The following is a 144,179-nucleotide window of genomic DNA, read 5'->3' on the forward strand; positions in this document are numbered from 1 at the left end:
TTTGATACAATTACAAAGGAACATTTTCATATTTAACAACTTGTATAAAGTCTTAGAAATAAAAGGTTGATTTTTTTTTTTTTTTAGTTTTATCTAAGAAAGCCATAAGCACAAAAATACCCCCTTTGGGGCTTGCTCATTAACAATCAGCCTAATTGATTTCTGAGAGATTTATATCCGACTAACCTGAATAGAAATCGAAACACAAGCATATAATCAGTGGGGATAATGTCTGGGATGGCAATTCTGGGGTACATTTTAACTGAAGCCTTTGTTTCCCACTAAAACTCACATAAAATTCTTAGGATGTTATTAACAGCTTCTGGTTGGCCACATGTAAATAAGAAGATGAGGGAGTAAAGAAAGAAGATCTGGTCTACCAGAAGGCCAGACACCTTAGCTGACCTGCTAACTAGTGTGATCAATGAAGGATGAGTATACTGAGCCTTCTGTCCTGGCCTCTCAGTGCACAGAGACCCTGCACACTAGAATATGCAACACAGGCAACCTTGGCACATTTGTGTCAAAGGCTAGAATTCCTTTTGAGTGAAAGGACAGAAGGAACAACAAAGTAGGTGGCACTAGTGACGGGCAGAGATCTATCACCCTATAGACAAATCGCATACTACAAAATTGTCCAGGAAAACAATTATCACCATCCCACTCTGTCTCACTTCTTCCCTTCCATTAACCCTTAGGCTCGGTCTGTTATCAGTGTAAAGCTTCCTCAGGTTTCACTCGTATTCAAGGCTTTATCAATGCTATTAATATTGCGGCCTTTTTTCCTATTTTCCCCCCAGTGTAAATACCTATAGTTAAAAAGTTCCGGACTTGTGTTCAGAGATTCCTTTCATCCCTTGCCTCTTCCTCTCACTAAAGGTCAGTAATATTTTTTTTTTCTCCTCCATTAACCAGCTAATGGTGAGTTGAATCTCAGATTCAAGAGACAGTAATGAGCAGGGAAGGGAAGTGTGGCCAAGGTGGTCTCTGATGTAGGGATATGTGGGGAATAACTCAATGAATACCAGTTCAGTAAGTTTTGTTTCCAATTTTGTTTCCTTGAAAAGTGGAGAGGAGGCAGAAACAGAAGGAAAATAAGGACAGATTTCTTCCAAAGGTTGTTTTTTCTCTGATTATTTTCAAATGTTTATGAATGCAGAAGACTGGAGTAATTGGTTTATCACCCCTGAATTTTCCTTCAACAAAACTTCATAAAAAGAGAGTGAAGATGGATGTCCCAAGCAGCCATTTTGTAGTGTGCTGAAATTATATGGAGATGAAGTGAAATATAACCCAAATAAGAAGCCTATTTCAGAAAGCAAAAGAGCTACAAAGAAACCAACACGGTATTCAGAAAAACAGACCCTTGAGCAAAAGCTTTAGGCAAACCATTAGCAAAAGGAAATCAGAGCTCTGACATCAAGTTCTGAGAAAAAAGATGTCAGCCTCAAAGAGCTGTCCTCAAAGGTAGGCTTTTCCATACGAAATTGAAAGAAAAAATGACATTTCAACTGCATTCTCCTATTATAAATGACACCTTCAGAGATTTACAAATCAAATACAATAAAAGATACATAAGGTAACATATATTACATTTAAAGTAGCACTTCAAAAATTTTGACAAATGAAACAAAAAATTTAGAATCATAAAGTTCACTGAGTAAACAATATCTTTAAAAAGTAAGTTTAAAGTCTAGACCTGGTTTTAAATCCAACCTAACAGAAGCATTAAGTCATATTTGGAACTTCTTTAAATCATAGACTATCAAACATAGGCCATATTTAGTTCTGTTATCCCACAGTAAACCTTGGACAATAAAGAATATCTTAACCAGTTTAATGTCACATCCACTTGAGAGAATCTTATTAGAAAACCTATTACTTTTATATTCCTAACTACCTAAGATAATTAGAATTGTGCAGTTTTAAGTGTATAGATTTAAGAACTAATTTTCAGCAGGTGTGTTAGACTTATATTAATTTTTCTATGTCACAGAATAATAAAATCATATAAAATGTCTATGAAATCTACCCTTTCTAATTTTAAATCACCTCCTTTACACCCAAAATAAACAGATATTTAACTATCTTTTTAAATTTTGGGTTTAATATTTGTCTGATCTGGTATTAATCTTAAAGAAGAAAGCAATGTATTACCCTCACAGAGTGATTACTATGTTCTAGGCTTTGTTGTCTTAAATTTAATCCAAACAGCTACCCCACAAAGTGTGTATTACTGTCAACCCCCTTTCACGGAAAAAGCTAGGGTCCTGAGTAGTTAAGGGATTTAACTAAAAGGGACACATTTGAGATTTAAATGCAGGCCAATGTGCTACAGAGACAGCCCTCTTAATCATCTCATTATCTGAAGGGCCTTGCCAATGATGCTGAATTAAAAATAAAGATTAGGTGAATTGCAGCGGCCCATCCTTTCTAGAGACACATTTTTTTCTCTTGTTACCTAGTTTGGTATGGATATAAAATGTTTAATAGTCATCATTATTTTGTGCATTCTTTGTACTCAGATGATTGACTTCTAAATTGTCTAACGATCCAGAGCCTGCAGCCTCTACACAAATGCGTCTCTCTCACTTTCCTCTCTCTATCTCTCCCTCTATTTCCTTATCCTCCCCTCTCTCCCTCCCTCCCACTTTGTTTTTTTAAACACTGCAGATGGGCTCAAGTGTATCTAAGGAAGAATGTCTGAGGGCCTGTACAGCATACGCATGGATAACGGTTATAAAATAGTTATGTACAAAGGACCCCAAATAGAACAGCCAGGGGAAGACATTTAACAAAAATACATGGAGAGTCCTAGATTATTGTTTCTGCCCATTGGGAAGCTGTTTTTAACTGCAACTCCAATAAGGAAGCCACCCTTCCATCAAAACCAGTCAAAAATGACTCCTATATTATATCTCAGAGAACACACTCCTTTGAAAAAGAACACTGTCCTTAGAAAAAGAACATTGGTTCAAGACTCAGCAGAGAGAGAGAGGGAAATCAAGTGAGCTCTAAAGTTAAATAAGAAAAACATGAACAAAACCAGACAAGCAAACCCTTTTCCTACAAGGTAATTAAATATGCACAGTGCAGCCAAAACATTGCCAAGCAATATATGCAAGGGAGGCACGGAACAGAACATGCAAATGGCCTCTAAGAATATAAAAAGTTGCTTAATTTCAGTGGTAATCACAGCAAAGACTGATTAAAACATGGCTCACAGTCAGATCAAGATCACCAATTAAAATGCTTAGCCTCCTCTTGCCCAATTAGCTCTTTCCTCGAGGAGTAATTATTCTGTTTGTTCATCTTGGTCTTTCTTTTTGTGCTGTTTCTCTCCTTCAAAAGTCTGGTAGTTTCTGAATATCAATCACGTTTATGAATGAAGTCCTTGGTGGCTGCCAAAGGGTGGTTAAATGCATTTTGTTCTGTTTCTGTTATGTAAGCCAGCTTCCTGTTTCCCCAGGAGTCCTGAGTTGGAAGGCTGATGGTGACCTCTGTGTGTATGGAAAGGGGCAGCTTAATTTGAAAGGCCATGGGCAGGCCCTGAATTGGGTTCTTTGGAAAAAGACTGAGATAGAAAGTCACCTGCAGATGACTTAATGGGAAATGCTCTCGGGAGATACAGCTGGAAGGAAGTGAGCCTGGCCACAGTGAGTGGAGGCAGGAGCTGATTCACGGTGCTGCGGCAAACGGGACCTTGGCTGAATCTACAGGAAGCTACAGAGCTGGGATGGCTTTTCAGCATCGTCCCAAACTGAGGCAAAGAGACAGGACTTTATATATCTGAAATAATCAGTCTTCAGCCACTGACTTCCCCTGGAAGGGGGTGTTACCTTGGGCAAGGTAGTTCTTTTGGGAAATGTGAAAAGTCAGCAGTAAGCCATCGGCCCCATATGTTTTCAGCACTGGGGGATGGATGTGTCAGTACTGACGAGATGATCTGGTTATAACATCACAGTATCCACTAGGTCAACCATTTGTGTCGCTCAACTGTACATGCTCTTTATAGTAAGTTCCTTACATTGGAGAATAGGTTCTTTAGGATACTGATGGGTCTTGTATCCTGGGAAACTTAGAAGAGAAATGTTAGTGGAAAAGGGTAGCTTTTACTGTTGAAGTTAATCTTAAAGTCCCAAGTGGTAATAACCCTCTCCTTTCACTACCCATTTTGTATTTCCCTTACGCTTTGCTGGCATCACTGTTGCTACGTGAGGTCTGAGCCCCTGTTCACTGACTGCTCTTGTCTCAGGCTGTGGCTGCTCTACTTGTCTGTTCACTATTAAAGTGGAGCATGAGCGGGCGAAGAGACAGCCCAGAGCATCGCCTGAGCGTTTAATCTATTCTTGCCCGCTCTCTTTGTGAAATAAAAGGTGTACCTTCTCCCGAGAGTACATGCTAATTACCTCTGCGAGTATAGTGACTCTTTTCCCTGTTTGATGATCTTTAAGCGTGAGAAGGTTGAAATCACCAGGCAATAGTCATAGCTTACAGATTGGTGGGGCTCTTCACAGATACGGAGAACAAACAGGTGGCTGCCAGAGGGGAGTGGGATGGGGGAATGAGAAAAACACGTGAAAGATTAAGAACTACAAACTTCCAGTTACAAAATAAATGACTCACCGTGATGAAATGTACAGTCTTGGGAAAACAGTCAACTCTAATGTAATATCTTTGTATGGTAACAGACAGTAACCAGACTCCTCGTGTGATCGCTTTGAAATGTATAGACGTATGGAATCACTATGTCGTGCATCAGGAACTAACATAGTGTTGTAGGTCAACTATACTTCAAAAACAAACAAACTTAAAAAAAAAAAAGAGAGAGAGAGAGATTAGATTTATGTTACCAAAGGTGGGGTTGGGAGAGAGGGAATTGGATAAAATTGCTTAAAAGATACAAACTTCTAGTTATAAAGCAAATAACTAGTAGTAGGGTTGTAATGTACAACGTGGTTAATACAATTAACATTGCCCTATGTGATATGTAAATCAAGGGAAACATGTTTTTTCTTTTTTTTTAATCTATAGAAGATAATGAATTATTGTGGTCATTTCATGATGTATGCAAGTCAAATCATCAAGCTGTGCATGATACATTTATACAGTGCTGTATGTCAGTTATATCTCAATAAAACTGAGAGAGAAAAAAATCTACTGATGGGACACTTATTGCATATCTTTGTAGAAGCATCTGAGATGGTCCACCCACGAGGCAGGCTTGTCCCTTTCGCTCCTCTTTCAGAGATCGTCCACGTGGCCTTACGTGTAAACTGAGGGAGAGGCTATTGCAGTTACAGGGGGATCTGGGCCCCCTCTTTATACAATTTAATCCAGTGCTGCTTGTGCCCAGTCTCAGATGTACCATGTCTGTCTTGAATGGATTGCTGCTGGTTGTGCCATAGCCTATGACCCAGAGGGCTGGACGTGATGTGCACCTCTGACTTCATGGGTATTTGACAGCCTGTGGTCAGAAGTTCAAGCTCTACCAGAGCCCAGTATCACACAGGAGCTTTTTAAATAATGCATGTTTCTCTTCTGCTTATAATGAGATGTTTTTCTTCAGAAACAAAGGGATCTGTAATGCTTCCCTGTGATTCTTCTATTGGCATTTGTCATAAACTCCAAATGGCATCTTTTCCCATCACATTAGATTAGGTATGCCCTATACCATAACGTTGATTCCATTGAATGGACCAGTCAGAAAGACATCTGGCCCAACAGCCTGGATTTACTGTGGAATGTGCTGTGCCTCAAGGGGCCCCCCTCATCCTGTATCTCTCAATAGTGGGAGGAGTAAGGTTCAGTCATTATTCCATGACTTTGAACTTACTGATGTGGTGAACCCCGAATATGTGTAGGTCACACATGTTGTACTGATTCATTTGCCACTTCTTCCTCATCTATTATGATAAGCTGATGAGTTTTATGATTCAGATCCATTTACACCGTATTATGATAGCAGAAAACCTGAGGCAAAGGGAAAGCCGTGAATACGCACCATTGTTTCTCCCTCATGAATGGACTGTTCTCATCCTCCTTATCAGTAGGGATGGCATCCTTTCCCCTTGACTCAGTGCCCACCAGACCAATAGCTGACTGTGGGGGTCTGGTTTACCTGCTGCAGTGAACCCCAATTGGGGGTCATTCTGGTTAAGTTTTCAGTGGTCCACTTCCATACATCGTGATCCATCCACCTTATATAAAGTCTGTCCTCTTCATTCTTTAGGTCTTGAGGATGGTACTGATACCTGACACCCTTTGGGAAGCAGTATTGTTTTGATTTACTGTCTTAACTGAGGGCCAGGTGCCTTTATTATACAGAGTAGGGGACAAATGTGGAGGTTCTGCCAATTTCCAAAATCCGTTCCAATTCTTCCTTCAAAGACTTGCAAGGAATTGACTGCTTAGATCTGTGGACCTAGTGGACCCATTGTGAACTGGACCCACACCAATAATCCATTATTGTCTCACCTTCTCATTCCTCCACTCTAATAGGGGGATTACAGTGATATGATAAATCCCCAGATACCACTCTGAATTCAGAACTTGTGGTTAAGGGTCCCCCAGATGTGCTGGTGTTCCAGTTCCCAACACATAGCTGCCTGAGTAAATAGCCATCGGAAAAGTCAGGGAAAGACTGGGAGAATTACTAGCAACTACCGTATGGAATTGCATGTTCTTTTCGAAAGAGACTCAAAATCCCTTGCAGCTAGTAGGTTCTGGTCTAAGAACTAGACACATCTAAAACCAGACTCTCAAAAACTCACACATGGAATGATCTCGGGGCCATGCCATGGAACACGGTCAGCGGGTAGGTTTTCTGGCCTTTAGAGGAATAGCCACTCTAGTCTGTCCAACGCCAGCTCATTGAACCTTTTGATCCCTACATCGTCACCTCCACCACATTTCTTGCCTTCTTACTTCATTTAGTACGCACCATTACTGTTTCCAAGATTCGCTTCAAGGGCCTCCAGAAGCATATCAGTACTATCTTCCAGATTCCTTTCCAGGGTGTTAAATCCTTCACCACAGAAGAGTGCCACCACATTGAAAAAGAAAAAGAAGTTGGTCCCGTAACATCACCTAATTTGTCAACTACTCCATTGGACGTATTTCAGTCAGAAATTAAAACCTGATTAAAAAGGAGTGGTGGAGTCAAAATCAAAGAGTGAGGTAAATAATCATACCCAAACACACCACAAAAAAAGACCACTTTGTAAAACCATGAAACACTGAAATATTCATTTCCTAGGTAACTTCTTTTTTTGTTTTTATTGTTAAGTCAATTTAAGATTCTAATAGAATACCTCTTGATTGATAATGAAGTGTAATACTCAAACTTAATACTTAAATCCCAAGTGAAACGATGACTAAAAGTAACAGTAGCTACAAAAATCAGAGTCAGTTAATGTCTACAAAGAAGACAATCAGAAGTTTGGTGGAGTTGTATTTTAGTGAAGCGACTGTTTAAAATGTCCTGGGACAGGATTTATAATATTGAACGGATCCTCTGAAGAAAAATGATTCTTTAGATTAAATACAAAGGATTCTTCAACAGAAGAGGCAGTGGAGGATAGTAGTTAAAAGCACAGATTTTAAAAGACACTTCTTAGATTTGGACCTGGGCTCTTGCAATTTCTAACTATGTGTTCTAGAAATTATAGAATGAGATACATATATTACTTTAAAATAAATTGCTTATTCCTCCTTTTGCCATTTTCCTTTCCTAATGTTTATTGCTTCATGAGACACATGTCTTCAAATAGCATCTGAATGTATTTCCACCAATCTATTTACAAGATCTAGACGAGAGATAAATATCTGACTGTATATTTCCAAATTTCCAGGAATACCCATCTCGCTAACTTGATCCTTAAACAGCAAGATACAGAAGCAACTGTTTGGCATTTAATGTTACTATAACATAGCTCTGGCAACAGCAAGCAGTTATTTTTCCAGGAATTAATGGAGAACTAAATTTATAGCATGCTGGCTTTTGTGAGATAACACAGCTCCTCAGAGCTGTAATAGTTTGTTATTCAAGAAGCTAAAAATGATGCTATTATAATCCATTAGAAACTCACGGTGTGCAATTTAATCATCTGCACATATTTTTTGTTGTTGAGTTTTATTGTTAGCCAGCCATCTTTGTGTTTGAGATAATCTTTTAAAACAATATTTAAGTAGAGGAAAGAGGACTGGACTCTGAGTCAGGAAATGTGAATGTGTCCTTAGCCAACTGTCATTGTGAAAATGAAAAAGGAAATTGGATTAAGACACCTCTCATCTCCACCCATAAAAATTATAAGCTACATGATATAATTTATATAATATAATATAGTACCTAATATGTTGGCTAACTGTGGAAAATAAGGAAGAAAAAGTGGATGTAGAAGAAAGATAACTGATTAGGAGTCCTTAATCCAACTCATCCTGTGCTCATGTTACCTCTGAATGTCACATAGGATGTCTGGACTTCAGTTTTGTCATCAGCAAGATGGTCGGGTAGTTTCATCCAGATTGTCTCTGACATCCCTTCCAGCTCTCAAAACCACAATCATACGACTCATTCATTCTCTGAGTTTCTTGTCTCAGATTGAATCTCCTTGTTAATTTGGTCAAGGTGAAATCTTCGAGTACTTTTGAAATCAGGAATGAGTTAGGAGGCAGAATTGTCAGTACAATTATGCAACTCTTGAAGCTGCTTGCCAATCACATCTTGAGCCAGAACTGGCATCCAGCAGACAGCGCTATGCCATCAGCCTGGGACCGGCCAGCCCTTAAGAGCAGGCACTCATCCCTCAAACAGCAATCTTAACAATTTGCAATAATTAACACGGTTGTACTTTTTTTCCTTTATGATTGTAAGATGAGCTTGATACATTCTCATTTGAATAATTATGCTCCATTTAATTCTTCTCTCTACATCAGGTGGATAAAAGTTGACAAGGGAGTTTGCTAATTCTAAAATCTGAGTAAATAGCAGGGGTAGAGGTAATGAAGTCATCTATTCTTTGATGGAAAGAAGATAGAATCCCACCTTCTCAGAAGAATGCTGGACCCAACACTGAGACTGTGAACTGTATGAAGACAGGAACCCTGCCTGTTTGCATTTGTACCCTCATGCCCTCACTTATTAAGAGGTACTCAAGAAATCTGCAGAATGGATTAAAAAATGATCACTGAACATGGGTGCAGAAGGATGATAACCTGTAGAAATTCTCTGATTGCTTCAATTTTCTAAGTAAAGTAGGAGGCAAAGTGACCATCTGAGAAGGAAGATGAGGGAGGGGGTGTTAGATGTTCAAAGGGCAGAGAGGTTGTGAAATGTTTTCTAGGACAGTGGGAGAATGAATGAACTAGACTACAGTAGTATGATATGATTACTGACTAATTTTGGGAATAAGCTGAAGTTTTTGGTTCTGATTTATAATGAAAGCAGTAAAATTATTCACTTACCTCTAGCTATATTCATAGGTCCAGGCATGGTGTAGGCAGAAAGTTTGACAAGTTGTGGTTGAGATTTATCAGACAAGAGCAGGATGGACACAGGGAAATAAGTGTACATGCAAGGGAATCATTGCAATGAATGAGCCGTGGAATCTACGGCGAGCAAAGAGGAGAGAGAGAAGTTCAAGGGAGAATCAGTGCATTGAAAGCCCCAGCCAAGTTGAAGGATTGTTGGAGTCCCAGGTGAGATCAGACAAAATGATACTGTCCAGGCTGTGGTGAGCCATGTGTACAATTATGGAAGGAGTGGCAGCTATTGGCAATGACAAGTTCAAGGGTGTGACCACTAGAGTTAGAGTAGGATGAAAGGCAAGATTATTGAAGGAGAAAAGTCTTAGAAAGTAAGAGGCAGCACTTGAGAGGGCTGCAGGGAAAGCAGGATAATCAGAGGCGATCTAGATTTCGGTTGCAGCAAGAATTTGAAAGCATCGTATAGGGAGAACATGTAGCATACAGTGTTCGAGGAAGAACGTATATGAGATTCTGCCAGTGATGGACCATGATAGCCAGAGGGCAGAGTGGGAAAGGTGTCAGAATTGGTGAACAGATGGAGGACTGGAGCAGAACAGGGGACAGCATACTTCGTTCTAATTAGTGTAAGCGATGAGGGATGACTTACAGGTGATGAACATTAAAAAAAAAAAAAAAGAATGTAAATGGGTTCAAGGTAGATGATGGTGGGTAGACCTGAATTGTAGGGGGAAGAGAAAGGTAAGTTCTGGGGTTCTTGACTCCTGTTGATGGAGGCAATGAGATCTATGGTCCCACTGCTTGAAACCCTGTTGAGCCATGCTGATGGGTTTAGAAACCCCCTCCCTCATTGCTGGGGTTCACGCCTCGCATCTGTTAGGGGAAGAGTGAACCACAACGCTGGTGCTGCCTTGAAGCCTGATGGTGGAGCTGAAGCTTTCCAGGAAGGCACACGTCTCCCTCTGCATGGTCAGAACCCGCTCAGCGGTGATGATGGTGCAGCAAGCCTGGATGAGACATGGGTCCTCTTCAGAAAAAAGTTCTGTTTTCTCCTTCTGGAATTCCTATTATTTGGGTGTTGGGTCCTCCTGGAATGATCTTCTAATTTTCTTGTCTTTTTTTCTACATTTTTTTGGCCTGTTCTACCTGCTTTTTCTGAAAGATTTCCTCATGTTTGTATATTCTACATTTGTGTGGATAATGACAGGTGATATTTAAGAACTCTTTTTCTCTTAAAAAAAAAAAAAAAGAGCACCTAGTGATTGTTTTATGGATGCAAGATTTTCTTTTTTTTTTCCTCTCCCAGAGTATATTATCACTTCTTTGATGCTTTCCTTTCCATGCATTATCTCTGTTTCCTTTGAGTTTGTTTTTTTTTTTTTCTTTAGGCACAAAAATGCCAGTTACATCTCTGCAAACTGGGAAAGGAGCTTGTCAACTGATGGGCTTAAACAAAGGAGACTGAGCGAGAACCTGGATGTTTCACTGGACTTCTGCCCCGAAGCAATCTCTGTAGATTTTTTTTTGGGCCATTTAATTTTTCCAGAGAAAAAGATTTCAGTATCCTTAGGAAGTTGAACAGTGAAAGGGACCCAAAGTGCATTCACTTCAATGGAACTTATTTTCCTGATAAGACATGTCAGTCTCATTCTCTGCTGTGTCCTTATTCTCTCTAGTTCTAATTATGCAGAGAATAAATGTCCTGCCATTATGAAAAAGGGGGTAGTTGTCTATAAGAAAAGGTGAAAAAAAAAAAAAAAACTTCTAAGAAGTCTCTGGGCTTCCGAGGAAACGTACGACAAAAGCACTAGTTTCTGTCCCACCCCTTGCCACCTCCTGAGGTTCATAGAACTTCTAATTCCTTAGCCTCTAAGGGCTCTACCCTGTAAATTGTCTGGTTTCTAAATCGCATTGCCTTCTGCTGGCCCTGGATTTCAGCTTTCTCAGCTCTGAGAAGCCTCTTACTGCTAATACGTCTGCTTCTCAACTTCTCAAAAGGTATCAATGCTCCTCACGTGCTGTGGTCTCCTCTCCTGTGCTCGTTGGTGTGTGGTGCATTTTTTGTTTTATTCCTTTGCCATTATTTCAGTGGGTATTTGAATAAGGCAAAGATCTGCACATGCGTTTAAATTGCCCTATTCCTCCTGTCTCCTTTCCCCAGTAATAACTAGGATCTGGACTGAAATGTGAAGACTCTTGCTAGGGCTCCTGCGGGATCCAGGGAGGCCTGGAGTCAATACTCCTATGGTCATGTCACCAGCCATGATTTAGTTGTCACTGGTCTGGAGACCACAGACAGAAGCAGGGAGACGATTCTGTGGATTGTGCCACTCTCTCAAGGAAAGGTGATTTATAGACCCATCCTGTTTAATCCTATGAGATAAATGCCATTACCATTATCAATGTTTCACAGAGTTGCCAGCTGCATTTTGCACAGGATTATCTGACAAGGTTGCTAAGTAGAGAAACGCACATTTGTCCCAGGTCCCTTTGAATCCAGAAACCTTCTTCTTGACACAATCCCATACATCTTCCTTGACAACCTCAAAGTACCCTTAATTATTTTAGCTGGGAGAAGTTGTCTGGAATACATTATAATTGAGTGAATTTGCATGGAATTATAATGACAATAGTTTCATGTCACAAGTTTGCTGCATTATGTTTAGCATAAAATAATCTTATAAAATATTATGGAATTGTGCAACATAAATGTTAAATATTGTAAAACAGTAAAGTATTGTGTGAAATCACACTACTGATTCCAAAGCCTTCCAGATACCTCTCCCAGAACAACCCCTAGATTAGTCATTTGTGAACCGTTTTCTGAGATGTCCTTTGGGCTTGTGATGGTGGCAGTGAGGAATGAAGGGCTGAGGGAGGGAAGAAAGTGGAGCAGGAAGCATGGAACATGGACCACACGCTTAATTTATGCCTGGGCATCGTATCCAAGGACAACATCCTCAGCTCACTTCAGGGTGAGAGACTAAAAATAAATACAATAAAGTAGAAGACATTCCTTAGCCTAGAAAAGAAGTGGACCACCTTAAAACTGACATAAGTATTTGAAATATTTGCAAGTGAATTTCATGACAGAGGCAAGACAAAGGCGGTGCCATAATTCAGCAGACGAGAGTGAGGGATCCTCGGGGAAATGGTCACGACTCCTTCTACAAATGGGATTTGCATGCTTGTTTATTCCATCAGTGCTTCTCCGTCAAATCTATCACATCCTAAATGGCAATACAAAAACAAGTGCTCTTTCTCTAATGAGTTTTTCATGTTTTTCTCCTCTGTTTCCCTGCTAACATGCTTTCCTCATCAGCGAGGGCAACATATTTGCTCCTTAAAAGAAATTTGAATTGAAACTCCAGAAGAAATGCCGAGGGGTGGTGGGGGGACTCAAATGCCTGGCAAGGTAAATACTTGGATGAGACAGAAAAATAATGAAATTTCAGCCACCCCCACTGGAGCTGGAAGGTTTAATTCTACCAAGAAGTATTGGAGAAAGAAAACTAGGCAACATAAGTTAAAATTGCAAGATTAATCCTTATGAAAGCCAAAAGTAGGACAATTTACGGATGGAAGCCTTCATGTGTGAGCCAGTGACATCAATATTCTTTCTCGTATAATAACTCAGTCTGGATTGTGAGCTGTTTTTACCATTGTTCAGCTTTTGTTTTCAACGTTTAAAGAACGTGCAGAGGGAACTCACTTCAAAATGATCAGGTTCATGATAGAACTTTCTCTCTCCACCTCCCCTGCCTCTTATCCCTTAACCTCAGTGCTAAGAAAGACCACGGAGCTGCTTGAAGAGAAGCAGCCCACTGCTTCTACAATGTTCTTTTGTTACTTTGCTTCTCTTTCTTATCTTCACAACACTGTAAGATTTATCTCAGAAAATGACGTAAAAAATGTTTTAAATGCAGTGAGGTAAAGATGCTTTTTCACCATCATCAAATAATATGCCGAGGACATGCTTTGGCATTGCATGGTGTACTTTACATCATTTGACTCGGTTTAATACTCAAAATTACCATTTCAGGCATGCTAATGTTTTTACCAATTTGCTTTTGAGAAATACGAGTTTTTAGAGGTTAAACAAAATGCTGAAGGTCACACAAGTGAGAAGGGATCACAAAAAAAGACTGAGATTAAATCAGCAACAATATACTTTTTAGTAGACTCTGTTCACTTAAAATCAAGTGATGGTGAACATAAAAAAATTTCCAGCTCAAGTATCTGTTAAACTCTGTTTAAAATGTTTAGAGATGAATTAGTCACATTTGGAATACATTATTCCTTTTGGAAATGGCCAACATAATGGCCTGAAGAAAGTTATGGATTCTTCAAACTTGGGCCACAGTTGAGCCAACACATTTGTTCAATAGAAAATATGCCTTGTCCAGTTCATATTAGAAGAGTGTAAAGTACTCTGGAAAAAAGATCAAAATGTGTCTTCTGACCCAAATTTATATTTCCCTTTGCTTAACATTTACCTCAGCAGCTAAGTTGGCATTAAATATATTGCCAAAGGTACAGATAAACATACTCTAGGCACTCAAAAACAGTAGATTTACTCACAAATCTTACTACATAGACAAATGGATTTTAAGTTTAATGAGGAAATGATGCATCTGTTCATAAGCCTTTTCTCTGTGAATGGATCTCACCTTATGGAGGATTAGACTTCACGGAGGCAGAGGCTCACCCAAAACAGAGTCCCTTAATATGATGTAAAGCTAATGAAACACAGAAGAGAAGCAAGACTAACAAAGAAGTTTATGTTTTTAATCAAACAGACCTAAAGAGAAGGCAATTTAATTCCCTGTAATTTTCCCCTTTCTACATCTTTGAAATTGATTATATCTGGATTCTTTGCAAGTTACAGTGAAATGTTAGATTGCTTGTTCTGTACTTATAGCAAATATGTTGTGTTGTTTGCCATTTGAATATTCAAAACATCTCAGAATAATAGTGGCTGTCAGTTTGAGGACATCTGCTCTATGTAATCTACTAGAAGAGTTTTACTTATATGATTTCACTTTCTTTTTACCCTCTTGAAAACCACTACAAATATTTATCTTTAAGATTGGTACAGTATTCAGGGATGTAGTTGGCACTCCCACCTGTACTAGGGAAAGCGTTAGAATACAAACAGGATAAATATCAAATTTTAAAGGAAGCGTGCTATGTCCCTCTATAATAAAATATGCCAATTTAACTGAAAACCTGGCATAAAGATGCTAAGTCTGGCAGCAGAGGGTGGTTCCTAAAATCTGAACCGTGAAGTTCAGTGCGTCAACATCCTGCATGGTGCTCATTGCCATCTGCATTTCCATGCAGGCCCAGACAGCTCCTTCTCATCTATAAGGATAATAAAATATATCAAATTGATCCTATTCAGGGTTAGAAACTGTTGCATTAACAAAGTACTATGGTCTTATTCTTGCCAGACTTGTTCTACTAAAATCAAATCAGAGAAAAATGTGTCTAGGCAAAACCTCAAATGTATTTTGCCCTCAATTTTCTTAGTTTTGAATGAAAAATGTGGCATTTCCAATAAGTAACTTCCAGGCTCATGCAGTGCAGAGATAAATTTATGCACCTTGTGATTAACTAACTAAGCACAATTAACTTAATTAGGAATATTATTTTGCCTGTCTCTATTACTCCTTTTCTAGAACAGGAACAAAAATAAATGCCTCAAAGACTGAGTCTTGATTAGAGTCATGCCTTGGCTCCAGCAAGATGCTTTACATAAGAAAAACAATCAAGAAATACTGAACATCATTAGCACTAATGAACATTTCTTATCGTCTTTATAATGTGATTTGGAAGTGAGGGAATTCTCAACACTTGCAAGCAAGAGAAAACATATGAAACATAAGATTACTTGTTTTGTGAGGATACTGTGTATGTTGCATTCTTTGTCACTTAAATATTAAAAATGTCTAAAAAGAATAGAGGCTATCCATTTGCAGCAACGTGGATGGAACTGGAGATCATCACTCTAAGTGATCATCATTCTTTTTCTCTGGAAGAGAGAGAAAAATATCGTATGATATCATTCACATATGGAATCTAAAGAAATGGAAAGAAAGAAAAAAGAGGACACTGATGAACTCATCTACAAAACGGAAACAGACTCAGACATTGTAAATAATCTTATGGTTACTGGGGGAAAGGGGGTATAAAGGGATAAATTTAGGAGTCTGAGATTTGCAAATGATAACCACGATATATAAAAATAGATAAAAAATGAATTTCTTCTGTATAGCACAAGGAACTATATTCAATATCTTGTAATAACCTTTAATGAAAAAGAAAAGGAAAATGAATATTATACACACACACACACACAGTACAGCACTGGGACATTGTGCTGTACACCAGAAATTGACACATTGTAACTGACTATACTTCAATTAAAAAGAAAAAGAATAGAGGCTATCAATTGGAGGCACTGGTTCTGTGCCACTCACTATGAGATCTTTATATTATTTCACTTTCCTTTTACTATCACCTAGTAGGTTAGTAGTTAATGGCCAATGAATAGGTAAAGAAAAAAAGAGTTTTAATATGCTTTATAACAACAAGGAAGTAATCATAAATCAAATAAATTATCATGTTGCATTTCTTAGTTTAATTCTCAGTCCTTGGATTCTGCTTGTTTTTGCATCAGATATCCAGGCAATGGTCCACTGGGATAACTCCCAATAATGCAGTGTTGCTTGATCAAGAAATATTTCTCCCCTGATATAAGTGCTAAAAAATTCGGAACAGGATGTGTTGTTATGACTTTGTTTATTGTCCTCATTAAATATAATTTCAATGAACAATATTTGTCAGTGATGTTCCTGTGACTCCACATCAAGTAATGAAAGGGTTTGAATTCAACTTGTCTTTAGTAATTGCTGCATTTTTTCTTAGTCAGCATTTAGTATGTAGCTCCTATAGCATCATTTAAAATTATCAACAGTTTGTCAAGCATATTGAGAAAAGGGAATATGAAAAACACACTGGAAACAAATATTAAGGGCTTCTTTCTGCTCAGATTTATAGACTATGACAAATGATTCAAAATGGGATGGATTAGAAAACGGGAGAACTTTTTAAAAGTAGAACAGAGAAATGGTGATATTTTCCAAGTTATAACATCATGGATTAAGGGGAAGAAAAGGAGTAAGCAGTTGTAAAAGTCAATATATTACAATATATTAGAAATAAACATTGATAAATAGCCATGACAACAGAAACAACAAACCCATGTCCATTAGATAGTCATTTACTATTCATTTTCTATTATGTATTGTGATATGATTATTATGAATATTTTAAAGAAGAAATTTAGCCTCAGAACTTGATTTCTCTTAAAACATATAGCTGATATTCCTGGAGTAATCAATTTAAGTTCAGGACTGTCTACCTCCAGGATCCAGGCTTTTAACCATTAAGCAGATATCAAAACGAAGTCTTCAGTATCACAGGCTATGGTAAGTAGCATTGGGGGTGTGCTCACCCCTAAAGACACCCATTTCAATAGAATCACACTGCATTTACCTCCCAAAGCAGCCAAGAATAGATCCTCAGAACTTTCTGCAGGTGAACTGTCAATTCAAATAACATAGAATGCTCATAGGGTATTGGAAATCATATAAAATTCTGGGGGAAGGAGAATGTAAATTCCTATTGAAACAACCTTAATTCATTTTGGTACTTGGATTAGATTTTTAAGAAGTGTATTTCTTAAAATATAAATTCATCTGGATATTCTCTTCAACAAAAAGTAAATATTGTAATTATTTTCTATTCATGGGAAATCTCTAACAATAACAACAAATAGAAGGATCCAAGTCATTAAAATGCCCAATAAAAATTCAGTGATTGGAAAGAGGTTACTATAGATATCGAGAAATTTGTTTTAATGAATATGTTCATTAATTCACACAAGCTAAACCTGCAGAACCAATTCATTGATCAATTTTTTTAACTCTATTAATGTGAAATAATTCAATCACTGTACTGGGGCCTAAATTCAATTATTTCACAGCTGCATATGTCCATGCTCAATATAGAGCAATTAAAGAAGTGTTTCCGCCATTAGCATTGTGACATTATTAGAAAGCAACCCATACAAGCTACAATTTCCATTGCATGATATATACAAAGTGTAGCTTGTTTTGTGCTGTTTGTATTTATCTAATCTCTTGTGTCAATGCCACCTTCTTTTAATCAAATTTGTATTATGAGTTGAAACTAAATGGTAAAGCTAGAAACCAAATACTCATTGATACCTCTTGCAGAAAATCAATAATACACTTAAGGTTTTAAAAAATTCAGATAAATATTGTAAAAGACAAAATGGAGAAATTAATTCCAAAAGGAAAAGAGCAGACTTATTATTAATCACGAAAATTCAACTTGCAGGTAATTACTATTCCTAGAGAAGGAAATTGAATAAAATCAGTGACCATGAAATTGAGTGATCAAAGTGTTTCTTCTTGTAAATAAAGGTAGCATGCATAGTATGTCCTACTGAACTTTTTGAATTCTGGAAAGTAAATTAGGAAAAGTAGCTTCACAGGTATAAAAAAAAACCCAAAGTTTTTAAACATTAACTTTCATAAAATGAAAAGGGAATATTGCAAAATGTGGAGATAGACATATAACTGTCTAAGAATTTAGACACATTCAAGTTATAATTCTTATGCAAAGATGACAGAAAGGCCTTCTCTGATGTATACAGTCCTAGATATGGTATCACTCTTGAGTCTTATAAGGGAAAAATGAAAAGGCACCCTCCAGTCATGGCAAAAAATAAAATTATTAGTCAAAGATAGAATGCTGTGTTTAAAAGGTGACTGGCAGAAATATTTATATCAGAAAAAATATAGGACGGCATCTGAGTAATAAATGTAAGTTGGTTGAAAAATAATTTGTACTCATCTGTTAATAGGCCAAGAGACAAGACATCTATAATGGTTTATGATTTTTATACTTAATTGGAATTGTGTATTTTGTCAAGGGAAAATAAATGAACTCCTTCGTCTAATTCATTTTAACTGTGTATGGATTGAATTGTCATCATCCATGCTTTTTTGTTATATAGTGTGTTCTACTAAAATATGTGTTTCTAGATCATAAACTAGCTCAGTCTTAATTAGCAAACTGAGGCAACCAAGTGATAGCAGCTAAAGGCAAAGTGTGCCAATGCAGCCGTAGGCAGCAAGTATTCTCCACAATGTCTGTCTACCCCACCTCCTTGTCCTGGCTCAGTTTGGACATTTGCTCCGTTTTGGAAGCAAAGGATATTTGGTTCTACTTTCTCCATACTTGGTGAAGTTCCCCTTGTCTCCAAAATTCAATAGCCTGAATATTCATTCATATCACTTCCTAAATTCTTCCTTCTCTTGATTTTGTCTTTATTTTCTTTTACATACTTTGTAATTGAAATTTTTAAACACATACAAAAGTGTGTAGTATAGTTTAATGAAACCCGGTAGATCCATCACCTAGTGTCAATACTTACCGAAGTCTGACCAATTTCACTTTATCTATATCCTCATCAGTTTTCCTCTACTCCAAGTCATCTTGAAGCCAATCCCAAATATCATGTAATTACATCCATAAATATTTCAAATTGAATTTCTAAAAATAAAAAGCCATATTTTAAACATAAATTTAATATCATTATTAAACAGAAAAATGATGTTAATTCCTTAATATCATAAAATATCCAATAAGTGATCAAATTTCTCCAATCATTTCATAATTATTTTAATAACTGGCATAATTAAATCAAGATCTGCACAAGGCCCATGCAATGAATTTGTCTGATACTCCTTGATATTATCCCATAAATTTTATCCTACAGTTTCCCTTTCCCTTTTCTTTTATCTTTGTGAATTTTTTTTGCTAAAGATATCCAATTCCTGTTCCATACTTGTTCCCAATTTCTAAACTACGTTGATTGTATCATCAAGAAGTAAGCATAGATTTGGTCTCCTGTATTTCCTATAAACTACTAAATAGATCTAGAACCTTGAATAGACTTAGTATAACTTCACCAGAAAACACACAATGTCTGGTTGTTTTTCTTTCTTTTTTATTGTACACTTCTAAATTTACTATAGAAAATTCTTTAAAAAAAGGTCACTATATATGTTTGTGTGTGTCTGTGTGTCTGTCCGTCTGTGTGATCTTAAGATGTAATGTTATCTGTTCTAGATACTGTTCAGGACTGTTATTATCTTTGATAGAATTTACAAAGTTGCATAAGTTTTCAGATGTCTAATCCCAACCCTATTATCCCTATGAACCCTACTATTTTTAGTGTTTTGGGAAATAGACCTAACATATTTGAGAAGAATAGTATTTAATATTAGTCAAGCTCTGAGCACGGCACTAAAAATTGGGGAATTTGAAGCATGTTTATTTTAACTCACATTTTTTATCTTGTTTAATGCAATTTGTTTTAAAGCCTTTGTTTTGTAACAATTGACATATGTGTTTGCTATATAAATATTTTAAAATTTGTTTTATATGCATTTTGCTTACAAGACAGTCGTCTAGTACTTCTATTTATATTTGTTTTTACAAATCATTTATACTTTTTTTAGCAATCAATGTTAAAAATAAAATTATATTTGTAAATTGTTCGTATGATTAAAAAAAGGAATTTAGGATGCATTTACTTTATTTCTCTCACTTCAATTTTTTTGATAATACAATTTGGGATTTTAAAAACAAGAGTATTGGAGTAAGTTTATTTTTAAATTATTAATTTTTGCTAAAATCTGATTTGTATTTCCAACCCATCTTATAAGAATACTGATAGTATATATCAAAAATATATCCATAAGAATTATCTAAATATTTATATATAATACAATTTATATTCTACATATATTTGGTTCAATAACAAACACTGTTTTATTCCAAATCTTTTGTCATTATTTTTCAATTTATTTCATTTGTTATTCAAATTTAAGTAATTCTTCAAAATAAACTCTTTTAAACTCAAATGTACTCTCTTCCCCATAGCTCACTTCTCAGTATAGTTCAAAAACGTTGTGCAACTGATGGATGCAAAATGATGTGCAAATGTTTCTGGTGCTCACATGAGAAAAAAAAAATTTTAGAAGTTGCTCAATTTGGACAAAATGCACAAAATCAATATAAATAATAAATAAGCATGCTACGAAATGGCTAGCATTACCAGCAAACAAGTCAACAAAATATCCACTTTTGCCATTAAATTTGGTGAATATTTTTTAAACGTTAACATCGTGCGTTGACATGTGCATAAGGAAACGGGCTGTTAAGTTTTTGGAGGGCTTTCCAGCATCATATTTCCAAAGATTTATATATATTTAATTCCTTGATTCAGTAATTCCACTTCAAGAAGATTCCCCTAAAAAAACGGTCTTAAATTGTTGTATTTGCACGCTCATCAGGTGTTTTGAACAATACCAAAAAATAGAACGCGGCACAAAGGCCCGACTGGGAAAAGGTTAAATAAATCATAATCCACATAAGAAATCAAATCGTATGCATTATTAAAATGGGATTTTAAAGAATATTTTATGACATGGGTGAGAATAAACAAATGAATATTGAGCAAAAATACCGAACAGAAGTTCAATATGTAATTTGATCCTATGATGGAAAAAATATGATTAAGGATCGACAATTTGCTCAGATCTAAAGCACAGGTTCAGAGTGGGCACACTTTCTTCAGGATATGGTTAAATTCACCTTCATATTTTCCTTTTAGATAAAAGTGAAAGAGAGGCATCAATCACATCTTTCACACATTCTTTTTTACATTTCTTTTCAGATCCATCCCCATCTACTGAGATGCACCCCCATTTATACATATTACAGAAAAATCTGTCTGTGCTTCTTCCCCTAGTTCCTTCAGAAGCAATGATTATCCCTTAATACTTAAGACTTGTTTTCTAGTTCCAAAATTTCTCCGGTGGCTTGATTCCTTTCTTTTTCTTTCTTTCTTTTCAGAGTCACGATCCTAAGTCTTGTAATTCTGTTAACCTTTTGCGATTTTGCTTTAATTGAATTCTGGTTCTGTGTCTTCCACTTACAGCTCTGTACCTGCCATTCTTTAATCTCTACTTTTCCTATAACTTCAGAAGCCATAATATTCTCATTTTCTTTCATTCTTTTTTATTATTAATCTCCAAATGCCTATTCCCTATTAGTTCCTCACAATTTTTTTATTCTTCTAGAAGCTTTAGATAGAGCTGTATCTTCTGCTTTTTTCCCCTCTTCCAATGTTAGTTTGTTCTCTGCTTCGTTGCTAGAGTTTCCTAAAATGTTATAAACTTTGACCATTTGACTACTTTGGATATATTTATTGATTCCCCTCCATCCAACACTCTCAGTTTAGTCTACAGAAGTCCTTTTCAGGATAGCCCTAAGAAACCATTATGAAATCCACGCTCTCATTTTCTCTCCCCTCCTCACCTCCATCAGACCATTTCCCAGACCATCATCATTTATTGCACACACAAAAAAAAATGCTTCTAAAGTTTACTCTCTTTCCAACACATTTTTGAAACTTCTATGACCCCCATAATGTTGAACTTACTGACCTTAAAAGCTAGAATATCATCATCTACTCCTTAAGCAGCAGCAAGGAAAGGCCAACAAACTCTCCAAGCCCCAATGCATGCTATCCCTTTAACAGACTCTTCACAAACTACCATAAACAAAAGGGTTAAGTTTTCTTTGTTCTCATGTATTTGACACATCTTACAGTACTGTATTGAAGATGATCTTTATCTATTCCTAAGCAACATGAACTCAGGTGACTTTTTCCAATGTTTTGTTTTCTGCTGGTATTTTCCAATTCCAGTTCCAAACAACTTTGACCACTTTGTATGGATTATTTGTACCACAAAAATGTCTTGCTAACTAAGTCACTCTGCCTCCTCTTTTCACTGCTGTCTTCCTGTTGAGTATAAATTGAATCTTAAACCTCAGCCCTCTGGGTGGAATTACCAAAATAAATTCTCCCAGCAGTCCGTTTCTTTGTTTTTTAATCCTTTCTCCATAATAAATGCATGTTCCTGCTGATTAAACTGCATTGAATTTCTCTACACAAGACTTTTTTCAAATTAAGCTCAGCAAGAAAAAATTAAATAAATATCAGTGCAAAATAAAATGAATCTACTCATCTGTGGTTACTCATTTCCTTTTAAATAAATATTTATATAATTTCACTCCTGCATTAGAATTGGAAAGTATTTGAGCACTTTTCTTTCTGCCAAATGGAAAAGATGCTGACGGTCGTATGTGAGCCAGTGTCAATACCTACGGTCAGAACTGCAAACAAATGGTTAATTTATTCAGAACTCTATGGATTACTTATACTGTTGATATCAAAAGTTGTTCCGAGGAACAGAAGCTTACAGATTGGGATGCGTTATTAGTTCTCTAATCTGATTATGTTTAAAAGCAATAATAATCCTTTTGTCATTGATAAACCAGACACTGACCATCTACAACATCCAGTGGCAAAAAAAGAAAAATACTTTTATTACCACCTATAATCAAATTCTAATAGAAAGTCAGACCACATGTGACCAAGTATTTGCTACCATAAAATACTTGAGTGGAAATTAATGAGAATAGTGGAGTTGATTGCTTCTAATGTACAGAGAAAGAAAATCATAATCTTAGGCCTTTAAAAATCTAAGCTCAAGTTCCAAGTAGGGGACCAGAAAACTTATATGACTACACTAAAATAAATTCTTGTTTTCACTAGCTTCAGGATCAAAATTTCTGACAAGTATGGCCTAATTCTAATTGACACGTGCCTGAATTACTATACAAAGTAAATTCTCAGTTTCACAGGGATTTTGTATTAAAGTTATGTTAGAAGTTGGAAACATGTAGACCTGAAAATTGGGATGGAAATTTATCGGCAGATTTTGATAGAGTTGAAGAACTCAAGCCTCTAAATTCTACTGAGGCTCATTTGCCTGGAGAAGCAACATTTAGTCCTCTTTCTGAGGGGGTTAGTCTCCTCTTGCCTAAAATCCTGAATTTGTCCCCAATGAAGTAGGTGATTTGCAGGGATTTCTGACCCTCTTCAGACCCCACCCCCACCTCCTGTCATTGTTTCTAGACTTATAACCAGCATCAGGTCCCAGCAGGCTTCAGGAAAGCTGGCAAAGTATGACCCATCAGGAGTCAGTCACCCCACACACCTAAAGAACTGTATGATTTTGCCAGGTTTTAACACAAACCTAGAGAATATGTCTGGGAACATAACCTAAGGTGTCAGATCAGGGTGCAAGGAATACAAAATTCCTTCAGGTTGAATATACAGTTGACTCTTGAACAACACAAGTTTTAACTATCTGGGTCCACTTGGACTTGGATTTTTTTCAATAAACACTGCAGAACTACACAATTCACGGCTGATTTTAATCTGCAGATGCATTGCTGCAGAGACGGAGGTCTACTTGACTACAGGATTTGGGTATCCTCCCACTTTGGTATCCATGGAGGGTCCTGGAACTTATGCCCTGCAGTCACCAAAAGATGATTGTATTAAAAATTAAATGGGTGCCCTGCGTGGAAATTCTCTATTCAGTGGCTGGAAATGGCTCTAACAATTTGCTTAATCAATATATTCGAACTCAGACTCTAAGATGGTCCACACTAAATGAACTTGAGTTTTCAGAACTTCTTTAGTATTTGCTAGGGGAAGATAATCAAAGCCTGGAGAGACTGAAATGCTGGCTGAATTTTTTATGTAAGATCTGCTCACTCACATCCTAATTCTGAGAGTCTTAAAGATATTTCCTTTATCAAGCCTTTGAAAAATACACTAGGGAAGTGTGTCTTCCCAGCATCTGTGAAAAGCTCCATGTTGGTTCTTCTCTGCAGGTCAGAGACAACCATGGGAACTTTTACTGTCAAAGTGGGCTCTCTGAACCCAAGGAGGATGATGAGATCCAGAAGTGACAGAGACCAGGTGGAAGCACTTAACAGCCAGAGACCAGCAATCACAATGGATGGCAGATCCAAAGCAGGTATCAGAAAGTATCAAAACAGTTTGACCCATGAGAATCTTCAATGTGATCTAACTGAGCATTGTCCCAGGACTGAAACTGATGGCAGCTCACGGAAGTCTTACTTGACTTGTATAACAGGAGAAAGCTGCAGAAATTGTGAACATAAGCTTAACTTTAATCAGTACTCTAGAGGTTGCGGCACATCCAACATTTTCCAGAACTGGGTTGGTTTATAGAAATAGAACCCTTAGAATAAAAAAGTGAGCTCATTCTATTTCAAATGAAGAGCAGACTTGGGGTCATGGCTTAAGGAATTAGTTGTTCTCATTATGTTCTCCATCTCTATGAAGTAATTGGCCTTTTAGAATAAAATGGCATTTGGGAGGTGGGGGTAATTAGGTATATGTATTTATTTTTAATGGAGGTACTGGGGATTGAACCCAGGACCTTGTGCACGCTAAGCATACGCTCTACCATTGAACTATACTCTCCCCACTAAAATGGCATTTTTGAAGAGCCAATTATGGCACAAACTGCATAACGGCCCCTGTGTGTCTATGCTCACAAGATCCATACAGGACATGCTCCTATGAGGTAGTCACTATATAGTGGTGTTTCTTCCATAGCAAGGTTACTAGAAGTTCTAATCAGACTAATATGAAAAAGAAAAGACCTGCAGAGAAGGAAAGAAGAAATAAACTCATTGCTATTTGTAGATGACATAATAATCTACATGGAAAATACCAAGAATCCCCCAAAATTCCAATTTACTGCTCAACCTCCAAAATTTTATGTGATTTCCACTGAAACCAGTTAGAAGGTTGATCCCTCCAACCTTCAACCACTACAAAGATTTCTGCAGAGCTGAAGTTCTCTGCACTGAGCTGTACCTGAGAACTTCATCCTGTCGCAGAAGGAACTACTGTTTCCTGGATGATGATTTGTAAACCTAAGTTAGATGGACCAGTCCCATTCAGGCAACATGAACCTGCTTAGTACCCAAATAATCCTTGACCCTCAGCGTATAATAAAGAGAAAGCTGATAAAATTTAATTAAATACAAGGCAGATGCCTGGAGTTAATAGGGTTAGTTTAGCTTAAGATAACCCAGTTCGAATTTCTAGGCTCTAGACTTATTATCTCTAATTTAGACAAGGCTTTTGACAAGCTCTCAGTTTTATTATACAGAAAATGAGCATAATTTCAGGTTTGAGGTAAGAATTAAATGCCTATGTAAAGAGCTTAATGTCTAACACAGAGTAGGCAAAAATACCTTAGTGTCTTCTTTCATTAATAACAATATCATTGTTGTATTTTTATAATAAACTAGAAACATAGTAGCAAGATAGAAACAAAAGAATTTCTGGCTGGTTAGTTCATACCCTTGAATTTTTTTCTGTCATCTTGCATTTCTTATACCTTTCTGATGCCTGTTTCTTGCTCTATTGTGTCCAGTATTATAAAATACTTCCAATTGTTTTGTAATAATGTGGACTTTATGCAAAAACATAGATGAATGAATAGGTAGATAAACATACAATCTTGGGCTATAAAGGAATAAAATGTCACAGAATCTTAACAATTGGGGGTTTACATAATAAAAAGGATGAATTGGAAGTTATCTCAAGGAATCGCATGAATCAACTAGAATTTAAAACGTATTTAAAACCTCTCTCCTTATCAAATCTAAATATGAAAATTACTAAAAATCAGACAGGTTAAAACATTAAAAGTAAATATTTTGAAAGAATGATTAGAGCAGTTATTTTGTGAATGTATTCATTTCCAGCCACAATGAGGAACATAGGTCCCCAAATTTGCATATTTCTCATTAGCTGTTTACTCAGCCTACTCTCATTGTACACCCTGATTCAAAAAGAAAGTTAATTCTATGCTGTTTTTTTTAATTTTTCTAGTATAATTCACCTTATAAAATTTAAATGTTGCTAGAAATAAACTAAATAAGGCAGGATCCAGAGAGAACTCATGCCATCACCCGTGAACATGTCATATTTTTGACTGAATCATTCAGTCTAATTATAATCAAGAAAAATACCTAGGGAATAACACCAGCATTTACTGTGAGTATTAGAAATATCCAACTGCATTGGAAAAACATTCTCCTTCAAAACTGAAAACTTACGATAATTTTCAAATACAGTAGAAAATAATTTTTATTGAAAATGTTACAATAACAATGTAGCATTTACTATTTGGCTCTATACTATACCTCTGGGTGGTAATTTATGAATGCAGGCATTTAGATAAACACTGTCATATGGTAATAAACAAAATCAAAAATGGGAGGTGCAGCATAAAGAGTTAATAAATAATATTCAATGTCGTGTTGCCCATAATTCAAGTTGTTTATTAATTTCAGAAATTTCTGTTAAAACATCATCATGCAGAATTGAAGTTTTCTTATATTGTGTGTGACATTAATATGACATTCTGGGTTTTTAAAAGCAAATTGTAACACTGAATAGCTAATTATTTAATGTGACATCTAGATCTATCAATAATCACTACTGATATGACTTGGATTTTTGAATAAACATGACTTTGGACATTTTAAATGCTTATTTTGAAAATGTATGCATACTTAAGTTATTTCCATTAAACATGTCTATTTTAACATGTTTTGCAATTGTGTTGGAGATGTCTGAGGCTAGCTAAGACGTAAAAGCACATTTCTCATCTTCAAATATGCTTCTTTTTTTAATAAAAAATCTCTGGAGACTGCAGTGCTATGCAGACTGGACCGTTAAGAACGAGGCTTACTCTCTCTAAGATGTAAGAATGTATTAAAATTGACCTTAAAATTCTCACATCTAAAGTACATGTTTTGTTCTGTATGTATATTACTTATTGCTGGTATTTTCAGTAGAGATTTGAGTTATTAGATTTGCCAACTAATATTCAACTTTTGAAGGGAACACTTTTATTCTAAAAGCAGAAAAGCAGACAAGTGATAAACAAAAAAGAGACCATTTACAAGCAGATTTTATTGCTATTTTTTGCACAGTCTTAAAATACAATTGCTTTGGTGTTTTCTTTTAAGGGGTTACATCGTGGAATGCTTACCAGGAAACTATATCTCACACACGTTTTCTGAATTGATGAGATTCACTTTCTTAATGTTACTTCTAATGAATCAATTCACAGTCACATTTTTACGAAAAGCAAACCATATATATTTAGTAAATAACATGCATAGATAATTAAACTAAATGTTGTAAACAGCACGCACTTTGATTTAAACTGTTAGATTGCTCACATCCACATGCATTACTAACTGGGAGTTTAGGCAGGGGTAGACAAAGCAGTCATCTGTTTACATGGATGGCCTTACGTGCTAAGGCAGATACATGTTTCCCATGAACACTTGGAATTTAAAAACCCCACCTTGAAAGAGTTACTTATTCAGGTCTCGAAAGAACTTTCACTGGTTAAGAATTTTGTGTAAAAAATATAAATACAAATAAACGGAGGTTGTATCATTCAACTTCCATTGATCCACTCACTAATTCATTTTTAAGCAGTATGTTCCAAGCATAATTCACATGCTTTTTGTACTTTGGATATTCCAGGCCAAGAACCCACCATCAAGTAGCCTCAGGAGTCAGGGGAGTGTTCTAGTGACAAAACAAACACACAGGTAATTTCAGATTGTACTAATGTAAAGTATTAGGTCCCAGAAAGTAATCCGACAAAGGGAGCTTTGCCTTCGTTGACCAGGATAGGCCTTGTCTTGTTTTTAGGAGTTTGTGGCTGTGAAAAGATGAGGAAGAATCATTATTTTTCCTCCATCTTTTTTCCCCCCTTTTTAAACAAACAAACAAATAAATAAGTGACCTTGGTTGTAAAGGATCCAAATAGAAACACAGAGACTTCCGTAGGAGTCTGGGCAAGATAAGATGTGTGAGTCAGGAAGGGTGGTGGCAGTGGAAATTGCGAGAAGTAAGTGCAATTCAGGATACATTTCAGAGACAGAACCGACAGGTTTGATGTTGCATTTATTTCTAAAATAAGAAAATAGAAAGAGGAAAGAATGACTCTTAAGTCTTGGCTTTATCAACCTGGGGATAAAGTAAGGTAAGAGCTTGATTGCTTTTAATTTAGATTTTTTTGTAGGTTTGTGCATCAGTGTCAGGGATGGAGACATACATTTCGGTCATGGTAGTTTTAAGATGACTCTTAGATACCTGGGGACATTCATGAGGCCATTTGATGTATGTTTGAGAGATCATGGGAGAAATACATTTTTGAGGCATCAGCATTAGGTGGTGTTTAAACTATATGAGCAAAACGAATTGTCCAGGGGGAGAGAATGCAGATAGAGAAGAGAAACAGTCCCAGGACAAAGCCCTGGGGTTTTCAAAAACATTGGTGTCTCGCAGATGAGAGGGAACAACTCAAGGACACCGAGAAGGAGCCAAGGAGAGGATGATGGCATCACAGACGCTAAGAGAGGAAAGCGTTTTACTAAGGACTAAGCAGTTCATAGTGCTGAATGCTGTTGAGAGGTCAACTGAAGAGACGTTAGTCACCTTTGGATTTGACAATGTGGATGTCACTGGCGACATATTCCTAAGCAGTATCAATGGATCAAAAGCTAGAATCTGATCTGTGAAGAAGGGTCAATGGAATTTTCCAGTTCGACTTGGCAGATAGAACACCCACGTTTACCTTCATTTCCTCCCAAAACGACACTAAAATGACAGCAAAAGGATTTTAAAAACAAAACATCAGTATATTACACTCTTTGACTGAAGTAAAAGCTTTGATCTGGCTTTAGTGGTAGATGGGTGATGTGTGTTTTACCTGATAAGGTAAAAGAGCTAAAACATCCTAACTATGAGGTAGTCTACAGTTATTGTCTTAGTACTAAAAATCAAGACATATTAATATAGACATGCCATTTAGAATTATGCAATTCACAGTGATCACAAAAACAGTTCAAGTAATACTTGTGTATTATATATACAGTGTGCTAAACAATATTCCAATCATCTTATCCTCACAATAACCCTCTTGCTATGTAATATTATTATACCTATTATGGAGAAGAGACAACTAAAATACAGAAAGCTAAGGGACCTGACCAAGGTCACATGGCCCGCCAGGAGCAGAACTCTGAAGCAAACCCCGCAGACTGACTTCCGTTCCTGCTCTGGAGGGGTTAAAGTGCTGTCTCCGGAAAGTCAGAATCTGGGGTGACTTAGTCTCTTTTTTCTCACCCCAGTGTCTGCTCCTTAAAAAATAGGCATGTATTACTTGACAAAGTTTCAAATTGAATTGTTTTAAAAGAAAGAGCATACATTCAAGTTTAAGCTTGATTTTCTCTGGGTGAAGGAATTTTTGATAGTTTTTCATTTGTTCCTTTTCTTTGTCTATATTCTGAATTTCTTAATATTGATCCTATTGGTTGTGCAATTAAAAGAATGTTGTTTTATAAACAATTTTTTAAAAGCATGAATAGGACTTGAAAAGGTCTAGACATGTCTTTCTAGAAACATTGCTCTAAAAGGGAGAACAGAAATGAGGTGTTGGAGATGTGAGACCAAGATGTGAAGTTCCAGAGCACGTTGGCTGGTGATGGCAATGATTCAGAGAGAGGGATAAAGAGATGCGGGAGGGAGAGGACATAATTGCTGGATCAAGTTTTTGAAAAGATGAGAGGGAATAGGATATAAAAAATAGGCCTTCCTGGGAGCAAGGACATTTCATCAAATCCATTTCTACAGGAGTAAAGGCAGAAAGTGTAAATTCAGGTAAGGAATTTCAATTCCGATCCTCTATATTTTCCAAATGACATTTTTTAAAAATATATTTACTAATTTTTTTGTGGGGGAGGTAATTAAGTATGTTTATTTATTTATTTACTTTAATGGAGGTACTAGGGATTGAACCCAGGACCTTGTGCATGCTAAGCAGGCACTCTACCACTGAGCCATACCGTCACCCCCAAATGACATTTGAGGCCAGTTCATCACTTCAAGGGCAGTGGGGAAATGAGGGAGTTTGGAGATTCTGAGGAAAAATGCAAAAATATGAAATGCTCTGCCATTGACTCATTCGTAAAACAGGCTTCTTGGCCATGTGATTTGCCTGTTTGAGATTTGTGGCCAATAATGTAAAGTGAGAATAGACACAGTGACTGTAATGAAAGTAAGCAGGAGCCTGATCACGTAGCAGGTCATCACATAAGGTTGCATAGCGTTTCATTATTACACACACTCCTAGCAAGCAATCTCAGATTAGAGGTCAGACCCTCTAACACTGGCTTTGGCCCCTCTCAGAGAGCCCGACACTTGACTCCTTCTGAGTCATCGTCTAGACGCCCGCTGATCTCCCTACATTATACAGGTCTCTAATACAGCATTCTCTATCCACTTTCCACAATACACAGACAAACAAAGCAGACCAAATACTTCCTCCATTTAATATCCTCATATCTTTTCTGGGGATGAAGGAGTAATTGGAAGGGGTTAAGCCAGGCTATTAGATGGGAGTGGTCTTCTGTTCTCATTTTTCAGTTGCTTTTGCCAAGTTGACTGTCTGGCACAGGTATCTACCTTCGTTTTAGTTCCTGGAAGAAAAATCCCATAAAACTATCCATTAAAATAAGATTTCCAGAATTCCTTGTCTCTGCTGCTTGCTCTGTGGCGTTACTGACTCAGCATCTGCTTTCCTGAATCTATTCAGTTGTTCCATAAGTTAGTGTTTAATCTTCATGATCTTAGGTGTACATTGGACTCCCCTCTCCTAATCACTTGCATGGATGCTGAGACAATCAACATAATGACATTGTACGTAATTTTCAATAAAATGGCAGAAATACAGTCGGATTGAGTGACCTGGCCAAGTTAATGTGGTTAAAAACCAGCAAAATAAAATTTAGGTCTAGTTCAATTTACCTTCTTGGTAACTATGATTCCCAGATTTCATAATGTGTCATAATCACCCGGAGTGTTTATTAAAACATATTTCTGGGTTCCAGTTCCAGGGATGCTGATTAAATAGGTCTGGGATGATGACTAAAAGTCTGGACTTCTAACAAGTTCCCAGGAGACGTTGATGTTGCTAGTCCTATTCTATAGAATAAAAGAAAACTTTTTGAAGTTTTGCCCTCCCAAATTTCACTTTCTGGCATCAAATCCAAGAATCTTACTAACTCATATTCATACACACACACACACACACACACACACACATACATACATCCCAGTATGTAGATGATCTCTTCAGATGTGCATGTCCTGATCTTGGACTCAACAGGTGCTATTTTTGCAGTTTAGACAGAATTCTGGTAATCTCTCCCTGCAATATTGTCTTTAAACTTCTAGAAGTTACCCTTGGAAGGGTCCTCTGTTAATACTTCTACATAAACATCTATACGATTTGCAGAATTTCAGTTAATGAATAGTTCCTCTATAAGAGATGGACTTGTAACATATCCAGGTTCTAGGAGTACAACATCCTTGGCTCTCGCCTCTCCTCTCCTGTGTACAGTCATTGCAATGTAAGTTCAATTTTATCCAATTGGCTTCATCAAGGCATTGATATTTTAAAGCCAATCACTTATTTCAAGTGAGTTCAGACTCACATATATATGAAAACTCAAATTCTTTTCACAGGTTACAAGAGACGTGCAATTAAGTTGATCCCAAGAGAAGCTTATAGCTACCCAATAAAAATATATAGCCAAAATTAAATGGTGCTATGCCATTTTATATAAGAGACTTGAGTGACCCTGGAGTTTGGTGTTTGCAGGGGCTCCTAGAATCAATCCCCTGTGGACACTGAGAAACGACTGTATCCAATACCCCAGCTGAATCTTGTATGCATGTTTTAAATGTGAAAAATGATTCTTTAAATGTAAAATGTCATTTTGAATTTAGTTATTTACATCTTAAAGCCTAGATACTGACAAGGTTTTAGATACCAGTATAATGAATCCTCAGGGCTATACCTGTTTTTTTCTTCCCTTTGCCAAAAAAAAAAAAAAAAAAAGGAAAAAAAGGATACAGTGGGAAGATACCTTTAGATAAATGAAACAGCCTCCAAGTTAAACTGACTTTGCCAAAGAGGTATTTGAATGCGAGTTATGACAATCCAAAAAGAGATCTCACTTTAAAAACAGTAGATTTGAAAGTATAGTTTGACATGGAACATTGCGTACAAAAAAGAATCTAAAAAGCATTAGAAGAACCTAAGATAGTAAGTATTTTTCATTAAATTGTCAAGAAAGATTTCTAAACAATAAAACAAAGGCATACCACAAAAATGTCAGACTTGACATATCAACTCAGATATGCATTTTGTGATAAGAGACATGAAGATTAAATGGCACAAAAAAGACATTATTATGCCATTGGCGATATTTCATCTGGTTTGATAATGTGTAAATTTATAAAATGAGAACTCAATTAAAAATAATATTTTCAAGAAAATCTCTACATCTGTGCATATTGTTCTAGATCTCAATTTTGAATGTATGTCTCAAAACCTGTGATAAGAATCTTTATGTACATTTGAAAAATAACAAGGCAAAAAAAAATCCAAAAAATGAAAGTTAGCAGATCATTTGTATGGTATCTATTCATGGGAAAACAGTGAGGTTTCCCATCTAAATATTAAGATGTAAAACCTTGCTTCTTGGTTTTTTGTTGTTGTTGTTTTTGGCCATTTAAGGCTATCAGCTTTAAGTGGGTTCAGCCAGTTTGCAATATGTCCATCTCTGACTTTCTGTGTGTCTTCCTGAATACTTCATGCCTTTTAAAATTCCCTTCTTACTTTATTTAAAGTTATCAATAGTGACTTGCTCATTCACAATTTGTATTCAATAATTATTGTCTTCCTCTTCACCCTCTTCCCAGTCTCTTAAAAACACCCTATTTACTTTCACCAGTAATTCTATGATGGAGTAAAAAAATATACAACCAATTCTTCCCTAGAAGTGCCCCAGCACACAGCCCCACTGAGCATGGACCATCTCCAGAGTTTGACTCCATTTACTTAACAATCACCTTTAAGTGAAAAGCTTCAAGAAATTTTTGAAAAAGTGATTTGTTTTGTTTGGCCTTGTTTTAATTACCCAAAGTTCATGATGTTGTCATGATAATGTGCCTAAGTAACGTTGATGTAAAGATTCCTTAACTTCAGAAGAGCTCAAGAGTTCCCAAATCAGTTTTAAATACTATAATGGCATAAAGGAGGTAATGCATCCACATTTGGAAAATATGAAAACAACTGAATGAAAGTGACATGCACAAGGATGGTGAGAAGGTTGCAAGTAAAGCCCACCTCGTTCACAATTTTCTATGAGGATATTATTTCAAAACAGTTCAAAGCTAATAGGATTATATGTAGCATACTTTGACCTCAACCTGCAAAACCAAGTTCCAAAAGAACCATATTTTTGCCAGTTTGGTGGAAAAAAATAATACCATTTGTCTTTTATTTCTAATTCCAATCATATACCCACTTTTTCCCCATCAAGAGAAAGTCTTTATCCCTTTGCTATGATTAGTTCAAGAACTCCAGCTCTACTTAGTCATTGCAAGAATTCAGTCTTAATTATGAAGAGATAGCCAGAATGTCTTACTTGTCTGTTCCAGACTTCCCTTCCTCCTGCTGACAGTGCTGCTCCCAGCACCCAGCAGTGTCCCTTCAGAACACCGGGGCTACAGACTGCAGGGAAAAAGCCTGTTGCTACCAGGTATCTCCAACATTCTTGATGGCTTGATTTTGCCCACTGTGGTTTCAGGCAGGTAGTGTAGGGGGTGAAGGGAACCTGTCTTTAAGAAGCAGCTCACCCTCTTCCATCTGGCCAACTTCAAATAACTTCTTAACTACAGCCAATGTCAATGAAGGTTAAAAAAAATCAGAAGTTTTGCTTGCTTCTAGTCCTGCTTCCACACAGCCAGGGGCAGCTCACTGCCACCTCTGAAACGCCTTTTTAGAATGATCTTTCAGTAGCTGGGCAAGAAAGAGTAGGTTGTCCCTTTTTGTTTTTGTTTTTGTTTTTTTCCAGTTTGTAAACCTTCCTCTATGCCCCTGTATTAGCCACATCCCAAGATTACTAGCAGAAGGCCATTCCTTTCATTCTTATTGCAGAAAAGACTTTGTAACAACTAATATTCAATACTGACATGCTAATTATCCATTATATAACAGCAACACATCACTGAGCCAAATTGTAAACACTGAGAAAATATTCCAGACTGAAAAAAATGAGAAGGCCTATTCTTATGTCTACTTGATGACACACTGAAAAAATTAGGATAAGTAAGCATGTTTTTATATGTAACTATATCTGCTGAAGGTTGAAAATGTTGAACTCATTGGTTTGACTTTTTTTTTTTACTTTTTTTTAATTGAAGTATAGTCAGTTTACAATGTTGTGTCAATTTCTGGTGTACAGCACAATGCTTCAGTCATACATGAATATACATATATTGGTTTTCATATTCTTTTTCACCATAAGCTACTAAAAGATAGTGCATATATTTCCCTGTGCTATACAGCATAAACTTGTTTATCTATTTTATGTATACCAGTTAGTATCTGCAAATCTCGAACTCCCTCTTAAAGCATTATAGAATGGAAGTGTCTGGGTCAGAAGGCAAGAGGCCTGGCTTCTGCCCCTGCTTTCTACTGGTTATCTGTGTCATCTTAACCAAGTCATGAAGTTTCCTCAATTTCATCTCTAAAATTCGAGCATCAAAATGTATAAATCCTAAAATCTTCCAACTACAGAGTTTCCATAAAAGAAAACAAGAACTTTGCAAATATTCAGATCACAAAATCTTTTGTCTATCATTCTTCAAAAAAAATATTTGGACTCATATTAGCATTTTATTTCCATAAATATTCACTGGACATCTGCTTTTAAGGTATTGTCAAGTCTAAGTTTTGTTGTAAATGTAGAATAAAAATATCTCCAAATTTTGGTGCAGCAATGGAAATTAAAAAGCTTTTATGCTAATATGTCAAATTTATGATATGGAACATAAGGCCACAGGTAAACCATGCGACAAAAACCTGCCATTTTGACTTTTACTCTAGTGGCCCTTTTAGTAATAGGCATCATTGAACCAAACCTCCTATATCCCTTTCCTCTCTAACTCTGTAATCTAGGAGGGGTTGGAGCAAGTTGGTGTGACATGCAGTTAGTATGACAGGTACAAACATTTCTGTAGTAAAAACGCATCAAGCTAGATTCCCCCTGCACTAATTCATGGCAACACTTATGCAAAGCACTATTTTAGTGACTACAAGAATACAAAAGTAAGTCAATTCTGGTTATTCACCACCAAGAGCTCAATATAATAACACAAGAAGACATGACGATGAGTAACTATAACTAACCTCATGTGATTGTTACACTTACAGGAATAGAAAACAAGTTCAGACAAGGAACGGAGACGGTTCCCTGGTTTCCTGGTGTGAAGCTAGTTGGCTTCAGTTTGAAAAAGACATGAGGGTAAAGAAGCATTTTATGTTTCTTTAACGTAAAATTAATATCAGAGACTTAAGAAAGAGAAGATGGAAAAGGAGGAGACAGTGGTGTTTGCGTTGTTCAGGAGACACATTTGAATTGCATAAAGGGCATCCAATATGCAATATTTGGGCAAATCAGCTCCAAGGATAAATGTACCATGGATTCTAGAGACAAGAGTTGGGATGAGGAAAGCCAGTGCGCTGAGACCAAATGTGTGCAGAGGCAATGGTGCTGGCAAGGAGGACCTTACAAGAAAAGGGTAATTGCAACGAGAACATCCAACAATATTCATTCAGAAAAATAACTTAGAGAACATACAGAACACTTTACGAAGAACTCGCAACTCTTTTCAGTTTGTACAGTTTCTGCGTTTTACAGATGAGAATAGGATCAGAGAGGCTAAATGAGTTTGTCCAAGATCACACAGTTTGTGAGTGTTGATACCAGGATTAAAGTTAAGATTAATCTGACTCCAGAGTCAGTACTCTTTCCACTTTACTACTCTCTCTCTGAGCATATTTCTAAATAAAAATATTGAGTAAATGGCAAATGCAGTAAACACACAAGGAAGGTAATAGATAAGAAGCAGGCACCCATACCAAAAACAAAAAAACAAAAAAACAAACCCTTACAATTATGATTGGCTAGTGGAATAAACAAAGCTAGAAAAGAAGAAATAATCAAACACGTAATATCTAAAAATCTGAGCTGGGAAAAGACAACTTCACAGATCAAAAAGGAGCTGTGATTTCTAGGCAAAGTTGTGATGAAATCCAACTATAGTCAATCAAATTGTGGAACTTGTTCATATTGAAAAGACTGGAAACAATACCATGACTTTCAATAAAAAAAAAATACAAGGTTCTTATAAAGAAATAAAAACATGAACACTCAGTCATATTTCCTTGGCGACGCTGAATGACAAAATGTGATGAAAATCTTAACTCTTTGAGGAAAAGTGCTGTGAACCAAGTCTTCTATGTCTAGTACACATGAAACATTTAGAATTATGTGTCATACTAATGCTGAATAAATGATAATTATTATAACTCCCAATTCACAGGTAAAAACCACTGAACACAGAGAGATGGAAAAACCTGCTCAATCCACTCATCTAATAAATAATGGAACCAAAGTTTGAATATAAACATCCAGACTTCAGAGCTTATCCACCACACAACAGGACTACCTCCCAGAGAACAGACAGACACTCTCAGACATGCAGGAAAACCACAATCATGCTGTTAGTCTACCTTTCCAGCAGACTGAAAGGAAAATAAAGGACTCAGTAAGATGAATTAGTCAAAACCAAGTATGGTACACATGTAAATCAGTTAATTAGATGAGGTGAGTTTAAACAGCTGTTATAAAATGAAATGCAAGTGATGCCAGAAAACAGATGTGTGGCGTGAGAAGGGCCGCGTCCCAGGCTTTGGTTGAGCCCCTGGGATGTGCCCCTCCAAGTGTGGGTCCTTGGCTTTGAGACAGGAGGAAAGGGGACAGAGCACAGCCACTCAACATCCTAGTTGGCCTTGAGGATTAAGAGGCTTGACTTCTAGTAGACCTTGAGCTTCATTATATGCTCATTGTAACAGCGTGATCAAATAACACGCCTGCAAGCACCATGACAGTCCCAAGGCTAACCACAAAAAGGCCAAAGAATGGGTGGTGGCCTGATTCCTGGTAAACTCAGCCCCTTCCCCAGGGCAGTTGGAATGGTCACACCTGTAGGCCTGCAAAGCTACTGAGCCCATAAAAACTGGCAACATTATTACGCCTAGTGGCCTTTTTTCACTCTCTCCCCTTTGGAGGTGGCCCACATTCTGTCTGTGGAGTGTGCACCTACTTTTGCTTTAACTTGAGCACCCAATTCCCACACCTCTTTCCTTGCCTTTCTCTTGCCCTACACTCTATGCAGTGTGTATCTCTTTAAATACTCAACTGTGGCTCACTCTTGAATTCTTTCCTGAACAAAGCCAAGGACCCACACTTGGCGGGGTACGTGGGCTCAACTGAAGCCTGGGGCACGGCTCTCCTCACGCCTCACATCCATTTTCCTGCATCATCTCTGCACAGGAAAGAATTCAAGAGCGAGCTACAGTTGAGCAAAAGTAGATTTGTTCAGAGAGATACATTGAAAGGCAAGAGAAAGGCCACAAGGTGTGGGGGTTGGGTGCTCAGATTAAAAGTAGGTACACACTCTATACACAGAGTGCGGGCCCTCTCTAAATGGAGAAAGACAGAGAGAGGTGTCGGTGAGGCACCCTGTTGCCAGTTTTTATGGGCTCAGTGGCTTCATATGCTAATAAGTGTAAGGACCAGTCTAACTAGCCTGGGGTAGGGGCTGGGATTCCCCGGAAGTTGGCCATTTCCCACTCTCTGACCTTTTGTGGCCAGCCTTGGGACTGCCATGGCGCCTGTGGGCATGTTATTTACCACGTTAATATATTACAATGAGCATATAATGAAGCTCAAGTTCTACTAGAAGTTAAATCTCCCATCATCTTGAGCCTCAAGGCGTCCTGGGGGTTGAATCTTCCACCATTTTGATGTTAGTTGCTGTAGAGTTCCTGGAATGGCTGTGCCCTGCCCCCTCCCTGTCTCAGCAAGACTGGAACAGTTTTCTCTTTGACTTCTTGAATTACATAGAAGAGACAGAGGATAGTTTAAATCATAAGACAGTAACATCATTTTTTGAATATTTCAGGTTGTTAACAGGACAATCAGACCCAGCCAACCCTGTTTATACATACCAAAGAAACGTAAATTATATGAAGTTTCTTTCTTTCCTTAGATGAGGCCCTTCCCTTATCTTCTGTAATCTCCTAATTGGTTTTTTTTTTTTTTCCAGTCACCATAACAGCCTCTTCCTATAATAAAAGATTTATTGATAAGGGAGTTTGTTTATTCTGGAATTCCTCCTCTCCTTCCATTCTTTTCACTGATATTTAGCATTAGATGTAAATGTGACCTTTTTTTCAAAAAAGGGGTCTTTGCAGATATAATTAAGTTAAAGATCCTGAGATGAGATCATTCTGACTTGTGAGTCATAAGTTTAATCACAAGTGTTCTTTATGGAAGTCACAGACAGAAGAGGGAAGAACCAGAGGCTTCACGTGGGGACAGAGACAGCCGTGTGCAGCCACAGACAAGGAAAACCAGGGATCACCAGATGCTGGCAGCGTAACAGGGAAGAACAAATCTGACTCCGTATTGGATCTGTTCCTTTTACTTTAAACTTTGTGTTCTATTGTTTTTGCTACAAGTTAATCACTAAAGGGATGTTGCCTCTAGCTTAAAGTGTACATAATGGCCCATCTCCTGGGACCCTGCCTGCCTGTGCCTGAGTGTAAATTAAAATACCTTTGTTGAAGTTCATAGGAAACATCCTGACCAGGCCGACCTGTGAACGGCTGCAGGAGAGGAGAAATTAACACATCCCCTCCAGGGTCTGGCCAGAACCAGGAAATATTTGCAACAACTTACTGCCTTTTTTACTTTACCTCCTCACCTCCCTTTCTTTGTTCTATAAAATGAATTAGCATCCAAATCTGGTCAAGATTGTTCTCTGGGACACTAGTCCACTGTCTTCTTGGTCTGCTGGCTTCCAAATAATGTCACTATTCCCTGCCCCAAACAACAGTTTCTCCGGAGGGGATGTGTTAAATAAGACCATATTCTATGCTAATACATTTTATAAAATTATATTTTTACTATAAATTAAGAAGAGTTTATTTTTCAATAATGCTAGAAATTGATTGTTTATCTCTCTTTAACAATTTTTGAAATAAAATTTAATTTGCAGAACTAATTCTTGGCCAGAGGTACTTGATGACATGACTATGTGAATAAAACATTTTATTGATTGAACATAAAGTATCACGAATGGTCATTTATATGGCTAAGTAGACCAAAGCTTTTGTAACTTTCATAATAGCATAAGGAAGATGGCTTAATGTCTACTATTATTAATCAAGAAATAATGGTTTTCTCTTACAAATATCATAGTTCGACTTGAATGAATAACACTACGTGAACAGAAAGGTAATGCTAATTGTTATATCCTAAGTGATATCATATATTTTATTATTCCTAAAACAATTGATTAAAAACACATTGTAATGTGGGACATTTTGAAATTTCTGGAATTTTTAAAAGTTATTTTCCAAGCAAAGTTTAATTCTTAATAAATTCTATTGGTTTGAGGTAAATCCAGGTACATCAAATTTATAATGGTATTAAATTATAACATATTACTTTAAAATAATTTAAAATGAATTGTAAAATTAACATGACTTTTATAAACATAATTAAGGAAAAAAGAAAGTTAGTTTACCTATAGTTTAAAAAACTGTTAGCATTTTGCCACATTTCTTTTATTCCTCCCACCCCTGTGCCCATTTCAATTAAATTTTTCAGTTTATTTTAGGATTGCATAGTAGTCTTATTTTGGTACAACGGTTTATGTAATGAATCTGAAAATCTTTTTTTGATATTTTTAAAAACATTTTCTATTCTTTTAAGATTCTTAATCAAAACTTGTTTTCCAAAGGATTTGGTAACCAACAAGTTTTCTCAAAGCCTTTTGAAACCAAGCTTGATAAAGGTAAACTCTTTATTTTTAAAGATAATTCTTCAATGCTTGTGAGACAGGACAGGGACAGGGCACAGCCATTCAAGAAATGCTACAGCAATTAGCATCAAAATGGTGAAAGATTCAGCCCCCAGGAGGCCTTGAGGTTCAAGATGGTGGGAGATTTGACTTCTAGCAGATCTTGAGCTTCATTATATGCTTATTGTAATGTATTAACATGGTGAATAACACGCCCACAGGCGCCATGGCAGCCCCAGGGCTGGCCGCAAAACGTCAGAGTGGGAAATGGCCAACTTCCTGGGGATCCCAGCCCCTTCCCCAGGCTCGTTAGTCTGGTCCTTCCACTTATTAGCATATGAAGCCACTGAGCCCATAAAAACTGGCAACATGGTGCCTCGGTGCCTCCTGGCCGCTGCCTCCGCCCCCCCACCCCCTCAATTTGGAGATGGCCCGCACTCTGTGTATGGAGTGTGTACCTACTCTTAATCTGAGCACCCAACCCCCACACCTCGTGGCCTTTCTCTTGCCTTTCAATGTATCTCTGAACAAATCTACCTTCACTCAACTGGGGCTCGCTCTTGGATTCTTTCCTGCGCGAAGCCAAGGACACTTGGTGGAGCGTGTCCCAGGGGCTCAGCCAAAGCCTAGGACATGGCTCTCCTCACGCCCCACATCCGTTTTTCCTGCATCATTGCCACAGGTACTGCTACTGCTAACAGCACACTGTCTTGTGTCATCCGTCTGTTGCTTCAAGTGTCTCACTTCCCTTGCAGGATGACACGCTTCATAAGCACAAGAACATGGAGTCTAATATTTTTTTATCTTCCATTAACATTGCTGAGCTCAAAAAACAAATATTTTCCCCACTTAAAAAAGGAGAAAACTAGGAGCTAACATTGTAACACTGGTTCTGAAATATCAGGAAGAGGTAAGCATGTCTCCTGATTCACAGTTGTTAATTCCAAGAAGACTCAGAACAGAGTTGTGTACCGGAGAGTGACATGCATCCCCATGACAGCAGGACAGCGGGGACCAAAGACAACATGCTCCAAAAGTCTAAACCCGCATCAGTCTTCTTAGCAGATTCACTGAGATGCTCACAACCTGCTGAGCTTCATCCTTCTCATAGATCAAAATAATGCAAGGATCTAACAAAATACTATGAGCAAGGAAACAAGTAAAGGCTGGTGTCTGTGCAGCGTGGAAAACCATTATGTTACCAAACTTTAAGTAAATTGTGCCAAACACATTGTAACAAATCAGCAGAGGTGATCTTACAAGCAGGTGTGTAAGACATGATTGACTGTACTTAAGCAACAAGATTACTAGAATAATGAATGAGTGGAAGTCTCTGAAGGATTCTATTGCCCAGTGTTGTTTCTCAGTATGTTTTCATTTAAAAAATAAACCATGAGGCTATTACAAGACACTCCTTGGCTAAATTTGTCTATCAGAAAGGTAAGTAAAGAGAGGAGGAATAAACCTAGGTTGCTGAGAACTGTTTCAAAGGAACTACAGATCAGAACTGCTGCTCCAGGCGGTACAGGCAGCAGATCAATAGCAAAACGGTTTTTGAAAGAGGCAGCAGGGAAGAGGAAAATCTATTTCAGCTCCTTTTGTACAATCTAGCTTTACAAACAAGATGCCAAAAAGAAGAAGGAATTCAATACATCCCTTCACCTAATTTTTTTTTCTTTTTTGAAGAAATGCTCACTAATCCCACAAGATGTTTTATGTCACAAAATGACACAGTAGGAAAAGCAGCTTCACAGACCATCTGGCTTATTTCCCAAAGAAACTGCAGAAGTAAGAAGAAAGCTTTCCTCCCCCCAACACTTCCCCAGTTCCACAGTACATATCCGAACAGTCCCGCAGGGAAAGAGTGTCTGTAAAAATGCTAGGCATGAAGAGATGCATCAAGTATGATGAGCTCTGTATTGTATTTGGAAGAGCAACAGTGTGATAAAATTTATAAAACTAATGATCTAATTTGTAGGAATATTTTATAAACCAAAGTAAGAATATTAAATAACTATCATGACTTATTACAAACATGTTTAGGGGGAGGAGGGGCAAGGAGAGAAGGACGGACTTTCAGGCTCTATTTAATGAAGCATAGTAACATAGCCGTCAATGAGAAAAGACAATAGCAGGACCTTATCTAAGTGTGCATGGTTAGTGAGTATTAAAAACAAAAGAAAAAGTTTGAAAAGAGTGGATATCCAGACACTTGTTTACAACGTGTTAAATTGTAAAGACCCATTGATTCTTACAGCGTCAAAGGAGTATATTTCCCTAGGGTGCTGACTCAGATGGCCCCATGCAGGGCCAAAATTCCAGTGTGTCCTCAACCCGCCACCACTGGCAAAAACCTGCTGATGACCATTTTTCAGGACTTAGAGTTTTATCTGGTATATGATGCTAGACTGAAATGTCTCAAGTGTTTTCTAAATAAGACACTTAAAAGACTAAATCATGATTAGTTGCTACTTTGATTTGGTTTCTTTAGCCTAAACATATGCTAATAACCTGAGAGAAGCCCTTTTGTTAAAACACCTTTAATAACATGGTCATCATTCATTTTCAAGGTCTCTGCTGTTCTGACCTATATCAGGAAACAAAAGTTGGATTTCTAATTTCATACTAAATAACCACCCTAATAGATCATTTCCCACTATATCATGTTACCTATTTTTGTCTTTCTTTAGAAATGTCTCTGTGATAATCATATTTTTCATTAACCTACAGAAGGCAAGTTTCACTTAATTATTATAAAAGGGTAAATTCTAAAATGATTTTAATTAAAATTCTGATATAATATTGAAAAGCTGTTGGTTTAGTATTCAATATTTTTTCTTCAGCTAAAAAAAAAGCATTACTGAATAGAATAAATTTCACACTTGTGACACTTGTAATTTATTCTTTCTTCTTAAAAGCACTCCTCCTTCTATTTTCATATCTACTCAACAATTTCTGTTTGCCAGAAATTCTCTAATAATTCATCACTTTGCTTGTGACTCAAACAAAACACAACTGCAAAAAAAATTACTTCTCTTCTCATTCATTTTACCTATCTCTTATCAAGTGCAGCACTTCTCAATTTGAAATAAAATCAGATTTACATAAAAGTTGCAAAAATTGTATAAAGATTTTCATTATATGCTGCAACTTAATTCTTCAAATGTCAACATTTACCACATCTTATCATTCATTCCCCTGATAAATAGGTTGATTAACAGATTAAATGGATAGAAATGTTGATCTACTCTTTCCTGCAATTTTTGTAAGCTGCAAATGTGATGTGCTTTTATCTTTAAGTATTTCAGTATATATTTGCTTAAAAAAGGATATTTATATGCCAAATATACTTATTAAAATCAGAAAAATAACATTGATACAATGCAATTATCTAATCTATAAATCATATTCAAATTTTGCTAAATGTTCTACTGATATTCTCTTTATTACACATAGTTAGAATGTCTCTGTAGTCATCTCTAAACAGAACAATTCTCAGTCTTCTTTGTCTTTACCATCCTAAACTTTTTTTAGTACATGTCAGTTATTTTTCAGAACATTCCTTACTTGCGATTTTTCTGATGTCTACTCATAACTAAATTTATATATGAATTTTTAAAGGAATCCCACAGACGTGAAGTTTCATCCTGAGTGCAATGCATCAGGAGGAATATCATGTCAATTTGTCCCATTACTGGTGAAGTTAACTTTGCCCACTTGGTTAAGGCGATATTCTCTCGATTTCTCCATTGTAATTGGCACCATGTGTAATTAATGTTCCTTTTTATATTTTCTCTTTCTGTATTAGTTTGTTAGGGACGCCGTGACAAAGGACTGCAGACTAGGTAGCTTAAACAAGAGACGTTTATTGTTTTGTGGTTCTGGAGGTTAGAACTTCACCATCAAGGTATCAACAGGGCAGGTTCCTTCCGAGGGCTGCAAGGGAAGGACCCATTCCAGGCCTCCCTCCTTGGCTTGTAGAAGTCCACTGTGTCCCTGTGTCTTATCACATTGTCTTTCTCCTGTGCATGTCTCTCTCTTTTCACATGACGCTCTCCCTTTACATAACGTGACTAGTCACTGAATTAGAGTCCACCCGACTGACTTAATCTTAACTAAATACTACTGCAATGGCCTTGTTTCTAAATAAGGCAATGGTCTGAGATTCTAGGGGTTAGGACTGCAACATATGGGTTTTGGGAGAACACAATTCAACCAACAGCACTGTCTCAGTGTTGAAATCAGTCATTTCTCCAAGGAGTTCTGACTTCTTTTGTTGGAAATTGGTATGTAGAAATCAGTGTCTAGGGGCTGGACGGGCTCTCTAAAGCCGGGATGTTATAAGTACCAGGCCCTCTCAATGGACACAGCTGAGAAATCTGTCTATACACCAACACAGCTACTTCTACTTCCATATCTACATCTGGATCTCGATATATGTGTCTGTGCACAGATCCATATACCAAATTCACACTGAGACTTACATTTCTAATCCAACACCACAGGATTTATTCTAACCTTTCCTCTTCCTTATTTTAACCTTCTCTCCAACAGTTAAAAGCCTAGGTCTCATTTTCCATAGATTATGTATTTATTCTTTCAAGCCAAGAATATAAATATAGCAGTTTGGGAATGACTGTTATACCAATGTGAAAAGCAAGCATTCTGAGTTCTTGGTTCAGCATGCGAGGAGCCTGGAAGCTGCCATTCCATCTTAAGACAAGTAAAAAGCTGAACAAACTGAAGAACCAACAACCATTCTAAACCCATCAGAGAAGTGAGGTCAGAGAGTAACCTGTTACCTGAACATTGAACAGAGATAGTTGAATACGGAGATTCACAACTTACTAGAGCAAAACCCCCAAACAGAACCCTCTGAGAGAGCTAGAGCAAAGCGTCTCTGCAGGAGCCAGTGCAGGGCAGGAAAACCTGAGCTGTAATCCACTAATTGCTGGAGGCTCAGAGTCGGCAAGCCTGAGAGTTAAAAACTCCAGGGAGGCCTAGACACGGAGTGGGTGGGATCCACACTTTTGTGAGTCTTACCTCCGGGAGCTCAACCAGGTTCTCAGTGAATATTGGAGAAAATTCCCCTCATGCTTCTGGCAGGGAAAGAGCAAAAGGAAACGTTTTGAGCTCTAGAGTATTCTGTTCTTTTTAACAAGTCCTGTGCTCAGGGGAAAATAGTTTACCAGAGGCTAAGTTATTGAGTTTTACCAGCATTGAACTTGTTACGGAAATGACAGGCCAGCAAGAAACAAGCACCACTCAGAGGGCTGGAGTACTCAGATTTATTACGCCGGCGGGCTCAGAGGGGCTTCTGCTCTGAAGCTCTGAGCACCTCCAAGACGTGTGCATGGGGTTTTATAGGGTTAATTATAAATATTGGGCTATTAGCCAATAAGGCTCGAACAACAAAAAGCAAGGAATCAGTACACTGGAGCTTATTAGGAACAGATCACGTTACTGACATTTGTTGAGCTTGGATTTACGAGTTAGCTTGTTAGCCCAGTAAACCGACACTAAACTTCAGATTTACGAGTTAGCCCAGCAGAACTTAGATTAGTAAACTGACACTTGTTACACTTAGATTTTTGAGTTATCTTGTTAGCCCAGCCCGGCTTTTCCTTCTCAAAGTGACCTGGAGAAAGGGAAATGCCCAACTTCAGTGCGCTCTGGCCATTCTGTTCCACCTAAGTGGGGAAAGGACTTGTGAAGTTTCATAGTTCAGAGGCACGGGCTCAATAAAAGACCGAGACCTAACCATGAGACCATACAATGCGTCCCTTTCCCCAGCAGCTTACCACCACATGACTAAAGGCCTGTTTACTGAAATTTGACTATCAGGAAAAATTACAAGGCATATTAAAAGGAGAAAACACAGTTTGAAAAGACAGAGCAAGTACTCGAACCAGACTCTGGTATTGCAGGGATGTTGGAACTTTCAGACCATCGATTAACTTTTTTAAAGCTATGATGTATATGCTAAGGGCTCTAGCGGAGGAAGTAGCCAGCATGCAAGGTCAGATGGGCAATGTAAGCAGACAGAAGGAAATCCTAAATCCTAAGAATCAAAGAGAAATGCTAGAGATCAAAAACACTGTAACAGAAATGGAGAATGCCTTTGATGGGCTCATTTGTAGACTGGACATGGCTGAGGACAGAATCCCTGAGTTTGAGTATGTGTTTTCCAAACTGAAAAAGTGGAGAAGAAAGACTGAAAAAAAAAAAATCCTGCAATATCCAAAAACTACGGAACAACTACGAAAAGTGTAATGCATGTATAGTGTGAGTACCAGACAGAGAAGTAGTGAGAAAGGAAGAGAAGAAATATTTGAAGCAATAATGACTCAGAATATCTCCAAATTAATGTCAGACACCAAACCACAGATCAGGAAATCCACAGAATACCAAGTAAGAACTAAAAAGCTACACCTAGACATGTCACTTTTTAAATACAGAAAATTAAAGGTGAAAAAAATTTGACAAAAAACAAACAGAGGGGAGAAAAATAGAGTCTGTAAGATGAATGATGCAATGGATATTTAAAGCATTGGAAGGTGTTGCCTTCATTTTTTAAATTGACTGTCATTGCTAAGGCAGAGAAAGGCTACAAAGCCAGCCTGCTAACAGGGACCAGTAAATGGAGAACGCAGTAGACATCAAATGAATCCATCGCCCTGATGTACTATAAGTAAACACATGGTTTGCTAGGCATGCGGCTTATAGGCAGGGTTTCTGGGGATTGCCAGCATGAGCTCAAATCTCTACTTTTTTTTACTTACTATTGATCTAGGTCAACTTCTTCAAATTAATTCCAGCTTCCTCACTATGAAAAGCACAAAATACTAGCAATACCATAAAGTTATTGTGAGAAGTTAGTCGGGGAAAGTTTATAACATAGTTAGCACTTTATCTGGCACTTGGTAAGTCTTCAATAAATGGTAGTCATTACTCTGCTCTTATTACAGTGTCCAACATGGTTCTTGGATGTGAACACTCGATGTGAGAAATCCTAGTCTTTGGAGTTCTTTTGTCTGCACAAAGTTATGAATGTCAGTGTGGGGCACCAGACCTTAATTTATTACATACAGGGTGGAGGGGTATCGAGTCCAGGATATAGTTATTTACTGGGAAAACAACCTGGGATGTGCAGGAAGGGAATTACACTGCCTACATCAGTACTGAGTAGTTTCCGACCATGGGATCTTGTATTCTCCTTGCTTCTGCGAAACTTTTATAATATATACATTTTTTTTATTTTGCGAAAGGAACTGTTCAACATACTATGGCATAAATGTGCTAATATCATTGAAAGATAATTTTTAAACTACAGATGGTAAAGGATCCAGTATGAAATTTGTAGGATAACAACGCATTTTTGTGAGCAAAGAAATGGCAAGCTGTTATTCCTGTGAAACTTGCCTGTTCTTAACTGTTATCAGTTTCAGAAGAAACTACCATAGGAAAATCTGCTTATTTCAGGCACTGTTTTTCAAAAGGGTGATCCTTCTATCAATTAGCAGTCATATTCTTTCTCAAAAATTTCTATAATGTTCCAGACATTCTAGAATCTGTCCAAATAATGTAAATACACAATTAGTCTATGAGCCCGAAGAAGAAATAAGTAAGGTTGTACTTTTTTCTGACATAGAACAATTCTCACCAAAAGGCTTCCTTCTGCAACGCAGTATTATCTCTTTATGTAAAACCATAGGCTTTGCATTTTTTGTTGCTTTATTTGTGTTCTATAGGATATGAAAATAAACATCCATTTAGTCAGTCGGTTAATTCATATTTTGTGACTCTCCACTATGACCATCAGTTACTTACCAGGACAATAAAACAAGTGGACAAAATTTCTGCATTTATTTGGTTTGTATTCAGTAGGAAGAAACAAAGGTTTAAAATATTCATATAAGAAACTGACATCAAAGATGTGAAGTGGGCTGTGGAATACACCAGTCCAAAGCTTCAAAGGGAGGGTCAGGATGGGGATGTAAACTTGAGAAACAACTGCACAAACATTTAAAAGTTTTAAGACTTTTAAAGTATCTAAAACCATGAGACTGGATGAGATCACCTGGGAAAGCCATGTCATTAGAAAAGATTTGAGGACCAAAACTGAGCCCAAGGGCATTCTAACATGTCCAGGCTGGGAGATGATGAGGGGAGTCTAAGAGAAGAAATCAGGGAGATCAGAAGGGAGAAAGGCAGGTGTGGTGTCCTGAAGACAGAGAAAAAAGTTCCCAAGAAAGTAGCAGTGATCAAACGTGCCAAAGCAATGAAATGGACCAAGAATTAGCCATTGCATTTAGCAGTATAAAGGTTATTGTTGACCTTGGCAAGAGCAATTTCAGTGAAGTCACGTAGAGAGAGAAGAAGAAGAAGGAAAAAATTAGATATAGGAAGTATAGAAAATTCACTTACAGAGTCTTGCTGTAAAGAGAGCAAAGAAATTGAACATTAGCAAGAGAGGGATATGAGGTAGAATAAGGGGACTGTTCATTTTTGTTTCTTTGTTTTTAAAGTGGAAGAAATCACACGTGTTCATGTGCCAATGGTGATGATTGAGTTAAGGGAGAAAAACCCTGTGATACAAGACGAGAGAGAGAGGGAAACTTTCAGATGGCGTTTCATACACCAGAAGGGATGGGATAGGTGCACAGGCAGAGTGTTTGGCTTTAGTTGGGAACAATCAGGTTCATCCAGAACAAAGGAAAGGAAGACAATGCATCAGCCCAGATGGGTAGCTGGGCGTTGTGGGTTGAACGTTCTGCCCCTGAAAGATATTTAGAAATCTTATACCTCCAGAATTTACAGATGTGACCTCATTTGGAAATAGGGTCTTGGCAGACATAATCAAGTTAAAATGAGCTCATACTGGATTAGACTGGACCCTATTCCAGTATCCAGTGTCCTTATAAGAAGAGAGAACTTGAAAGACAGAGATACAGACTCCCAGGGAGACTGTGACAACAGATACAGAGATTGGAATGATATGTCTGCAAACTAGGAATGACGAGGATGCCAACAATGCCAGAAGTTGGGAAGAAGCAAGGATCCCCACCCTGGGCCTTCAGAGATGGCATGGCCCTACCAACACCCTGATTTCGGACTTCCATCCTCCAGAACAGCGAGAGAATAAACTTCTGTTTTAAGTCACTAAGTTAGTGGTACTTTTTATGACAGCCCTAAGAGACTAAAACAGTGATATGTGCGGTGGTAGATTGTCATGGTGGCTCTCCTCTGCTTCCTCTGCACGTCACAAGTCACGGAAAACTATTTTTATATGCACTTATCAAGGTTTCTGACATATTTGTATTTAAAAAGTTTCTCAGTCATGTCAAAGTTATCTGGCTCATTAATAAGGAAAGCAATGGGAAAGACAAAAAGATCTAGATTAAAAGAACATTTCAGGAACATATCAAACAGGAAAGAAGTGCCTGAATGAGAAACTAACTTCCACGTAAAACTGGCTACACTTCTACAGAGAAATGAAACTATAACACCTTTTAGAAGTTTTTCTCTATCAAGTTATCAAAGTGTAAGATGTATACATTTCTGTCCTTTAGTCTCTAACCCTAGTGGTGGCAAATCAACATCTCTATCCATTGCATGTTATTATTCAAATATTCTGTGCAATAAGTTTCACTTCTTAAGAGCCTCTGAGAAGGGATAATTTATGAGCAGGAAAGTTAACTTTTATTCAAACCAGCTAATTTTAAAATGCTCTAAAATATCAAGGTTTCAAGCAATCAGCCTTTGGCTTTTTTGAATTTGGATAATTTGGAATAATTTTTCTTAATTGTGATGAAACCAAGGTTTGTACCCAGACTGTATGCCATCGGAGTAGACATTATTAATCATTTAAAACACTGACGTGTATAAATTATGAAGAAAAACATTTAACAGATTATAAATTAGTTAATTTTCATAGGATAATGAACTATAACATCCCAATTAAAGAAAACAGAATTATAGTCTAAAAACTAATTAGTTTGCTATCTCTAGAAAAGTTATCTTTTGATTCTAATATCAGATTTCCACATTTACTGAGAAGTTTAATACATTGGCTTTCTTGAATTAACACATTGCCACAAGTCTTAAATTTGCATAAATTGTCATTTTCTTTTCCTCTTCCTAACCAGCTTATGATACAGATTTAATGTGAAAACTTTCTCAGAAGGGGTCACACAGTGACTACTTTCTAAAATAGACCAGCTAATATACTGGCCACTGATTCCACTGTCTTTTTATGTTATAATGTTTTAACATGTTCTGTCTCTAGTGCTTCTAATTAACCCCTCAAATTCCCCTTAGTGAGAATGATTCTCAAACGTAATTATTTAAATAAGCCAATGATTATATTATTTTAGGAATATATGTTTAAAATAGAGTTGATTTATTTAACACACTAATAATTCACACACATAATAACATCCACATAATAAGCAGTTTAGATCTAGAGATAAAATGACCACATGTATGATCTAAAATTAAATGTCCATTGGTGCTCAACTGCATTCAGCTGGGACTATTTCTTTACTCTTTCTAAGTAATCTATTGGAATATCCATTATATTGAGTTGAGAAAAACAGTACTTTAAAAACAACTAGGTCAATAAAGCAATGTCACAATTTTTTGAACTCTGTATTTTATTAATATCTTGGTTCTTTTTTTAATTCATAGTGAAATAAATGAATAATTTGGTAATTTTATTATTTTAAATTCACTTTTTCTGCCAACTCTGCAAAAGTGTGTGTGTGTGTGTGTGTGTGTGGTGTGTGTGTGTGTGGTGTGTGTATGTGTGTGTTTTAAATGAACTTCACTGATTTTTAATGCCTGGAACAAACTTTACATTCTGTGTTTTGGCTGTCTGTCTGCTGATTTAAAGCATGGGCGATCCATTTTAAGTGGGCCAGTGTATCCATTTGGCAATAAAATTATATTAATCTTCAGTGTGCTTATTGACCTTACAACTTATTATTAGTCCGTTTATATGATTTATATGCATATTAATCAATCATGTAAAATGTTTACTTATTCACTAGAATAAGCATTAAGCACTCCATCATTTAGACAGTGATGGAAAACAATTCATTGTAATACAATTTCAACTATAAAGCAATGCTCAAGGTCTTCATACCTCCCTCAACCCCTTATTGATTCTTACGAGGATAGTTATTTGCTACTATACCTACCTAGACGGCAAAAACAAAAATATTCTGCTGGCTAACATTTTTTTTCATCTTGAGTTAAAAAGAATTAAAGAATGCCACTCATACACATTCAACAAAATATATGTATAAGGGTATTACACATCTACACAGATCAATTAATAAAAGTTAATTAACATTTAAATAAATAGATATATTTCTTTGAATAATAAATTTTGAATACTCAGCCTTTTTGTTCTAGCCTGACTCACTCAACCAGTAGTTTTATTAGAAAAAATTCCTGCATGGACTATCCCTAGATCCAGAACATTTTAGGCTGCACAGAACTCCATAATCCCCTTCAAACAATAGCCAGGAAAGATTGTTACAACATCGTAGATGTGAAAATCAGAATTGAAAAAGAAGAAAAGAGAAGAAAGACAGCTAATATTTCTGGGCCTCCTATTACATATAATTGAAATTATGATGTTAGATGAGGATTACCACCACGATACATTTTGAAAATTTCTTGGCTAATATTAAGAAATATCTTTTTTCTTTCAATATGCTTTCCAGCCACCTTTAGCCTAGATTAAGTATCAAATGCTGCTTTTATAATAATTTAGAGGTGTTGCCAGGATGGCAGAGTAGGAAGACACTGAGCTCATCTCTTCCCATGGGGACACCAAAATTACAACTACATACAGAGCAACTTCCGTGAGAACAACCTGAAGATTAGTAGGAAAAAAATGTCCACAACTAAAGATACGAAGAAGAAACCACAAAGGGATGGGTAGGAGGTTTAAGATGCTGAATAGTCAAGATCCACACACCAGGTAAGCGAACCACAAACAAGAGGATAATCACAAGTGCAGAGGTCTCCCCCAAAGCAAGGGGTCCAAGCTCCACACTGGGCTCCCCAGCCCAGGGTCCCTGCACTGGGAAGATAAGCCCCCAGAATGTTTGACTTCAAAGGCCAGCAGGCTTGCGTATGGGAGAGCTGGAAGGCTGTAGAAAACAAAACCTCTGCTCTGAAGGGGCATTCACAAAATCTCACACATCAGTACAGAGGCAGTAATGTGAAAGGACCCTGGGTCAGATCCACTTGCTGATCTTGGAGAACCTCCCAGAGAGGCAGGAGGTCACTGGGACTCCTCCTGGGGACACAGACACAGGCAGCACCCATCCATGGGAGCTCATTCTACCCCAAGAACACTGGTGCTGACAAGCACCATTTGGAGCCCTCCCTCTAGCTATTAACACATGGGACTTACGCACCCACCAGCCAGTCTACACCAATTCTGAGATCCCCAGGCTGAGCACCCAGCTGTGCGGGAACCTGGCCCTGCCCACTGGAAGGATGGCACCAGTCCCAGGATTCTCCAGGCCATTCAGCCAGCTGTCCAGGGACCCAGGCCTGCCCACCAGTGGGATGGCTCCAGCCTCAGGACCCATCGAGCCCTGCAGCCAGGTGCACCAGGACCCAGCCCTCCCCACCAGCAGCTGTCAGACTCTGCATAGGCAGAGCCTGGCAACCAACTGGCCAAGGGGCCAGGCCTGCCTACTAGGACTCCCACAGCAGTCAGCCCCCCAACAACAGAAGGGACCCTGTAGCCCACATAGAGGGCACTGTATATAGTTCTGGTGATCAGAGCTGGGTGTGCTGCTGGGCCTCATAAGATGCTTCTTACGTAAGGCCACTTCTCCAAGATCAGGAAACCTACATGACCTACCCAATACCTAATACCTAGAAAAAACAAAAAAATCGGCAAAATGAGGCAACAGAGAAATATGCACAAAATGAAGGAACAAGATAAAAGGCCAGAAAAAGAACTAAGAGAAGTAGAAGTAACCTATCTTCCCAAAAAAGAGTTCAAGGAATTGATCATAAAGATGCTCAGTGAGCTTGGGAGAAGAATGGATGAATGCAGTGAGGAGTTTAACAGAGAGGTAGAAAGTATAAAGAAGAATGAAACAGAGCTGAAGAATATAATCACTGAAATAAAAAATATATTAGTAGAATCAAGAGTAGGTTAAATAATACAGAGGAACAGATTAGTGAATTGCAAGACAGAGCAGTGAAAATCATCCAAGCTGAACCAAATAAATAAATAAATAAACAAGAATTTTAGGACATAAGAGACCTCTGGGACAACATCAAACTAACATTCACATTATGGGGTCTCAGAAGGCCAAGAGACAGAAAGGGGCAGAGAAGTAATTTGGAGAAACAATTGCTGAAATAATAGCAACCAACAAAAAAGAAAAAAGAACCCATAAGTGTATCATCATATAAAATAGTTTAAAAGTAAACAAAATAAAATGATGAAACAAAATATGATATTTTTGAGATTTCAGAATCAAGGAAAAAAACATCAAAAAATGTCATTATATAAGTGATAAATATATTAGAAATACTGCAACAACATGGATGAATCTTGAACACATAATGCTGACTGAAATAAGTCAGAAAAGATAGATATTGTATGATCTCACTCTTCTGTGGAATCTAAAAAGGAAAAACAAAACAAACAAAAAAACCGAATTCACAGATACAGATCACAGCTTAGTGGTTGCCTGAGTTGGGGTCAGGAAAGGTAGACAAAACTGATGAATAGGATGAAAAGGAAAAAAATTCAGTTATAAAATAAGTAAGTCATGAGGACATAATACCCAGCATGGTGACTACAGTTAATACTATTTGCATATTTTTATTGAAACATAGTTGATGTGCAACATCGGTTTCAGGCATACAACACAGAGGTTCAACATTTATATACACTACAAAACAATCTCCAGGAAAAGTCTAGTAACCATTCGTCACCAGAATTTATAAAATATGTGACCCTAAAGAACTAAAAATTAGAACAGAAAGTACATTTCAAACAATAAATATGAATTTATTTTAAATAAAAAAGAACTGAACCTGAAGATTAAGAGAGGCTTCGAGTCAGAAAATAATGACACAGAGGGTTGATATCCAGATGTCTTCTGGTTGGTATTAAATTTAAAGGAAAAGGAAATAATTCTTCAAGAATCTTAGGAGAGGGAGGAAGATTTCTCACCTGGGAGAGAAAATCAGACAGATCTATGCTTTCTTCTTCACAGCAGCATCCAGAATCAAGAGAAAATGAAACTGTAGCCACTGAATGTTGACATAAAAAAGTTTGACTCAAGATCATATAACTAGTCATTTAATAAAAAGCTGGCAGGCAAACATTCTCTAATATGAAAGATCTTGGGAAATACAGCCAGCACAATTCAGATCTTAATAAATCTGTATTGGAATTGAGGGAACACAAAACAAAACAAAACAAAAAGAAAGAAGAAACCACTCTAAAAAGGCCAGTGGGAAACACTGCAGTTTTATTTTTCAAAGACTATACCTAAAAAACTGTGTCAGATATGAATTAACAAGCTAAGATAAAACATGAAAATGTAAAATTAAGTAATCATAGTTTGAAGATGAAAGAAAGAATAAAAATGGAATAAATTGAAAGTGCTTTAATTTCTTCACCTTCCTTTTTAGGGAACCAATAGGCAGCATTAAATTTGGGGAACCAAGAAACAGAGAATTCCTTTACCAGTTAGCACCGTGAACAGGATCATGTGAAGGAACGAGCCTGAGAAGGAAAAACCAACTAATCTGAAATGAGTGAGAGACAGGGAAAGAAACTAAGGGAAAGATGTAGTTCAGTAAAGTTTCCATTTTCCTAGCCTGGGGGTCGCAGAGCCCAGCTACAGTAGCTAAATCAGTGAAAGCAGTGAGATGTATTCCCTAATGACGGAAAAGCCACCACTAGAAGAACCAAGGCAAATTACAAGCCTTTCAAATGACCACAGGGGAGACGTTCATGCAACTACAATAACACATATTAAACAATTAAGGGCAAGTTTCGGAAGCGTACACAGAGGTTTTTAAAAGGAATCAAGAAGCTCTTACCAGTGGTTTTCTTTGGGGAGGATATTGGGAGGAGTGAATGGGAGAGGGAAGTAGAAAGTCACAGCTTTCGCTTTGCATCTTCCTGTGTTCCTCACCTTTTCTAACTGCCTGTGTTTATCTGCATTAACAAGCCCTATTATATAAAACTAATTTTGGTTAGAATGTATGGTGATTTGCGAATCTCACTAACATTTATAGGTTTATTACATATACATGTTTGTTTCTGCACAATCATTAATTATAATGTTTATGGTCTACAATGAATTTATTGATTCTCCCCATATACACATGTAATTTAGCTTATGCTCACAAAGGCAGAGAGGGAGAGAGAGATCAAACATTACAAGTATTTTACTATACTATTTTGTTTTCAATTTTTCTTTATTTTTTTTCAAATTACTTTTCTCCCTAATAGAAATGAAAGGGAGCATAGTCAACAAAGAGAAAACATTAGAATCTTACTGTTCACTAAATATGCTGGGAAGATTTCCCTCATAAAGTGGGATTTAAAAAAACTGAAGCCAGAAAATGGAGTGCAGTCAGGAGGCAGAAAATGAAGGCAGTTTGGAGCTAGAAGAATAAAATTCAAGAAATTGTTAGTGACAACAACAGAAGTAATTCCCACGTTAAATAAGAAACATGATGAGATGTTTAGAAGGAAAATTTTGTGAATAATTAGGGAGGTTTGAGATTCAATCATGTATGTGACTTGAGAATATTTCCTCTATAGAGCAGACATCCAATCAAAATAAAAAATGCTTGGTCAGAATTTTTAACTGTTAATCAAATATAGATGCAGTGATTAACTGTTTATTAAAGGACCTAAATAGCATTAGGTATTTAAGAGAGAGCCAAGACATATCAGATGTGGTTCTACACTTAGTAATCTACAATCTGTCAAGAAAAATAATATTGAAGAACTTGTTGTCATAAAGAGTGATATATACCCAAAACTTCATGAATAAGAAAAGTAATTAAATTCTTAAATCAATACATAATTAGATGAGGGATTTGTGAACTCACCTTAGAAACAGTAGATATCTCCAAGGACTGCAAAACTTGACTATTACTTAATTGAACATATTATCCAAAGTAAGATATCTAACCAGACAATGATATAAAAAGGAATATTACCAAAGCTAAAAACTAATAGTACTATCCTAATTGTCCAGGAAAGAAAGAGTTTTGGCCCCAGAACAAAAGCAGCATGGCCCGCTTGGCAACTCATAGTTGTAGAAATAGATGCATCAGACTTTCCTAGCCTGATACTACACAATATTAAAATTGGATAAATCCACTTAACTCTTTTGGATCTCACATTTATCAAGCTTCTTTCTAATTGTAAGTTGGCTTCTCCCATATCTTTTCAGGGAAAGAATACATTGGTCAGAAAACATAATTTTACAATCCTCTTGGCTTTTCTAATTCTTATTATAAAATAATAACGTAAGTATTATGGTTCATGTACCAGCCTTTGAAATCTTACTTACTTTGAAGTCATTCTTGAAAGATGGGTCCATTCTTGGTGTAAAAAATATGTATGTCAGACTTTAAGGAGAGGAAGCTGAACAGTGTTGAATTCATTGACAGGAAGATGCCACCCAGTAGGAAAGTCTCTGAGCATCTAACCCATCATCCCAGAAGACCACACTCTGATATCCTGTATTGTGTGCCCATCTCTGGAACCTCGATATAGTTAAACTCAAGAAACACAGCAGTATGTTATAACTTATAGTAGAGGCCAAGTTACATAGTTCAAACTAGAAAGTTTATAGCAATTGGGGAAAAAGGAAAATTGTAAATGGAGAAATCCAGAAAAATTTAGTAAGGCTGATGGAACTGAAACCTAAACTTGAAGGAGTAATATTTGACCATATAGGGAAAAAAAAATTGAGGGAAGTTATTCCAGGCAAAGAAGTAGTCAAGGAACAAAAGTCTGAAGGTCAAAGACATATAAGCTCATGATGTCTAAAGTCTGGCAGGTCATTTTCCTATGATGAAAACTGAAATTAGAGGTAATTTTTTAAATAACATTTTTTATTGATTTATAATCATTTTACAATGTGTCAAGTTCCAGTGTTCAGCACAATTTTTCAGTCATACATGGACATATACACATTCATTGTCACATTTTTTTCTCTGTGAGCTACCATAAGATTTTGTGTATATTTCCCTGTGCTATACAGTATTAAAGGTAATTTTAACTTTTAAAGACTTCTAAAACAGCAACATTATAGTCACAAAAATTGGTCGGTTCAGTTGATTTTTACTAAGAATCTAAGTTATATATGTACATTTTATAAGACTATGCTGAATTATTATTATTCATTTGTCATTATCACATCTCACTTTGTAAAAATATCAAAGCACATTTACAACATTAATAATGGTAACCCAGAAACAAAAAAGAGTTGGTTTAATGTAGCAATATTCTTATTCTGAGGACAAGAAATTGTTCAAGATTTAGCAGAATGTAGTGTAGTATTATACTAAAATTCTGGGAAAGGTCTTAAAAGGCTTAGGATAAAATGATGAGTATAAGACTCCCACAGTCCACAAAGAAGTGCTAGCCCATCTGTGCTGGACTTGCAAGTGGTGTGGTTAAAAATAGGTTATGCAGCCTTCAAGCCACCCTGAGGAAAATCAAAATGTTGAGGCTAAGAAGCCAACAGGAAGAATTTCTCTGGAGAGAATTCTCAGTTGTGTGTGAGCCTCCCTCTTACCCATCTCAAACCTGGTGACAGGGCTTTCCAGGAGAAACTTAGGAAGGCTAAATTGAGTCCCTAAAATTTAGGGGACACAGCAGGTTAGTATCTAGTTTGTTGCTGAAAATGATTCCAAAGTCAATCCTTCAGTGAGAGAGACTCCGTATGACGGGGCAGCGGCTAAACTATCTCCACTCTTCCCACCCTTCCTGGGACTCCAATTGCATGTATGTTGTACCATTTGATATTGTCTCACAGGTTACTGAAGTTCTGTTCATTTTTTTTTTTCTCTTGTTTTAGTTTGGATAGTCCTATTTTTATGTATTCAAGTCCAATGACCTTTTACTTTGCAAAGTCTGTTATCTGTTATGGATCCCATCCAGTACATTTTAAAAAATAAATTTTCATCTCTGTAAAATTCTAGTTGGTGTATTTTATTATGGCTCTATTTCTCACCTCATATGTTCAAGTTTTCCTTCAAATCTGTGAGCACATTTATAATACATTTTTTAGATCTTTTTAGAATTTTAGGGCAGCAGAAAATACTCTATGACCCTATAAAGGTGTATACATGTCATACATTTGTCCAAACCCAATAAGAACACCAAGAGTGAAAACCCCAGTGTAAACTGTGGACTTTGTGACTGTGATATGCCAATGAAGTTTTATCCGTTGTTACAAATGTACCACTCTTGTGGGGGATGTTGATAACAGGGGAGGCTATGCATGTGTGGGGACAGAGGAAATATGGGAAATCTCTGTATCTGCCTCTCAGTTTTGCTGTGAACTTAAAACAGCTCTAAACATTGTCTTTTGAAAAAAAAAAAAACTTTTAATTGCATCCTTAAGAAACCAATAAACAAACACACACACAAAAAGGTCCTGTGTTCATTATTTTTGTCACTTCTGGGTTATCAGCATTTGACTCCATTAATCACTCCCTCCATCCAACATTCGTCACCTGGCCTCCAGGATGTTACATTTGTTTTGCTTCACCCTAGCTACACGCACTCCGTTAGAGAGTTCACACAGCAGCACAGCTTTAAAAATAATATGTCAGTGACTCCCAAAGAGTACTCCCAGCTCAGGCAGCTCTCTTGGAATCCAGCCTGACGTGTACCCTGCCTATGCTACCTCTCCTCTTGGCTGTCAAACAGACATCTTAAACTTAACTTGTGCAAAACTGACTGCGCCATCTTTTCCCCAAAACTATTTCGCCTGCAGTTCCCACCATCTGTCTTTACAGCCTGGGATACTCTTCACAGATATCCACACAGTTAACCACTTCACCTACTTCAGATCTTTGTACAAATGTCACTATCTCCTTGAGGTTGACTCTAATGATCAACCTAATATAAAATTTTCACCCCAAATCTCCACTATCAACCCCTCACATTGCTCTGTTTTTCCCAGAGCATTTACTGTGTTCTAATACTTTATCTGTAGCAGTTTCCTTATCTGTTATGTTTATTGTTCATAGCCTCACACTCCCAGATAGAATATCAGCCTAATGAGGTTAAGAATTTTTGCCTGTTTTTTAGCTGACGTATTTTGAATCTGGCACAGAGTTGATATTCAATGCATATTATTTGTATGAATGACATATAGCAATTTTTGTTAGTGTAAATCAGCTATTTGGCAATTATGCAGGCATAGCATTGAGACTTCAGTTCTATAGTTCACATAAACTGTGATTTCAATCTGTTATTATATTTTCTGAACATTTCTTGTAATTATATAAGTTCCTCAAGAGTAAAAATCATGTTTTGGAATTTTAGTCCCTCTACTATCATTAATGCATTGCTTTATACATAGTAAGAAGTATGTGCTAAAGGAAAATAATATTTTTAGCTTTTATTTTATTCTGGAGACCTGGTTTCTAATACTTGCCATTTTATCAATGCAACTAATGAGTTTCAAAAAAAAAAAAAAAAAAACTCAGTTCACTCCAAATCATCTTAATTCTGTCTATACGAGAACCTTCTGTTGCTTGCTCTATTTATTCTCATTTTTCTCCTTTTTCTAATTCCTATTCTTCTCCCGCCATCATAGGCAACTGTTTTAGTATGTTTTATTTATGTAAATCTACTGATGCATCTCCTAAAGCATGCGATGTGATTTTGGACACATTTATTATCTTACATAAATTGTACTGTACCCACACATCTCATTCTCTTATTTTTCTTCTTTTTTTTTACTCCATATTTTAAAAATCTATCTATATTGCCATGTGCACAGCTAGTTTACAAAACAATCGATTGTATTTGTCCCTTGACATGTTATTCTTCAGCAAAAGAAGGGAGATAATAATAACTATTCTGCTCATCTCTCCACATGATTATGAAGTTCCAATATGAAAATACATGTGAAAACACCTGGAAAACATTAAAAACTTCTCTGCAAATGTTAAGTAGTAATATTGTGCAGGCCACTGTAATAGTAGAGATCACACAGAAGTTTAAAAGATATGGTGCAGAGGATGGTAAGAGTGGGCTCACTGAGTTCAGGAAGGGTCTTGAGCTTTGCGGGTCTGGGAAGCCACAGAGAGCTGGCCATGTGTTGGAGATGGACACGACTGGTCCATAAGCCAGAATGCAAATGCATTTAGTTCAGTTGGCTTTCTGATAACCAGAATATTCATGTTTATCATCAACTTGCAGTAGCAGTTAAATTTATAATCAGAATTTTACTTTTAAATGTAATTCAGAATGAAGAGACTTAGGTGGTCAGCTGGAGTAGGTGGTAGAAGGGCCAAGGGCAGGAAGGGCTTATTTCACCCAAGATGAAATAACATGTCTATGATTATTTTTATAATCTCTTGTCCAACTGATTAGGCTTCTTTCTGTCTTGGATGTTACTAATATATGCTGATAAATTATTTTTCTTAATTTTTTTTAAATATATGTCCTAAAGAACAATTATTCCTTAACAACACATTTTGTTTACATTATTTTTTTATTTAATAGTGCTAGATATATTTCATACATAGAGTATGCCAAGTGTATGTGCATGATTTTGTGATTATAATTCATAAAACATAATTGTGTAGTCTCGTGGACACACACAGATTAAGAAGTAGACATTGCTCATGCCCTACAGACCTCTGCCTCCCTCTCTCCTGCATCCTCCTCCCTGTCTCCCAGGAGGTCAGGAAATCACCATCTTGACATCTGTGATGATTATGGGATGATTTTTTTTTAGTTTTACAAACCCGCGCTTACTACTATCCGATACATTTTAGTGTTAAAATTCCTTATGGATAGAATCATATTGTTTACAGTCTTTGCTAACAAGCTTCTTTCTCTAGCTGTGAGACTTGTGAAATTTTCAGTGGCAATACATGTAGCTATAATTCACTTATTTTCATTGATCTATCGCATTTATATGTATGAATAGACCATAACTTAGTGTACCTTCTATTACTGAGGGAAATTCTGTTGTTTCCAGCTGTTTTTTCTGTTATGGAAAGTACTGCTGTGTGCATTATTTATGGGTCTCCTAGTACTAACGTGGAAGAGCTTCTGGCTTTATCCCTAGGCCTCGAATTCTAGGTCACAGTGTATGTACATCACGGGCTTTATTAGGTACGGCTAGGCAATTTCCCAGAGTTTGTCCCAATTTACATTCCCACCAGCAGTGTGAGAATCCCCTTGGCTACACAGCCTCACTCACTGTGCACATTATTTATTCATGCAATCCACGCAATCAGACAACTGCTCTGTCTCATATAATCATATTTTCAATTCTGACTTTCTCAGATTGCAGTGCATCTACTGATCCTTCGTTCTGAATTGAAAGGTACTCTGTCTCCCAAAGTCGCTCTGTCAGAGGGCAATTCTCACCTGTTATTTGCTGAATAATAGGTGTTAGTGTATCTAGCGAGGGAGCCGGTTACAGCAGGGTTTCTTGTCCTCATCGCTGTGACATTTCAGACTGGATAATTCTTTTTTGGGGAGGTGATGTCCTGTGCACTTTGGGATTTTTAGCAGCATCCCAACCTCGAGTCACTAGATGACGGTAGAGCATCCTTTCTTCAGTTGTGGATATCAAAAATTTCCCAAAGTATTTCCAAATGCCCCTCTTGGGGGCAAAATAGCTCTCAGTTAGGAGTCCAAATGTTATAGTATCGCCCTGTATTCTGACTGGAGAGTTGAGGCCAACATAGTTGCAGCAAAGTCAGTGATTTAAGAGATGTCACAGCTTCTAAGCACACAGGAGCAAACCTTTTCCTGGATGCAAATGAGGTTTTGAAAGTGCTGTACACTTTGAAAAATGTGTTGAAGACAAATAAAAAGAGAGGTAATGTCAGGAAGGATTAGTTCATATCATTATTTTTATTGGTTTGGTTACTTTGATGAAGTGCAAAAATATTTTACCTGTAAGCAATTTCTGTCAGGGAAAGGCAACAGCCTGTTAAAGACGGCAGACCCCAAACTCCCCCTAACAGAAAAGAAAACGTGTCCCGGAGACAGACCTGCATTTCTGGGAACACAGAGTAGACGTACTTCCTTCTATTCCTCCTACTAAGTCCAACTAAGAACCCTGGGCTTTACATTTAAAACAAGAAGACTCTGACAGGCGGAGAGAAGACAGGCCAGAGATACCAAGGCCCAGTAAGTGGCCCTGTTGTGAGTCTGTGGGTTTTCTTTTATTAGCCTTTTCTATCTCAGAGTTGGAGTTGGAGGAGCCAACAACTTGGAAAGGCTGAGATACAAAGAAAAAACATACACCCCCACGCACAAATGCCTACTTTCTCTAGACGAGAGATCAAGAAAGAGGCAGCCTACAAAGACAGGAAACTTGTAGGCAGTAACCACACTACTTCAGCCAGGCAACCCAGAAAAGTCCGTGCTTTTCCACACTCATAGCAAAGACCGAGTAAGAAGCCTAAATTTCCATCTTTATGAAGCCATAAAGAAGAGCCTTTAAAATTCCCCTGCCACAGTGGTTTCAGAGGAGGCCAGGCAGGGAGCCAGGTCCATCTACCCTCCTGGGGGGTTATGAGACTCTCCCCACAGGGTCAGTGCAGAACACATGGCAAGCCTGGACTCCCACCTCCATCTGGAGTGATGAGGCTCCTGTCTGCTGGGGTGCTGTAAGAGAAGGGCTGGAGAGTCAGAACTATAACCACTGCCAGCGGTAACTAGGCTACCTGACCACAGTCAGTGCAGAGGACGTGGGGAGTGGGAACGCCCGCTCCATCCAGCAGGGACAGGGACTAGCACACCCCACCTGTGTGTCAGCAGGTGGAGTACTTGTCTCCTGCTAGAGCAGTGCCAGAAAAAGACAGTTAAAACAGGATGATTAAATAAGATCCACAGTCTTATAACATAGTACAAAAAATGTCCAGGTTTCAGATAAAAATTTCCATCAAAGCAAGAATCAGGAAGGTCTCAGACTGAATAAAAAAAAAAGACAACCAACAGAAGCGAACACTGAGATGGGAGAGATGTTAGAATTGCCTTACAAGAATTTTAAAGCCACCATGATAAAAAAAAAAAAAAAGTGTCAATAATTCAATTACAAAAACTCTTGAAACAAATGTAAAGAATGTCTCAGCATAGAAATAGAACTGTAAGAAATGTGAAAATAAAATCACATGGAGACCTGACTTGAAAATGCCCCAAACAGACAAAAATCATTTAAGTCACATACACAAAACTAAATCTAGTTTATTTCATGAACATAAGCAAAACTTAACAGGTTATTTTCTTGTCAATACCTCTGATAATCATAAAAGAAACTTAAATCATCTTCCTAAAAACGGTGTGAGATAACCACATTTAACCAATCCCTTGCTGTCTGAAAACCCCCTCATAATAACCGATCACTGTCAAGGCCAAACAGCTTCTTCATTTTCACTTTATAAGCCATTCTGCAACATCACGCCTCTGAGCTTCACATCAGTTTGGGGTTTGAAAGCTCCCAGTCTGTGAACTGTTCTTCCATGCACAATAACCTCTTACTAAGTACTATTTTACTGATCTGGTTTCAGTTGTTACTGTTTCTGGATTTTTTTTTTTTTGACAAGAATTATATGGAAATTTTAAAACCTAAAAATACAATAACCAAAATTAAAAGTTCACTGAATGAACTCAACTCAGAATGTAGGTGACAGGAAGGAGTCAGTCAACTGGGTGACAAAGAACAGGAATTATACAACCTGAAAATGCGGGGAAATAGACTCAAAAAAATGAACAGAGCCTCAGGGATAGATGGAACTGTAACAGAAGATCTAACATTTATGTCACTGGATTTCTAGAAGAAGAGAAAGAAGCTATGTCTGGAAAAGTACTCCAATTATGACTGAACCTTCCCAAATTTAGCAAGAGACAAAAACCTACAGAGTCCAGAAGCTGATCAAACAGGATAAACCCAAAGACAACCATGCCATGTCACACTGTAATCAAAAACAAAAAAATCTTGAAAGCAGACAGAGAAAAATTTCTCTTTACCTTTAGGAGGGAAAGAACTAAGTTGACAGTGGTTTCACATCAAAAACCATGGAAAATAAAATAAAGTGACAAATATTTTTCAGGTAATGAAAGCAAAGATTTTAGCAACCCCAAATCCTATATCCAGTGGAAAATGTCCTTGGGAATGAGAGGGAAATTAAGAAATTCTCAAATAAAGAAAATGATGAGAATTCATCACCAGCTAATTTAAACTACAAGAGTGGTTAAAGAAAGCTATCCAAACAAAAAGGAACTTGGGGATAGCAGGAAGGAAGAAGAGGGAATGCAAAAAAGTGAGTGAATAAAATAGACTTTTGTTCTTCTCTTGAGTTTTCTAAATTATGTTTGCTGTGGAAGCAAAAATTATAACGCTATGTGAGAAACTTTAAATGTTTGTAGAAAAATATTTAAAACAACTATATTATAATGGGGGAATGATAAAGTGACATAAGGGAAAGCGAGTTTACTATTCATGACTTGAACTAGTAAAATGACCACACCTATACACTGTGACAAGATATGTAGCTACAGATATAACTTAGAAGAGCAGCTTAAAAAGCTAGACAACGAGATACTAAAGATATCTAAAACACTATAGATAAACCAAAGTGGAAATCTCAAAAAAGTTCATATAACCCACAGGAAGTCAAGAAAAAAGCAGAGAAATGAAAAACAGAGACTAGAAAACAAAAAATAAAATAGCAGAATAAAGTCCTAACATATTGATGCTTATATTAAAAAGAAATGACAAGGGGGTGGGAAGGAATAAATTTGGGAGTTTGAGATTTATAAATGTTAGCCACTATATATAAAAATAGATTTTAGGGGGAGGGTATAGCTCAAGTGGTAGAGTGTCATGCTTAGCATGCACAGGGTCTTGGGTTCAATCCCCAGTACATCCTCTAAAAGTAAGTAAATAAATAAACCTGATTATCCTGCCCCCCCAAAAAAAAACCCTAAAAAAAGTAGATTTTAAAAATTTCTTCTGTATAGCACAGGGAACTATGTTCAATATCTTGTAATAAGCTCTAATGAAAAAAGTATGAAAACAAATATATGTGTATACATGCATGACTGGGACATTGTGCTGTACACCAGAAAATGACACATTATAATTGACTGTACTTGAATCTTTAAAAAATGGTCTAAGCACACCAATTACAAGACACAGATTTGGTGAATGAATTGAAAAAAAAAATGACCAAACTATATGCTGTTGTAGATTGAAAAAAAAATGCACAACTTAAAAGTTGAGAATTGCGTTTTATTTGGTGGACTTTCTGAAGACTCAAGCCCAGGATGCAGCGTCTAAGGTAACTCTAGGGAATGTCCCTAAGGGGTAAGGGAGGAGCCAGGATATACTGGGGTTTTTGCAACAAAAACCAGGTAGTCAGAACATCAAAAGATTACTGTTAATTGAAGAAAACCAGGCATTCCAAGTTAATGAATTTAGCACTTTTCTATGTGTGGGAAGATGCAGGAGTCTCGGCTCATTGAAATCATTCTTTTTGTCAATGAAAAATTAATCAATCAATCTAAGAGAGAAATGGAAAATTTTATTTGAGCCAAATTTGAGGATTATAACCTGGGAAGATCATCTCAGAAAACTCTGAGAACTGTTCCTCCCATTAGAAGTCAAGACACAGCTATGGAAGTTTTTTCTGAGACAGAAGGTTGTACATCAAATAATGCCTTATTGACAGTTTATATAATCCAGATCTAAGTGTCATGTGACCCTTTACAAGATCAAGAAGGAATGTTACCTTTAAAGAGTTGTCTTAGACAAAGTTGCTCTTTATGGTTGAGCAAGGAATTTCTGCCTCTGGAAGATTTGGTCAATGCATAATGCAGACACACAATACACAGTGGGGGCAGAGAGGAGGCCAAAGGGCAGAGAAGAAACTTTTTATCTTTAGATTTTTCTTGTCTTGCCATAAAATATGAACTTCATTTCACACTTTGATATGCCTTTAACTATCTAGGGCCAGTATCTTGTTCTTTCCCATCCTGAACCACCTTCAGAGTGAACTATTGAAGACAGCTGTAGTGGCTGGTGGCTTGACGGCCACAACATCCTTTGCATGCTGGGATTGTAAATTACATTCTTAGTCTGCACTGTTTGCAGGAAACTTGCTTCAAATAGAACAAGCCACACTGAGTGCAAAAGAATGAAGAAAGATGTATCATGCAAATAGTAATTAAAGGTTATCAGAGATGGCTACATTAATACCAGCTCCAATAGACTTGAGAGCAAAAAAACTACCAAGAGAGATGGGGCACTATATAACTGTTAAGGAAATTATTTTCATAGTTTAAAAACTTCCAACAGGGACATCTCCAGACTCAGATAATTCTACTGGAGAATTCTACCAAGGTATTAAGAAGCATTAAGATCCATCCCACACAATCAATTCCAAAAAAATAAAAAAAGGAGAAAACTTTCCAACTCATTTTATGAAGCTACAATACCTGGCAAAAAAAAAGTACCAAAAAAATAATGAAAATGATAAACCAATATCCCTCAGAAATATAGACACAAAACTCTTTAACAAAATATTGGTAAATAGAATTCATAAATATATTAAAATAAGTATATGCATGATTAAGTAAAATGTATTCCATGAATACAATGATGACTCAATATTTGAAAATCAAGCAATGTAATTCACTATATTAATGTCTAAAGAAGAAAATCACATGCTCATACCAATTGATGAAAAAAATCATTTGACAAAATTCAACACCCTTCAACACCCATCTGTGATTAAAAAAAGAAAAAAAACTTGCGTAAAAAAAATAGAGAACATCTTCAAACTGATAAAGAATGTCAATAAAAAATTTATGACTAACATTTTACTTAAGGTGAAAGTTTGATCTTTTTCCCCCTAACATCAGGAGCAAGGCAAGAAAGTCCATTCTCATCACCATTATTCAACAGAGTGTTGGACATTCTAGTCAGTGCAATAAGACAAGAAAAGGAGATAAATGGCAAATCGATCAGAAGGGAAAAAATAGAACTGTTAGTATTGGAAATGCCATCACTGACTACATAGAAAATTCTAAGGAATCTTAAGAAAACTCCTGTAACTAAATGAGCTCAACCAGTTCTCAGGATACAAGATAAACATTAAAAAAGCTATTACAATTCTTTATGTAAGCAATTAGACACCAAAATTAGAAATACCACACCCTTTATATTTGGTCAAAAAATGAAAATCTCAGGTGTAAATCTAACAAAATGTGGACCAGGCTGTATACTCAAAGCTACACATTGTTGATAGAAAAAAAAAACAAAGATCTAAGTGAAATGAAAACAAATACAATGTTCATGGATTAGAATACTCAGCACAGTAATGATATCAATTCTCCCAAATTGATAAACAAGTTTAACACAATTCTTGTCAAAACACCAGCAATTTCTTTTTGTAAATAGGCAAAATTCTAAAATATATGGAAAGGCAAAGAAACTAGAACAGCCACAGCAATTTTGAATAACGTAGGGCCTGTTATCCTTGTTTTCCGTGCCTACTGTGTGCCTGGCACTATTCTAGGTACCGGGAACATAGCCCTAAACAGTATATGGAAAAACATATGGCGCTTACACTTACTGGGAGAGATAAATGAGAAAACATAGACATGTAAAATACAGTGTTAAGTCTGGTGAGGATAAGCTCTACAAATAAAAATAAGGCAAGTAAGGGTGATGGAGAGTGGGGAAGCGTTTCTATAGGATGGTCCGGAAAGGCTTCACTGAGGAAGTCTTTAGAGCGAACACCAACCAATCATGAGGGTGCTGGCTACACGGATATGTGGGGGAAACGTGTCTCAGGCAGGGGGAGGGTTCAGGGCAAAGGGTTTGAGACTGGAGTATGTTGGGCCCAGGAACATGGCCAGGGACCAGTGTGGGTGGAGCAGAGTGAGCAAGGAAGAGATTAGATGTCGGAGCATGCTCAGAGACCCTGCCATGTCTTGAAGGTGACTGTGAGAACTTTGGATTTTACTCTGAGTGAGATGGGAAGTCATTCGGGGCTTTCACGATGAGGAATTGTTCAATCTGACATCCATTTTTCCTAACTCTGCTAACAAATGTGGAGCAAATATACATATTGATGAAAAGCTAACAAAACAATAAAGCTAAACATATTACCATATCTCAGATAATCCCGTATTAGATAATTGCATTTCTTTTTTTTAAAAGAAAGATTATTTGAGATTAGAATGTAAGTCAAAGAGGGCCAGTGCAGTAACATTCCAATTTCTCTTCCTACTGAATAAACCCCATTATGAGAGGTAATACATCTTAGCCTTTTTAAACTGTCTTTATTTACTTCAGATTCTAAGATGTACTATTCTCTCTCTGTTAAATGATTAGAACCCAAAGTTTATTACTACAATAGTATTGATTAACTCCACCCCTGGGAATGAACAGTATTAAGCTCTGCCAGGCAACCAAAGGGGTACAAATGGAGAAAGTGTTACAGTAAATGAATTTCAATGAGAATGCAATGTGTTAAAATGCGCGTATTACTTAGACTTGATAAAGGGGCTCATTAAAGTACATTTTAGCACAGATGAGGAAAAATTGCAAAATATTTAATATCAGTTTATTACTGAACATGGGTAAAGTATAGAAATCTGACTTGCCACTTTTTAGTAATAACACACATAATAATTTTATGATTTTAAGTTACTTGTGAAAATATCTGAAAGGAAGCATGATGGTTTGCAATGATCTTGAGTCATATCTATCACAACCCCACGCTCCCATAGGTTTTGATGAAATTTCCTCACAGGAACAGGAAGCTAGAACTGAAAATATAAGCATTCTATCTCAACAGTAAACTTTATTCTGACCCTGCTCTATGGATTGTGTTTTTGAGGCTTGTCAAAAAAATTAATAATAATAATAATGTAAAACACTGGCGGTGTTGAAAATCATGAAGTATTTCAATGTGTGGTTTTTTACTTGTGGTTTCTAATTTTTTTTTTTTTTTTAATTTTAGGGTCAAGCTTTCACTAAAGGGCATTTTAACAAACAATAATTAACTAAATTTGGGTTTAAAAGAATGCAATTATATCTTCCCTAAGATTCTTTGATATGGTGGTATCTTTAGCTTCATTGTTTTATTAGCTTTTTATCAACATGTCTGTTTGCTTCAAGTTTGTTAGCAGAGTTAGCAAAAATGGATCCCAGATTAAAGAATTCCAACCCATTTAGGAGTCATAATTCATTACAACTTTGTCACAAATCTTAAATTGCTTTTCAAATTTTCATTGCATATTATATTAGTTATCTTTTCTGAAGAATCTTTTTCTTTTGACATCCATCCTTACAGTTCACATGCTATTCTTGAGCCACTTATTCAGATTAGGAGGAGTCCTAAAATACAAATACTCAAACCCTTTGGGTTTAGATTGTTTTAGCCTTTTATTTAAAAGTTACCGTTTCATTTTCCCTCTTTACAATTCGACATGTACAACTTTTATTGTCTGATTTTCTGACAACTCACTACCTTCTAGGTATTTTAATGACCTCAGATGCTTGTCAATGTCTTCCTTGTCTCAGTACTAAAGTTTAAGGATAAGTACAGAAAAAGTCCATGTTAATCTATGTTCTGATAAAGTCATAAAATATCAAGATACTTTAAATCATGAAACTATTATATGAAACAACAATAAGGAAAAATAAAATATAATACATGTTAATTTTGGTAACTTTTAGTTGGTCCCCAAATTCTCTCCTGACTTGTGAAAATAGAACATATTCTCTATAATTTATATACTCATAAAATATTCTCATAAAAACTACAAGTTAATGAGGAAGGCCATTTCAGAAACCTTGGTTGGTCTTTTCAAAGACTTGTCATTAGAAATTGACCTCCCCTGCAAAAAAGGACCAAAAAAAGAATATTGAGAATGCTTTTTTCTCTTTATCAGCAGTATACTAAAGCAAGGTTGTATTGAATTTTATCTCCTGAAAATGACAAATTGTTAAGTGGTTATACAAAGTTTTCAGTTTTCATTTTTAGAAAGAAGAGCTGAGAAATGAATGTGAATATCTCTTCACTATCAGATAGCAATTGGATTGTTTTACTCCTAACAAAAGTAATTGCTGTCATCAAATTACCTTCTCAAGAAAATTTGCAGAACATGTATCGCCTAACAACAACAATATTTCCTACTCTCAATTAAATAGTTTGCTTTATTTTTTTCTGTTTTGTTTCTAGGAATACAGAGAGAAACTCCAAAATATTGTGTTATTTTTCAGATCGTTGGTGCTAAATGTGAACAAATTCATATGCAATAAATTTAGAAGTAATAGGCATTAGAATCTTCTTCAAAGGAAATCCAAAATGTCATCTGTCTTATCTAGCTTTCTTTTGAGGTTCTCAGTTATCGTATTTCTTAAAGAATAAATCACTTCATTAAATCTATCAATTTAATTTTGATGTCACAATTTGTTTCTGCATTTTCTCTTATTTAATCTGACAAACAGGAACTGTAATAGCAATACACTTCTGAAGTTTTGTAATTTATTTTGTTGTTTAACAAGCTGTTTCTGAGAATGTCCAATACGGTCATTAAGAAACAAATTTAACTAGAGGTGCTCACATCTTACTATAGTTAAACAAATCAATATTCCTGGTGACATCTCCGTTACTGCTATCAAATAATGTTCATTGTCATAAAATCATATGATCACAGAATTCCAGAGCACCTCAGAGAATAGAGAGTCCAGCTCCACCCATGACATGAGGCTAGCCCACCAATGTCAATGCTCGGTAGTTACTGATCTCTTCTGAAAAATCTCCAAAGATCCGGCATCATTTAATGTCAGCAGCAAAAAAAAATTCAATAGTGCTTATGACCATATGGAGATTTTTGACACAATTTTAAACAGAAATACTCTGCTAAGTGTTTTTTGCCCAACAATAAATACACTTCTAATCTTTTATAAATTATTCTTGAGCTTCTTCTGAGATCTTTTCTTTCCTGCCACTCAGTTAATTTTCAAGACCGCTAGTAAATTCAGATACAGCCAGTTATGTCTTTCTTTCCATCACAAGCACCCAAACACTAATTTTTGCCATCAAGAAAGAAAGAGACAAAAGGGAATGAAATGCATTCCTGAGCACTCACGTACAGAAAGAAAACAGAAAATACCCTGTATTTAAACACTACCTAAAATCACACGTAGTTACAATGGACCCCTCACTGTCAGTTCCTCAGCTTAGCAGCATGTGCAGAGCATGCTGTGAATAAACACCACCTTTGCTGGCAGGCAGATCACTAACTGCAGTGCTGCAGTGCCTTCTGGTGTTGGTGCCTAGAAACGCAGTTGGCATAATTTACACCATTTTAAACGTGCTACATGCACTGATCCTTCTCATTATTTGCAAGGAATTTTCTAATGTAACTGACAAATCCATCTCAATGTAAAAGCATATGTATTAATTGTTGAAAGAAAATAAAATCTCAACAACAGCCTTTTAAATTCTGCATCATTATATTTCTATCAGATGTCCTTATTATTTCTTGGGAGACAAGATTTTGAACAAAAACAGTACATGGCGTATTCTAAAAATACACTAGTTGAGCAAATATAGAGAAAACTTCCAATTTATTTGAGTGTTCTTTTACATTCCAGATTTTTTAAGAAAAATATTAACCATCAATAATAAAGAGATGAAAGTGTCCAAAACTACTTCACTCATTTATTAAAAATTATTTTTCCATGGAGTAACTCCTTTCTCATAGATAAGAGAAAAGACTCTCAGAAGATCAGCCTTGAAAATAAAATATTAAAATAAAAATAACCTGAAGGTAATTTGACTTGTCTATTTGCAGAATTGTGAACGAATATTTTTATGCTAAGAGGAGAGAGATCAGGAGAAAAGACCAAAATCAGGTTAATACTGGAACCAAACAGGCTGAACTTAACATAAAAAAAGCAAAGTCAACATCTCCTAGTACAGTGAGGCTCCATTTAGCAAATGAGTTTTTCCAGTGCGCTAAGGAGAAGCCTTATAAAACTCCCAAAAGAGAGTCACTTCTCCACACTTCTGATGTTACCATTAGGACTACCCATCCCCCGGTAAAAAGTAAAGTCCTACACGGAGAGAAGGACACAAACGTCCAGCAAACCAGTTTCTCCTAGAAGATACTTTAAAGCATTTAAAAACCTTCTATAATATAAAAATTATCCAAGCCAACATGCTTCAGAGAGAAAATAATTCAGGGCAGCAACATTGTCTAGAATCCAGTTGTTAACAAATTTGAGAAACACGAAGAAGTTTAATATCCTTAGACATTATATTCTGTTTCACAAGTACAATAATTTATCTTTACCATGTAAAGTAGACATAATAACAGTAGTATACCCACCATCGGGCTAGGAAGATCATTTACTTCTTAGCTTTCTCTAATGAGCTGTTTGAATTTAGACTGAACATTTTTAAAAAATTCAAAGTCTAGAAAACTGTGCTTCTTCTTGAATTGAATCCTGAAATATCAAATATGTTTAGGTCATAATCAAGTAAAATTCAAAGCAATTATTACCAAATCTTTAGTTAAAATACTGTAAGACATCATTACTTTTAAGATGCAACTATTTTCTTAAACTGCTTAAGCTTTAAATTAGGCTCCAGTTCAAGATGGTACCTGGATATACAGAAATGCTTATAAATAACCATGGCAGAAAGGAACATGGCCCTGGGATTCATGTGTAGGGTGTGGTCCCGTGCTCTGGGTCCCTGCTTGCCCTTGGAACACAGTATCCTTTCCCTTCCTGGCCTCTGGCACCTTGCTGGCATGCACTCCTGAGTCAACGCTGATGGATGGATCTAGGGTCCGCTCTTTCGGTAAATTCAGACCCTGGTGTCCCCTTCTTGACTCAGACCACCGTGTTTTACCATATCATCTGTTTGGCTTCTCTAACCTTTGTCTCTGCTCTGGGGTCACTCTTTTTATTTTTTTTCTACAGAGGCCCTATAGTAAGCTTCTTTCCCGATTCCACTGGGAATTTCTAAACCTCGTCCAGTCCAGTCCACGTAAGCTTGGAAAGAATAAGCGCGGAGGAACACTCTTTACTCTTTTCTTTGCCGGGACGCACTCTCACCCCTCCGCACCTCCTGGGGCTGCCCTATTTATTGCACACTGTACAGTGATCACTCTCCACATTCCCAAATGTGAAACTAGTACAGCCGCTTAATTCCTGTTGTATGCATTCCCTCCACTCTTCCAGTCTCCCTATGAAAGATTCCTACCTTATCTTCCTGGATGATAGTAATTTCCCTTGAGATCATAATCTCTTCCCACCCCAGGATCATTCATAAAGACACACACATAGACCCACAGGTGCACCCATGCACACATGTGCATGCACATACACACACACACACACACACACACACACATATTCTTCACTAGAGCAAAAACTAGTGGAAGGTACACAAGGAGAAGAATCACATCACCAAGAAGAGAAAAGCATCCAGAGTTATTTCTAAAGTTACCTTTGCTCAAGCGGAAGTATTCCCTTGGCACTCCTACTTAGGTATCAGGTGGTGTTCTGAGGGAGCTAAAGGGGAGATAAGCTGCCTGGCTTCACTATCTGACTTATTTTATTGTTTAATTTCTTCTTACAAATGTCTTCAAAATCCCACCTATGAACATCCCTGTGGATGCTACTGCAAGGCCATTCAGGCAAATTCTCTCTAAACATGAGTTCAATCACTAATTTGTTTTGACATGGAGAGCCTAACTTACACTAATTAAAATTGTCTAATGATCTTTCTCTGTGTTCCAAAAGGATTTATTATATTTACTGAGTGTACCATTGCATTTTTATTTACTTGGAATTACATTTTACTTCCAGGTCCTCTTCATTCTTCACAGGATAACAATAATCACTCATATTTACTAAGGACTGAGATACCTTATTGGATATACTAAAAATGGGGTTTTTGGATGTATTAGTTCTGTGAACCAGACCATATCTTGGGAGGTATTTTAAAGGCTTAGAGTTAGATGTTAAACTAGATGGCTCATTTCCCTGTTACCATACTACCTGATTCATTATTTCAGTTAAGAAGGAAACTGGTGCTAAGAAAAAATTTCAGACTTCAGGAGGCTTCTAGTTAGCCAGTCTCACAATCAAACATAAGGCCTGCAGTCAGCCCTCACATGTACCTCCGTGCTCCACAATATGCAGCAATTGTGATGTAGGTTAAAAGAAGAAAAACATGCTGGGCTATTTACCCTCAAAGGTACAGTCTACTTTCCTTGTAGCAGAATCACTTCACATTTCACCAATTACGTCAGTCACAGGTGGAAGCCTGCCTTACCTGGCACCGTAATTCAGTGCATTTCTGTCAAATTTAGCGTCCTTTATAGATTGACTTTCTGTGGCCAATTAGCCTTTAATGTGACTCTGCCCAGATGACTCGATCGTTTCTTGTCTCCTGCTTAGCTTCTCTGACTCTAGTCTAATTCCCTTCCCCTGTGTACTCCAAGCAGCTTGTGGAATGATTTTTCTAAAACAAAACTCTGACCATGATAGACCAGATTCCTATCGCTTTCAAGATGGAGTTCAAAGCTCTCATATTAGTTCACAAGGCTCTTCATTTCCTCTGCTCATTTTCAGTTTCCTCGATGTTGGTCTTTCTGAATTCATTTGTCTACATCCTTGCTACTCAAGGTCCATGGAATGGCAGCATCTACTGAATCATCCAGATCTACTAGAATCTACATTTTAACCAATAAATTCAGTACGTCTCAGGCACATTAAAGTTTAACATCAAGGTCTACATGATGTTAATCACTCAGAAATAAAGTGACTTCCAAGAAGACTTTTAAATTGTTTGAGTAAATCTTTATATATTTTAGTTTTTAATTAATTTTGAGTTGGGTTTTCCTTAGAGGAAGGATCAAAACAGTTTTAGTGAAAGAAAATTCCATGAGAAAATAGCTATTCACAAGGGGGAAGTGGCAAACGGGGAGCCAACATGTAGGCATTGATGTGGCCCAAAAATGTGCTGAACAGAGCCCACCATTGTGGTCTCTCGTAGTCCTGTTCACAGACTTCAGTTTGCACCATCTCCATCCACCACTGCGGTGGTTAGCATCGTTAGGGGCTGCGTCCCTTCCAAAAAGTCTCTCTTCCTGTCCCAGTCAACTCCAGCTTGTAAGCAAAGTTAACCAGATTGGTGCTTTTTCCTGGACTTCGCACCTTGAGTAAGTGACCTGAGGGCAAAGGAAGATTGATAGTCTGAGGGTCACTCATTACAACAGGGAGCTTGGTAACGGGGATGGCACATAAGCAAGAGGTTCCTACCCACGGCGTTGTCCTCCTTCTGCTCACAGCTTCTGTGCGCGCTCGTCCACAGCGGATTGTGACACTGCGCAAGGCATTCTCTTTCTAACAGATTTTTTTTTTAAACCACTTTCTAAGCCTCAGAAAATAAAACAAAGCAGTCTGCTGGACACAGCACTGGGCCTCACACAGCCACCTGTTTCCTACAGCAACGTCACGTGGTACAGTAACAAAACAGGACTAGAGAATCCAGAGGGCTGTTCCTAAGTCCAGGTATCTTTTTTCCTGTTTGGTCCATCAAAGTAAATCCCTCTTGTGAAATCAAAGAGTGATGGGAAAAGACTTGGAGGGGAAACTGACCTTCCTCTACTGTGAGCAAAACTGCATTGTTCCCAAACTTGAAAAAAGAGAATTCATACCTGCAAGAATTATTTCGCTTCTGCCTCCTTCCAAAAACATACTTGAGTAATGTCCTTTATTATTTCTTTAGTATTTTACTTTTCTAGTTTTCTTCGTGTTTGTGATAGTTTTTGACCTTTGTGTTATTGACTTTAAAACAAATATGTACATTTGGGATTAATTTCTTTTAGTGCATAGTATTTTCTGCTTGAAACATAGATAAGAATTACCCAGAAACCTCAAAAAAAAATCAGTAAGTGAATTCTATAATAATAAAAGTTGAGTGTATATGCCTAACCAGTTAGTTTCTATTTATAAAATCATTAAAACACGTTATAAATATATCAAAATAAACCCAGCACTTTAAAGTGGCTAGGAAGAATATTAATTTTTGCTTGCATTTTTGTTAATATCTTTATTCCATACATTTCTATACTAAATCAACACTAAAATAATAAAAGTTAGATGTTCATATATTTCTGCTACATATTTGGCTTTGGAATTTCAAAACTCAAATAAAATCACATTTATTTGATTATTTTCTCTTCAATTTATAATCATTCATATATTAACAGTACCAAAAATTGCTTTTATGTAAGTTCTAAAAATTGCTTTTCTAGGTAAGATAGAGTGTAAATAAAATATCACAGGAAATCTTTAAATGTTGGGAAATTCGGTCAAAAACTTAGAAGTAATTGGCACCTGGAATTCTCTCAACAAATCATGACAAAGAGATTTTAATAAACATTTAATTAAAGAAAATCATTACATTAATTTTATTAGTGTTTATCATCTGAAAAAGTAGGGTTTTAGATATAGATTTTTATTATTTAATGGATTTAAACTTTTTTTTTTATCTTTTAAAAAAAATATTGGCCTTTAAAGTGATCTGAAGCCATATGTGCAAGTAACTGTGCTTTGAGCACTGGTCTTCAGAACACATGATGAGCCCCCACTGCTTAGTAATCTTGATTTGGCTCATCTTTAGTTTAAGCCCATCTTCTGCTATTACCTTTCCTTTCATTTAACCAGTAGCAGACATTCAAGCACTAATAAAATATATATGATGAGCATATCTTCATGAAAAGCTTTGAAAATGAATGAAATCAGTCTGGCTGTGTATTAATAAAAACTCCTTTCACCAGCTGGAGTTTACTTTTGTGGGAGAATCTGAGGCAAGGTCATTTGTATTATTTTTATGATTAACTTTTTTTTTTCCTTCTCTTTTTCCCCTGCTCAACTGCCTTTCTGATTGATTAGAGGTTCCCAAACTTTCTTGGTCCCTGGCATCCTTAAATAACTTAATAGTACTTAATAACCACCCTTAAATCATTTAGTAATCATGATGACATGATTATTACAAAACATGTGTGCCTGTTGAACACGGCACAGCTTCTCAAACCTTGGAGTCAGATGGCACGCCTGAGCCTCATTGATTGTTCCACATTGATTTTCACATGATAATGTGTTTTTAGCAAAGCACCTATCAAAAAATTCAGTTTCACATAGATATCTAATATTGAAATCATGAAGTACCATAAGCTAGTATATTACATAACATCTGAAAGGTACCCAGTATCCCTGTGTTTCCCCCCAAAATGTAAAACATACCATTGCACCCCAGTGAGCTGGTGGTCGTGCCCCAGTGCATCTCAGCACAAAGTTTGGGAAGCCTGGGTTTAAAGGATTTTTTCTCCAATCTTGAAATTACCTGATATTAGGACACTAAATGAAAGTATTTGTCTCTTCCAATGAAGTATTTTTGCCTATGAGGAGCAGTTGCTTTTATCAGTGAATGTTACATTTTTGATGTAGCCTCCATGTATTTTTAAATTTCTTCCTGGCGTGCAGATAGCTGCCTTCTCAGTGTGTCCTCACATGGCTTTTCCTCTGGGCACACACACTCCTATCTTTCCTTCTTCTTATAAGGACACCAGTCCTACTGGATCAGGGCCCCACCCTTATGATCTTACTTAGCCTGGATTACTTCTTCAAAATCCCTGTCTCGAAGTACAGTCACACTGCAGGTTAGGGCTTCAACAGAAGAATTTTGAGCAGACACAATTCAGTCCATAACAAGGAGCATATGTAAACTCTCTGAGTCTATTTGTTCAAATGTAAATATTTTTCACCTTACTCAACTTTTCTCTTTTTAAATGTATAAATGCCTCTTAGCTCCTTCTTCATCTGTTGTTTCATCATCTTGTCTTTTATTTCATATTCATATAGTTTATGTTTTTCTGAATCTAACTGATGGGGAAAAAAGGGACACCCTTTAAACTGTACTACTAAAATTTGTTCATAAAAAATATCCTTTTTCTGCTGTAAACTTTATCTTCTATCTTACAGGATCCGTCCATCAGATCTTCTTGATTGGTTTTACTGCTGCCCTTTTTCCAGTTTATTGGCTTATCTCTGATTACATGGAAAATTATTAGGTCTCCATGTCTAGTGTTTATTTGCAAACAAAATAAAAATTCTATGAATTATCCCTGGTGCCTTCCGAGCACATCTGGTTGCTCTGAAAGAGCCCTCTTCTCATGCCCTAGGCTGGACCCCAGCGTGATGTGCGCTGACTCTAATGAAACTTTCAGCACTTTGCAATCTTTCATTGAATGTGAAGCCGCGAGACTGAGAAGGGGTCTCATGGTTTCTGGTATTTGATCATCTGATTATAATCACTGGTGTTTATTCCTGAAGTCAGAAATAGTGCAGTTAATTTGCTTTCCAAAAAAAAGTATATAAGAAAAAAAAAAATGACACCTCCTCCATGAATTTTCCTGGCCTTTCCCTTTTTATCCACTGATTTTACATCTGATGGAGAGTACTTTATTCTAACCAGTTCTGTCAACACCTAGATTGAGTCTGTGGTCAGAATCTATTCATCAAACAGGCGTTAAAGGAGGCATATGGGCAGTAAATACCCATAGCTGTTTAGCTGCAGCCTTGACTGCAGCTTCTCTGCAGGAAAATGTGGTTTTCCCTCTAGTATATAGAAGCACAGTGTCTGTAGTTTAGGTAAACAATGGTCACAGACGGTTAGCTACTCAAGGAATCTACCAGGGCCTCCCAATCCACAGCCTTCAAGACTGATCGAATATATACATTCTCAACCTAACATGAGAAAGATGAATATTCACTTGGTTCTGTGTCAGGATGACTTATTAACCTAAAAGCTTCCCCAGCCTTCTTCCCCCTACTTTCGAAAAAGAATTCTCTGTCCCATTTTGTTTTCTTTTCTACCCGCTCTGTTCTATGAAGGAGACTTTCTTACTAGTTCGGGTATTTTGGCTTCTGTTGGGAGTGTTGGAGGAAGACGAGAGGGTCTGAGGAAGCTAAGAGATGCACAAAAGTGACACGTGCAGAAAAGTTCCAGACTGACGTGTGCTGGGCTTCAGAGCAGCTTTGGGGTAAATGGGAAAGGAAGCAAAGTAGATTTCAAGTGTCGCTGGGGACTGATTGTTCCCTTTGTGCATTATTTTGGGATTTCTCTTGTTTTCCAGGACATTTTTCTTTCAATAGAGGGGTTAAGTCACCCAGGTCAATGTTTTAAAATGTTATATTTGATGGTGGTAATGTGAGTAAAACTGGAGTTTTGAAGCCAAGGTGTTGTACCAGCTGGATTTCAGATTTAAATCATCACCTTCGATCTGAGCAATGTGTACATTCTTGTTGTCGCCCCAGATTCTGAAGAGAGGAGCAGAGGGGAAATCTGGACCCAGCGTGAGCAGATGTGGTTCTTGGACCATCACCAGAAAGTAAAAAGGCTCTCATAGAAACCACACTGAGATTGGAATCTCCATTTGGGGGGAATGCATGGTTTGGTACTGGAAGTTCCAGGCAGAAAACCAGATTTGTGCAATGTTATGCCAGTTGACTGAATTGAGAAAATGCTTTAAAATTTCAAGTGAATATGCAGGAACTAGACACTTAAGTGGACACCAAATTTCTTACGAAGTTGCCAGACCTCCTGGGGCTGCTATAAAGTTTCCACCTGGCTCCATGTGATACAACCTTGTCGACATGGCCTCACCTGGGGCCTCCCACTCTGGACCCCCTGACACAAGCTACCTACAACCAGAAAATTGAGACATTCTTGGGAAATAATTGGCAGAGTATGGAAAGAACTTAAGAGTCCTTCTAATCTAATGCTATCACAGAGACAATAAATAGATGGAAAAAAATCTCACAATCAAATCAAAATTTACAAAGCTTTGCACTAAAAACAGATTCTTTTTGGCAAGTCATAGAGGTGGCTGTTTCAGCTAAGGTTTGTCCTAAGAAAAGCAAATAGTGACAAGACCCTAAACTCAAAAGTGAATGTCAGTGACCCAGGGAACAGTGTTCTGGCTTTGTGTTCCAATGGGAAAAACCACTACGTGCTCTCTGCCATGTATGTATTAGGATAAGGTTTGATTATAATATCAAAACAATTTTTTTAAAGTATATACTATTGGCTTACACAGGGTACAATTTTGTTCTATGTCATGGAAATAGATCTAAACTTAGGCAACGCACTACTAAGGTTGGTTATTTTACAATGACTTCAGGAATGATGCCTCAGGCTTTTCATTGTTCAAAGCCACAAGGAAAGAGAAGAGGTGTGATGTTAGCTCTGTGACCCACTCTTTTATTTGTCTCTCACTTACCATGATCTTGGTTAAAAGGCTATTAACTAGCCAGAAGGAAAAGCAAACAATGTACTACATTCCATTACAAAATGGTATTGTATACAAATAAGGTATCCCATTATTTGCTGGTATGTTTTCACACCACTATTGAAGTTCTGTTAGTGAAGAAGAAGGTAACAAAGAATTTGGGGTAAAAAAATACTGGCGGTTTCTCCCTCAGGGCTGTGAAAATGGTATTGCAGGCTCAGAAGAATGGAAGCTTTGAAATAAATAGGCATCTACGTGCAATTCTGGTCTCTATTCAAGTGCTGAGGAGAAAAGGAAGGCAACTCTAATGATTAGATAAGAGAAGAATCAGCTTCAGCTTCACACATACACTTACACGTAAGTGTAAGGATTTTAAATGATGATTTAATCTCATGATAATAAAACAATTCAGCTATTTCCTCCTGATTCAGTTTTGAATCAGTTTCCAGATATATCTCCACTTCCTCTAAGGTTTCAGATTTCAGCAATAAAGTTATTATGACATTCTATATTATCTTTTAATATGTGCTGCATCTAAACTGTGACCTCTTTGTCATGCTTTAAAAGAACAGCTCTTACTTCTCTCTTGTTACCTCGATCAATCTCGGCAAAAGTTTGTCACCAGACAAATATGTTGACATATTTGTTGAACTTACTTTTCTTTAGGATTCTTTTGCTTTTTTTGACTCTCTGGATTATAACCTTAGCATCATTATTCCTTTGGCAATTTATCTGTCCTTAAGAAGACCTTTCTAAAATAAATATTTAAGACTATAAATTTCCCTGTAAATATTGCTTTGGTTGTACCCATAAGCTTTGATATATAATATTTTGCTATCATTTAGCTCAAAACATTTTATGCATTTTGAAACTATTTTTGATCCATGATTGGTTTTATTTTTTTCCACTTCCAAATGCATGGCAGTTAAAAGTAATTCTTGTTCATGATTTACAACTGAATTTCAGTCTTTGCAGACCTCTCCAAGAACGTCTCCATCCTGCACGGTTCCCTGATGTGAGGAGCTGTCCTCTCATGGCTTGCCCCCAGGCTCAAGACTCTGGCAGTCCATCCCACATCATCTTAGTGCTAAGGGCCCTCTTACCTTAGTGGGCTGCCTTTTTTGAGAGGTCTCTCCAAGATCATTACTTTCTGTGCCATCCACTTGCCCTGTTGGCTAAAGCAGTTGGCTTTACCAGAGTGAGGAGGGTGGAAAGCAGCAGAGGAGACTATTCACCCCCATCATTTTGCAAGCCATGCGTGTTTGAGCTCTAAACATGTTCATGCTGTGGGTGAAGGAAGTTTTAAATGGGATAATATTATAAAAATTAAGTTGTTATTAAACTAGGAAAAGAACTCTTCTTAAAATAACAGGAAAACCCATGAGACCTCCTGCCCAAGATTTTGTCTATGATCTAGAAAAGAAATAACTCACAGATCAGAATTGAAAAGGAGAAAAAAACATAAAGCTGGTATCCATTTAAACTCTAGAAAATCTCAGATCAGATTTACATAACAAGATATAGAGTGAGACTTTTCTTGTTCTTAGAATTCTGGCTAAAACCCCAAAGCAGATAATAATAGATAAGAACCCAGCATTCTAAAGAAAACAGCCAAGAAGCTGCCAGACCTCTCTCTCTAGGGATTGCCACGAGATGGCAACTGGTTGTCACCCTGTCCAGCCCATATCAGCAAAAATACGGGTTTATTTAGAAGAATGCACCCGTGGCGATAATAGGATAAACATTGCCCACTCCTCCCAGTGAGCTCCTAGACAGTGAGATTCCATAAGATCCACTCCCAGAGAATGAAGATTTCTGCAAGAAGGGTAGACTGGCACCTCGCTCTCAGCTTTGATGCTTGCAGAGCTGCTGAAAAGTTTAGTCTCGTGCCAATGCACCAAAATCAAGTTGGTAAAAGTTCTTAAGAGAGCTCAATTTGCATGCCCTGGATTGGAAAACTGATGCTAACTAAGAAAGAAGGCAAACTCAGAAGCCTCAAAGGGAAGAGAAGATAGAGTGAGCCTCTGAAGAGTGAGAGAACAAACCAGCTCCCTCTCCCATGCAGGCCCACAGGTGACAGGTGGGGCCTGAGCTGGAAAGAAAGGGGAAGTTTTACACTGGATGTGAGATGGGACTTTTACACTGAAGCTTGATCGGAATCCTTAATACCTGGAAGTGGACAGATCTGCCTGAGGTATCAAAGGATGAGTAAGAAGAGTGATGGGACATGCTCGTTTGAAGGCCAAAAGAGAAACATGTTTCCAATTTGCATCTCTTTGAGTTTAGTCCACTCAGTAAACTACTAAACAAATATAAGTTTAAGTAGATGATAAATAGTTAGATATAATCATACACAGAAAGACAATTTTAAAATTAAAGTTGAATAATCATGTTAATAAATATTCCTATTTTAATAAATTTTAACTTATATATCTCTGGTTTCCTATCTATTAGATATTTCCATATGTATTAGTATGAAATGTGTTAATTGATTTCTTGATATTACACTATCTTATCAGTTCTATAATGGGCATATTCAACTTGTCCTTTCAATATATCAATGCATTATGTTTGCAAATATTTAAGGTTTTTACACTCATATTTATAATAAAACTGGACTACAGTTTTCTTTTGTTTGTGTTACTTTTTTGTTAGGTTCTGGTATCAATGTTTTTTCATTTCAAAGAAAGATTTTTAAATGTACATTTTCTCCCCATTTCCAGGATAATTTTTAAAACATTGAAATCATCAGTTTTATGGCTCCTTTGTAAAAAAAAAAAAAAAATCTTCTATAGTAGTAAGTTTCTTTATATTTTCTGTATCTCCTGTGGCCAATTTGGCCATTTGTATGGCAAAAATGCAAAGCTAAATCAACAAATCCAAATGGTTTAACATAGTCCTAACTAATTGATAAATCAAAGTCAAGTTTAAAAGATAAAGATTGAAATATCCTAATTATCAATATTTCAAAGTTTATGACATAAAGGCTGCAAACGCCTAGATTATAACAGCACCGATGGGTGAAAAGACACTTGCCCTCTCTCCTTACTCTTCCCTATGGCTCAACCTCCTCATGAAAAGCAGGAAAGGATGGTACCTGCCTCTGGACTGAAAGCTGGAAAAGTCAGACAAATGATCCACCCAGGCATTTTCTATAAACATGCAAGAATATCCCATAAAAGAGTTACTTGAGAGGCCACCAGTCCCTAAACACAACTTTACAAACTCTACAAGACGGCACCGTTTTGCTCTGACATTGCAGTTTCCTTAGTGCAAACCACAGAACCAGAGAGCTGAGGCTGAGGAGATGAAAATAAACTTGGAGCAAGGAAGCAGCAGACCCCCACCGCAGACACACCATCTTGATGAGGGCAGTGCCTGGCCTCTGACCGGCCGCGGATGACTGCCTCCTCAGGAGTGGGGCTCTGGTGCCCACTGCATCTAATATCATCTCTCCCCTCCAGGAAGCACCGTTCAGTGAGATCCCTTTCAGGATAACCTCACTTTATCTCCCTTCACAGGGTCCACATCTGATCCCCAGATGCCCGTGTCTTTGGGCTGTTATCTACAGAAGTGCAAACGACTCCCAACACAGGCCTTTTTACTTCATATCGAGCAGAGGCAGCTCTGGCCACTGTCCCTCATTTTTACTTTTCTCCTGACAAGAATCAGTTCCAAGTCCTTAAGCTGCTTCATCTCCAGAGAGAATAAGCATCTTGAAGTCATCTATAAAGCAAAACTGATTAGGATTTCGAAAAAAACATTTTTGCAACTTGGAATGTGTTCTTGGAACTATAGAAGAAGATAAGAAAAATAGGAAGAAAAGTCTGAGAAAAGGATAATAAGGTGAGACCAACAGCAGTACATTAAAATCTATTATGAAGCTACAATAATAAAATTCCTCTTTTTCCTTGTCAGTGGTGTCAAGAGAAGATCTGGGGCAGTGGCTGTGAGCATCACGGGTTGTGAGCATCACGGACTGTGAGCATCACGGGCTGTGAGCATCACGGACTGACTGTGAGCATCACGGACTGTGAGCATCACGGACTGACTGTGAGCATCACGGACTGTGAGCATCACGGACTGACTGTGAGCATCACGGACTGTGAGCATCACGGACTGGCTGTGAGCATCACGGACTGTGAGCATCACGGACTGTGAGCGGGACCCCACAGGGAGAGGGCACAGGTGTTTGCAGTCTCTCGCTACACACAGGAGCCTCACACTGGGGCTGGGCACAGGCAGCTTCATCCTGGACCCTGCTCTAGCGGCAGGACTCTGCCACCCTGCTGCTCTCCACTGCTAGAGGCTAACGTAGAAGCCATCTTCCCAGAGGAGCTTAACAACAGCTCTGGACACACCTGAAGAGTGTGTTGGAGATTGAAACCACCTTGACTCTTCTCACTAAGGAGGAAGAGAAGCTATGGGTCCTCACTAGGGTGGAGAGAGCTACCAGGGACAATGGGGGACAACCTTCTCTGAACAATTGGGCAGAAGAGAATGATCATAAAAAGAACCAAACAGTATGAGGATTCAGTAAATGATAAAGACGGAATCTCAAATGACAGAGGAAAGATAGTTTACTCAGAGAAAGGTATTAGGACAATGAGATGACAAGCTGGAAATAAATTCCAAATGTGTCAGAGATTCAAATGTTTTAGGTGAGAAATCCATTGCAAAATAATTTATATATATATATATATATATACATACACACACATATATATACACACACACATATATACACACACATATGTGTGCATAACATTTTTGAAATACAAATAGAAGCATACCATGCACACTGCTCCACATTCTGCTTATTTTCACTTAATTATACACACACACATACATACATGCACATAAATACATAAAATATCTCTCTGGAAAAATAAGCAATTTTTAACAGGGATTGCTTATGGGCGTGAGTAATGATGGCCTGTGAAAGAGACTAAACATTTTGTGCCTTTTAAAATTCTGTCCCATTTACTTATATTGTTCATTATAAAATAATAAGTAAATTCTTAAGGAAGTAAAAATACTGAACTAAGTGAATTTTAAGAAAACATTTGTTACGGGCTGAATTGTGGTGCCCAAAGGTTGCAGTCTTAACCCCTAGCACCCCAGAATGTGACTACATTGGGAGGTAAGATTTTAAAGAGATAATTTAGTTAAAATGAAGTCATTAGTTTGGGCCTTAATCCAGTATTATTGGTGTCCTTATAAGGAGAGGAGATTGGGACACAGATACACACAGAGGGAAGACCACACGAAGACCCAGAGAGACGATGGCTTTCTACAAGCTAGGGAAAGAGATCTCAGAAGGAACGAACCCAACTGACAGCTTAATCTTGGAATTCCAGCCTCCAGAAAAGTGTAAGCTACCCGGCTGTGGTACTTTGCTATGGCAGCCTAGCAAACTAATGTAGTATATACACGGCTATGTATCTATGTACATGTGTGTATGTATACACGTGCATGTATATGGGCAGTAATTCAAAATTGAAAGCTGGGTTTAATTGGATTTTGCAGGTTTTCTCTAGAGTAATAACTACAAATAAATAAATGTAAAATCTAAAAAATTATACAAATAAACTTAATTCTAAAACAAAAATAGACTCACAGACATGGAAAACAAACTGATGGTCACACAAGGGGACAGGGGAGAGGGGAGGGATAAATTAGGAGTTTGGAACTGACATATACACACTACTGTGTATAAAATAGATAACAACAAGGAAAGGGCCTATTACATAGTGTGGGGAACCACATTCAGTATCTTGTAATAAACTATAATGAAAAAGAATCTGAAAAGGAATAGATACATGTATGTGTGTATATAGGTATATAACTGAATCACTTTGCTGTACACTTGAAACCAAGGTAACATTGTAAACCAACTATACTTCAATAAAAAATAAATTTTAACTAAAAATAATTGGAAATGAACATTTTCTTTACTGTAAGATTTATGTTAATTCACTTAGTTGCTAGAGTTTTTAACTTTTTAAATAAAACTCAGGATATTGTCATTGCTTTTTCCATCCACAAATGCTGAGTTACTCCTCATGACCTGGACAAAACACATCAGAGAATAGTATGACAGGCTCTTCAGGCCTTTCACAGAATTAACTGGTGCTCATTGTCCTTCTTATGGAAAGGGTTTTTACTAATTATCCTCAGAATCCATAAATGGAGTAGCAGTTAACATTTATTTTCACTTCTTTTATTAATCCCAAAGTTGGAGACAACAGCTAGTTTTCTGAAGCTTGAGCACACTGATTCCTGAGGGAGATCCCCAAACCTCAGGGTTCTTATTGGAAAAAATCTGGAGTGATTTACTAAATATAAAAACGTGCATATGAGTTATTTTAAAACAATTTTAGTTCTGTTTTTATTTTTCACGCCTGGATCACAGTGACAATTTTTAAAAAGCAACACGAGTGCAAATGAACTGGCATATACCGCGGTAAATCAATGCACTCAGGTTAGAATATTAGATTTCTGGGTTGCTTAACAGGAAAATAACTGTAAAGGGAACAAAGGCAGGAGCCACGCGTTCTGACGTTCGCCTCTCCCTGCAGCGCACTAACTACCCTTTTCCGGGCTCAGCGAGTTCGCAGAAGCAGCTGCACTGTAGACACTAGATGCCTTCCTTCATTTTCCTCACTCTGAGTCTGCAAGTATATTTAAACTTTTTCCAAGTAATGTTGGACATGCTAATTTAACGGATGTCAAATTTAAAAGAAGGAATGTTTTCTGCTGCTGCAGCTTAGAGCTCCACTCCCTCATCCAGCAGCAGTGGGAAAAAGTGATTTTTTAAAGAGTTTAAATGTTTGCGATGCTCAGGTTGACACGGAATTCAAATGGTTAGGTAGGCAGAATCCATGCCCTCTAGAAGTTGACGTTCTATGATAGGATATCATGTTTCATTTATGATGAACAACAGAAAGAACGTGACACCGGAAGAGCAATGACATATTAATACCATAGGCAGTTGGTAGTGACGTGGAGGGGAATCATTTATTATCAGCTGGAGATCTGGAGCGCTGCTAGGGGCTGAGGACCAGGAGACAGGGGGAGTCGACACACTTGCTTCCTGGATTTCCAGCAGATCTGGGCAGAGTTTGCAAGAGTGAAATTTCAGAAGATCTGGAAGTGCTGGGACAGAGCCACGTGTTCTTAAAGCATCAATTTCCCACCTGTCCTAGCACCTCCCTCTTTCCTACCCTGCACTCAGGAACAAGGCACAGACTGTGGAGAAAAGGGTGGGGAACTATGATTGGCCAGAACCAACTCACAAACCCACCTGTGGCCCGGGCATTAGTGCATCATGAAAGTTTATTAGTAACTCATCTTATGCATCATACTCTTGATGAAATATTTTGGTTGCCATCCTATAAATTATTATTGTATCTATATTTTACATATTCCTTTTGGTCATTGGGTATATGTAGGGAGGAAAAAAAAGAACAAATGTAATTAGAGAAGAACAAACTACTATAGTGAAAATAATATGGAAAATTAAAAAGTTGGAATATAATAAACACAGAGAGGATCATCAACATATTTTTAGTCTAACAATTATTAATGTTTTCTTTTTCAGCTAAATTTATTAAGCTTGATATCTGTAATGCATTATCTATATTTTATATTAGGCTAATATTATATTTTATATTACTCTCAAGAGTAATCAGAATACTAGAAAGTTTATTTTACTGCATAACCATTTACACCATGACAAAATATATGAATGTTTATATGTTTTCAACAAAAAAAAGTTATATGCTTAGAGTATAATTTTCTGATTTGCTAAAACTCATTATCACTTAAGCTTAATTATGATAGAAACAAGGAACCTAACAATACTGCTTTTATTATGAAAAATATATGAATATCCTAAATACACGAACTTCAAAACTATATATAGTCTTTTAGTTTAATTTATGTCTGTATCCGAACAACCCAATTTGAGTGTGTATTTACATGAAAATACATGATCATTTCCTTTTTTACAACTTTGTCTACTTTAAAAGTTTTACACAATGAACGTATATTTCAGAAGCATCAAAAAATTTTAAAAATTATTCTTCAGCTCTGTACAACTACTAACAATGAACATGTTCCCTTCCCTTTACGTTTAAATTTAAAATGTAAAAGTGTTAAATTACATTTTGATTTTTTAAAATATTGTACAATTATGACTGCATATACATTATTTGTTAGAACTGAGTTCATCCTAAGAGGAGAAATATAATCTCCAATTTCCTATTCTTGATCAGAATTTCCTAATGAATATGCATTTTTTAATACGTTAATTGTTTTTAGCATAAATTGAATGTTGGAAAAAGCCCCAAGAGAAATTAACTCCATGGTCACTTAATTAATATTAATTGGTCAGGGATTTAAAATTAATTGCTAGGACTTTTAATCACTTCTGAATTTTCATATTCAGGACTTTTTCCCACAATTATATAGTAACTAGCTCAGGTCTTTAAAATGTTTTCTTTACCTGGTATGTTTTCTTCTGCTCATCCTCTTTTACTAGCTCACCTCTTCTTATCTTCCAGGGCTCAGCTCGGACATCACGATTCAGGAGATCTTGATTTGCTTGCTAGGTCACTTCTCCCCGATAGACGTTGTCCTTGAACTCTCGAACTTTTCTTCTAGTGCACATCAATATTTGTAAGTTTATATCAACCTCAAGTCAATCTTCTTGAGAACAGGGATTTAATCTTTTTTTTTTTCTTTCACTGCTTTATCACTGGCACCTAGAACAGTGATTGTTACTAGTAGACATTCAATAAATGTTTATTGGTTAATGAAATGATTTAAATATTCAAGTGTTTCTCTCCATCAGGCCGTGAATTCAACAAGGGCAGGACAGCTTCTGTCTTGTCACTACCGTAGTCTCAGTACCACACACAGTATGTGGCACAGAACAGGCATTCACTGCACACTTGCTTAATGAAGGATGGGAAACATTAGCAGAAGGGATTTAATTCTGAGGCAGTACAGTGGAGATTTCAGGAGAATATCCCATGTGGACGGTGGATACAGAGAACAGCAGCTGCTGTGTGTCCTGCACTGCAGGTTGGATCAATCCCAGTGAAGAGGAGAAACTGCATTTCCACTTGACTGGAATCTAAATGCACAAGATTTGGAAAGTTCTTGAAAGACAAAGGTCTGAATATAGAGCAAGTTTACTCTCCACATTTCTTATTCCAAAAGAGAAAAAGAATAAAAGTCAGTGGCTACAGATAAGGAAAATATTTGCCCTGAAATTTTCACTGTCTATGTGTAAAGAACAGAGTAAGTATTCAATATAAGGTTTGGCTTAACATATTTTATATAAAAGTCACTAGGAAAATATACAAAATCCCTAGTAACTGTATGCACATTTAATTACCTGAAGAAACCCATTTAAAAGTGAATTGATTATGTCTAAATTGATTTCATGGAATTCTACTCCCTTTAGCACTTTTATATGGCAGAAAACATTTCGTTATTACTTGTTTTTTAAAAATGAAATGCTCTCAAAGCTTTGTAGCTAGAGACCAACAAAGACCAGAATCTCTTATTGACATTCTAATCTCTGCTGATAGACTTTGTCCCATTTGGATCAAGTATTCACCTTATTATCCAGTCGATCATGGCCAAGGGAGCAGAGTGACATAGCATCACACTGGGCTTCTCAGTGATAAACTTTCACCTTGTGGATGGGTGAGAGAGGTGAGTCTCCAGAGAGAAATGAATGGGTAGATATCATGCAAATGCACCAACTTTACTTATTTTCAGATGGACTTGTTTGTCCACCACCTTGGGAGCATCATTTGTGAGTCATGCAGCACAAGAAAACAGATGATCCCACGCTCACCCCCATCTCCCACAGAGGACCTAGACTATTGTTCATCTCCACAGCCCAATAATGCAGGTGGAACTGAATGCACAGGTCTACTACCAAGACAATACAGTTGATCCTGAACAACACAGAGGGGCAGGTGGGCCAGCCTCCCCAGTAGCAGAAAATCCACGTGCTTTACAGTAGGTCCTCCATGTCCCAGGTTGCACATCCACTGATTTAAACATTCATGGATTGTGTAGTACTGTAGTTTGTGTTTATTGAAAATAATCCACATGTAAGTGGACCAGCTGAGTTGAACCCTGTGTTGTTCAAGGGTCAACTACTTGCTGTTACCAATGCATTGTATAATACTGGTTTTAGAAAATGCAAACTGTTTTCAAAAGTTGGAAAATAAGCTTTTCTACAAGTGTATTATTTATTACAATAGTTTTAATTGTTTTAAATAAAAAATATTTTATCACAGAAAAAATGCAAACTCACTGTAGAAAAATTAAAAAATATAGATAAACCAAAAAATTTGTAATTCTACAATTCTTCTACCCAGAGATAACTACCATTATGATTTAAGGCTTATCCTAATAGACACTTTTCTATTTATAAAAATAAATGTATTTTCTTTTAGAAAAAAAAATGGGCTTATGAACATTTTGTAACCTAATTTCTTGTTTAGTAGTGTATCACAAATACACATGTCCAAAAATTAAATAGCTAATATTTCATGATATGGATGTGTTGTGAATTGAATTGTGTCCTCCAGGAAGGGAAAACCCCCAGGAGCTCCAAATATAACTTTATTTGGAAATAGGGATTTTTGCAGACAGAATTGGTTAAGAATTGGTAGGCCCCTAATTTGACAAGACTGGAGGCCTTATAAGAAGATGACCGTGTGAAGACAGAGACACATCAGAACATCATGTGATGATGAAGGCAGAGAGTAGAGAGATGCTGTCACAAGTCAAGAAAGGACAAAGATTTCTGACAAACCGCCAGAAGTGAGGAAGAGGCAAGGAAGGAGTCCCCCACAGGTTTGTCAGAGAGCATGGACCTGTAATGCCTCAATTTCAGACCTGTAGTTTCCAGAACTGGAGAGAATTAATTCCTGTTGTTTTAAGCCACCCAGTTGTGGGAAGTTGTTACAACAATCGTAGAAAACGTGCGTACTATAGGAAAAAGTTAAAAACAGGAATGATAGTAAAAACTACCACACAATAGATGCATATATGTAACAATACATACAGCAGTTCTTCAGCTTAACAAAAGGATGAGTTGAAAACGTGTCAACCCACAGAGAAACATGAGAACCCCATCTAGTCCTAAAATTTTAACTTGATAAATATTATAATAAAATATTTAGGCTATTGTGCAAAGTTCTTATCCAAGGGAAAAATTTTTTTAAGTAATAAGTTTATACATATCAGTCAGGGTCCATTCAGGAGACAGAAATCTCACCAGGAAGTTCTAACTAGTTACAATGTGGTTACTAAAGCAGCCGTAGGAAGGTTACTCCCCTAGGGTTGAGGAGAAAGTGAGTAAGGTAGGAGCTCAGAAACTTAAAGGGGGGCACAAGGCTGAGATCCAGACCTCAGGGTGTCTGGTGTGGTTTCTACATGTGCCTGCCATTGTGATCATGAGGAAGCTTGATGGAAACTCTCTTTGTGAAACTGTCAAACCAGAAAAGCATCTTGTCATCAGGATGATCAAGAAACTTGCTGGAGGATGCAGCCACTGAACCCCAAAAGCAGTTCCTGGTGATGAGCATAGTTGCTAGGGGGTGTCTTCAGTAAAAGGTAAAGCGCATTCAGCTGTGGTATGCACTCCTGGGTCCATTTCACAACAGTCTTCTAGATGTTCCATGGAAAACAGAACACGGAAGCAGAAAAGTCCTCTCCTCCTCTTTCTGCCCTGCTGTCCCTCCTGTGTCTTCTCAGGAGAGCCGAATCCCAAGCCAGCTGGCAAAGGGTAAATGTAACCTGCAGAGTCTAATTCCATCATCACAAAGCAGGGCAAACAAGGGTGAGTTTGGAGCTGAGAAGCAATAAATCAATAACTGGCACAGTCCACCCTTTTGGCCACACAGTAAACACATACATACTTCTACACACATTTCAGCCTCCATACAACAAACTCTGCTTCTGCCTCACAGGATGGAAATTTCCTTCATACTAGAAAAGAAGCTCTCATCTTGTCCCCAAAATGGAAAATTACTCAGTCTCAACACCTATTATACCCATCAATGGCAGTATTAATCATTCCGCAAATTCAGTTACAGTCCCATTGAATATTCTATTAGCTAAAGACTAAATTGTAATGTTAACTTCCCACAAGTTAAAAAAAAAACAGTAATAACAGAAAGAAGGAAGCAGAGAAAGGAAAAATAGACAATATGCATAAATAACATAACAAGCAAAGAGAAAACATGCAAATCTACTTCAGTCTTTCTTTTTTATTTTTTTCCAGAGAAGGGAAGTTTATTACCATAGCAGTAGTAGTGGTAGCCAGATATCAACATTTTGGTGCCAATTTCTCAAGCCCCGATTCTGTAGGAGAACTTCCCTGCACCAGTGCCCTGGCAACCTTGCCTATGTCCACAGAGGCCACATAGGTGGTCCCATGCCTTGACAGATCCTTTCAGAACACAGTAGAATAGGTAATCTTTCCTTCTGTAATGGGTCCCAAGGCAACAACTGACCGTGTGAGGTCCTTACTTCATTACTATTCCGTCTTTCTTTTGCCCTTAGTTAGTCCCAAGCTGCTCTAGACCCCTCACCTGGAAGAGCAACTGAAAATTTCATTCCTGAAGGTTCTGAGCCTTCGATCATCCTTTCTTGTTTTGGTTGCTTTTGTTTTCCATTAACTTCACTAATGGGAAGGAATTAAGAGGAACTCCAGAAAAATTACTTGATTTCTGATATTATGCTCCTTGCCTCTACTGAATTAGTAATAACCTAATTTCCCCTTGGTCACTGGAATCAATCACTCTGTCCATCAATCACCTCCCTCATTTTGCCTGTTGCTTCAGGGACATGAGGAGCTCAAGATGGTGGCAATTTCTTCTTCCAATTCAATTGAATCATTACTGTCTCACCTAGTGGAACATTGCCATGTGTGTATATAAAATTATAAAACATAAAATTATGACATATAAGATTATGTATCTTCAATATATATGCTATAGACTTAATATTAGTGTCCCCCCCCTCCAAATTTATGCTGAAATCTAATCCTCAGTGTGATGGTATTAAGTGGAGCCTTTGGGAGGTGATTAGGTCCTGAGAGTAAAGTCCTCATGAGTGGGATTAGTGCCCTTAAATAAAAGGGGCCCCAGAGGGCTCTCTTGCCCCTTCTACCACACGAAGACACAACAAGAAGACGGCCATCTGTGAACCAGGAAGTGAGCTCTCACCAGACACCAAATGTGCCAGCACCTTGATCTTGGATTTCCAAGCCTCCAGAAATAAGGGTTTGTTCCTTAAACGACACAGTCCATGGTGTTTTTCTCTTAGCCTAAACAGACTAAGATAATATGCAATTCATATATTGTTCAATGTAATACGCATATTCATATACTGTTCAATGTAACATATATATATGATATGCTATGTTGTACGTGTCTTATACATACCTACTTCACTTCTTGATTATCAGACCCATGTATTCTGAGCACAAGGGAGAAAACATCACATAATGCTCTGATTCAAAGTATATCTTGTATCCTGGAAGATGAAAGCTCCTTCTTTCATGGTGTTGTCTTCTAACACGTTAACTGAGACCTCAGTAGTCATTTCATCTTTCACATAGACCAGCCACTCCTAGGTGATAAGGTAGGACTTCTCATACCAGCTAATTCCTTTTGCCCGAGCCTACTGCTGCACTTCCTTTGCAACAAAACTAGTTCCATGACCAGAAATGATGCAGTCTGGGATATCGTGGCTGCAGATAAGGCGTTTTGCAAGTCCATGGGGTGGTGGTGCTGGCAGAAGCATCAAATGAGTGATGGCAAATTCATACCCAGAAAACAAGTCTTTTTCAGTGAAGCTGACTCTGTCTAATCATGATGGAAATAGCTCAATGTAGTCAATCAGCCACATGTCACTGGCTGGTCCCCTCAAGCATTCCCACAATATTAGGGACTCAGAGATGCTCTCTCTCATTGGGAGGCTGGGTTCTCAGCAGTAAGCAGTAGCTAGGTTATCCTCTTTTGAGGAGAAGCCCAAGTCATTGAGTTCACAGAGACACTCCATCCCTGCCATCCTGTTCCCTTTGTTCCTGAGCCATTGAACAAGCACTGAGGGAGTTGGAGAAGAAGCTGTCTGATATCCACCTGTCATTTTAGTGTTCTGATTATTGAGATTGTTAAGAAGGACAGATTTCTCCAAAACTCTCTGCAAAATTCAGGATTTCTACTTTACCTCAGCTCTGGAATGCTACCTTCAGCAGTTCTTTTGGCTGTCTTTGTGCACTGCTATCATTTCAAGTGTTTCTGTTTTCTATGTGCAGATCTATTTCCTATGCGTGAATGGAGGAGACTTTTAAATACCCATCTGTAGGAAGAATAATTCTGTTGTTGATGTCCAACTTATAATTGGATCTCTTTACTGTGAAAAAAAAAATGAATACCATGACACATTCCTTGTTACATTTGTAGGCATTCCTGTGCCTCTGTTTAGTAGGTGTTTCTTTTTAATTATATCTAAAGTCATGTGGCTTATACACCTATACTACTATTTTCCCCTTTATCCAAATTCCACGTTCTCCTTGGTTTTCAAGATGCAAAATCTAATTGAGTTTTACAGTCATAGGTTTTAAAAAGATATCCCCTCAAAGTGTAGAACTTGTGTCAGCAATAAATTCTTCTATTCTTCTATTAATCAAGAACCTGCACAAACCTGAGGCTGATCCAGACTTGGAGTAAAATTTCTAGTACTTATCAAATTTTAATTTGAGTAGAAATTACCCCAAAATATTGTTAATATGGAAAATCTGACTTGGCAGATCTAGGGCGTGACTTAAGACCTTGCATTTCTAAGTTCCAAGATGGTGTTGATGGGGTGCCCATCTTTGGGGCTATATGTTGAAAACAAAGGACTAAACACACAAAGCATGTGCTGAGCTTCTCCTCCAGCTCATAAGAGCCTCTTGTTACATTTCAGCAGTTTTGCAAGTCAGTTGTTAACATAGCCATTATTGAAAGTTAAATTATGTAAACTTGCAATTAAATAAATTACATTAAACAAAGGAAATACATATATAAACTTCATCACCTCTTAATTAGTTTCCTATTATTCACACCACGTCTAGATGATGAAAATATTGTGTAATGGGGTCCTACTGCACATCTCTTTCCACCTTTGCTCTCAGTAACATCCCATGAGTCACTTGAAATGGCCATGGTGATAGTATTTATAACAGGAAAATTGGCAAGCACTACAAATCAGTTCCCCCTCTTTCTCCAAACATTTATCAGCACACAATCTGTCCTTTAATCTAAGTAAGATATGAGTCCCTTTATCTAAGCTGGTCCCCAAAAGGTAGACCAGGTAGATTCAATGCTCTGTGACTGGACTCATACCCCAGTCCAGCTGAAAGAAAGATAGACAACACTTTAATTCTCCCATATCTGAAAAGAATTGTACTCTTTTTAGGACTAAAATACATATTCACTCTGAAGAGAGCAAAAGGATACATTTAGGGGGTCAAATGAAATTTGCAAAGGTGAATATGTGTTCAATCTGATTGCTTAGAGCAGCTTAGAACTCATCATAAATACTTTGATTATTATAATGTTTCTGCATTTGCACATTAAAGAGAACATTTATATTTGTTATTTGTGATAATGTTCTTGTCACATTATAATAAGTCAAAGAGTTCTTGAAATGTATTTCTAAATTATTTGGCCCTGTTCTATACAAAGAAAATGCTTTTAGCCTAATCGCTCTTTCTGAAGTGAAATTTTTTGTGTGATTAGACAGAGTAGAATGTATACAGGTTTTAGGAATCTATATTAATATTCAAAAAGCTTTAGAAGAAACTAAAGTCCCCTCTGGAATGAGACTTTCCACACTTGCTTGCTTTAGTTACACTCTAATTGTACCCATACTCATATATTCACCTTCACAAGGAGTTGGCCAACTTCTAATTTTGCCTTAAAATATTTTTAGCCTTGAAGTACATAGGAATACCTGGATGAAAACAGATATCCTAATAAGCAGTTATAAGTATATAAAATTTATTCTTTAATCTGTAAATAATTCACTCTTTAAGCTCAGTTCAAATATTTCTCCACTCCATTAATCTTCATTGACCACAAATAGTAGAAATACTCTCTCCCACCTCTGAATTCCCGGAGTATTTCCTACTTGGGGAAGAAAATCAGCCAGAAACTATTCAAATAAGACTTCAAATAAGGCTCTGAAGGAGTGAAGGAGCATTCTAAATTGGGGAAGGAAGTGGGCTGTTTTATGGGGCTTTAGCAGAAGGAAGGAGATCGATCAAGTTCAGCTTGTTCCGGAAACAGGAAGCAGGGATATTTCATGGGGATTAGCAGCCATTGTTTGGCAGCCTGGATTTTATCTAAAGGATGAAGAGGAAGAGTTCAGGACAATGTCATGTGCAAGAGTGGGTGGAACAGGTGCTGGGGACAAGCGGGCACGAAGGCCACAGTGGAAAACTCTTGGGTCTTAAGTCCTTCAGTTTTCTCTCACACGGCTCTATCACTCATTTGACACTCTTTAACGTAACTTATCATTAGAGTAATGCTAGAAAGAAAAAAGTCTCCAAAGATAGGAGAATGAAAATGAAATGCTACCAATAATTACTCCAGGAAAATAGGTATGCACCATGTGGTCATTGTACATTCAGTTATTTTTATTGTATTTTTTCTGTTTACTCTGCTCAATTAGATTTTAAACCTCCACGTGTCACAAACACAAAGAGATCTCTTTAAAAAACTCACTTGACTGACAGTAATAAAATGATAAATATGAGACTCTTCATAAAAAGGATGCACTCATTATAGCTGTGAAGTTCCTTCAGGTGGTATCAATACAGATCACGTTTATTACACTCTTCCCTGGGCTTACCTGCTCTGTGTGCCCCTAAGTCTCAAGGGTACCACAGTGCAATTCAACTAGATTCTATAACACACACCATCCCATTATTTTCCTGCTTTTAGAATTTCAAAGGGAGACAAAATTAACATTACTTCTCTATGTGAAAGTGAAATGCAACGTATATGAAAATTAGTGAAAATGGACTGACTCTAGACATTATAATTTGTGGAAACTCATCATGGTTTCTATCAGAACAGTCCCCAATTTGAACAGTCCTCAAAATATATAAACATAGTATTTTTAAAGTGTCATAAATTTATTCCAAATCCTGTATTTATCACAAATGTGTACATAAAATGAAGGTTTTCTAAAAGTTATTTATAAATATATCAATGGCTATGAAACATAAAAGATAAAACAAAAACAGATTAAATGTCTTAAACACATGAACATTCAAGTTGTCAAATTGAAAAGATACTAATTAGATAACTTGCATTCAAAGTGTTGCATTATTGGATAATTTTATAAACCATTTACTCTTTCTATAAGATTCCATCTCCATAATAGAACTGGAATAAATTCACTCAAGTCAACAAATATTTAATAAGTACTAACAATATGTTAAAAAATCACCTTACTAGCTAGGCATTTTGTGTTTATAATATTGGTAAAATAGGATACTACTATTGAGGGGCTTATAGTCCAAAAGGTAGAACCAAATATATTAACAAATTAAATGTATATAAGTATATACACATATGTATATTTCTTTTGTGGGTCACATAGCAGAAGTATATATAATTCTTCCTGGGGAATGAGAAATAACTTTGAATTAGAAAAATATTCAAATGATTTAAGCTAAGGAAAAAAATCCCAAATTACTTTCCTTTCAATACTGGGTATTTCTAAATTATACTTTGTTATAGTTGGTTTATGATTACAGTTAATTTTGGGAATATATAAAATAATAAAATGAAAATCACTCACAATTCTACCATCTCAAAAAATCATTGCTGTTTTTATTTCCTTTTATTCATTTTTCTTTTCATAAATACATTTTTAAAATAGAATATGAGTAATAAAAATTTATTAACCTGCTCTTTTTCATTTATTATGGGAATTTTCTATTATTATGAATCTCTCAGAAAAATAAATTTTAATGCCTGCAAAATATTCCACTTCAAAAATTGTCTTTAGTAAAATACAATAGGAAAAAAAAACTTTTTCTAGCATAAACACATCTGTGCTGAGCTGTTTTATAACACATTGTTGTGTGAATAAATCCTAGAATAAGTTCCCAGAAATAAAATTACTAAATCAAAGGAAATGAATATTTTAAGGCTTTTGCTAGGTAACCAAATTGCCTTCAAGAAAGATGGCTAATTTATATGCCTGTCAACAATGTATGAGAATTTTTAATTACCTGAAAACTCAAAGATGCCATTATTATTTTAAAAACAAAATGACAAAAAAAAAAAGAGACCTGTCTTGTCAATTTAACAGGTGAAATACATTGTCGTTTTATTTTGCATTTCTTTGATTTCTAATTGGGTTAAATTTTTTCACGTTTATATGTTGCTTTTATTTCTCTTATTGTTGCTTCATGTCGTGACTTACTTATTTTTCCCTTGAGTTGTACAATTATTTTTATTATTTTAAGAGTTTTTTTTAATATTGAAAACTTTGATTATTTGTCTGTCATAGACATTGCAAATATTTACACAGATTTACTAAAACCTTTTAGTTGTATTGTTGAGTTGTTTAACTTTTTGGCCATGCAGAAGGTTGAAATTTTGAAACTTAAAGATCAGTCTTTATAGTTTTTGTTTTTGTGACAAACTTAGAAAGCTCCTGACCTGCTACAAGATTACATAATAACTGACTAAAATTTTATTTGCATGCTTTACACTTTTATTTTTACATTAAAGTTTTTAATTTTTCTTTGCCCCAATTAATGTTTTCCAGCCATTTTACCTAGAGTTCTTCACATCTGATAATGAATATCAAAAGCCCTCCATTTGCCTGATAAAATTGCTTGATCTTTTCTTTGAAACCTTTTTGCACTTATGACACTGTTTCAATTAATTTGATTTTTGTTTTACTTCATCCAAGAGCTCCATTCTTCAAGCAGCCCTTCTGAATTACTCTTTTATATGCTTTTCAGACTTTTTAATTCATTTTGTGTATAAAATTTGCCACGAAACACCTTGAGTGGGTGTCATTTTAAGGATGTTGCTTATTTGTGATGACTGATTCCTCTCAAACAGCACAGTGAGTTTTTTCGCAGTGCAGTCGTAACTCCCGTGTTTGATCTGACTTCTGTTACCTTGTTCCATGTTTTCTTGATTTCTTTACCACGTGGGCTTTTAAGAAGTTTTATTTTGCTTATGTAATTTACAGTGTTAAAAGACATCTATTCTATTAGTGCTAACCTTTAAATTTTTCAAAGCTCTCCTCATTCACATAATGGTCTTTATTAAGATAATTTAAGACATTACCAAGCAACAGCTGTGATGTGATTTTTAATATTATATATTTTTAAAGCCTTTATTTTCATTTTTGTGTAGAAATGCTTTTACTTTATTCCACTTCCACATTCCTCATCATTCTACTTCATATGACTATTTATTTACTTTATTGTTTTTTTATCTTCTCAGCCTGTCATTCAGCCTCTGATTTTATTTCACCTCTGTCAATTGGTGTGTTATCAAGTAATTTGTTTCAAGAATATTATATAGGTGGTATTTTTAATAAACCATTTCCAGATTTGAATATATTTTATCTCCCTTCATAAGCAAAGATAAATCAACTGATTATATCATTATTAGATCAAATTAAAATTTTGCAAAATGTGCTATCTTTGGCACTAGTTGCATCAGACATCTTAGTAGATTTTTTTTCTATGTGGTTATTTATAAAGGATCTGTGGCACTGGAGAGGACAACCCATTTGATTTTTCAATTTGTTTTCTTTTTGCAGAACTAGGATACATCGAAGGATAAATCTGTTCTCATTTGCTGTTGCCCGAAATGTGGTGAGCGTTTCAATATGCACATGCAAGGCAGTTGTAACTGGTTGGAGCTTTGATTATTGTCTCTCTTCAGTTAATTTTTGATAATTTTTATTCAGCAAAAAGGTCAGTTTTTCATTTCCTCCTTTTTGTCATTTATCTCAGAATTCTGAAAGAACTTCTGAACTGTATCTTCCGAATCACTAATCCTGTTCCCCACTATTTTAGTTCTGACCTTTCCTCACTCCAGGGTGAACTATGCTTGGCTGTTTTACTTGTAGCTCCTTTGCCATTCTTTGCTGTTTGTCTTTTTTCATTACATCCTGTGGCAGTCTCACATCTGCCTACTCTGTCCTTACGTTGGATCCTATTGAGTCTGAATGATGTCTTCTTGAATTCTAATAAGATTTTTCTCAATCGCTGTGATTTTGTGATAATTTTCAGACTTCTTTTCTCCCTCTATGTTTTCATGATGTTGTTCCTTCCCCTTGTCCTGCACTGTTTTTCTATATGACTTCATTTCTCGTCTCCACCCTTGAATTCACAGGCCATACAGAGAAGGCGCGTTCTCCCACAGAACCTTTGCATAATTTGATCATGATGCTGCTAGTCTTATGGGGGTAATAATTCAATTATTTTCTCAAGTTTATACTTGGCGAGTCAATTACTGTGCAGAATCGCCAAGTCGAATAACTTCTCCAGTGGTAAATGATCCGGTGCAGTTTTGCTCCACTGAGCTTGAGTTCTTTCTTCCACCTGTTGTCTAGTTTTTCTGACTTGAAAATTTCCACACCCAGAACCCCCTGTTGCCAGGGTTCTTCCAGAGTTCCTTTTATGTCTTCTTTTTCCTCTTTATCTTATTGTTTGTTAGGGTTTTTTTTTAATGTTGCTGTTTCAATTTTCACATTTTTCTGTGTCTTCTCAGATATTGTTAAGAAACTGGGAAAGGCTAAATTTGGACCTGCTGAGGAGAGGTCATTTAAAACTTAAATATAAACCCCAAACCCTTATCCCTAGTGAGTTTCTTCTTTGTTTATACTTAACCCCTGACCCTTCTAGAAACATATGCTACAACATTTCACTAGTTCACCGTTATGGGCTGGATAATGTTTCCCTCAAATTTATATGTTGAAGCCGTAACGCCCAGAATCTCAGAATGTGGCTGTATTTGGAGATAGGATCTTTAAAGAGGAGATTGAGTTAAAATAAGGTCATTAGCACGGGCCCTAATCCAATGTGACTGGGGTCCTTGTAAGAAGAGGAAATTTAGACACAGACAGGTACAGAGGGAAGATCAGGTGAAGATACAGGGATCCATCTACAAGCCAGAGAGAGCCTTCGGAAGAAATCAAACCTGTCAGCACCTTGATCTCAGACTTCTAGACTCGAGAACCACGAGGCAATGAAATTCAGTTTTTTAAGCCCCTAGTCTGTGGTCCTTGGTTATGGCAGCCGTAGCCAACGAGTCATCCTTTTACTCCCCGCAAATGATGGGAGACTCTTTCTCCCATTCTCCTGTTCCTTCATCTCCCACTTTCTGACTCTCAGCTGATGATCCTGCTTCTTGTTTCACTGAGAAAATGTAAGCGATCAGAAAAGAACATCCACAAACACTCACTACCGCTTCCAGCCACAAACATACACGGCACACATATGAAATAAATACAGAACACATGGAGCATCTGAGACCTTTGTATTAGCTCTTCTCACTGCCGACATGCGCGTCCCCAAGATGTCTACATGGCTGACTCAATCCTCTCCTAATTATTGTTCAAATAACACTTTTTCTATAGGTTCTAGCCTGCCCAAGCTATTTAAAATGATGGTGCCCTCCCCAGTCCTAAACTCACCCATACTCTAATTAATTCTTTTCACAGCACCTCTAATAGTGTGTAGGTCACGTTTGTTGTTTATTGTCCATCCCTATCAGAAGACAAGTTCCAAGCATGTAGGAATATATGTGCATTTGTTCCTGATCTGGCTCAAGCACCTGGATCAGTATCCAGCAGATAAGAGGTGCTGAATAAATATTGATTAAGTCTATTAATACATTAAATATCTTTAAGCAGTAACAACTATCCACTACTCAACTTCCCTGTGTTTATGGCATACTTATAAAATATTTTTAAAAATATTTGCTTTGGTAGCATAAACTGAAGGATAACGGGTGTTCACCAGTGTTCTGAGCACACCATGGTATCAGTGTCCTAAAACCATGAATAATGGATCTGGTGTTTATAATGGTGGCACCTTCCTTACCCAACAGAAGTGCCTTATCTGCTACCTTATGCCTAGGAAAGGACAGAGTACAAAGTACCCACCAGAGCATCAATTGCAGTCTCTCCGTATAAATTCCTTCTTGTAATGAACCTTCTTTGCTGGTTTGCTGGTTTTCCCCACCCAGCTCCCCTGCCTGGCTCCCACTGTATAGTCCTTGTCAGCCAAGTTCCCCGGGGTGTGATTCTGTTCTACCTCTCTTGTGGCTGTTCAGACTTCTCAGGTATGGGGCACAGAGGTCAAGGGCGTGAGACCTGGAGCCAAGTAGCCTGAGACTGAGTCCCCACTCTGACACGTCCTGGCACACTCCATTTGTCGTACCTGTGACTCCCTCATCTGTCATATAGATGAAATGACAGTGAATATCTCACAGAATTTGTGACAACTGAAATAACACCTGCATGCCAACTATTTAATAGACTTTTCAAATAGAAAGCACTCCAAAAACATCTTACCTGTGGTTGTTACTGTTGTTGTTAACCGGCCCTGGCATCCACCATGGATGAGTTTTTTCTTAGTGACCTTTGCAGAAATAATGTGCTTCACTCTGTTCCCTCTACGTTGGCATCAGCCACACTAGAATTTTATCAACATCATCACTTGGCTGCAGAAAGAAGATATATATGTAGATAAAACTGATTTTTATCTAGTCTTGCCCTCCTCCAAACCTGCTAGCTCCCTGCTCCTTGGAACCCCGAGTACACCATGACCATAGATGCCAATGATCCCAGTTCTCCAGTGGGGTAGTGTTTGGCTACCTGGCACTATCAGCCTCCCCAAGAGAAAGTACATTTGTCCTGTGGGCTGTCACATCTCTAGGACACCACTTATCTATCTGAATCTGCACGTTGACTTGCTGGGTTTTCATCCTTTTATCTCTGATATATCTGCTTGTGAGTTTATGGAGAGAGTCATACAAAAATTATCTGAATCACATAAATTTTGTCCCACTTTGCCACAAATCATGATTATATATGGAGATAATATGAAGTCATACAAACTAGTTTAACACTGCATCCCAATATTTGGCAGCTTAATTTGATAAAATTTCATGATCCCTTATTATGTACCCATCTTGCACGAAACAAATCATGGTTCCTGCCTCAGTGTTCTACAGTATAATTGGGGAAGCAGATCTTAAACAATTAATCCCCACCATTGACAAAACAATGCATGTGATATCCTGAGATATAGCACAGTAGGCTGTTAGTGTCATTGTATCGTAATAGTTGCTTTACCAAGTGTAGACATTGTTACACCCTAAGAATGCTCAGTTTTTTTCATGCGTATTTTCATGAAATCTGTTAGGTGGCTTTTCTAATCAAAGACATGTGTGAAAAGACAAAGCTGTAACCTTCTTCAGAATTCCTGAAGAAAAATTCTTGCACACAATCAATATTTCATGAATCTATTTTTACATGAATGCATGTATCTACATCTGCCCTTTACTAGAAAGAAAGCAAGAAAAGCAAGAAAGCAAGAAAAGCAAGAAAGCAAGAAAGCAAGAAAGCAAGAAAGCAAGAAAGCAAGAAAGAAAGAAAGAAAGAAAGAAAGAAAGAAAGAAAGAGAAAGAGAGAAAGAGAGACAGAGAGTGGGTACTTAAGTCATGATAAATGGCTCAGCTCTGGAGCTCAGTAAGAAACCCGTTTCATTGTAGTCTCACAACTTACTAGAAAAAATTCACATTTTACCTTGATTTATGGAGTGTTTGATCCAGAAACAATTCAGTATGTTTAAGAGTAGCCGTCAAGTACCTCTGGCTTTTTGCCCAGTGTCAATCAAAGCAACATTTTTACTATCAAGTGGTTTCTTTTTGTCCCTTTGGTGTAGCTTTAGCTGGTTAAATGCACGCTCAGTTCACTCCTTTCCATCAAACTTTTTCTCATGTTGATTTCTAAAGGGAGACAGTATTTTTAAACTCTACACTAGCTTTTCCACTTGCCTTATATCAAATCCCATAATTGCAAACAGACATTAAGGTAACTAACCATCAGGAGGGAAAAGGTGACTGCAAGTGTGGATCAAAATCCAACACATTGATTCTGGAATCTGACCAGAGTGAACCAGTTACACATTTGTATTTTCTTAGCTGGAAATGAAATCAAAATGTGTGCCCCATTAAAACTCCTTGGTACCATTAAGGCTTCAGAAAATTAACTGCAGCTTCTCTTTGCAAAATTTGGAGAACCCACATCATTTGTACTTGAATACTGCTGAGAATAGTATTTTGCAGGGGTAATTTTCAACTGATGGTTAAGACTGCCTACTCTCAGGAATGTATTTACTCTATTAATGTCAATATTTGCACTTGAAAAGTCTCATCAGTCACTTAACTGTGATTGGCATGAAAAAGCACATAGGTTGTAACAAACTCTGCTGACTGACTTGATGTGCTTTGGCCCTAGCTAGACAGATCTCCAGAAAGACGTTTGTCTCTTTAACTGTCAAGATCCACATCAGATCTTAATTTCTCTGTGAGCAGAAGCCAAGACTGAGTTTTCCCCACTGGATCTCCAGAATTCTCATAGTAAGCAGCTTAATACTTGCTCAATAAATATTTGCTGAATCAACAAATGGTTGATTAAGTAAGTTAACAAAGCAATCCTCAAGGAATGATTTTCAGTTTTTCATCCAAACCTCCATATTACCAGAAACATGAAATCTGCAGTTATATTATTCAGTAATGCCTACTTCTGAGCCTCCATCCTTTCTGCACCTAAGAGTCCTTCTCTAATTTGCATTTTTTAGAAATCTTTGTTTGATCTCATGCTTATTTTAGACCTTTGGCTGCTAAAGCCTGGTTCCCTCCTCCTCACCATGTAAACAGAAAGAGTAATCTTTGTTCTAGTCTCAATTCGTGGTCACATGACCCCTCCCTCAGGCTTGTTGACTTCTCAAAACCAGCCAGCAGGGAAACCGAAGAAGCCTGAGTCTTAAAGAGTTCCAGTGAAATATTCTCTTTGAGGTTTTCTCCGAGGTTTTGAAATTTTCCTTTGTGGTTTCCTCAATTATCCTTTTCCTTCCAGAGACAAAAACTATCAAACAAATAAAACAACCTTGATTTGCCCCATGGGAAATACCAGAATTTACTCTGGGATATAAATGTCTCTCTTACTCTGATCTTCCAGGAAACTTTCAGGGATTCACTTGATGGAGAAAATTGATGCCTCAATTAGATCAGATTAGAATCTTCCTCTATGTCCTTGATGAATAATATTAAAAATGTAAGTAGCTTCATGCATATTTCAAAGCATTATAAATGTAGCAGGCTAGTTTCTTTTCTTTTTAATTTGAGGGGAGTTTATGAGATCCTTCCAAAGAGGTGTTAAAAAGTCATTGTTGGCTTTCTGAATCAAGAAGGCAGACATGGAGCTGGTGTTTATCTCCATCCCTTCCAACATCCTCAGTGAAATGATATTAAATAAATAAACTCATTACATCGGAGAAAATGGTCCACACAAAGATAAAAATAACTTTTAACAAATTTCTGGAAGACAGAAACAAAGTGGAAGTCTGTCAGCGGATTAAAAACAGCAGTGGGAACTACACAGAGGGGTATGACAACCAAAAAAGAGTTTATCTTTCAAGCCAGACTCCAGAGAGGTTCCAGACTCAGATTGGTGAGGTCAAGATTGAGAAAGGAGTGTGGTAAAGAATAGATGTCTTTTTTTTTTTTCTGTTTTACTCATGTATAATTGACAAATAAGAGTGTAAGACATTTAAAGTGTTCAATGTGATGATTTGAAATGTACATGCATTGTGAAAGGATCCCCCATCCAGTTAAGTGACACTTCTACTGCCTTATTTATTCATTCATTTGTTTATTTAGAGCATCCGGGTCCTATTTTCTTAGCAAATTTCAGTTTACAATATGGTGTCATCAACTATAGTCATCATGTGATGCATTCGATCCTCAGAAGTTACTCATCTTATAACTAAAAGTTTGTACCCTTTTACCAGTCTCTCCCTATTTCCCTCCCTCCCTGGCACCCTCTTCCTGGCAATCACTTTTCTATTCTGTTTCTATGAAGAAGTAATATCTTGTGCCTGAAATTTCCTTCATTCTTCACTCCCAAGGTAGCCCAAACACCTGAGAACTTCAAATAAATTTACCAAACTACTATGGAAATATAGGGCCAGTGGGCGGGCTTCTGGGACTCCCGAAGAAAGTCCTTCCCATTCGGACATGTGGGAGACCCCACTTTAAAAACTAGCGTGTCTCTTTTTCATCCTCAGGTTGATAAGGGTAGTGATAAGCCTTTTTCCATAAAGACAGTTCAGAGTAGTATTTCCTATTCATTGAAAAGGCTGAGTGGGAAAATATCCTAGAGACACAACAATGGGAGAGAAATCCAGACTAGTTTCCTTCAAAACCAATTAAGTCTTCGTTTTTTAAACATGAACAGATAACTGAAGATCCCTAGGCCTGTAAAGAAACACAGCAGCACTGAGGAGAAGCTCCAAAAGAACAAACAGAACAGACTCACTGGTGCCTTTTTAGCGTTTTGGAATCAACCTGTGTACACAGTTGAAAACTTTCCTGTGGTTATGAAATACAATAGAAATGTTATAACCCGGACAGTGTAAGAGTCAAGGTGGAGCAGACACACAGTGAAGGGGGTGCAGGTGGGAGAGATAGAGGCAAAGACGAGGGTACAGCCATCTGTAGCATCGCCCTTCAAGGTGGTAGAGGCTGTCAAGAGACATTGCTGAAATTTGTTGGAATAAGAAAGAATATCACTTAAAGACATAAATGTAGCTAACAGAAGCACTATATAAAAAATTATGATATGAGGTTGGGAAAAGAGAGTGTAGTGTCGGCTAAATTCTATTCTCTTTAATCTATAAATAAGTAGATACTCATAAATCAAGTGATATAAGCATAACCACCAAAAAAATAAGAAACAAACACATATAGAAACTATTTATATTCTTTTCCCCTGGGAAGTGAAACTGGGGATGTTGAGGGTGTACAGGGGGCTGTTGTTTTCATTAGAAGCCCTTCTGTTCTGTTTCATTTTTTATCTTGTACATAAATGACTTTAAAGTAAAAGAATTAAGGGTGGGAATTAGTACAGAAGAGAATTATTTTCTTTGAAATGTGGCTAGATTTCCATTGCTGAAGTGTCACGTGCAGTAACTTACTGAATGAGTTTCTCAATTAGTGAAGGTGTCATTGGATTGACTAAGTGGTCCTTGGGTACATGAAAAGGTCGGGTCCGTCTACCCAGAAACTCCCTGTCAAAATCTCATGGGTGTTGCCACAGAGCAGTTAATGGGAGACCCAAAGTGGAGAGTGACTGTCTTGGGCATCCAGGCATTGAGAAAGCTTCTGTGCACATCTCACTGCCGGCACTCTTGGCTCTGTCCACTGCTCTGTGTCCCCAACTCCTCCTGTCTTTGATCTTCCATATTTCTCTTTTTTTTTTTTTCCCTTGGCCTAAAAGACAGTAGCCTCTTCATTCCTAACTTCACACTAAACTGTGGCTTCTTTCAAGATTCCTCTCTGGCTTAATAGCTCAGTTCTGATTTATTCCTTGGAATTATGGTTTGCTTTGGCATTTTTGGTCTCAGACTGCTTTGATGACTCCATCATCCTCATCAAAGCCTATATACCACAGCATGAAACTGGCATAGACCAAATAATTTCTACAAGACTCTATACAGTGCTGAAGAAATTAAAACGGCCCTCCCTGAGGATCATGAATTGACCCAATAACTTGGATAGTTCACATTAAGGAAATATCACATACCTAGGAACCTGGGTGATTAAATTCACAGCATTCATCATTCTCTGAAGGGTGTTTCAAGAGTGTACCTCTGTTCATACTATCTTCTCTAAATAATATTCTGTAGAGCTCACTCTTAGATATTTAAAACATAATTCATTTTAACAGTTAACTAAATTAATACTATAAAATACTATAATTTACATTTCACTGTTTAATCCTAATTGCACACGTTATAATACGGCTTGAAAATTATTTGTTTTACATTGAGCTTTGCATCACAGTGGGTACCACAGGTAAACAATGAGAGACATCAAGACCATAAGAATATTAGGCAGAGAATTTACCAGCGAGAGTTCCCCCAAGTAAAGTGCTATTATATAGCTTAGTGTTCAAGTGGTAATTGCCTTATATTGTTCAGAAAAATTCCAGAGAAACCCAAGTAACCATTTATTAAATGAACGCATTGATTATTTAATAGAAGACCTATCAAAGCCTTAGAGTGAGGATAATATATGTTGAATTCCTTCTCTGCTATTCACTAGCTTCAAGGACTTGAGTAAGATTGATAATCCTTCTGAACCTTATTTTTTAAACATCCAAATGGGAATGTGCTAGTCAGAGCTTTTATTTGCAAACATCAGAGACCAACACAAACTGACTGAAATAGAAAAGAAATGTATTTGAAGGAGGTTGGATTGCTCAAAGCCTGAATAGTAGCCCATTATAGCCTCATAAAATGATAAAAATTAGGGAAGCAAAATAATATACAGGAACATTCTATTTTAGACGCCACTGGGACCTACACCACAAACATCTCAGATCCAGTGAGTCATTTCAGATAAATCTGCCTCATTTTTGAACCTCAACCCAGGCAGGAACATCTGATTGACCCTGTTTTCCAATCTCCCTCGGGAATCTCTGAAAATAAAAATAATAGCTAATATTTGTACATTTACTGCATGACTGGTCCTATTCGGAACCCCACAGACACAATATCTCATTTAATCCTCTCAACAACCACATTGGGTTGTTCTTTTTATCAACTAATGGGGCTGCTCATTTTTATCTTCTAACTAATGAAGGATGTGATAATTATTCCCCACTTCACAGATTAGGAAACTCAGACACAGAGATGCCACATAACCTGCCACACAGCTGGTGAGTGGTAGGTAATGCTAGAATTCAAGTCTGCTTTTTTCATAAATGTGTGTATCCTCTGTGGTGATTAACATGCCAGCCTCCCAGATGATCAGGGCGGCTGGAACATAACGGATGCCCAGGAATTATGTGATAAGTATGTACTTACGAGATAGTGTGATAATACTCCTCAAGTCTTCATAAAACAGGGATCACAAATAATGAAATACTTGATAGCAGTTTGCTAAAGTATCTTAGAAGTACAGGCTGGGTTTCTACACTGAGTAGGTATGGTCTTTGGGGAGGACACACTGGTGTCTGAAGACCAAAACTACACAGACTGGGGGGAAACACACTGACAGCAAAGTCAAGTGATCACCTGAACATGGTGCTTCCTGTCCGTTTTACATCACGACAGTCAAAGAAAATGATCGTGTTTGCAACAGTTGTGAAACAGACCAGGTTTACAGCTGGAGCTGCCCCAGGCCCCACCTGGCCTCCCTCACTTAGGAACCAAAGAAATGGGTTCTTCAGGAGACTAATAACTCACCCCCAGCACATCAGCTGACTGATGAGCCCTGCTGCATCTGCCAGAGAGAATGTTCTCAGACATCAGTAATTCATATTTGAAGTTATGTTTCAATACAATTTTCTTTTTAAAAAAATACCAAAAATTAGAATCCAATCTCAGCTCTTTGACTTAATCTTACTTGCACAGGTCTTCAAATTCATGCAAGAAGTGTTTTCTAATCATATTATGTAATAGGCCTAAACTAGTAACACAGAGATTAACAAGTTTAAAAAAGAAAAGAGCTCATATGTGCTGCTGATGCCCTGGGGGGCTGAGCTCGGTCTACCTCAGCCTCCTGCGAAGCATCTTCACCCCTGCGGAGGGACCAGCCCTTCCCAGAATGCAATGTGGGAAATACTGATTGACACCAAATAGTCTTCTCTCTCCTCCCCTGACCGCTACATCCCACTCTTACTGAGGTGTCTCTGTTTCCTCCAACATGCCGTACTTTCTTCACCTTTGACCTTTGCATATGGTATCCACACAGCCTAAAGGGCCCTTCCCTCCTTTACCTGGTTAGCAACCATCTTTCAGCAGGAAGTCAGTACTTGGCCTCCCTGGGAGAGATTGAGGCATCTTTCCTTGTCAGCTCCCATCATAGCATCATTCCCTAACCTCTTTGTCTGTTTACTTGGAGGCCACCCTGTAAGCAATGCCCAAGTAGGGCTGGGGTCATGTTCACTGCTGCCTGCACCCACCAGCACCAAGCTTAGGATTCAGCGCCAAACGCTTATGTGTTTTTTTCCTCCCTAAATGATTCATTGCTAATTTCACATCAGTCTATAGTACCCTGTATTCCAGGAATTAATCATGTTCTCTTTTTCTGAAAGACAATTTTCTTTGGCATTCATACCACCAATGGAGAGACGTGGGGTGTGTTGAACCTGCATGGCTCATTCCTCCTTCACATCTTTGCTCAGACCTCACCTTCCAGGTGAGATATTCTGAACACCATGCTCAAAATTATACCTCCCACAAGAACACTCCTGACTTATTTTTCTCCATGGTACTTATTACCATTTGAAACATCATATCTCTTATTTATAAATGCATTTATGATCCATCTATACTCACTGGACTACAAATCCCACAAGAGCAGGATTTTGGTCTAGTCCATTCACTGCTGTGTCCCAGAACTCAGAGCACTGCCTGCCCTACGCGAGACGCTCAGTAAATATCTGTTGACTATATGAGAATTGAGCAGCTGATCTTTAAGATCAACTTCATGTTACGGATTTGAGCACACAGCTGGGAACTGAAAATGGGCATCTGCCTGGATTTTCTGTGGGATAAACTGGTTCTTTGCAGCACCAAAGAGAGAATGCAGACTTTTAAGTCACATGGAATTCTGAATCCCCAGTTATACACACACCCAATGTGCGACTTAAAAAATATCACTGAACCCCCTCCTTGAGTCTCAGCTTTCTCTTATGTGAAATGGAATCATAGTAGTAGTGGTAATCATCATCATCATCATCATCATCATCATCATCATCATCATCATCATCTATCTTCCAAGGTTGCTGTAAAGAGTAGACATAGTGCAGATAAAGCACCTCTCACAGAGCCTGGTCTATACCAAGTGCTCGCCACATGGTAGCTACTGCAATTATTATTATCACTGCTGTAATTATTTTGAAGGGTGGAGCAAATGAGAAAGACTTCTTGACAATGTATCTGTCTGGAAGCTTGCTCTAAAGCGCCTGGAAACAAAATGACTTATCCTCTCTTACTTTATGTGAATTGAGAAAATGTATCCCTTAGAAGATTTTTTAATATTTTGTGACCCAACAATCATGTTGGAGGCATGGAGCCAGAAGCACCCCATTTCTATCCTAGGTTCCCTAATCTGAAGAGTGAGGGCAGGAGGGGAGGACCATTGATGACTCACACCTTCCTTTGGTCATGTGGGCAACCAAAGCCACCCGGAAAACTCACACGTGAGCACCTGACCCAGCTGAGACTCTGACACCATCCTGCCCATGTCTCCCTGCTGGACACCAAAGGGATCTTCAGTATAGCGAAGCCCTTGCCGTGACTGAATAAAGGGGAGGCCAAGAAAACTGGCACAAGTTTTAAGAGGATGAACTGCTTTATTGAGACAATTGCACCCCCAAGTCAAATCATTTCATAACAATGTAAAATATTACAAAGGCCGAAAAGAAAGCTTGGTGGCTTAAAGAATAAATCTCAGCCATTAGTTTGGATATTTGAGGCCAAACATTTAATTGACCTCTTTCAGGAGCTTCTCTTCATGACACACAGTGTGAAAACCACCGGGGCAAATACTATTTCCTAATCTTGAACGCGTTTTAACACCAAGGGAGAGGGAAGACAGATCTCTAATATGAAGTCAGTTGGGTCCTAAGATCCCTAAGAAAATCCCTTAAACATGAAAATCGGAGTAGAGGTGTGCTCCTCAGCCCCACACACCGCTTTATTAGAGCCTCAAGTGACTCAAGCCCAGGGCTGATTAAATTCAAGTAAGATATTTCTTGCCCAAAGTAAGAAAGGACTATTAATAATGCATCAAGAAGCATTTTCTGGATGGTCTGGGGTTTTTTCCAAGATGAAGTTCTCAATACTTGGCTGTGCCTGGAGCACCTTGGATTTACATTTGAGCATCTGAGCACCTTCAGGTCTCCCAAGACAATCGCAGGTGTGGCTGCTCTGCTGAGGTTGTCCAGAGTCATAGGTGACTCCGCCCAGGGACTACAGTGAGCAAAGCACAGCCACGTGGGAGGGACGTTCATCCTCCACTAGACCATAAATGCCCAGGGGGTGAAACTTGCACTTAGTAGAAGTGAAGATGTGAGTAAACAATATGCAATTTGTGCATTACTGTCATTATCATTTACTGTTACACCTTTTCTTACACTTTTACTAGGTGCTTTCAGTGAGCCCACCCTGATAAAAATCATTATTTTCAGAAGAAAAGGTATGGTAGCAGTAGTGAAAAAGAAAAAAAAAATTCTGAGTTCTCAGAACATCCTTTGTTCTGGACCACCTCTATGGAGAACCCTGAATCTTCTGCCCCAAGTTGGCCATCAGGGTCCCCAGTCTTGTCTGAAACCTCACCTGCTGCAACTGCAGCCTTTGCTTCCCTCTCCCCCCGTCTCTGCCCTGGGACTTGTCCCTTCTGGAGTGACTACTGGGCCTTCACATTCCCAGGCAGACTCCAAGCTGAGCACAATGCTGCTCCTGCCAGGACCTCTGTCCTGGGGCAGGTGTGAGTGCCTCCCTGCAGTGTGTGCAGCTGAGCACCTGGAAAAGCTAGAGTTATTATCCAGCCATATTTTCCAAGACCTTTGGTTGTATCACCCACTCCCCTTCCACTCTCTGAACACTGTATCAAAAGCAAATAATCAAGTTGAAGTTGTTGATTGTCAAATGAAATTATGTACTTTTTGGTTCTATGGGAACCAAGAGCCCATCAACAGGTTCCCTGAGTTTATAGGACCAACTATCTGATGTAGAGACAGAGGCACAGGGAGAGTGATAGGATATGTGACTGGGACACAATGACAGCAATTAAAGGCTTCATTAAAAATCATTCCAATTTCTGTGTCTTTCTGTAGATGTCTGTGTCCCCATACCTCCTCTGCATGGGTGTGCGTGTGTGTGAGTGTGTGTGTGTACATGCATATGTATACGTGGGTACTATACTATAGTCTTCTCACCATAAATCTCTCGCTGGCAAGACCATCCATACTCATGCCCTCCATCATCACCTATAGAAGGTGACTCACTGCTGTATGTCTCCAGTTTGGACATTGCCTCTGAGTTCTAGGCCTATTTGTTATTTTCGTAAGCTAAACATGTATCACTTTATCATCTTGCTTCCTCTCCCCATGGGGCAAGGTGGGATTAAGGGGGCCCTTGGTTCTCTTCAAGTGTTTTCTCTTCCAACACCATCCACTGAGCTGTATAAAACAGACATCTGAGTCACTCTTTTCCTTTCCTTCTCCTCCATCCTCAATATCCAGCCTGTCACCCAGTGCCATGTATTTTATTATGTCTTTTTCTGACTTAGTTATCAGCTCCATTGCTATTAACGCCATCATAGTCCAAGCCATAGAGGAGTCCAAGTAAGATGGTCCCCGTTGTAATGGACCAAAGCAGGAGCTAAAGCTAGGAATAGAAAATACAGATTACCCCACATTCTAAAGACACCAGAGACATGTGGGATCCAGACACCTCCTCGGGGTTTATTAAGAAGTATCCAAACCTGCTGGAACTTCCAGTCATGATCTTAACGGTCTCCTTCCGTCTACAAAAACTGATGGCTATCACAAGGAAGAGAACTCAAGAAGAAGAGTGGAAGTTATGATCAGCAAGAGGTCTGTAATTTTGTGAATCACTGATCACCCACCATCACCATCACTGCCCCCAGAAAGTCAGGTCAAGAGATTAGAGGATGGTTTCTCGTTGTCTTCTCTTTTTCTGGTAAACTTGTTTATATACTATTTGTGACTGTTGGAGTGAAGACAAAAAAGAACTGGAAAGAGATGTCATTTCAGAGATGCAGCCACATTTGTTTTGCATTTCCACATTAGTTAGAGTGAGGATGAGTAAGCCTCTCAAGGTCCAGTAAACACCGCAGACGTTACTTGGGTATGAGTCATCCAGCCAGCACCTCATGCAGGAGGACTGGCTGCTGGGCAAGGAAAAACCAGCAGCACGAAGATATGAGTGGGACCTGAGAGGTGGGAGTAAGGACAGTGAAACAGGCAGGTAGTGAGGAGCTCCCGAAAATGCTCTGTAAAGAACTCATGCACGCGTTCCATCAAAGACCGTGGCATTTAGAAGTCTGCTCCGAAGGGAATGCCTCCAGCCCATTGAAATTTACCAGAGAATAATGGTCAAACGAGGAGGCACTGTCATCAGGTAAAAGAAAAGACATTTGATCCCTTTTCTCTTGATCTCACCTCCAGATTCTCAACACACTGAAGGAGGAAGGGCTAAGGGAAAAGGTGTAAAAACACAGGTGGCACCTGCCTTACTGACAGTTCTCCAGGTAAAGCCTGGGTGATGATGAGAGGAAGCTGGGAGGAGAGTCTGATGGTGACGTGAAATGGAAGTTTTAAATGGGACCAACATGAAATGGACCAGATGACTGAAAGCATCCAAAAGGATTGCACCAGTTCAGTGCAATCACTAAGGGAAGGAAAAATAAGACAGACAGGGTTTATTTGAAAAAGGTAAGAGAAAAAAAGAAACAAAACTGTTGTATTTCATATTTATGCTTAGTGAAGCATAGACCTGTTAATAAACTAGATATAAAAGCTCCCAACATCATTCTACCAGAACATTGTATTAAATTAGTGGCAGGCCTACTGACATCCACTCTGATGTCCCTCAAATGTGATCTTGTTTATAAAAACAAAGAGCATCTCACCACATCACCCTCCCAAGTCTAATTAAAACCCTTCCATTTTAATGCCCATTGTTTTTAAGACCAAGACAGAATGTTTTAACTTGAACTATGAAGACTTGCAATATCTGGATCCCATGTAGCATCCTTTGTTCCAAGCTCTCTTCTGTAGCTACTTATTCCAGCCTTCTTTCAATGCTGTCTACTTGCCATCTTCCCCATGCCACAGGGCCTTTGCACATGTTCTTCTCCCTGAATTTGCCCCACATTTTGCCTAGCTGATGCCTAATCCTCCTTCAGATCTCATCATTTTCTCAAAGCATTTTTTTCCTGTCGCTGATAAATAGTTTACTTCCCACGGTTAAGAGTCTCACAGTACTGTGGATAACTTTTTCTGGTATTTTCAGAGGTGCACTTTTATATTAGTTTGTATGTTTATTTAAATCATGTCACTCTCTGAGCTCTTTATCCTCCTAACCCCCAACATTATGTTCTGTGGTGGCAAAGAGCATGTCTGTTAATACTCATTTTTGTATCCCTATTGTCAAACACAGTGTTGGACACATAGTATAAAATAAGTCAAAATTTAATAAGTGAACAAATTATAAAATTCATGTATTATGATCATAAAGATAAAAGCTACTAACTTTAAAATCCTGGATTCATCGACAGCTTTTCTTTCAGTTAATCTGGACTGATTTTATTGACAAGGCCAGAGAGCATCAGTATTTTGGTTAGTTGGTCAAAGGCTGTAATAACAACTTGAAGAGTTGACACTAAAACCCCAGATGCAAATAAGATCTCAAGTTTTAAGCCTATGATCCACGTGTCCCAGGTCACAGCAATGCTGCTTCCTGAGCATCCTCTGGTTAGAACCAGGAAGCACTTGGATAAATCCACTAGTGAACAAAAAGTGAAGAAGAGAAGACAAAAAAATGCAGACCCATGGACAGGCTCTACCTCCCAATTCTGAATGGAATGGAAGGGAAATTATTCCAGCAAAAGCACTACAACAGTGAGTAGACAGTTAAATCCCCCTAAATGCTAAAGAATTACTTTAATTACTATACATGTATAACATTTTTGTTTCCCAATAAAGAGTGATCATGAGCAAAATTCAGTTGCATGTTAAATTTTCTAAATGGCGTACTATTTTTACAGTTCTGACCAAATTAACTTTTTATACTTTTAGTAGCGAGCGTGTCCAAATTTTCTTACATTTTTATTTCTAATTTTCTTACATTTTTAAGGAATTAATAGTACACTGTTTGATTAGAATTCAGATACAGCATTAAACTGGCTTAATTTGGTTTATATTTCAATTTGGACACAGTTGAATCTTACAGACATACAGCATCCAACCTTCCCAACATCAGGCATTGCATGGAAAACTACTCAGATCTCTCTGAAATTATTGGTTAATAGAAACTGTCAGGGCTCAGGAGTACTTTGTGTTTCTGATACTGAAGCAGTGTCAATCCTGGATAAGCTTATTCTTAGTGTGAAATTGGCTGCTCACCTCTGGGAATACCACTTGACAAATAACCTAATGTTTTTAAGATTATCCTTAGAGTGATTAAATAATTTCCAAATGGCTGCTCCAGGCTGGGAGAATTTTGTTCTCTAGAAAAAACGTCACCATTTTCCTAACCCCAGAATGTCATATTCAATCTACAAAAGAGATCATAAACTGAAACATTAAAGTAAAAAGCAAACCTTATCGAAAGTTCAGCCTGGGCCAGAGTGGCAAGTTTTAAAAAGAAAAGAAAGAAAAGGTCAGCACTCTTTGGACTATAAGTGCTCTAATCCTTCACCAGAAACTCTTTGATTTAAACATGTGGTCTGACCACTGTAGGACCAGGAGTATCATATAATTAAAAACATATTTAAGGCAAGAGTTTCTAAAATATATATTTATGCAATCTTCTGTCTTATTTAACCTGAAAAGAATGTGTGTAATATCATTTTATTTATTTATTCTATTGAAGTAGAGCTGATTTACAATGTTACATTAGCTTCAGGTGTACCCATCGTCATGAAATCTATGCCTTAGATATGGCAGGGACAGTTTTTCATTATTTTTTACTGAGACAAGCAAGGCTAATAAATTAGAGATTCATTGAAATGAAAATGGCTCATCACTTCTCAGGTTTTTTTTTTTCTTGAACTTCTGGGGTAAGCACTAATCCCAAATAACTAGTCAATGTTATTATTCAAAGATTCTCCTGTTTTATGACTTTATTGGTATCATTTGTATGTTTCTGTGGCTCCTGCTGGATAAAGTCATTAAACATCAATGCAAGCCAAAAATCATGATACAAATGACATGCTTTCTTTCTCCAAGTGAAGCCTGCAAATCAATCCAAATAATATGAGGAAGATGCAGAGGGTAGGTGAGGGGGTTAGAGAAGTGGTTGAGACCCCTGCCCTTTGTGTGAGAATAGGATGTTCATGACTCATTGTTAGAAAGCCACACTCCTTAAATTTCAATAATGGTGATGAGTTTGTCCTGAGTCATCCACTTTCTTGCAGATGTTTCTGTGACTCAGAGCTTAATTTCCAACAAGTGGATTCCAGCAAAACAAACATATAGCACAAGATATTTATATTAATTTATAATGTTGATAAAAATCAACTATGCATGAAAGTACTATAATTTCTAAGTTATCTCCTATAAATATGTACAGACATGCTCCAGAAAATGATTGAGGTCATCAATATTTTTGAGCACTAGTGACGAAAGACTTTCCTTCTCTGACTTCTCAGCAGGGATTTTAAGTCATCAAGAGCTTAAAAGGACAATTTCATAATACCAGCCACTGGGGTTATTTCACCATTATTCCCAGTCCATTTAGGACCACACAGATGGTTTCCACCTTCATTTCACAAGACAGGAAGCTAGAAAACAGATATTTCATCTTGGCTGCACGCTTAGAAAGAGGGTGGACGTACAATAAAGCATACTTTCTACGTTAGGTTGCATAGTTTCCTGTTAAAAGCTGCCTGTTCAAGGACTGGGTCATGACCATGAGTACTTTTTCACTATTGAGCAGTGTGTTCTAACCAATGAAGCCAAGAGGCAGAGCATTAATTTGAAAAATAATCCAAAGCTTACAATCCATCTCTACAAAAGTCATAAGTGCTCTTATAAACACAAACTTTATAAATAAAATATTGCTTGAAAACAGAGACTAGCTCTGTTTCCTTAGGGTGATGTGTACAGGAACATAAACCAAGGCAAGAGTCTTCTTGGGGGACTGAGGATTTAGAACAGAGAACACAGTCAGTGCTGTCTAATTATGGACTCTGAAATATTAGGCAAGGCTAGCCCACATATTTTTTAAAGGACTGTTACAACCAAAAAAGGGCCACCTCTTTTCTGAAACATTCGCTGGGGAAACCATCACCCCAGATCAGTCTCTCTACAGATCTCACAATGTGTCGAAGAGAAGTGCTGAAACTCTGAAAGGAGAAACAAAAACCAGCAGACATAGAAAACCAAGTGGATCATCTTACAAATCATTATGTTGCAAGAAGACTGGTGTAAATTTCAGGAACATTATTGAAGATTCTTCTCTAGGGAGCAGATGGGTATATGCAAATTGACTTGATTTTATTAAAATTGAGCCTTTGAAGTTATAACGGGAGATTCTCCTAAAATTCAAGAACTTCCTGTTTTTTGTCCTGCTCTGTTTACTTTGATTGCCCAATAAGTAGAGGTGAAACCCTGTGAAATAGAAGGTATCTCAAGGTTTGTTGAGCATAGTTCGTCCTAGTACTAGGTTTATAGCACCCTGCATATCTGCCTGATTTTTCAATATAATACCTTAGAATGAGGAATTTTCATTTTGGCAAGAATGTGACTCTGTTTAGAATGGCAGACATCTCATGCATAGGTAATTCCTATTTCCCTATTATTTTCCTATTAAATTAAATAGAATGCATAAAGAAAATGTGCCATTATAGAGATTTATAAAAATATTTTTAAACAGAGGGCATTATCACACCTGCACTTTGAACAATCCTTTGGTGGGGGGCAACATTGAGAGTGGCTGCGAGAGTGAAGAGCACAAAATCAACTAAAAGTCTATTTCAATGAACTCGCAAACAGAAGCCTAAGACCGAAGGTCTGGTTATGTCGTTTGTGCCCTAATCCACCACCACTCCTTACTCTTCCACCACTGAAGACCTTAGCAGCAGGCATTTTTTATTAGGGCCATGAGAATATCCAGACTTCAGCTGTTGGTGGAGAGGAAGCTCTCAAGAAGAGAAAATTTAAAGAAGAGAACTTAGAAAGCAGAAAAGCAATGATGTGGGCGGAAAGAATCTGCAAATCAATGCAAATTTGAGTAACTGATGTACTGTTCACTACAAAGCTAAGTATAGGATGATTCTGCACACAAGCGTGGGATGGGAAAGTTGGGTGCCATACTTTTACTTGGCTCCATTATTTATTTACATTCCCACTTACATTCAAAGAGAAATTCAGAAACACAATTATTATCAAAGATAACTAATCTATGTGTTATCATCCATTTAGGATAATCTGTTTTATATCTGCTTCAACTATGCAGATAATTTGAAATAGACTAAACTTTTCTCTCAACTCTTTCTTGTTTTTATATTTTGTTCATTTTCAAGTATCCTCAAAGTATTGAACATTTAGGATTTCATTACCACATAAATATTCTAATCTTTACTTTTAAAGATACTAAAACTAGACTTTGTTCATGTAAGTTCTCACTGTGATTTCTTCCTTGTGTTGTAAGAATAATTTGGAAGGGGCTGGGAACCAGCGCACCACAAAGCACAACTTTGGAGATAAACATTTTAGTTTCATGCATAGATTATATTCAGATAGAATCCAGTTAAGTATCTCAAGGAAATGTTTATGCTACAGGCAAGAATAGCGTCGAAATATATTATCATATGTCAGAAATTAAATCTCAACTGGGTCAACCCCTATTTTTTATCCTTACACTCTCATATTTTTCCCTTCTTTAAAAATGAACATTTACAAAACCAGTATTCTAATTTAAACATAAATGTAGCTAATTTATTTTTAAATATTTTTATTGAGATTATATATATATATATATATGTCACATAATATTGTCATTGTAACCATTTTTTTATTGGAAGTATTGAGGATTGAACCCAGGACCTTGTACATGCTAAGCACACACTCTATGACTAAGATATACCCCTGCCCTGCTATTGTAATTTTAAATGTATACTTCAGTGGAATTAGCTACATCTACAGTGTTGTGCAACCATCACACTATCTATTTCCAAAATTTTTCCATCAACCCAAATAGTACTCATTAAACAATAACTCCCCATTCCTCCCTCCTCCATCCCCTGATAACCTCTAATCTACTTTCTGTCTCTATGAAGTTGCCTAATCTAAATATTTCATATGAGTGGAATTATACAATATTTTGTCACTTTGTATCTGGTTTGTTTCAATTAGCGTAATATTTCTAAGGTTCATCCATGTTGTAGCATGTATCAAAATTTCATTCATTTTTATGGCTGAGTAATATTCCATTATATGGGTGTATCATATTTTGTTTGTCCATTCATCTGTTGATGAACACTTGGTTTATTTCCACCTTTGGGCTACTATAAATAATTCTGCAAAGAATACTGTCATTCAAGTATCTGGGTCTCTGTTTTCAATTCTTTTGAAAGTGGAGTAAAGTTGTTGGGTCACTTGATAATTCTGTGTTTAACTTTGAGGAACCACCAAATTTTTTCAAAGTGGCTGCATTATTTTACATTCCTGCCAGCAATGAATAAGGGTCCCAGTTTTGCTATGTTCTGACCACCACTTGGTATTTTCTTTTTTTTATTATTATAGCCACCTTAGTAGGTGTGAAATTATATCTATGATTTTGATTTGTATTTCCCTTATGACAAATGCCAATTTATTTACAATAGACCCATTTAGCCCATTTATGAACATACTCAATATTTATGTTCATAAATGTTTATTTCTGGTGTTTTACTTGATAAGGTAGTCTTTTAAACTTTGTATCCTTAGATCAATATTTTAAAATGTGTGGTAAAGAGAGAATAAACTTATTGGCATTCTTTTCCTATTTGTAATGTATTCTAGAGTCAAATTCAGCAATGTTTTGATAAAAAATATGATTTTAATATTTTTAAGGGCAAACATTCACAGAGCATTTCAAACAAAACTAGTATCAACAGAGAACACATTCAATGTCCAGATATTTTTAAACTCTTTAATAAAAGCTTCTTATTCATCTGATTTAAGTAATACACAACACTGTTCTATTTCTATGAGAGACTCTTCAAAATATACATACATGACTTTTTCCTGGCATTGCCTTCTTATCAAAGTACATGCCTGATTTTTAAAATATGTAGCTTTGCTTTAAAATAACATCAGAATGTTAGCTGATTCACATAATTTGGTAAGATACAAATAAAAATATTTGTGTGTCTTCTTACTCAGTCTTCTTTCTAATTCAATCCTGTTTTCATATTTTTTTCTCAAATTGACATTTATTGTTTAAGAGCAGTTGGACATGACAACACAAGAATTATTTATCATACTTTAAACATAAGCAAAGTGATTCTAAAAACAATATAAGTAATTAACCTATAATTTAGATATCCAATGGTTTTAAAGCATTAAATTCTCTACTCTGTGTAGATTTACAGACTATTCCTAATATTAAGATAAAGTTCCTTCCAAATTATTTTTTCATAATTTATTCTCCATAAAAGTATATATATTAATTTGGTATTTCCTTTCCCAATTTCCTAATTCATACTAGTGTAGAGAGAAGAATGAGTAATAGATCAATACATGTACTATGACTAAATTATATTCAATAGTAATGACTATTAAACAAATATTTCTCATTTCTTAATAGCATTCCATTAAAAGTTCCAAAATAAGGAGCAATGAAAGCCTTTCTGTTTTCTCTTTTTCAAATGAGAATCATTTAGGAAAAGAATCGCCAATTTATCTTTAAGTTTTTGTCTTATCTGTTTCCAACAAGCCATGCTCACCAACAGATCTCTCCCACTCAAAAGCATTGAAATAGACATGCTGAAAATGTGAAAAGGATATAGGTCTGTGATATGAAAACAAGAGTGGGTTGCTTCACTTCCATCTCCTTCTGGAGGATTAAACTGATACTAATCCTGAAAAATACACAGAGAAAATCTCCTCTCTCAAAACATACACTCACACATAAGTCATTTTAGCAACAGGAAGAGGGATTTTGAACAGCTCTAACTTTGAAAAGGGGGAGAGCGATTTTTAATTAATAGCTAAGTGATATTGTTATTTCAATATTAGTATTTAATTTAAAATTAATTAATAGTGATTTTAATTCTATGAATAACTATTATTATTAATAGAATTATTTACAGAAATAAACTATTAAAGATGAACTATTATAAATAATAGTTTAAAACATAAATGATTATGGGTAAGGTGGGAATATTCATTGTCTAGGTAACCCTAATAATACCCTCTCCTAACAATTTTGTTTTGTTTTACTACTAGTGGAAGCAATGGACGGAACATTTATCAAAAAGACGGGAAATAGACAGAAATAGCTGGCCTGAAAATAAACGACTGGCCAGCATCGTCTCTTGTCTCAGCTAGACTTACTAGTAACAATGAAGACAAAATATACCTGGACAGTACATAAACTTTTGAGTTCCTGGATAGCATGTGTAGCATTATTAACAGCAATAAAAAATAAACAACAGAAACGTAACGTTAGAGTAACGTTCGTCTTTGATCCTAGAAGAAATGTTTAAGTCATGTCTGAACCTGAGGGACTTAACCCGCAGAACGGATAATGCAACACAAGATGCCATAAAACCTCTCCTCTTTTAAAAGGGTTCTTTCATGGTCTGGGTGCATGGAGTACTGAGTAGAGGGCCCCTAACTGGGCCCAAGAGAAATGCTGCACCTCATTGAGCCCCAACACTCAGCAAGGCATGCTCTCACTCAGAAAATTCAATCTCGGTTCTTTCTTATAAGCATGACCACAAACCCTATGGAACAAAAGCTGGAAACTGTCAAGCAAGGGCTCTTGACTAATTTACTGCCTCTTAGTTGGAAAGAAAACACCTAAGTGATCAAGGGGGTCTGCTCTCAGCTAAGTGTGGGGAGCATCCGAGAAACCCTAAGGAATGTGTGGGCACACACATCCTTGTCCTTCAAAAGCCAGTCTGAGAGAGTGGCTCACTGCTAAGTATCCAAGCCATTCTCTAGCAAAGAGGAGTGCTTGGATTTTTTTTTTTTTTTTTGATCAATCATGATACATCACCTGGAGTTTCTCACTTACATAAATAAAGAAAATCAAAATAATGGCGTTTCTAAGCATCAATCTACACAAATACTTCTGTCCTCTCTTGATTGGCCTAGATGTCTTCAGCAGGAATGTACCCAAATGTACTAGGGGATTTTTTTTTAAGATATAACATGTATGGCAATAAATGTGTTAAACTATGTCTTTTACTATATTCTATTAATTTAATTATTTGATATTTCATATCAGTACCCCTGAACCTGATATTCAAAGATTTATTTTCATCCACCTTCTCCAGCTTTCAGGAAAGAAGGATCTCCTCTTTGATATATAAATAAAAAAATGTGTAGACCCTTTTTTCCCATTAGGACAGGAAATCTGATCATTGCACTAGGAATTACCGCCTTACTGGGACTCAGAAGAAATATCTCATGTCTGTCTTTGTGGTCAGTTTTCTCCTAAGATGGCTGCTTAATCACAGATCCAGGCGTCTCGATTTTTCTTCACCAGCTGTCTCAAAATAGCTTTTTGCATCTCAACTGAGCATAAAGAGCTCTCTTAAGTCTTCAAAGCGTAGTTAAAATAAGGTTGTGTTGTTGAACAAAACTTGATTAATCTGATTTTCTAGCAAAGTCAGCGTCCCAAAGCTGAGAGAAAAATGGCCCAGGAAACACTTTTTTTTCTTTAAGTGCAAAATAACCATTCAAAATTGAATTAAAAGTTGTGCTGCCTCAGCCTTCCCCCTCTTAGAGCAGAAAAGGGACTGGCCCTAGACCTCTAACCTCAGGGAAGTTGGAATAAACGTTGAACAACAACAGCATAAAGCCGGTGCCTATGAGAATCACCCTGGTTTGCTATGTTCATGATATCACGCTGATGTGATCTAGCGAGGAGGAACTGGCACACACCCTCAGAACCTTACGAAGAAATGTGCATGTCAGAGGATGGATGCTAAGGTTTGGGAAAATTCAGGGACCTGCCACCACGACACGTTTCTAGGTATTCAATGTTTGCAATATTCCTTACAGGTCCAAAATGAAACACATGTTGTTTAATCTTGTACCTTCTCCCACAGAGAGAGAACACATTTGGTGGCCCTTTTGGGCTTTGGAGGAGACACAGACTGCATTTGGCTGTCCTGCTCTGATACGTTTGCCAGCTAGCCCATTAGGCTGGCAGTTTTGAGTGGGGTCGGTGCAAGTGGAAGCCCTAGGGCTGGAGTCAGCTGGGTCAGGCTTCAGTGCAGGAAGTTCTGCTAACTGGTCTGTCTGAGCTGTTGCCCATTGATCTATTACAGAATAACCAACCGCCCTAAGTTGTAATTAAAACCACAACAATCATTTATTTAGCTCACAGATGTAAATTTTGGGCAGGGGGCAGGACTTGGTGGAGATCATGCATCTCTCTTCTACAATGTCTGGGCCCCAGCTGTTACAGCTGTTGTTGGCTGGGGGCTAGAACAACTGAGGGCTGGCCAGGACTTTGTATGGTCCTGCCATGTCACTTGAGCAATGAATATGTTGCTTGATTTTTCTCCTACTTGGAGGAGTTCCTACTCCACTGTCCTTTAGGACCACCCTGAATGGCAAATGTAGAGCCATCGTGATCCAAATGTGTGTGATGTCAGGAAATCGTGAGAACCACTGCAGACTAGGGTTGGGTTTTTTTTCTTCTCAGTTAGTCAGAGGGGATTCTGAACGAGGCCCAGGTGTTTGCTGAGGGTGAGTGGTGGCAGCAGGGATAGGCGTCCTGTAAACAGCCCCCCATGCTACTAACTGTGCCTCAGGACCTGTGCAAGTTTGATGACGTGTGTACCCCTTTCACCGGGAAATGCAGGTCTGCTGGGCTTCTTTCGTTAGTTGGTGGATCAGATGAAATACGAAATGAGTAGCTGAGAAGGAAAATAGTATAGATCAAATGTGACCTTGTGAACAGCTTTATAAATGAAGACCACAGGGATGACTCACATTTTTCCATTGTTCTGGAATGTTCGTATTTGCATACGATTTTTTTCTTTTTTGCTCTCACTTTTACCTATGATACAATACACGATGTGCGGATAATGATACCTCAGTGCAGAGATTACAGGGTATCAAGATGCTGCTGAGTTAGGAACTAAGGAGAAAGAACATAAAGTAGAAATTAATACAGGAACTGATGAGACTTTGTGCTATGGCTTTCAGAGACAAAATTTGTCTTTGTCAGTACAGGAATGAATACATCATGGTAGACAGTAGCACTTTGGAGTTACTATGGGGTTATTTGGAACTTTAAATATGAGAAAGTTAGTAGAGGTTGAATGCTGAAAACCAAAGGGGTGTACCGAGAAGAGAATGTACACCAGTTCACTGAACAGCAATCCCAGCCTCCTTTGAGCTTCTCCTCCTGTACTGGACGGGGACGTGGATATTAACATACCAAAGGAGAAAAAAAACATTATCTAAATAGCTGCAAAAATAACATTCTGTACAAATCAACTTGTATTCATGATTGTTTCAAAGCTCTTAGCCAACAAGAAATAGAAGTTGACTTCCTTAACCTGATAAAAGAATTTGTCAACCAGGTCAGAAAAAGTCACCTCATTAAAATATAGCTGCATTCTTACTATCACTTACAATATTCAAAATTAACATAATATAACAGAAAAAAGAAATGAGATGTAACTATAAAATAAAACACAAAAGTGTGTCATTATTTGCATGATATGTTCATGTTCCAAAAACAAAAATAATGAAAACAGCTATAAAAATATTCAACATTTATTAAACCCTTACTGTATCAGGCATTTTTCTAGGCTGTTTATTTACATAATGTATCTTAATAAAAGAGGTTACTAACAAAAACTACATTCTTTACCAAAAAATAGATTTTTTTGATAAAATATTGTAATTTTTAAAAGGCCAGCAAGTAGTTGGAATACATGAATAACATACACAATGAAATAATAGTCCTGTAAATATTGAAATCTAAAAACAAAAGATGGAATTAAAAAGTTTAGTCCAAAAAAATGTTTAAATAGCCTAGGAATTACCAAAAAATAATGAATAGCACCCTACATGGAGAAAACTGGAAAATATCATTAAAAGATATAAAAGTACAAATAGAAAGACATGCAAATATCTCAGAAGAGAAGATTCAATATGATGTATATTTCATTTCTCTACAAATTTATCTATAAATTGATGTAATTCAAATCAACATACTAGTAGAATTTTTGCTAAAATTTGACAAGCTGATTCCAAAATGCACATGAAAATATAAATAAATAAAAATAATCAAGAAATTAAAGACTAAACAGCTAAATGGGAAATCAAAACTTATTCTGAAATTACTACACAAGAATAGACAAATATATCAATGGAAACAAACAAAAAAACAAAAACAAAAAATAAATCAATAAATCTGCACATAAATGGACCTGATATAAGCCAGAGGTGGCATCACGCATTAGGTCAGATGGAAAAATAAAGCAATATATGATCCCAAGTGAAATTAAATAAGCAAGTATAAAAACCAAACTAAACAATTTAGAACTTCCTGAAGAAAAATATAGCAGAACATCTTTATGATATCAAGACAAGCAGAAATTTCTTAAGATGTAGGAAGCTCAAGTCACAAAGAAAAATAGAGTACAAAGTTAACATATTCCATATGACAACTCTAAACGAGGTTAAAAAACAGATGACAGACTGGGGTGGGGGTGGATATTTGTAGCATGTATAACATGCAAGAAATTATTTATCAGAGTATATAAAGAATTTCTAAACATAAAAATTAAAAAAGTAGTAAGTGTTCAAACCGAAATTTACTGAAAAAGAAACTCAAGTGGGCAGCAAGAGAATTTTCCAGCTCGTGTGAGTTCAGGTTGGGTCCATGCAACAGAGTTTTGGCTCATGGGATGTGGGCAGAAGTGATGAATGTGGAAGAAAATGAAATGGAGGAGGAGAAGAAGAAAGAGGAAGAGGAAGAAGAGAAGATGGAAGAAGAAGAGGAAGAGGAGAAGCAGAAAGAATAGAAGGAGGAAGATGAGAATGAGGAGGAAGAGGGGGAGGAGGAGGAAAAGGAAAAGAAGCAGCAGCTGCCCCACCCTCTGTGATGCTCCCGCTAACTGTCCCCCTACTATGTGCAAAGTTAAGGCAAAACGTTTCTGATGGCAGGGCTACAAGAAGAAGGAAGGCCACTTGCTACTGTCTTATCTATTATTCAAGAAATTGAGAGTTCCAGGTTCATTACTGCAGCATAGCCTAACCCTAACCTGACTAATTTGACTCTCAATTCAGTTTAGTTTCTATCTCCCAGTTAATGACAACTCCATCCTGCAAAACGTTCTACCTCCTTTTTTTCCCCTTAATATCCGACTCATCAGTGAATCTTATGGCTCTGCCTTCAGAATGTCCAACTTGGATAGTCATCTTCCAAGCAATTATCATTGATCACTTGGGTGACTGCAGCCGTCTAAAAATCACTTTCCCTGCTTCTTTATCATTCTCCTATAGTCTAATCTCAACACGACAATTGTGATTCTCTTGAAATGTAGGTCAGAATTTAACATGATATGTCACCAGTGTAGTTGATTTAAATCACCCAAACGTCTTCTGAAAACCAAATAGAAAAACCAGTAAAGCTAAAGACAAGGTGGATAAGAGCTCAGAAGATGGGTATATGCCAGTGAAATTAAGAAAGGTCTTCACAAGCTCAGAGTTGCAAAGTACCAAAAACCACACAGATGTGGGGGAAACTGAAATGGCTGTGAGAGTTCCAGCCTTCAGTAAAATCTCACAGATATCCAGAAAACACTCCCATCCTCCAGAAGGAAAATGCTTCGCCCTACTGGTAATAACTAAATTGAACAAGAAAGGAAACATGTGGAAACACAGAATTTCTGAAGGATGCAAAAGAAAGAAAACCCCAGAAAGTATGAAGAACTTTGGAAGGCAAGGCTTCTGAACCTCGCAGACAAGAAACAGAAACTCTATCCAACCCAGACTTTGCTTTGAGAAACAAAGTAGCTAATGGAGAGAGGGCATATTTTAAACCTTACCTGCTCGAAACAGGGAAAGAAATTCTTAAATGTGTTGCAGAAAAAGCTACCACAGCCTGCATTTCACCCATGAAATCCCATCCTGTTTTGTTCCTCATTCAAACATGGGGAACAAAAACAAAGACAAAAACCGTTCTAACACCATACAAAATTATTACGATGAAAAGATAAATGAGGCCTTGGTAACGCAGACAAACAATGAGAATTCAGCAGAAAAATGAGGTCAGAGAGCAGATGAAAACTGCAAGGTAATATTTCAATATTAGGGGAACATTAAAGCTTTGATAAAAACAGCATACACAAGAAACAGACAAGCTCAGAAGAAATTAATAGGGAACAGTAAAGAATTTTTTTAAATAATATCTCATAAAAGAACACTAAATCAGAAAAGCACAGGAACAAAGAAACACTCTAAATGGCACAGTGAAGGAAATAGGAACAAGAAAGAAGAATATCATGGGAAAATCAAACAGAAACAAAGAAAATGATTTAAAATAGGATTTGAGAAATAGTAGGCAGAATAATTCTCCCCTGACAAAAAAAAAAAAGAAAGAAAGAAAGAAAGAAAGAAAGAAAGAAAGAAAAGATGTTTACATTCTAACACCCAGAACTTGTGACAATATTACTTGGCATGGCAAAAGGACTCTGCACATGTGATTAAATTAAGGGTGTTGGGATGGAGAGATTGTCCTGGAAGACGTAGGTGGGTACAGTATATTCACAAGGGTATTTATAAGAGTCAGACAGAGGACAAGGGACAACAGCAACAGAGGTCAAAACAGATGCAGGGCCATGAGCCACGCACTGCAGGCAGCCTTCAGAGGCTAGAAAAGGCATGCAAATGGATTCTCCCCTACAGCTTCCAGAACACAACTCAGCCCGCCTATTTGACTTCTGACCTACAGAACAGTGAAATAACAAACTTGTATTGTTTTAACCTACCAAGTTTGGGGTAACTTGTTATAGCTGCAATAGGAAACTATTATAACGTGATAGACATCGAAGATAGAAAATAGAAAATCCAATATACTTATAATTGATGTCTTCAAAGAAGAAAATCCAAGTAATGGAAAAGAACAAATACTTAAAACTATATTGAAAAACATTCCCTGAAATAAAATATTAAAAAGCAGAGCACTCTGTGCACCTGAGACAATTGACCAGAAATGATCAGCATTGAACCATATTCTAAGCCAAAATTACTCTATTCTTTAAATGGGGAGGTGGGGAGGGGATCCCTTTAGTATCCAGACAAAAAGTCAAAATCACTTACAAAGGAACAATTGTCAGATTAATATGAGAATTCTCCAAAGCAAGATTTTTGTTAGAAAAAGAATGCAGTAACTTCTAAAAAATATTTTAAGGGAAAGACAACATGAGACAAGGATTTTATGTACAGCCAAAATTTAATTCAAAATAGAAGGCACAGGCAAACAACTATAAATTTGGAAGCCCTCAAGGAATATCATCCCCACAATCACTTCATGACAAATCTACAAAAGAATAAGCTTCAAACGTCCAATGTTTGTAGAAGGTTTAGCAAATATTTAATTTAGTGGAACCAAGGTTAAAACATGGGATAAGAGTGAAAAAAAAAATATGTAGTTTTATCTGTCCAAAAATAACCAATGAAAGAATAGTGGATAATGAAATAAGTTTGCAGATCACCACGTGTAAATTAATTAGAAGTAAATTAATATTACTTGAAGCTAACAAATAAAGTGGTAGAAGCTTATGTATATTTAAGACTTAACAGTATATCTTAGATTAACAAATGAGGTAGTAGAAGCTAAAGCAATTTATGGTGGAAAGATTAACTCTAAAATAATGCTAGAGATTAAACTTGAAGGGGGAGGGCAAAAGAGAGGATCTAAATTTAGTCTTGTTTGTGATAGGAAACCAACAAATGGTATTTATAGAAAGAGATAATTAAGAGTAATATAAAACATTAGTATAAAAAAAACTACTAAATCTAAAAGTCATAACTTTCTAGATACAAAAAAACTATCAACAGAAAAGATCAAAAAAGACACGTAATTGAAATAATTTAACTAGAAATATTGAACCAAATAGAAAACATGTTATAAAACAACATAGCAAACTGAGATGAAAAGTATTAATCACTAAGTAAAGATAAATGAGCTTAAATCACTTATTAAAATATTCAAATTACTAATATAGCAAAATCCAATTTTTTGTCATACCTAAAGCAAAGATTTTTGGAAAAATTAAAAATTTAAGGATGAACAAAGATATAGATACACAAGGAAATACAAAATAATGCAGTGAACAACACCTTGAGGTGGAATGAAGTCAAAAAATACTAAACAAGTCAAATAGAGGTCAATTTATACTGCTCTTTCAAAAAAGAGCATAACACTTACTAATGTATATCAATCAAAAAACACAACAGTCAGAATCTTTCAATTTGCCCCCGAGGAAACCACCATTCTTCTTTAAATTCATCTAAATAGAATCACTTGAGTCTGACTTCCTTCACTCACTATAGTGTTTACAGGTTCACTTATGTTGTTGTATGTCTCAATAATCTTGTTCGTATTTTATTTCTGAGTAGTGTTCTCTCTATAAATACACTGTAATTTGTTTAGTCACTCTTCTGTTGAGGGAACTTTTTCCCAGTTTGGAATTATTATGAATAATGCTGCCTTGACATTCATGAACTGTCTTGTGGACATGTTTTTATTTCCCTTGGATAAATATCCAATATGGAATTGTTGTGTCTAAGGAATAAGCATGTTTAACTTTATAAAGCACTGTCAGTTTTCCAAACTGTTGTACTATTTTATATACCAGCAATGTATGAGAGTCCCTCTTACTCAAAATCCTCTTCAAAATTTGATAATTTCAGACTTTAAAATTTCACCTGGGCTAGTGGTTTCACATGGTTTACATTGTAGTTTCTGACTGTAAATAATCTCTCTGTGGTTTCAGTTAGCACTTTCCAGATGACTAATGACATTGAGTATATTTTCTGTGCTTATTGACTATTTGTAGTATTTCTTTGTGAAGATTCTGTTCAAATATTTTTCCCATTTTGATTAGGTTGTTCTTTATTATAGATTTTTAGGAGTTTTTAATAGGTTCTATATAGAAATCTACATCAGATGTATGCATGTAAATATTTTCTATATGGCTTGAATTTTCATTTTTTGAACTGACTTCTGATGAAAAGTTTTGATGAAATCAAATTTGTCATTTCTTTTTTAATACACAGGGTTATTAAGAAGTTTTTTAATTCATAAAACTGTAACCTTTAGAGTTATAATCCATTTGAAATAATTTTTAAAATACGGAGTGAAGTGGAGGTCAAGATTTGTCTTTCCCACTATGAATGTCTAGCACTATATGTTTAAAAGTACTTTTCCTCTTTGAATTGCATTGGCAACTCTAAATCTATTTGACTGTAAAAATGTAGGTCATTTCTGGATTCTCTGTTGTATGTCATTGACTTTTGACTATTCTTATGTTTGTCATAGAATCTTCTATCAGATTGAGAAAGTTCTTTTTTCTTGTTGGTTAATAGTTTTTAATCACAAATCACTGTTGTATTTTGTCAAACACTTTTCCCCAGTTTATTTAGATGATTGCTTGTTCTTCTCTATTCTGTTAATATGGTGAATTATATTGATGATTTTCTAATGTTAAACCAATTTTACATTCCTGAGACAAGCCCCGTTTTTATAATGTGTATATATCTTTTTTATTTATTGGTAAATTAGATATACTACTAATTTTGCTGAGGATTTTTTGTTTATATTTAATGAATGTTATTCACATGTAATTGTATTTTTTTAATATAATTGTGGTTTTGTAGCAAAGCAAGGTTTCTTGCTCTATTTTCTTAAATCACTGATACAAGTTTGGAATTATTTGTTTCTTAAATATTTGTTAAATTCACCAGTGAAGCCATCTGGGCAAAGATTTTTATTGTGAGAAAAATTCTCATTACAAATTAAATGTCTTCAAAAATTACAGGAAGTTTCAGATTTTCAATTTCTTCTCATTTATAATTAGGTATTTTGTCCATTTCACCTAAGCTATCAAGTTTATTGGAGAAAATCATGTATTATATTCCCTTCATTACCCTTTTAACTGCTGGGCATCTGAAATGCTATCCCTGTTTTCCCTCTTAATTTTGATAATTGTGTTTTCTCTCATTTTTTGTTGGGAAGAGTCGATGGTAGAGGATTTACAGTAATTTGATGAATTCAGAATACTTGTTCTTGCTTCTGTGGGTCTTTGTTGTTTGTCTCCTCTCCTCTAGATTCTCTCTCTAAACTTTATTATTTCTTTCATTTTTAAATTTTAGTTTATTTTACTCTTCTTTTCCTAGCTTTTTAAGGTAGAAGTTTATTTCATTGACTTTGTATTAGTTTTCTTTTTTAAAAATGATTTTCTTGGCCTGATAATGTTTCCTGTTCATAGCTACTAATTCTGTGGAGAACAGAGAAGTCAAGAATGAGATGCAGAAAGAACACGAGAAACTTGGGGCATTCTCACAATGCCTAGAACCTTAAACACTGCAGGAAAGATAAAAGCATGGGCAACTGACTACATCCAACAAGATCAGGGGTATTAACCTCAGTGGAAGCTAGGGGTTGGGCTAACAGGAGATGATTCCAATGTTATTAAAGTTGGTTACGCACCACACACACATTTTACTGCCAGACATTGAGAAGAGCTCTCACTGTCTGGAAAAATAACATCCAAAAAGGTATAACAATCTCCACTATTATTTTATATACTTCTGATTCAAAATAAAATATTATAAGACATGCAAAGAAGTAAGGAAAGGGAACCCATGATATCAAAATACTATATCTAGCAGACAAAGACCTTGAAAATACTAATATAAATTATAATAAAAGAGGAAGAATGGGAAAATATATGGTAAAGCTCAGTAAATAAATAGAAAGCTCAAAAAAAAAGATACAGTGAAAATTCTGGATCTGAAAAATTCAATGTATGAAATAAATATATATATATATTAGAGAGGTTTAGCAGCCTAATGACCAGAGTGGGAAAAACATAGCAGTGAACCTAAAGATAGGCTGACTGACATAAATTCTACAAAATAAATACAGAGGAAATAAAAGAACCGAATAAACTAAATAGAAAGTGTAAGCAATGTTCATTAATTTTATATACATGAAATTGAATTTCCAGGAGAGTGAGAGTGGGGAAAATAGTGGGAAAAAAAGAGCCAAATAATGGAATAACAACCCAGAGATACAAGAAGCTCAGTGAAACCTAAATAAAGTAAATACAAAGGAAGATACACTTAGGCAAATTATAGTTCCATTTGATGAAAACAAAAGGTAAAAAGAAATTTCTGAAAGTAGCCAGAGAACAAAGGCACGCTGCATTTAAAATAACAACCAAAAATGACATTTCTGACTTTTTACCATAAGCAAAGCAATTCAGAAGACAATGAAATGACATTTTTAAAGGCTGGAAGAAAATAAACTGTCAAAAATCATTTATGAACAAAAAATAATCTTCAAAATATGAGGGTAAAATTGAAATATCTTCATATAAATGACAGCTGATAGATTTGTTGTTGGAAAGCTGAACTACAAGAAATTCTTTCTACATTATACATAGGTAGTATATAATATTTATCCATTTATGGTATGTTGCAACAAATTGAGAATGTGTTGTAGTTCCTAAGGAAACCATCGAAAAAGTAAAGAAATATAAAAATAAAAAGCCAATAGAGGAAAACAGTAGAGTAAGAAACAGTGAAAATTTGCCATTTCATAAAGCAACAAAAAAATTACAAAAATTGTCGGAATCAATATTTTTAGAGCTTTGGCAATTAACCAAATTAAGGCTTACAGAAAGCCAAGGAGCACTTTTTAAAGAAAAAAAATGTCTGAATTCTGGTAAGAACAGTAAGCTCTCTGACATTTTAACCTACCCTAGTACAATCCCCACAAACCAGTTCAGTGGTAGCCTTAAAAATAAGTCTTCATTCCCAGCAACAGAGGGAACAGAGTGGATCTTGAGTTCTTTCAAGGCCTTCTTCCCAAAGAATTGTCATAATTTGACCTGCAGGGGGCTCTATGGGAGAACCAACTTAAATAGGTTCGTTTTGTTTTGTTTTGTTTTTTGTCTCAGCAAATAGAGATTATTGATAAAAGATACAAATTATAAAAGGAAACAAAGAAGAAATTCTGGAATTGAAAAGTGCAACAGCAGTACAAAACTCAGCATAAAATTTGAACAGGTGGAAGAAAGAACTAGCAAACTTAAGTATAGGACAATTTCAGATTACCCAGTCTGTGGAAGGAAAAAGAATAAGGAAAAGTTAACAGAGCATTAGAGGCTTCTGGAACAACATTAAGGGTACTAACATACACATAATAGGATTCCTAAAAAAAAAAAAACGAAAAAGAAAAAAAAGAAAAGAAAGAGAGAGGAAAGAGGCAGAAAAAAAGATTTGAAGAAATAAAGGACAGATTTTTTTCAAAGTTGAAGAAAACATGAGTCTACATTACCAAGAAGCTCAACAAATCCAAAGAGATTGTACATATCATAATTAAAATGTCAAAAAGCAAAGACACAGAGAGAATCTTCAAAGCACGGAGAAAGAAGTGTCTCATCATGCAAAAGGAATCTTCACCAAGACTGTCAGCTGATTTTTTGATCAGAATTGAAGGAGGCCAGAAGGCAGTGGAGTGAAACATTAAAAATGTTGGGGAGGGGGAGAAAACTATCAACTGAGAACTCTACATCCAACTAAATTATCCTTTAAAAATTAAGGAGAAAATAAAATATTCCAAAACAAATGAAAACAGAGTTTGTCACCAGCTGACCTGTCCTGCAAGAAATACTTAAGGAAATCCTTCAGGCTGAAGGTCAAAAAAAAAAAAAAAAAAAAAAAGAAAGAAAACAAAACACTAGATGGTAACTCAGATCAACATGAAGAGCACCAGTAAAGATGATTACACTGATGAATACAAAATAGCACAAATTTATTTTTGTTTGTGACTGCCTTCTTTCTTTTCTAATTTAAAAGACAACTGCATAAAGCAATAGTTATAAACCTATGTTTATAGGCACACAATTTATAATTGTGTGATTTGTGACAATACAGCATAAAGGAAGGGGTGGTTGTAAATTACAGTGGAAAGACTGCACACTTTTGAAATACTATTGAAATTTATATTAATCTGAACTGGACTGTTATAAATTAAGGTATTAGTGGTAATCTGCAGGATAATCACTAATAACTCGAAAATCTATAGTAAAAGAAATTAAAAAAATGGAAAGACACACTAGAAAATAGTTAACACAAAATGAAGACAGTAATGGAGGAATTAAGGAACAAAAAAGACATAAGACACGTAGAAAACAGATAACAACATGGAAGATCTAAATTCCACATTAAATGTAAATGCATTAAACTCTAATCAAATGGCAGAGGATGGCAAAATAGATAATTTTTAAAAAATGATCCAACTATATGCTGTCTACAAGACACAAAGTTTAGGCCTAAAACATAAATAAGTTGAAAGTAAAAGGATGGAAGAATATATATCATGCAAAGAATAACAGTAACAAAAAAAAAGTCACTGGTGTGGCTACAACACGGGAAAAATAGACTTTAAAACAAAACTTATTACTAGAGTCAAAGAAAGACATTTTATAATGATATAATCAATACCATAACAAAAAACCAGTAGATTGTGTGGATAAATGTGCAATTAAGTAGCCTAGATAATATAAATGAGACATTTTCAAGAACTCAAAACAAAACTGAAAAATATATTTTTAAAAAGAGAAATAAAAGAAAACATTCCTTTATCATTAGGCAGTAAGACAAAATTGATAACAATATTAGTAACCAAAAAGGCTTTTCACCTATAAATTCTTTTTTTCTAAGGAGAAATAGAAATTAAAATTATAATTGCTAGAAAAATATTACATAATATAATGTTTGGGACACCAGCTCAGCAATTCTTAATATAAAATTTATAAACTCAAATATTAATAATAAAAATAAATGTAATATTTTTCAGATCCTCTCCATCATTGCTTTTTTTTTTTTTGGATTGATGTATTTTGGACTAAGAGAGATTAGTTAAAATTTCCTATTGTTAATGTATTTCTTTATATTTCCCTTGCATTTTTCTATGATTTCTGTTTTATTAAAATCAGTATTGTGCTACTTTAACTTGTCACCGTTTTCAATTTTGTTCTTTAGCTTTATAAATTGCCCTTCTTTGTTTCATTCAGTGCATTTTAGCTTGAATTCTATTTTGTCCAATGCCAAGTTTGAGACATGCCTTTTTATTTTAATAAATTTACTTTTATACATTAACATTTCTGTTTTAGTAATGCCTCTGGTACATAGCACAGATTTGGGGTTTACTATGATCTAACCTGAAAATCTCTTCTCGATAAGAGTGGTAATCCTATTTGCATGTACTAATATGAAAGCCTTTTGGACCTCAAGTCCACCATATAATTTGATATTTTTAACTGAGTGTATTTATGTATGTGGACATTAGTAGAATTAGAAATAATAAAATTAGCTTCTAGACTTTCCCTTCTTTTCCTCTTTCACTATCTAAATTCACTCAACATTACTGTCTCTCTTAGTGCTTACCATTCTACTTAAACATGGTTAGGTTGATTTGTCACTTTAAATTATATTCTTTCAATCCCTATGATTATTTAGGGAGAAGTCTGTGAGTTCCTTTTTCCAGCCTGTCTTCCCATTCTCCCCTGCATTTTTGTCAGCTCAGGTATCTCCACATTGTCAAAGCACACTATATATTTTAATCTGTTTCATTTATCACCAATTTTTTAAATGCTTAAATGCACAAACAAATTCAACGTGCCCCACTTATAATTTTGCCAAAATCTATTTAATCATTTCTTGGTTGGCTGGATTTTCAAATTTATTTGCAAAAACTTGTACAAATAAATCTTTCACAATTTGTAAAATTTCCACTTGTTTTGATGGTTATTTCCTCCTTGTCATTATTTACTTTGAGGATTTGCACAGTATCTGTTTTTATTCATTAATTTTACTTATGGTTTTCATTGATTGTTATCAGGTTCTATTTATTTGTCTTATTTTTTATTTATTCTAACTTTCTAGAGAAGATAATTAACATTTGTTTTCAGCCTTGCTCAGCTCAAAGAAGCCAACAAATTTTAACCATGTAAATATATTTAAAAAAAAACACCAAGACTGTAGTAAAATTGCAAAGAATGAAGACAAAGAGAAAGTCTTAAATGAAGCCAGAGGAAAAAAAGATAGATAACATAAAAGAAAAATGATTAATTGCTTAATGGTTGACTTCTCAGGAGCAAATATGGAACAGAAATATTTGAAATATCTTCAATTCCACACCTACATATAACCCTAAAGAAATATGCATTCACACAAATCAGGGGATATTTATAAGAATATTCAGATCAGCAAACTTAAAAGTAGCCCAAACTTAAAAGTACAGCTGGCCCTCCGTATCCACAGTTACACATGTCCACAATTGGTTGAATCTGTGGGTGCAAAACCCATGGACAAAAAGGGCCTACTCTTTTGCTATTTTGCAGGCACATCTTAGAGATACTGTGTGTTTGGTTCCAGATTACCACGATAAAGCAAATATAGAACTAATGCAAGTCACACGAATCTTTGTAGCTTTTTATGTAAAACATAAAAGTTATGTTTTACACTATACTGTAGTCTATTAAGAGTGCAATAGCATTATGTCTAAAAAAAATACACATACTTTAATTTTAAAATATTTTATTATTGCTAAAAAAATGCTAACCACCATTTGAGCTTTCAGTGAGTTGTCATCTTTTTGCTAGCGGAGGGTCTTGCCTCAGAGTTGATGGCTGCTGACTGATCAGGGTGGTGGTTGCTGGAGTTTGGGTGGTTGTGGCAATTTCTTAGAATAAGACGCCAGTGAAATCTGCCACATCAATTGATTCTTCCTTTTGTGAAACAATTTTTCTGTAGCACACAATGCTGTTTGATAGCATTTTACTTATTTCAAAACTTCTTTGAAAATTGGAGTCAGTCCTCTTAAATCCTGCCTCTGCTTTATCAGCTAAGTTTATGTCAGATTCTAAAGTCTTTGTTGTCATGTCAACAATCTTCAAAGCACCTTCGCCAGGAGTAGTTTCCATCGCAAGAAACCACTTATTTGTTCATCTGTAAGAAACACCTTCTCATCCATTAAAGTCTGATCATGAGACTGCAGCAGTTCAGTCCCATCTTCAGGCTCCACTTCTAATTCGAGTTCTCTTGCTATTTCCCCCACATCTGCAGTTGTTTCCTCCACCAAAGTCTTGAATCCTTTAAAATCATCCACGAGGGCTGGAATGAACTTCTTCCAAACTCCTGCTAATGTTCATATTTTGACCTCTTCCCATGAATCACAAATGTCCTTAAAGTCATCTAGAACGGTGAATCCTCCCCAGAAGTTCTCAATTTACTTTGCTCAGTTTCATCAGAGGAATCACTATCCTATGGCCGCTGTAGCTTTGCAAAATATATTTCTTAAACAATAAGACTTGAAAGTCAAAGTTCGTCTTTGATCCATAGGCTGCGAATTGATGTTGCGTTAGCAGGCATGAAAACAACATTGATCTTGTGCATCTCCATCAAAACTCTTGGGAGACCAGGTGCTTTGTGGATGAGCAGTATTATTTTGAAAGTAATCTTTTTTTCTGAGCAGTAGGTCTCATCAGCAGGCTTAAAATATTCAGTAAACTATGTTGTAAACAGATGTGCTGTCATTCAGGCTTTGTTTTTCCATTTATAGAGCACAGGCAGAGTAGATTTAGCATAATTCTTAAGGGTCGTAGGATTTTGGGAATGGTAAATGAGCATTAGCTTCAACTTCAAGTCACCAGCTGCACTAGCCCCTAACAAGAGAGTTGCCTGTCGTTTGAAGCTTTGAAGCCAGGCATTCATGTCTCATCTCTCACTGTCAAAGTCCTAGATGGCATCTTCTTCCAATAGAAGGCTGCTTCGTCTACACTGAAAATCTGCTGTTTAGTGTAGTATCAGCTTGGTGAGTTCTCTTAGCTTGATCTTCTGGATGACTTGCTGCAACTTCTGCATCAGGCACTTGCTGCTTCACCTTGTACTGTTACGTGATGGAGATGGCTTCTTTCCTTAAACCTCATAAACCAACCTCTGCTGGCTTCAAACTTGTCTTCTGCAGCTTCCTCGCCTTTCTCAGTCTTTGCAGAACTGAAGAGAGTTAGGGCCTTGCTCTAGATTAGGCTTCGGCTCATGAGAATGCTGTGGCTGGTTTGAACTTCTATCCAGACTACTCCAACTTCCTCCTTATTGGTAATAAGGCTGTTTCACTGTCTTATCATTCGTGTGTTCACTGGAGTAGCACTTTTAATTTCCTCCAAGAACTTTTCCTTTGCAGTCACAACTTGTCTGCTTGGCTCGAAAGTCCTACCTTTCAGCCAGTCTCAGCTTTTGACATGCCTTCCTCACTAAACAATTATTTCTGGCTTTTGATTTAAAGTGAGAGACACGCTATGCTTCCTTTCCTTTGAGCACTTGAGAGGCCATGGTAAGGTAAATTGACCTAATTTTAATATTATTGTGTCTCTGAGAATAGGAAGGCCTGAGGAGAGGGAGAGAGATGCAGGGAGGGGAGGTGGGTGGAACACCCAGAACTCGCACATTAATAAGTTTGCCGACTTAAAAAGTCACAGTTCGTGGCGCACCAAAACCATTACAACCGTAACACCAAGGATCACTGATCACAGATCACCATGAAAAACATAATAATGATGAAAAAGTTTGAAACATTGTGAGAATTACCAAAGTGTAACACAGAGACAAAGTGAGCAAATACTGTTGGAAAAATGGCACCAATAGATACTTGCTCAATGCAAGGTTGCCACAAACCTTCAATTTAGAGAAAACACAAAACCTCCAATGTGCAATAAAGTGAAGCACAATAAAAAAGAGGTATGCCTGCATACAAGGGACTTGAACATCCATGGATTCTGGTGTCTACAGAGATCCTGGAATCAATCCCCCACAGTTACTGAGGGATGACTGCACTAAAATGTCTACTAGCAGTAAAACAGATACATACATGGTACACTATATTCGTTACATTCTGGCATAGTATATTCATACAACAGAATTCAATGTACCAATGAAAATAAATATTCTGCATCTCATGCATCAACATGGATAAACCCTAAATCTAGTACTAAGCAAAAAAAGCAGGTCACAAAAAATACGTACTGTTGAATTCTGTTTATATTAATTATGAACACAGGCAAAACTATACAGAATGTCTCTATGGAAAACATATATGTGGTCGGTAAAATCACACCCCCTCCAAAGATGTCCACGTTGTAATCCTCAAAGCCTGTTAATATGTATCTTAGTTGGCAAAAGAGACTGAGGATCCTGTTACGGACCTTGAGATGGGGAGACTGTCCAGATGAGTCCGATCTAATTATATGTATCCTTAAAGGCAGAGAATCTCTTCCAGCTTTGGTCAGATGGAGACTAAGTGACTCATTCACTTAGAGGGAGACTCAGTGTGACTAAGGAAGAAGGGTCAGAGATGCCACATCACTGACTTTACCGATGGAAAAAGACCATGGGCCAAGGAATGTGGATGGCCTCTGGAAACTGGAAGAGACGAGACCCATGTCAGACTCCAAGCCAACCGAATGGTAAGATAATATATTTGTAATTTTTTAAGCCACAAGTTTGTGGTCATTTATTATGTCAGCAGTAGAAAATGAATACCATATACATGTGCTAAGATTAATTTTTTTTAACGCATGTAATGAATTAACACAAAATCCAGAATCAGAGAGCATACTCAGCGACAACTCACGTACTGGGAAATGTTTTCATTCTCAAAATGGTTAAATACATGGCAGCTATTTTCATTAGTGTTCATTAAACCGTGCATGCACTCTTCATTATGAATGATACATTTTATACATACAGATATTTTTAAAGGCAAAGCCATAGGCGAGGGATGGTGCTACAGAGGCAGCACCAGCTCAAGACCCTGAGTGGACATCTGCTCAGGTTATAGATTCATTCATCAACCCCATGACTGGACGGATGGCGGGGCAGAGGGGACGAGGGACAGGATGCCTTTCTGCACTCTCCACCCTTGGGGTAACAATGCTGTGTGAATTTCTTATAAATGTGTGGACATCGTGAAACTTACCTACATTTGAGCCAACTTGCTGGTGTCCCAGCCAAGAGGATGGCCCACTCAGCGAGAAGACTCCAGCCACAGGAGTGTGTGGGGAGACCACCAGCGTCAGGACCTGGTGTGAGATGGATAGTGGAAGCACTGGAGTAAATATAAGGGATCTGCACAGAAGGAGTCTCTACATGGCCCTCCTAAGAACCCACACATGTGTTTCCAGACAGCCAGCATCTGGGCACGTGCCATACAAATGAAAATGCCAGCCCGTGAGTGTCTGTCTCCAAACACGTACAGCCAACAAGGAGCGAGCAGCAGCCGAGACCAGCTAAGCAAAGAGATGTTTGCCCTTTTCTCCATCCCTCTCCTCCCTGACTCCCTGCAACCCAGGGGGGGCTGCGTCCCAGCTGGAGGAGGTGGGAGAGAGAGTGACCGAGCAGGCTGCCCTCTCTTCATTCCAAGTCCCTTGTGCCAAGAGCCAGTCCTGCAACGGGAAGAAAAAGGGGTTTTAAAAAAGATAAATTAAAAAGTTAAACTGGGCTGAGGTGAACTGAATAATGGAAAGTGACCAGATAATTATGGAATCCGCCCAAGATATCATCAAGGAATGGGGAAAAAAGGGATTTGACACAGAAAGTTTTAAGGCTGTAACAGAAAAGAAAACTCAGTCAACTTAATATTCGACCAAACTGATACTGCTTTTAACAAGAATGCTCGTAGGTAGGGAAGTGTCACATGACCCTGTCTAAGCGGTGAAGTGTAGTGTTCAAGTTCAAAGATGGTGGGGATGATGGCCCCCACATCAAGTGCCACAGCTCAGCCCCTCTTTGACCTAGATAATTTATCTAAGCTTCAGTTTATTCATCTACAAAATATAAAATAAATCCCAAGAAAGTATATCTGTTTGCTCAATTAAGAAAAAAAGATAATGGTATCTATTTTATAAGTTTTGATGGTTAAATCAAATTATAAACACAAAGTAAATACCAGGGTGTTTGACACATAGTGGGCACTCATTGATGTGAACTTTAGTGACGGCCCGAGAGCTATGGAACGCAGAATTCCAGAAGGCTTTCTGGAAATGGAGAGTCCTGGGCTACAGGATAAATACTAGTTAGCCTGAAGGCAGGGGCTCAGCGAAGGGTGTTGGTGATGAGAGGGGAGGGATACATTCAAGGCACTGAAAACAGCATGAGCAAGGAAACAAAGCAAGAAACAGAAGCACTGTGATGTTTGAGGATTGGTGAAGGGATGGTGTTCAAATATTTTGGTGTTTCTGGAGCATCAATTGTTAGTCAAGAGGAAAAGTCTGAAAAAGCTAGGTAAGGACTAGATCA

This window comes from Camelus bactrianus, chromosome 8 (genome assembly GCF_048773025.1).
Source record: "Camelus bactrianus isolate YW-2024 breed Bactrian camel chromosome 8, ASM4877302v1, whole genome shotgun sequence".
Lineage (NCBI taxonomy): Eukaryota > Metazoa > Chordata > Mammalia > Artiodactyla > Camelidae > Camelus > Camelus bactrianus.